The sequence below is a fragment of the Vulpes vulpes genome, chromosome 14 (genome assembly GCF_048418805.1).
Source record: "Vulpes vulpes isolate BD-2025 chromosome 14, VulVul3, whole genome shotgun sequence".
Classification (NCBI taxonomy): domain Eukaryota; kingdom Metazoa; phylum Chordata; class Mammalia; order Carnivora; family Canidae; genus Vulpes; species Vulpes vulpes.
Genome location: NC_132793.1, coordinates 14,218,353 through 14,357,897, shown reverse-complemented (window position 1 = coordinate 14,357,897; position 139,545 = coordinate 14,218,353). Strand labels below are relative to the sequence as shown.

The 139,545-nt window shown below is 50.9% G+C and overlaps 2 protein-coding genes across 9 annotated transcripts; one reads left to right on the top strand and one right to left on the bottom strand.

The window, feature by feature from the left end:
- Positions 1 to 19,400: 19,400 nt before the first annotated feature.
- On the top strand, positions 19,401 to 30,794 carry CD40 (CD40 molecule). 8 transcript variants are annotated; one of them, XM_026014735.2, is made up of 9 exons: positions 19,401 to 19,517; positions 22,777 to 22,855; positions 23,190 to 23,315; positions 23,576 to 23,722; positions 24,076 to 24,169; positions 26,745 to 26,806; positions 28,606 to 28,692; positions 28,836 to 28,864; positions 29,425 to 29,964. In XM_026014735.2, exons 1-9 carry the CDS (start codon positions 19,467 to 19,469, stop codon positions 29,572 to 29,574), a joined length of 825 nt encoding a protein of 274 aa, XP_025870520.1. In that variant the 5' UTR covers positions 19,401 to 19,466; the 3' UTR covers positions 29,575 to 29,964. The 8 variants fall into 8 exon arrangements, with proteins under 8 accessions (XP_025870520.1, XP_025870518.1, XP_072591831.1 ...); XM_026014733.2 differs by having other exon boundaries at positions 28,606 to 28,704; XM_072735730.1 differs by lacking the exon at positions 29,425 to 29,964 and adding an exon at positions 30,624 to 30,794 and having other exon boundaries at positions 19,403 to 19,517.
- Positions 30,795 to 71,909: 41,115 nt separating this feature from the next.
- CDH22 (cadherin 22) lies at positions 71,910 to 139,221 on the bottom strand. Its single transcript, XM_072735729.1, has 11 exons — positions 138,766 to 139,221; positions 130,170 to 130,464; positions 116,928 to 117,047; positions 108,660 to 108,827; positions 104,921 to 105,114; positions 102,265 to 102,518; positions 93,273 to 93,409; positions 82,595 to 82,716; positions 82,361 to 82,478; positions 76,214 to 76,465; positions 71,910 to 73,258 (listed from the first exon to the last, which is right to left on the bottom strand). Exons 1-11 carry the CDS (start codon positions 139,018 to 139,020, stop codon positions 72,696 to 72,698), a joined length of 2,478 nt encoding a protein of 825 aa, XP_072591830.1. The 5' UTR covers positions 139,021 to 139,221; the 3' UTR covers positions 71,910 to 72,695.
- Between the last annotated feature and the right edge of the window lie 324 nt (positions 139,222 to 139,545).

Sequence of the window (139,545 nt, the reverse complement as noted above, 5' to 3'; positions counted from 1 at the left end):
ATTAGACACCAACTTTCCAAGCACAGTCAGGAGCAAATGCAGACCCATCTCTGCTATCTTGGAGATTACTGCCTAGCAGAGAGAGAGGAATTAGGGGAATAATCACACTTGAGTGTACAGTTACAAACAGTAAGTACTTGAAGAAAAGAAACAGGGACACACCGTATTGTCTAGTTTGTCTCACCTGTGATGAGCGGCAGGGTGTGCCTGATGCCTATGGACAAATGGTCTTCGGGTACTTAAAAGTTCATAATTCATCATGGCACCCAGGAAAATGGAAGCTGAGTGGTTTTTCCCACCTTTGCTGAGAGCTCCTGGAGCCAGATAGGGGCATATACACCCAGGGTTTTGTTTGGTTTTGTTTTTCTTTACTTTTGCTCAGGTTGTTCACTCACTCTAGGTGAGAAGTCTGAGGATTTTGTGGATTTGCCTGCTTTCCTGGTATCCTTTTCTGGGCAGGTGACACACTTGACACAGTTCAGAATCTTCTGTTTCTTTCCTCGGTTGCTCCTTTTTGATGTTTATGCCATAAGGTATGATTTTTCATTGTTTGGCTGAATTGATTAATTCCTTTAATTTTCTGGTATCCCTAATTATTACTATTTTTCTGGTTAGATATACAGAGACAGAGATTTTTGTGGCCCAACTTCATCTTCCTATCTTTTCTCACCCAGAAAATTTCACATTATATTAGTTATTATTCACATCCATCCATGAGATAGGTGCTATATAATTTGAACTTCAAAAATTCCTAAACATTTCAAACATACATTAAAAGTACATTAAAAAATATAATACATACCCTTCTGCTCACTGTTAAGACTCTCTTCCCATTTCCTTGCTCTCCCTTCCCAAATAATCACTCTCCTGAAATACATTCTGACATATATTTTGTTTGTTTTTTTTTCTGACATATATTTTGTACTTTTATTTTTTTTTTAAGAATTTTATTTTATTTTTATTTATGATAGTCACAGAGAGAGAGAGAGAGAGAGAGGCAGAGACACAGGCAGAGGGAGGAGAAGCAGGCTCCATGCACCGGGAGCCCGACGTGGGATTTGATCCCAGGTCTCCAGGATCGCGCCCTGGGCGAAAGGAAGGCGCCAAACTGCTGCGCCACCCAGGGATCCCTATTTTGTACTTTTATTATAAAGGTGTATCTGTATATCAATATATCTTCAATCTGTATATTATTGTTTAATGTGTTTAGATATATTTTATGTATCCTTTCCCAACTTTTATCTTTTTAATTCTGTTAGGTTTTCAAAATTTAACTGTGCTGAGACCTATAACTAGTTTTGTGGCCCGTGGATCAGCAAGGAGCATCAGTAACAGCTGAGAACTTGTTAGAAATGCGGAATTTCAGCCCTACCCAAGACCCATTGAATCAGAAAACTTCAAGGGTAGGACCCAGGGGCGCCTGAGTGGCTCAGTGGTTGAGTGTCTCAGTGGTTGAGATCATGCCTCAGAGCATGATCCTGGGATCCAGGATCCTGGGATCCAGGATCGAGTTCCACATCAGGCTCCTTGCAGGGAGCCTGCTTCTCCCTCTGCCTATGTCTCTACCTCTCTCTCCGTGTGTCTTTCATGAATAAATAAATAAAATCTTTTTTTAAAAAAAGGTAGGACCCAGCCATTTGCCCTTTCCCAAGCCCTCCTTGGTGATTCTGATACATCCTAAAGTCTGAGAACTACTGCTCTAATATATACATTCTATTTGCTATATAGTATTTTATTGTATGAATAAGCCATAGTTTGTGTATCTGTACTAAGAAACAGATTTTCCTTCTACTACAAAGTGTACTGCACTAGTACATACCCCCTTGGAATATGTGTGAGGAAACACCCTTAGGAGTGGAACTGCTGACTTTGTAGTATATATTACATTTTGAACTTTAGGAGGTTTAGCCAGACTGCTCTCCAAAGAAGTGTTAATGTATACTCCTGCCAGCAGTGTTCAAGTATCATTTCTAGATACCCTTATCAACTTTGGATACTTTCAGACTTTATTCATTCACTTATTTTTGCTTATGACTATAGATATGCAATGATCTCTTTGTTCTTTTAGTCTTAATTCTCCTGAATTTAGTGATGTTGAGCATATTTTCTTACAGGCTATCTAAGTTACTTCCTTTATGAGCCCCCTGTTGATATTTCTAGACCATTTCCATTGGGTTCATTTTTGTTTTCTTTATTGGTCTACAGGAGTTGTTTACATATTCTGGATACCAATCTACTGTTAGGATTAGGTCTTCTCTGCAGTTTGTCATTTTACTTTATTAATGGTGTCTTGTCATTCATAAGTTTTGCTGTTTAATGTAATCATATGTTTCAACATTTCCCTTTATGGTTTGTGGTGTTCTGGGTCTTGTAAAAGAATTCCTTCCCTTTCCTAATGTCATTTAGATAGTCTCCTTGGCAAATACTATTATTATGTCAGTTTTCCGGGTGAGCCAGTTGAGGCACAGAGAGCTAATATAGCTTGCCTAAAGTCACAGAGCAGTAGAGGTGAACAGCTTGGGCTCTTGACCTCCAAGTTGCACTGCAGTCCATGGTTTAGAAACTTCTTGCTGTCTTGCTCTGGTAATGTCTCATGAGAACACTTCTCAGCCTTTTCTGTAGACACAGAAAGTGTGCAGATCTCAGATGTGCTGACAGTTAAGTGCAATTCTCATTTACTACATAATGAAGCACTATGGCTCTAGACTTCAGGATTTCTAAAAATATTTTTCAAATATTCAAATAATTTCAGATTTACAGAAAAGTCACAAAAAATAGTACAAAGAATTCCTGAATGTCCTTTGCCAAGATTCTCCAAATATTGAACGTTTTACTTTGCTTTGTAACTCTCTACGTGAGTGTTATTTCCTCTGTGTTATTTCTATATCGTCTAATCCACAGGCCTAATTTGAATCTCACCAGTTGTTCCACTAATGTCCTTTAGAGCAAAAGAAACAATTTGTTGTTTTTCTGGTCCAGGACCCAGTTTAGGGTTACATGTTGCCTTTAGTTTTCATCTCTTGGGCTTCCTTTGTGGCAGTTCTTTAGTCTGTCTTTGTCCTTCATAACCTTGACATTTCTGAAGAGTACAGGCCACTTATTTTGTAGAACAGCCCTCATTGGGACTTGTCTGATGTTTCTCCATTGTTAGATCCACGTTCTACACTTTTGGCAGGAATACACAGAAGTGATGCTGTGATGCTCTGTCCTTTTCAGCCAGCAATTGTCCTTTGACGAGAACCCTCTGCAATATTATGTGCATACATACATTATTATGTGCAGGTGAAATGATTAATATCTCTTCTTTCTAATTCCCAAAGGATTCACATGACCCAACAGAGGCCAAGAAATTCTTCATTCCTACATGCTGGTGTTGGAGGGAGTCCTTGCCAATAGGTGACAAGGGAGGAAAGAGGCACAGAGAGTGGGGTGATTGCCAGCCTGCCTGGGACCTGCCAGTATGGCCCTGGGCATCTACCTGGTGTGCCATGTACACAGAACTCTGATACTTCAACCTTCTTAGCTTAAACCTAATCAGGGAATTTACCATTTACAAGACCTGAGTGGATCAGAACATAGGCTGTAGAATCAGACTAGCCTACATTCACAACTCTGCTCTACCACTTCCTAGCTGGGCAGACTTGGGCATGTTCTTTAACCTCCATGACTCCTTTTCTTCATTTATAAAATGGGAATAGGAATAGTATGTGCCTCATAAGGTCAACATGAAGCAAGTTAAATGAGGTAATACTTATCATGCATAACGCTCTTAGAATCACGTCTGGCTTATCGTGTAGAATATCCTGATGTATTATGACCCCATGGTTTGTGTCTTTCTATAGATTTGTTTGTGCTCACAGTTTGTTAGATATCCCTAGAAAATAGGGGCTCTTAGGTTTTCATGGGCTAGTCTGTTCACAAATGGAATAAATTGAATAAATATTGCAGGGGAGTGGTCAATAAATCCTTGTTCCCCAGGACATTGGAGTGGGGGTGGAGGGGACTTTGTTGTGATATTAAGTTCCTGGTGAACCCCAACTGAATTAATAGCTCCTCAGAGTAACATTCTGCCAACAAAGTGGATCAGATTGGGATGGCCCCCACTTGGCAAGTTCTGTTGTATGTTGAAAGGAGCAGCTCAGGGAACTGCAGAATAGCCACCCTATGATCCCTCCCAGCCATCAGGGAGACCAGCCTCTATAACACACCCATCGATGTCAGTATAGCTTTGTACAACTGTGGAAGTCAGAGTAATGACTTCCTGGAGATATCCATATCCTAATCTCTGGAACCTGTGAATATATCCCCTTACAAGGCAATGGGGGCTTTTGCAAATGTAGGTTAAGGATCTTGAGATGGGGAGATGATCCTGGATTATCCAGGTGGGCCCAATGTAATGTAATCACAAAGGTCCTTAGTAAAAGGGTCAGTCAGAGAAGGAGATGTGGTGATGGAAGCAGAGATTGGCAGTAGGATGAGGGGTAGAGAGGAAAGGGGTAGATAGTGGAAGAAGTTACTATACTCCTGGCTTTGAAGGTGGAGGATGGGCCATGAGCCAAGGAACACAGGAGGCCTCTAGAAGCTGGAAAAGGTGGGAAAACAGATTTCCTCCAAAGGCTCTAAAAGGAACACAGCTTTGTTGACTTATTTTTTTCTTTTTAAAAAGATTTTTATTTATTTTTTCATAATAGACATAGAGAGAGAGAGAGGCAGAGACATAGGCAGAGGGAGAAGCAGACTCCATGCTGGGAGCCCGATGCAGGACTTGACCCGGGATCTCCAGGATCATGCCCTGGGCCAAAGGCAGGTGCTGAACCACTGAGCCACCGAGGGATCCCCGGTTGACTTATTTTTAACTTTTGACTTTCCATCCTCCAGAAAACTTAATAAATATATTTTTTCCCTTTCTAATGTTACCATGGTTTATTTTTCTCCTTCTAATAATACCGATTTTGATGTATGATGCCATAGGTAGGTACAATTAGATTCCCTCTTTCTCCAAGCCATTTCAACACCAAATAACCCCCAAATCATTTTTGTATCTCTTCTTTATCATATAATAGTCTCTTTTATAAGAGGATTAAATTTAGTGTTCTCATTAATTTCATACCATTTCCTATTTTTTTAAGTTTATTTATTTATTTTTAGAAAATAAAAACCCAATGTGGGGCTTGAACTCATGACCCTGAGATTAAGAGTTACATGCTCCTCTGACTGAGCCAGCTAGGTGCTCTACTCTTTATTGATTCTATAATATCTTTTCCTTTTTGGGGTCAATTCACATTGTTTCAATTATTATTCTAGATGGCACATATTTAGTTGTTTTATTTCCAGAGCCATGTGAAATATATTTATGAAAATGTTTAAAAAAGAATTATCTTTGATTCTGGTAAGTAAATTTTGTTTGTGCTACTCAGATCACCAGGGCAATCTGATTAATGCCTCCCTTCACTTGAAATTCTTAAAGGATACATCTCCAAATTTGCCTACATATGTTGGGAGTATAGAAATAGAATATAAGTATAAAATCATAAAAATGGTTAAGGATGATATCAGAGAGTAGGGACAGGTCAGCCAAGTCTTGGGTCACTGTTTCCTGGTGATTCTGGATTCAGTGAGTCTGGAGTAGAACTTCAGAATATTAAAAAAACAACAACTCTCATCCCAGGTTTACAGACCCCTAGGCTTGGTGATTACAGAGATAACATACCTCAAAGTCATTTACCATGTTTCAGAGTCTCTCATAAATTACCCAAACTGAGAATGTTAAATCTCAGGACACTTTTGACTCAGCGTGTGACCCCGTGGTCCCCAGATCGAGTCCCACATTGGGCTTCCTGCATGGAGCCTGCTTCTCCCTCTGCCTGTGTCTCTGCCTCTCTCCCTCTCTGTGTGTCTCATGAATAAATAAATAAAATCTTTAAAAAAATGTTAAATCTCTTTTATGAGGGTTGGAACTGGATAACTGGCCAAGTCAGTAGAGACAGAATCTGAAGGACGAATGTTTCAAATTCAAAACTTAGTGATGTACAGCAAGCATTTTATTCTTGTTCATCATTTCTGGGAACCAGGAATTTGGAAGGGCTTGGTTGGGCAGTTCTGGCTCCCTCTTCATCAGACAGTGGCTGCCTCTGGAATAGCAGGGGGCTGGAGCAGCTGGAGGCTGGCTGGACATCCTTCTCTCCTCACGTGACTTCTCTGCATGGGCTAGTCTGGGCTTCCTTACAAATACGGTGGCTTCAGAGCAGTTACGCTGCTTCATGGAGTATGGAGTTCAGGGCCCTGGGAAAGCGGCCGAAAGAATCAGGCCAGACCTATATTCCCTTTTCTGGCATAGCCGTGGAAGTCATATGCCTCATGAGGCTGGCCAGATTCAAGGCCCCCTCTCAATGGGAGGAATAGCAAGGGCTCACTGTGAGCAGAGCTTGTGGATGGGAGACAAAGCTGTGGCCACCTTTGGGGAATACAGTCTGCCATGGAGCTATCCCTCATTCCCATATCCAGTGCACCAGATCCTTCCCTCTAATGTTTCTCAAATTGGTCCCTCCTGACCAACCACCTAGTCCAAGCTATCATCACCCCTAGCTTGCACTACTTTGCTTGTCTCTAAACTAGGCTCCTTGCTTTCACCTTTTCTTCTCTCCAGTTCTTTTTCTTCTATAGCTAGAATATTTTTATATAACGGATCTGGTTGTCTCTCCCCCCGATTCTTGGGATAATGATAAAGCCACCCTGCCTTCAAGGCCGTGCGAGATCTGGAATTTTGCCATCCAGATGTATATTTTGCCAGGGTCCCCCTTGCTTTCCAACATGCAGCCCCATTGGTGTCATTTCAGGCCCTACATTCACCACATTATTTCCACCTCAGGGCTTTTGTACCTCCCATTCCCTCTGCTTAAATATTCTACTAACCTTTTTCCTACATCTCCATCCTCCCTTCTCTGTCACCTCTTTAATTCATTCCTATTCATCCTTAAGATTGCAAAAATTAATAAAGGGAAACCTCAGCTATTGTGGAGTTGGGAAGCACTGAAGGGGAAGTTCTCACCCACAAATTTTCCTATGCAGCTTGTTTCACATTCCTGGGCAGGAAGAAGTTCACTTGGCTACCCCAGCAGGAGGAAGGAAGATTTTCTCTTCACCCAGCAACATCCTAGCCCATGAGAAACTTCACAACTCATCCAATGAGGAGCCATCACCACCCTGAGCTTTCTTTCAAGGGATTTTTGTTCAGAGCAGCCCCCTCCAATGTCCTCCTTTTTCTTCATACAGCAATGTTACTCTGCTTTGGGCTCCAGAATTGCCTGTGGTTTGCCATAGCTTGCATGTCTCAGATTGCAATTCCTCTGTGATTCCCAAATAAACTCATTTGGCTAGTAAAATAACTGGATGTTTTATGTTTAAGGTTAACAAGATTTTCCTTAAATCTGACTCTTTGTCCCTACTCAGAGTAGAAAGACAGTACAGCCTGGTAGCTAGGAGCACAGACCATGGATTCAGACTACTTGGTTACAAATTCTAGCTCTACCATTTATTCACAGTGTGATTTCGGGCTTGTCATCTAACCTCTCTGTGCCTCAATTTTCTTCTCTGTAAAACAGTAAGAGGACCTCTGAAAGGATTATTGTGAATGTTGCTGAGTTAACATCTGTAAAACACTTAGAACACTTAGTGCCTACCATGTACTGCACAGTAAGCATTAGCAAGCTGGTAGTGGTTTGTCATCCTGATGCACGGCTCTTGTAGGAATATGCACTTCTGTCTTGAAATTACTCTTCCAATCAGAGGTCAGTGAATAGGATATGAGGGGAATCTTGGGAGTATCTCTTAATCTGTGGCTTTGGACTCATAGCTGAGGATAAAGGGGTCCTAAATATTAAGCAGGAGGCTTTAACCCAGGGTTCATGAACTTGGATGGGAAGAACCTACCTCCTTATTCTCACTTGCCTCTAACCGAAATGAAGCATTTCCTTCCATTATGAGTGTAAGCAACAAACGGTGGTATTAGTAGAGCCTGTTACATTGTCTCCAATAGAAATCACAGATATTTCCTATCACATTACAGTTATTGCAGATGTCTTAAATTATCATTTGCACTCATCACTACTTTGAAATTATGGAAATCTTAGACTTGCCACTAGATCTTATTATGTAATCCATTAACGAAGAAGCACATACAGCGCTATGGTGCACATTTGTCTTTTTAACATTTTGATGACTGTATTTCAATATAATTGGTTTTCTTTGTATCTCTATTAATCATATTTTATGCATTCACAAATGTTTTCCTAAGAAGGGTCTAAAGACCTCTCCATATGTTCAGGAGACTCCACGACACACACACACACACACACACACACCATACACATTCACACTCACACACAAGAATCCTGCTCTAAAGAAAGTAGTTAATGCCTGGGATGAGAAACTCTCCTTAGGGCATACTAAGAGGTGAATGCTTTCTTTGAGTCAGTCACTCTCCAAGGAGTATACATATATATACATAAATGCAGGTAAATATATATATATGTATATATATATATATATACATATATATATATATATATATATATATATATATATATATATACTCTTACTTAATCCAACACCCTAAGAGGTAGGCATTATTATTGTCAACATTATATAAGCAAAAAAATTGAAACTCAGAGAGGTTGAATAAATTACCTAAGGTCACAGAGCAGTATTCTAGTGGTAGAGTTTGTGCTTTTAGTGCCAGTATCCTGCTTCCATAGAAATCTAGTCCTTCCACTGTCCTGCAAAGTAATTATCCCATTCCTCCACTTTGCAGATGTGGAAACTGAATCTGAAAAAGCCTAAGTTATTTTTCCCACAGCTAAGCAACAGAGTCAGGATTCAAACCCACGTCTGCCAGGCTCCAGAGCCCACGTGTCCCATTGTGCCCTGCAGAGTTAATTAAAGGTGCTGTGGAAATGCAGCTTTGGAGAGCTGATGGTTTATCGGATATATGACTCAGGAGGACCTTTTCATGCCATCCATCAGGATTAGACGGTTTGGAAAGAAATGACTGCTTTTACTGCTCTTACTGTGGGGTTACAGAGCAGTGCGGGGTGCATCTTCGTGGATGTGAAATACACACTGGCATTTGGGAAACTCCATTAGCCACTATTGTCTAGAGAGAGAGTTAAAGGGGAAGCAGGAGATGTAAGAATACACAAGTAGGAAGTTCTGTATCGGGCTTACACTGAAACGGAAAGCACTATTATTTTGAAACCATTAAAGATGAAGTTGGTAAGGATCAAAGTGGTCTTGTGACCTGAAAATCTAATGAAGTGAAAATGAGGTAATGGTATGTTTTATAACCATTGAGGGTCTGAGAAGCTGGAAATTATCTCAGCATGAATAGTATAAGGGAACAGGGAACAATGGAAGCCATCTAGAAAAGGATCTTTATTCAGCTTTATTTATAGCAGGTATTCGTCTTGTCTTTCAACATGGGGACTGCAAAGGAGCTTGTTTTACCTTGCTGGATGTATGAAAATACATAGATAGCATAGTCACAGTCCCTGCTGCTTCCTGCCATAGAACCCAGCATGTACAAAGGAGGGAAAGGTGGAGGGTGCCGCAAAGGGGGTCCCGACTAGCTGGCGCTGGGAGATGGGGTAGCAGGCAAGGGGGGGGGTGGAGAAGAAAAGAAGAGAGTCTTCTCATAGTTGCCCAACTCCTATTCTCTAGACCTGAGCTGTCTGGCTAGCTGTGTGTGACTATTCACATTTATTAGGAGTAAATGAAAGAAAAAGTCCACTTCCTTGGTTGCACTAACCATATTCCAAGTGCTTAATTGGCACATGTAGTTTCGCTAGTGGTTCTCACGTTGGATGCAGATATAGTGTTTCCATCATCACAGAAAGTTCTGTTGGACAGCATTGATAAATACTCAATTCCTTCTCTAAGTCTAGGGGTATTCAAATTCCAGAACAGGTGGAACCTGATGACTGTGACATCTCTGGCCCATGGGAAGACAGAAGATGAGAGTCTTCTGAAATGGAACATGAGTCCCACCTTCCTATGTGACCTTAGGTGAGCTACTTGTACTCTCTAGGATGCATTTTTTCTTATATTTCTAGTAGTAATGATTTTTAAAAAAGATTTTATTTTTTCATGAAAGGGGCAAAGAGAGGTGGAGACATAGGCAGAGGGAGAAACAGGCTCCCTGCAGGGAGCCTGATGTGGGACTTGATCCCGGAACTCCAGGATCACGCCCTGAGCTGAAGGCAGACGCTCAGCTACTGAGCCACCCAGGCGTCCTTCTAGTATTAATGATTAATGTAATTTTCTACTGATTATTTTGAGGAAATGATATACTTAATTTAATCCTTGTAATAACTGTGTGAATTTTACAGAGAAGGAATCAGAGATTAGGAATCTACTCAAGGCCACAGTCAAGAGCAGAACCAGGTTTTTGACCCAGACCTCTGACTTCAGAGGTCACATTCCTATTCATCAAGCTAATCAAGCTATACCACCTCCATTGCTGGTTCCTTATCTGCAAACCAAGGAGTCTTAGTTGAAGTCTTGCAGAAACAGAAACTGAGACAAGGATTTGAGTGCAAGTAGCTAATTTGGAAGATGACCCAAGTGCAAGTACAGTTAATTTGGAGTGGGGAAGTGAAACCAGGAGGGAAGGAAGCCATCGCAGGGTGGGTTCATATGCTGGTTACATCATGGACAACTGAGGATTAATCTTAATGGGGGAGATAGTGTAGAACACACACCTCTGAGTTATGCCGCCTAAGGGAGGAGGGAACTGGGGTGTTCACTCACCAGCTTTTTGTCTGTCAATAGTAGAAGGCTGCTCCCAGGGACATTCCCCCAGGCACTTCTGTCCTGGACCCCTCAAAAGCTAAATATGTTCTTGTGGCCCAAAAAGGCCCTTCAGGAGAAGATCGCAGGTGCTTGAAGGAAGGATGGAAGAGTGAATATGGAGGACATTAAAGTGGGGTACCAGCAAGATGTTACCTATGGGATTGTACTAAGTGCTCTTTTTGTTCTAACAAACTAATGGCTAGTGGTTCTTGGTATTAGGTATTTTACATCATAAAACTTAAAATTATAAAGATTAGCAGTCTTCCAGAGCATGGTTATGGGGAGAACCTGGAGGTACAATTAGACATCTGAGCTGATATTCAAGGTGTGTGACATAGTGAAGAGTCAATATTGAAACCACACAAAGAACTCTTAGTTAGGGCTGGGACTTGCCTGGTTCAAAACTATAACCCTACAATGTGTCATGTAGTGGTTGCTCGATGAATAATTGTTGCATGAATACATGGAAGAATTAAATTGATAGGGAAAAGATATTTGGTAAAACAATGGGCAAAGGATATCTACAGTTAGTTCATGAAAGAGGAAATCCAGATGGTTAATAAACATCTGATAGGATGCTTAATTTCACTAATAATTAAGAAAATATAAATTAAAGCCCATGGGCTCTCATCACCCATTAACTGTCAGATATTAAAATGAATGATAACATCTAGTGATAGAATGAAAAGATCTCTTCATACATGTGAATTTCCCAAGTGTTTTGTAAATACTGTTCTCATTCACAATATACATACCTACAAATTCCACTTCTAGAAATCTATTCTATAGAAATAGAAGCACAAATGCCTAAGCATATGGGTACAAGTACATGTTGTCACAGTATGCTGCGCAGTGGTAAAACCTGGATGCTGCATAGTCGTATGTCAACAGAAGAACAATCGAATCAGTTGTGACAAGCCCATATCATGGAATATTACACAGTAATTAAAAAAGAAATGTCAGATCTGTGTCTGCTAACCTGGAATGATTTCCACAATAGAGATATTTAGAAAAAAATAGATATATACAGAAGTGGAAATAATACATTTGATATGTTACGAAAAAACATAGAACAGGAAATCTAGGATATCCTCAGGAAAGAAAAATCTGAAGGTACATCTGGACAAGGACAACAAGGTGATATGTACAAATAAAGTGTTTGTTTAATTTTGGAATGGGACCATGGCTAAATTTTTTATCTGTTTTAAAGTATCTGTTTCATACATATATCTTGAGCAGGAAAGGTTTGATTACTCATTGGGGTTTGGTTATATGGAAAGATGTAGAACTGTATCTTTTGATTCTGATTCCCAAATTTTATTTTATTTTTCCCCATTAATCCATTGAGAAGAGGTTGCCCTGAAGTTTCCTCAGGGTTTGGGATTCCCTCTCTCTCTCTCTCTCTCTTTTTCTTAAAAAGATTTTATTTATCTATTTCAGAGAGAGACAGAGAGAGAGAGAGAGAGACTATGAGCAAGGAGGAAGGGCAGAGGGAGAAGCAGACTCCCCACCGAGTAAGGAGCCTAACACGGGCCTCAATCCCAGGACCCCAGGATCATGACTGAGCTAAAGGCAGACACTCAACCAACTCAGCCACCCAGGAACCCAGAGTTTGGCATTCTTAAGGTGCTCAGGCTTTTGACTTTTGAGGATATTTCTCCTATACTATTGGGCCAAGAAAGTATCTGCTTTATTTAGTTCTGGGGCTCTGCTGTATGCCCAAAATTAGGAGGAGGTGGGGAAAGGAAAGAAAGGCTACCCTGCACAGAGAACTATAACTAGTGTTAATATTGTGATGGAACATTGCAGTACAAATGGATTACTTTGGCTGTTTAGCATATGAGCACCCCTCCTATTTGCTGGGAATGGTGGTGGGGCAGGACCCACCAGGGGCCAGCAAGGCACAGATAGTTATTCTTACCCCCTGGCAGCCAGAATATGGAGTGTAAACCAAGCATGGCGATTCTGATATCCCTTCCCAAGATGTTGAACCTGGAGGGAATGACGCTCACATTCAGAGTCACTTATTGAGGGGATCCCTGGGTGGCTCAGCAGTTTGGCACCTGCCTTTGGCCCAGGGCGTGATCCTGGAGTCCCGGGATTGAGTCCCATGTCAGGCTCCTGGCATGGAGCCTGCTTCTCCTTCCTCCTGTGTCTCTGCCTCTCTCTATCATAAATAAATAAATAAATAAATAAATAAATAAATAAATAAATAAATCTTAAAAAAAATCAAACATGCCCTCCTTCAGCAGGGTCTTTCTTTGAAAACAAAACAAAACAAAACAAAAACAAAAACAGAGTCACTTATTGATTATATTAGTTATCTACTGCTGTGTAAGAAATTACCCTAAAACTTAGTGATTTGAAATAACAAAACATTTAGGAGCCCATAAAACTGCAGTCAAGTTGTCAGCTAGGCTTCACTTAACTGAGGCTTAACTGGAGCTGGAGGGTCCATTCCTCTTACATGGCTAATGGCCAGAAGCTTCAGATGCTTGCTATGTGAGCTTCTCTCTCTCTTTTTAATATTTTATTTATTTATTCATGAGAGACACAGAAAGAGAGTCAGAGACACACAAAGAGGGAGGAGAAGCAGGCTCCATGCAAGGAACCTGATACGGGACTCAATCCTGGGGAATTGGGGATCATACCCTGAGCCAAAGGCAAACAAACGCTCAACCACTGAGCCACCCAGGCATCCCATTGTGAGCCTCTCCATAGATTGCCTGAGTATTCTCCTGACAGGATGGCTGGATTCCCCAGTGGGCCTGACAAAAGAAGGAAGAAGAGAGGAGGAAGAGGGAGAGGGGGAGGGAAGCAGGGGAGAGGGAAGGTGAGGGAGAGAGACAATATTCTACAAAGCACATAGGCCACATAAAATCTCAGTTTTATGACCTAATCTTGGAAGTGACATGCTGTCACTTCTTCTGGATTCTGTTGGTTATGCAGAACAACCCTGGCACAGTGAGGGAGAAGACTACAGAAAGATGTAAAGACCAGGAGGTTGGGGTCACTGGGGGCCGGCCATCTTGGAGGTTGGCTAAGACAGAGCTGGTTTGTAAGACTTGTTCTGTAGCAGAGTCTTGATTATGTCCCATCTCCCATGGTTGCTACTGCCGAGTTTGGTCCTTCAGACTTCCCATCAGTTCTATGAGCCACTTGACACCCTCCAACAATGTTCTCTTCTACCTAAGTTCACCAGCTCTGTCTTCTCTTGCTTGCCATGATGATCTTGACTAGAACAGGTGCTGTGAGAGAGGACAGCAGTGGGGAAGGTGGGTTGCATCACAGGAACTCACTGTAGATAAGGTTATCAGAGAAGGCCTCTCTGGTGGTGCCATTTGCCTTGAGACCTGAATGGTGAGGAAGAGTCAGCTGATGAAGGATGGGGGCGGGGTGCCTTCCAGGCAGAGGGAACAGCACAGACAAAGGCTCTGAGATGGGAACTGAGAGGCCTGGGTGACTGAGGTGTAGTCAGCAAGTGAGTGAATGGAGGGAGTGGTCAGCAGAAACCATATCATGCAAGATCTTGAGGCCATGGTAAAGAATTTGGATCCCTCCCCCAACTAAGCCAATTTATATTCCAAACATCAGAGCCTGAGAAGGCTGAGGACTAGACCTGAGGTCTAGGAATCAGGATCAGCCAAATCAGTAGGTGTCTTTCACCAGATAAAGAATGTCCATACCTTGTCAACTCACCCATCTATTTTGCTGGCTCTTGGGTTTTAATTTATGGTTGGGTTCTTTTCTGAGCTTCTTAGTTTTCTTTGATAAATCCCACCCCAACTATGCTGAGCTGAAAGAAGAAATTTTGCAGTTGGGCCTGGGATTTTTAGCTAGAGAGCCTGGTCACCTGGTGGAGATGAGGAACTCCCCAGTATGAAAATGAGCAAGTAGATCCTGATGGATGCCTTGTAGTCTCATTACTTTATAATCCCACATACATTCAACAACTTGCTTGGCCTTCAGCATGTGTGGACATCAGGCTACTAAAATCTTCCTCCCCAAGAATCAAGTTAGGTATGAATGATGGCCCAACATAAGGATTACTGAGTGGGCCCAACATAAGTAATTCCTTGTTACTTAGGAATTGGTACTATGTCCCACAGCCTAAAGCAAATAGGCCCTGTGTACCCTGCATTCTAAATGGAGCCAGATGCTCTCCCTGCAAGGTTTACTGAAGAGGGCAGAACTGCCCTCTACTTCCTGGCTAAAAGCTCACTTTCCTCCTCCTTATAATACTCAATTATAATACTGGAGAGGGAGGAGTTCTTTGGTTTTATTGAGGAGTATAGTGTTTATGGTGAAAGATAATTCCCTTCTCTCCCCTCTATATTTGGTAGTCTTTTCTGGAGATTGAAGGGTGATGACAAGAAGAGGATGCTGGGATATTGTTCCCCAGTGGGGGTCTACTTGGCAGTAGACTTGCTGATGTTCCCCCATGCCTGTCTGAGTAAGGGAAAAGAGAGGTGGAAGAGGAGTCACTGTGGAGTAGTTGGCCAGGATGTGTGAGCTTCTCTGAGTCAAGGAGACCCTGCAGTAGTTAGCTAAGCTCTTTGGCATTCCACCCAACCAGGCTGATTGCTGAGCAACAGGGTCCCACCAGAGGCAGAAGCCGAGGTGGTAGGGCAGGGTAGGGAAGCTCAGGCCTGAACTGGATGGCCACCGTCAGAAAACTGTGCAGTAGAGAAGCCCACAAGAAATATACTCATGAGGCGCATGAGAAACCATTTATGAACACTTGCCACTCCAGGTTAGTCAGGAAAGCACGGTCAACCAACAGAGAGGGGGCTATTGCAGAGCTATTCCCACTCCTTCCTCCCAATTTCAATAAGAGAGAGGGTATAGGGGCATGTTTCCTAACCAGGCTATGCTCCCCTCCCCCACCGTTTATTCAAAAAGGCAGGATCCTGGCTCAAGTCAACCCTTGGATGAATAAGGGAGAAGACAAAATGAGATTTAAATTGAGTTTGAGAATAAAGCTTTCAAGGATGGAGGTTTAAAAACAGAAAGTGATCCAAAAGTAATGCAATCTACCCAAGATGTCATTAAGGGATGGAACAGGGAAATTCAACACAGCATGCTGAAGGTAGAGATTAGGGGGAAAAGCTTCATTATTATGCCCCATCAAGTTGTGTTGCCTCAGTAAACTGGTTCCATAAGTAAACAGAATAATTGAAATACAGTGTGGTAGGGCTGGAGTCTTGCTTAGGCAAGCAGCTGCAGGATTCTGAGAGGGTATGGGGAGGTAGGTGTGCACATTCCAGGGTAGCTAGCTGTTGCAGCGGGGTTTCCAGAGAAGGGGCACCTGAGCCGAGCCTTGAAAGATAAGATGGGGTTGATCTGAAGAAAGCAGAGCAGAGAAGGGCTTTCTGGCAGAGGTGACAGCACAGTCTGGAGCAGAAAGGTGAAGGCAGGAGGACAGTTAGAGATGGAGCTCAGTGAGCCTATGGTCTTAAGACCCCATGAGCTTAAGGAGCAAGGGCTCTGTGGAGTTGCTTCAGACCTAACAGCAACACAATGGAGTTTGCATATTAGAATCATCTGCTCACCAGATTCTGGCTGTGCTATGGACTTGACCTCCAGGCCTGTTTCTTAGCTATCCACGTGGCCCTGTGACCCCCACACTGCTGAAAAGGCCATTTCCTGTTATTCCAAAATCCTAGATCTCCACTCTTTGGAATGTCCTTTGCCCTACTCCTGTCATTGAACCCACACTCCCCATAAATCATCTTTTCTCTTTCCTCTTCCAGAATACTCTGCTCAGCCCAGGAAAATTCTATGGCTTCTTTTGGCCTGTCGCCGCCAGCACATGTCTTCTTTGGATATGCGTATACTAAAATATCTTCCTTTATCTTATCTGGTCTTCGCCCCATGGGGCAACCCGAAGGCTACTATTTATTCTTTCACACATTAATTTAAGCTGCTTTAATTGCGACTATGATACGTTTTATATAATATAATTAATGTTTTAATTCTGTGTACTGGCTTCCCAAGGCAGTTTTGTGAAGGGCCCAATTTTGGAATCAAGCAAATAAAGAATAAGTAATGGCTGAAGTTATTATAGTAACGCCCTCCCCCCTCCCAAAGGAATTAAAACTGTGCTTGCTTTTTGAAGTCAGTTAAAAGGGAAAAGATAGTTTAATGTTCTCTTCATTCCAAGCATGTTTGGGTGGCTTTTGTGAAGTGCTCTGGACTCTGATTTCAAGTGTTCCTGGCTTATTGGCATCTGACCATCAGCTTGAGGTGTGTTGTGACTACCAACAAGCTTTGCACTTCCTCTCCCCACATCCTTCCTGATGGAGGTTGTGCTGGGAATGAGAAATTACTGAACCCACTTACTCTTTTATTCATTCAGCAAATGTGTATTGGTGTCCTGTTAGATGCCCAGAACTGGGATGTATTCAGTCCTGTCCTCAAGATGCTCACAGTCCAATGAGGCCAGACCGATGGAGTTCTAGTCCAGCATACCAATGCTGCAGGAACACAGGGGAGGGGCTAAGGTGGAGCGACTATCTGTATTTCCGGGAGTTAACAGGAAGCTTAACTGAAGAGGAAGCAAAATTTAAGCTGGTTCCAGGAAGGAGAGGGAAAGAAGGAAACAGCAAGACACAGTAAGAAGGAAAGATTGTTTGGGGCACCTGAGTGGCTCAGTGGTTGAGTGTCTGCCTTTGATTCAGGTCATGATCCTGGAGTCCTGGGATTGAATCCCACATCAGGCTCTCCGCAAGGAGCCTGCTTCTCTCTCTACCTACATCTCTGCCTCTCTCTCTGAGTCTTTCATGAATAAATAAATAAAATCTTAAAGAAAAAAAAAAGGAGGGCAGCCCCGGTGGCGCAGCGGTTTAGCGCCACTTGCAGCCGGGGTTTGTGACCCTGGAGACCCAGGATCGAGTCCTGCATCGGGCTTCCTGCATGGAGCCTGCTTCTCCCTCTGCCTGTGTCTCTGCCTCTCTCTTCGCTCTCTCTGAATGAATAAATAAATAAATCTTAAAAAAAAAAAAAAAAAAGAAAAGAAAAGGAGAAAAGATTGTTTGAAAATGGGGAGGAGAGTATAGAGGAAGCCAGTGTGGATGGGAGGACATGGAGGGGAGTGAACTTGGAGAGACAGGTGGGGATAGAGTGGAGGAGGGCTTGCTGTGCCCTGAGAAAGAGTCTGGACCATCCTGAGGATGGGGGAGCCCAAAGCCGTTTTTCAGCAGGGAAGTGTCCTCATCAGATCAGATCTGGCTTTTGCAAAGAGAACTGACCAGGATGAACAATGAGAGGGGGAGAGAGTGGGGGAGGGTTAGTTGAGAGTTGCCTGGCTCTTGGTAGGGCCTCAACAGGGGCCTAGTGAACGAGTGAGACCAATGGGACAGCTTAGGTGAGAGATGATGAGCCTCTGAATGAGTAGCGGATGTGTTGGAAAGGAGGATGCCCTTTGTGGCTGAACCAGGAGGGTGGGGTTAGCAGCACGTTCCTCTCCCATCCTCCCTGATCTATGCAGCTGGCCTTTTGGCCTGGTCCAGAAATGCAGAACTTGGAACCCCAACACCCCAACACCTGTCTAGTTCAAGTTCCTTAGGTTCCATTGGGGACAACTGAGGCTCAACAAAACTCAATCCATCAGAGGAAGAGCCTAGAATAGAACTTGGAACCCTCACCACCCCAACACCTGTCTAGTTCAAGTTCCTTAGGTTCCATTGGGGACAACTGAGGCTCAACAAAACTCAATCCATCAGAGGAAGAGCCTAGAATAGAATTCAGGGGTTTGGTGCTACTGAATAGAGAGTGCTAACACTGGTTGAAGAACTGCTTAGAAGCCAGAACCCAGGAAATGTAGGCACAGGGGTGTCGGGATTGCTGCAGAATGAGAGGGTCCGGAGTCCCCTGAGATTCTCGTGGGTCCTACAATCCCACGAAAGGTTGATGTACTACTACTCTAAGTGCCTCTCTCCAGGCACCGGCCGGGAATGGGATGGAATAGACTCTGGTGGGGATGCATAGATGCATGGATGGATGGATGGATGGATGCGGAGGCTGGGACGCGGTGCCCCCTTGAGGGAATTTCCTTTGAAAGAGAGCGAAATTTTAAGCTGGGAAACTAACTCTTTTCCTTGAAATGTCACCCGAGCCCCAGCGGTGGCCTTCCCGTTTGCAGGGATGGAGGGAACTTCCTCAGGCCTCTCCATCCGCGGTGGGGACACTTTCGGTTCTGCTGGAATTCCCGGAGGCTGCGGGGAAGAACCGTGGGGGTGGTCCCTGGGGCATCTTCCCAGCACGTGGGGATCTCTAGTCTATCCCTTAGCCTTCCGGGAAGACTGCCAGCTCTCTGTCCTCTTCAGCGTGGCCTCTGGGCCCCAGGGGCGAGGAGGAAGTGCTCTTCCTGGGCCCACGCGCCCTCCCCTGCGCCTAAAGCGCGTCCCTAAACTCCCGGGACAGTTAGACTCCCGGGAATGTTCAGGGGAACTCCCGGTGCTAAGGGTCTCCAGGAGCTCCGCCCTGCCCAACGAAGCCGGCCACGGTTGGTCCCCGAAGACCCCGCCCATCTCCTGGGCGGGGCGGGCGGGGGCAGGGGCTGGGGAGTTACTAGAGACGGTCCCCGCGCCCCTACTCCACCGCCTGCTATTCACCTCGCCATGGTTCTCCTGCCTCTGCGCTGTCTCTTCTGGGGCTCCTTGTTGACCACCGTGAGTTGAGCTTCTGCTCCGACCCGAAAGGGGATTTGGGGACTTGAGAGTGGGGAAATGGGAAGAGAAGCAATATTTCGGGGACGGGACCTTCCCAGTTGATTTTGGGGGGACAGGAGCGTAGGTAGAAGTTGGGTAAGGTACCTCGGGTCCCGACTGGACCAGGTAGGCTGCTTCTGTCTCCTTCCAGGTTGGGGTCCCAGGTAGCCTACAGAGGGCGCGAACTAGGGGCACTGCAAGAAATGTGCATCTCCAGCGTGGATGGGGTTGGGATTTGGGGAGCCTCAAGCCTTTATTTGGTCAAAAGACTGAAGTCTGGGTTTGCCTCAGAGGCTGGCCGCCTGGAAGACTGGTGAGGGGTTTCAGAGGCGAGAAGGGAGGCCGGACAAGGGAAGAGGCGGATCTGGCCGGTTTCCTGTTCCTTTTCGTTGTGGACAGATGCTAGCCTCTTGTGAGTGGTTATCATAGTCTGGCCATCTGGGGCTGCCTTCTTCCAGAGCATCTTGTGGGAACAAGCGTGGGTGCTTCTTTAAGAAGGCAAGGAACTTTGAACTCTCCCACCCCTACCCCACAATCCTGGGTGATCCAACCTAGGAGGAATACCCAAGGCTGTGTCGCTGCCTCATTGAATTTAAGATGACATAGAGGACCCCTGGGGGTGGTGGTGGTGAAGAGTTAGTGGGACCCAAGAAAGGGTTAGGAGACCAGCAGGGGTTTCTCCAGGTACCAGAAAGTCTCAGTTATGCCCAACCAAGCATGTCTCCGGGATTTTCAGAAGCCCACACTTGACTCACTTTTTGTTTAAGTGTATTTTTGTAGTTCCTCATTCTGGAGGCTGGGAATTCCCCAAGTACCTGCCTCTCTCATCCCAGCCCCTCTGGCCCCCCCACTGGTTTCAAGGGCTGTAGTTTCTGGCACTGAAGGCTGAGTAGGAAAGACCCTTGGAGGGGTTGGGGAAGGGAGTCAGCAGCAAGGGAAGAGAGTCAGTGGGGAAGCTGCTTTGCTCCCAGAGCTTTCATTTTCACTCTAAGCCATGGTTCTTACTTAGGGAAAAAGGAGGCAGGAAGAAGGTGGAGCTGGAGAGAGGAGGAGGAGGAGTCTTGTAGGAGGGATTGATTGGAGGAAGAGCCAGGGGAGGTAAGGTGAAGGGTGATCTGGGCTTCTCATGAGCATACTGCCAACTTTGGCTCCAGGTAGACTGGGTGGTGACAATGGCAAGGGCTACTTTTGAGAGCTTCCCGTGTGTCAGGCTCTCAGCAAAACGCTTTACATGCATGCATTCTTGGTCTGATTTTTTCAACTCCTCCATTATACAGATAAGCAAACTGAGGCTCAGAGAGAGGAAATAACTTGCCAAAGTTCTCATAGTTAGGTGGAACCTGGATATAAGTCTACCTCTGCCTGATTCCAGAGCCTGCCTCTGGGAGCCTTGGTCCTGAGATGCTTTGTGTCAGAAGGACTGGAGCTATGGAGCAGGAACTGAGGGTTGACGAACCTTCAGAGAAGGAGCTGTATTTCTCATGGGTTTGAAAATGGCACAGAGGACTTCCGTTGCACTGGGAGTCTGGTGGGAAAGTCCATAGGGTTGCAAGAAGAAACAACAGACCTTTATATTTCCCTCCCCATTTGGAGTAAGGTGATTCTTTTTTTTTTTTTTTTTTTTTTTTTTTTATTTATGATAGTCATACAGAGAGAAAGAGAGAGAGGCAGAGACACAGGCAGAGGGAGAAGCAGGCTCCATGCGCCGGGAGCCTGATGTGGGATTCGATCCCGGATCTCCAGGATCGCGCCCTGGGCCAAAGGCAGGCGCCAAACCGCTGCGCCACCCAGGGATCCCTGGAGTAAGGTGATTCTAAGTAGTTTTCTCACCCAGGCTGAATGAGAGCCACCAATTAGGCAGAATCCAGAGTGTTAGTCATCCCAGCAGATATTTGCTACATATTTATGGTAATTGAAATTACTATTTAATGAGCCTCTACTATGGGCTAGCTACTGTGCTAGGCTGCATACATGTATTCATTCCTATTTTCACAACCTTATCCATGGAGTGGTCAATACTCCCATTTGAGAGATATGGAAACTGAGGCTATGAGAAACAAAATAACTAGTAAGTGTTACAAAGGCAAGATCGGAGCCTTAAGCGCTTTGACTTTCAAGCCTATGTTCGTTTTCACTGGCTGTTCCCAAAGTGTGGCATGATTTTAGGGAACACGTGGATATAGAACTAAACAACAAAAATTCACTTTATACTTTTATTAAAATCCTTCTCATTTTTTTCAAGGAGGAAGTCTCGGAGCTAGAATATAGTTAAAACCTCTCCAGCACTTGCTAATCCTCCTTTTTAAACAAAACCTCCTTCTTAAACAAAAACCAAGAGTGAGCTTGGAGAAGAGGCCTGTCAGCAAGCAGAGCAACCAGCTGGGTTTTAATAACATTGCTGTGCTTCTGAAGTTGAATTTATTTTTAGGGTTACCTTTTATTTATGAGAAGTGATACTGGCTCTTCTCTCATGGCAATGCTATAAGGTTTACATTTAAAATCGATGCCCTTAAATTAATGAGAAGTAATTAATAGCATGGCTGGTAACTGGACGGAATAAAAATAGTACAGTCAAGACCTAAGTTGATGGAGATGGGGGAGTATTGAGACCAGAGTTCTCATCGGATTCTATTTCTGTGTGGCTGTGGGCAAGTGCCTCAGCCTCCCTGGACCTTCAGCTTACCATTTGTAAAGCAAAAGCAATGGGTTTTATCTTGCCAGCTTCACAGTCCTGACATTTCGTCAGGGAGGCGTTGGATGATCAGATGACGAGGGTTTGGAGAGGGGAAAGGGGTGGGGAGCAAAAGAATAGAAGGAAGCGGCCAAATACTAAATATAGCCCCAGCCAGAACTAGGACTAGCTGAAGCCAGACAGCCTCAGGACTCCAGGGGAGGTACGGGAGCCTTCATGTGCTTCTGGGTCTTTGGGAGGAGGAAAGACTCAGGAGTCAAGCCAAAAGGCAGATCTGTTTAGTTCAGAGAATATTGTGATGTTCCAGCGCAATCGCTTTGTAAAATGCCAGACCGATCCTCTGGGTGCTTTTATAATCACATCAGTTGGCAGTTTAGTTAAAAACAAACACACGAAGCAATATGCAGGCTCCATTTTTTCTGCTTTGGACTTCACTTCAGTTCTAACCTCTGTCCTGGCTGATTTCCTGCCATAGAGGCTGCAGCAGAGATTTCAAGATCCCCTCAAATCACCCAATTCTGTTTTTAGGTCTACCCAGAACCACGCACTGCATGCAGAGAAAAGCAATACCTAGTAGACAGTCAGTGCTGTAATATGTGCCCACCAGGTGAGCTGCTAAACCCTTGGCCCCAGAGTGCGACCCTTCTTAGTTTGCTGGCAGAGGCAGACTCCAAGTGTCTGCTGTCAACTCGAGTCTTAAATGACTCCTGCGAGTCTTCCCATCCCTGCCCTGCTGTCAGAATGTTCTGGGTTCCCTCTCTGCCTACCCAAGACCAGGGTCCCAATCTCTCCCATGAATCCCAACAGACTATGGAGTCTGGAAGGGTCCGAGAAAGTCATCTTTGAACCCCTTCGCCCTAAAACCCCAGTCTGTTCAGTTTTTGGTAAGTGTCTGACTCATTGAGCTGGCGGGAGCCATCTCATTTCCCAATGTTTTGCAGGAGAGAAACTGGTGAATGACTGCCTACATACCATTGACACGGAATGCACTCGTTGCCAAACAGGCGAATTCCTAGACACTTGGAACGCAGAGAGACACTGTCACCAGCACAAATACTGCGACCCCAGTGCGTGGGCTGCTGGGGAAGGGGTGAGCGGGAGCTAGGCTGATAGTCTAGCTCATTCCTGACAATGCAGCCTTAGCTTTTTTTTCTAGTCAAGGTCGATTCTGATTGGCTGCAGTCTGGGTTGTACTGTTTGTTAAACAGTTTGATTCCCACCCATACTTGGAAGAGGGTCTAAGGAAATAAAAGCAGGATGTGTGAGGAGCAGATCCCCCGAGGATGACTGGTAAGAGGTCCTCATCCTTCCTGCCATCTCTACTCAGACCTAGGGCTCCATGTCGAGAAGGAGGGCACGTCAGAAACAGACACCACTTGCACATGCGATGAAGGTCTGCATTGTACCAACGCTGCCTGTGAGAGCTGCACCATGCACAGCCTGTGCCCCCCTGGCCTGGGAGTCAAACAGATCGGTATGTGGCCTGTCTGGGAATCAGCTCCTCAGGCAGGAGAGAGGAGCTGAGGCTCCAGGTGAGGGGGTGGGCCGTGGGCACTCAGCCTTGGAGGCGGAGGGACCCACCTGCATTGGTATCTCCGCTTGGTGAGCAGGAAATGGAACCTTTCTCATCCTGCCTCCAGCCCTGGGTATCTGCCTTGGGAGGGCAGTGGGAGGAGGCTTCCTAGAGACTGCAGCGGTCAGGGAAGCTCTGTGCTGGGGGACAGCCAGTGACATAGGCAGTTCTTCCTGCCCTGCCTATCCACCAGTTCCCCTGAGAGCTGGACAGGTGGTCCACTGTGATGACGAATGCCACCTCCTCCCTTCCAGCTACAGGGGTTTCTGATACCGTCTGCGATCCCTGCCCCATCGGCTTCTTCTCCAATGTGTCTTCTGCTTTGGAAAAGTGTCACCCTTGGACAAGGTACAAAGATTCATTCCTTGTGTTTCCTGCCATAAGAGGGACGTGAGACTACTTCCATTCTATCTGGCCACCTGTCCTTTAGGCCCTGCTCCCCATGTCCACACGCTTGTGGACTCATAGAACTTCTAAAGTATCCCCGTGGCTGACCAAAAGGCCATTTTTCAGCCTTTTTTTTTTTTTTTTTTTTTTGCCTGGTGTATCTCTGGTGGTAACAGATGCTGCTGATCTCTCAATCTTCATGAAACTCCCTTCTTGGGGGCACCGCGGCACCTATCTTGCTTTCCTTCTACCCCTCCTCTGCTTCTCCAACCTGGTTTCCTTGGCCTTTGTTCTAGGCTTTACTCTCCAATCACTATGCCCACCTCCCCTGAGCATCTCATCTGTATCCATGGTTCCCAAATAACATCTCGATCTGTGTCCTAGGTCCCAGACAATCACATGCCACCACTGAGGGTCCACCTCCATGCAGGTGATCCACAGGCACCAAATGGGCTCACTTGCCCACCCCTCTCACCCTGTGGGAAGACAGTCCCATGGGTCTGGGCACTTGTCCCATGGTCCCTCCAGAAGCAGTCACCAGATCTTGTCCATCTGGTCTTCCGGATGTTTTGGGATCCCATCTCATTATCTTCACGGTCATCACTGTGGTCTGGATGGTGCTTTCACCTCCTCACCAGCCTCCCTGGCTCTGCTCTCTCTCTGCACCCTCTCGCCAAAGTGAGTTTTCTACAGTGTATTTTGGATCACGGCACTCCCTATTTAAAATGCTTCATGGCTCTCTGTGTCTTGAGGACGAAACCCAGACTCCTTCGCACGGGCCCCAACCTTCCAGCTCCACTTCCTGACTGCTTTCCGCATGCTACTTTGTAATCTCCTCAACACCGTCTGTTCTCTTGCATCAAACTCTCCTGTCTGGAATACCCTTAAACACATGCCTAATTAACTGTTTACACTTAATTCTTAAAAAATGGGTAAGACAGGCTCATGGGATACAAGGCACAAAAGGGCCTATGGTGATAAGTCTCCTTTCACTCTGTTCCTCAGCCACTTGGTCCTCCCTGGAGGCAGCTACTGTTCCTTGTGTGTCCTTCCAGAGATTCTATGTACAAACAAATAAACACACATACACATGCAGACACATGTATTTTCCACACAAATACTAGTATTCCATATGTACTTTATTATTTGTTTCCTTCTGCCTTGCTCCAGTAGACTGCAGATTCCTTCAGTGTAGAGAGTTGGCTTTTTTTTCCCTTCCAGTGATGCATTCCTTATGCCCAGAACAATGCCCAATGCACAGTAGGTGCTCAATAAATCTTTACTGATAAATGTTGAATGATAACCCGGGGGCATCTTGGTTAGTAGAATCAGAGCTCTGGGTTCCAGCCTCAGAACAGCTTAGAAAGGACGTGACTCTACAATAAGTGTGTGACCCTCTGGGCCTTGGTGCCCTCGTTTGGAAAATGCGAATGACTTTCATCTCACAAGGCATGAAGAAAAGACACATAGGAATGTCTGTTAGATGCCTAAGCACTGGTATGTATGTGCTTTCTTTGAAGCTTTTCAGCTTTTTTCCCCACTTTAGAAGTAAATTTCTTGGTGATGTTCTCTTCTATCTACTTCTCCTGGGACCATGTCTTGATCATCCCATATCGAGATGCCTGCAAGGGCCTCCTGGCTGTCCACTTTTCCATAATTTCTCCTGTGAGCTCTCTGGCCCCCTGAGTGCTGTCACTGGGTAGTCATCTGGTTGGATGCTGATGCAACTTACCAGCTGAATCCGGTTGAAACCTTCATGGCTGATTACCAGTGCTCTAGTTCTAAAGCCCAATTTTGCATAGTTCCCTAACCTCATCTGGCATGTTCCCCACCCCCCATCACCGAATCCTTCAAATCACGTTGTCTTGCTTTAGCCAGAACGTGCTGCTGGTCTAAATTTACATCCTTCAGGGCCACTCAGATCTTGCTTCCACTAGGGCAGGCTTTCTGGACAACCCTTAACCTACAGGTTCTCAATGGAGCGATTCTTCTTTCTGGGGGCACATCTGGCAATATATGGAGATATTTTGGTTGTCACAACTGGGGAGGGGCTGCTACTGGCATCTTGAGGGTAGAGGCCAGTCATGTTGCTAAGCATCCTACGAGAGCACAGGATAGCCCTGCAATAGAGAGAGATGTAGCCCCAAATGCAGTAGGGCTGAGACTGAGAAGCCCTGCCTTAGGACTAAACTCATTACACCCCTATTCCAGCTATTGTGGGCTTTGTCTCCCCTTCTCTGAATGAGTCCCAGTTCACTTTAGCCTATGTGACAAAGCATGGCACTCATTAGAGACTCTCCAACTGATTATTCCTCCTTTAAGATGTTTTTTCTCTGCTCTCATGAATTCCATGCGAACAGAGTCTGTGTCATTCCCATAATAATCAGCATAGGAGGCTGCATACCATCCATGCTCAGTGAACCTGAACTTGTTGGTTTTGACGGTCTCCCTCGGGTTGGAAATCTTGTGGTTGGGGAAATTTAACTTCTCTTTCTTTCTGTTCCTCGTGTGTGTGTGTGCGCACATCTGTGCACAGCTGTGAAACCAAAGGCCTGGTGAAGGTTCAGGCGGGAACTAACAAGACTGATGTTATCTGTGGTGAGTCTTGGGGAATGGGCCCTGGCAGCAGGCCCGGGAGGCAGGGAACTGAAAGGGAACACTGGTGGTGAAAGAGGGAGAGCAGGTGACATGAGAGGAGGAGGCAGCTTTTTGGGGTTGAGGTATCCCAGCTTTGCCTGGGCCAGTCACCTCCTTACTTTGAGCCTCAGTTTCTTCATCTGTGAAATGGGATGATAACAGCAGCTCCCTTAGCAGCTTGGGATAAGTGCCTGGCATGGGTTCTTGTACTTTGGACGTGTTCTGTCAATGATCTGCTGCCACCATGCATCTCAAGCACCAGTGTGGTGTGACATTGTTCCTCTCGGGGCCTCGGTTTTGATTTTAGAATGAGAAGGTTGACCTACAGCATAATCACAGACTCAAGGATGGGCAGGTCATGTTAATGAGTTGAAAAGTCACAGCTAAGACAGAGACACTCTGTTTTTTTCCCCTTGGCAGGGCTGGGGCTGGAGTGAGGTGAGTGAGACACTTGCCTTGGACACAGTATTTAAGGAGGTGCCAGGAAAATGCAGTCATCAAGATAAATAACATTTAATACATGTTTTTTAAAAATCAAAGCTAATGTAAAAAAAAGTCCATAATGAACAAAATATCAAAATTTACAAAACAAACAAACAAACAAACCCTGTGATCCAGCCCCACCTCACTTGCCTCAGCTTAATCCCAGCCCTGGTTCCAATAAAACTTTACTTAAAAAAACAGGCAGTCAAGGATGCCTGGGTGGTTCAATTGGTTAAACGTCCGACTCCTGATTTTGGCTCAGGCTGTGATCTCAATTTCGGCTCAGCTCATGATCTCAGGGTCATGAGATTGAGCCTGTGTGGGGCTCCCCACTCAGTGGGGAGTCTGCTTGAGATTCTCTCCCTCTCCCTTTGCCCCTCCCCCACTCGTGCTATCTCTCTATCTCTCCCTCTCAAATAAATGTATAACTCTTAGAAAAGGCAGCCGAGGGCAGCCCCGGTGGCACAGCGGTTTAGCGCCGCCTGCAGCCCAGGGTGTGATCCTGAAGACCCGGGATCGAGTCCCATATCGGGTTCCCTGCATGGAGCCTGCTTGTGTCTCTGCCTCTCTTTCTCTCTGTGTCTCTATGAATAAATAAATAAAATCTTTAAAAAAAAGAAAGAAAAGGCAGCCGACATGTGGGCCATAGTTTGTTGATATTATTTTTCAAAACATGACATTAAAATATTATCAATATTACTATATTGATTACTGAGTTTTTTTGTTGTCCCCTTAGATTTTGTCCCAAGATGAGTGCTTCACTTGCCTTCCCCTAGTCCCTGGTCTTTCCTTCATATTTCCATTTAGGATAGAGTCTTAGGCCTAAGAAACACTTTACTCCCCCCCCCCCCTTCCTCTGTAACAAATGCTGATGGACCTCAGCATTGGGCACAGAGTAGGGAGGGATGGGGCATGCGGTGAGCTGGTGGAGACAGCTGCCACTCCTCAGTTCTGGCGAGGGGTGCCAGGTGGGGCTACCGGCCCACTGTCTCTGGATCTTTCAAAACTTCTTAGAGAAACCAGATATCTTGATATTAAATATGCAATCCCCTAACTTTAAAAAGATGAAAAATATTTCAAGAATTCTTTTTTAATGTGCTGGTTACACTAAACACACCTGGCCTCATTTTTGCCAGGGCCACCTGTTTGAATCCCCTGATTTTAGATAAGTTCAGGCATGGAAGGATTTTAGAGTATAGCCAGGTGCAACAGCTTTGGGCATGGGGGCAGGGGCTGCTGCTGATGGGGAGCCATCATTGAAGTCTTGATTTCTCCAGGTCCCCAGCCTCGGATAAGAGCCCTAGTGGTGATCCCCATCATGATGGGGATCCTGCTTGTTGTCCTGTTGCTGTCTGCCTGCATCCGTGAGTCCCCAGGTGGGGAGACAATGAGGGAAGGAGGGAGGGAGGAGATGGTACCGTAGAACTGGGCACCTGTTTCCTGATTTGGCTTCACCAACTGCCCATCCCATCTTGTTTTTCCTCTCTCTCTCTCTCTGTCTCTCTAGGAAAGGTGGTCAAGAAGCCAGAGAATAAGGTAGGTTAGCTCTGGGAAACAGCTCAGGGTTTTGGCAAACTGGAAAGAAAGCCTGACTCATTGTTGCCTCTATAGCAGTACAACTGATTCAGAATCTGCCCCTGTGGCCAGTGGGGAGGCAGCAGAATTAGCTACTTTCACTCCCAGTGCTGGGCTGCAGGGCTTTTCCCCTTCACCCCCTTGCACCACCAACCTACATTCATCTCCAGAGTTAGTCTCCCCATGCGGCAGCCCTGGCACCGTTTGCAAAATCTGATGTTTCCTGGCATTTAATACATGGGGAACCATGTCTCTGGGGGCGTTGGTGCCAGGTCACTGGGTGGGGGTTGGTGGGGCAGCTCCTCGGATCCACTGACTTCCACTCTGGAAGCTTCTCAATGCTCTCTGTGTGGCCAGCAGGGGGCAGGAGGCACCCATTGAATCAGCACCCACCCTCCCTTTGGGAAAGGGGAAGGGGGCTTGTGTTTGGGGGAGGGGTCTCCTAAGGGAAAGGCTACTCAGAGGTGTTGGGGGGGGGGGGCGGGGGAGGGTTGGCTACCTCACACCTTGGCTGCCCTAAGGTTATGTGTCAGGACCCTGTGGAGGACTTGGAGGAATTTCCTATGCCCCCGCACTCCATTGCTCCGGTGCAAGAGACCTTACATGGGTGCCAGCCGGTCACCCAGGAGGACGGCAAAGAGAGCCGCATCTCCGTGCAGGAGAGAGTGTGAGGCAGCGTGTGCCCAGGAGTGTGACAGCGTGGGAGAGTGGGCGTGTGGCCGGAGAGCCTGGAGCTGCTGGAGGGGCATGAAGGGGCGGTGCTCCTCTGCCTGCACCCCTGTGCTGCAGAAACAGAGAACCTTCCACCCCACCCCTGGAGCCCATTCCACCTCCCAACTTGCTTTTAAAGATGGAGATGAATCTTTTGGGGGGCCAGATAGTAATATCCACCAACCCAGCATTTCAGGGCCCTGAGGTGTATATCACGGTGGTTTCTACGAGCCCAGGAAGACACACGAAGAGCCATTGTGGCATTGTTTGTGACAGTGGACAACTGGAGGCCACTTAGCTGTTCAGCAGCAGGGGACTGGCTAAATAAAATTTGTAATATATTTATACAACAGGATCTCAGAAACACTGTCGTGAAAAAAAAAAAAAGCAGGTTGCAGAATGATGGGTATGGAAAAAAATTTTTTTAAAGCACCTGCCCCCAAACAATATGATGTGTGTAAACATAACACACTAAGGGACATGTAGATATGACAAGTGTTCTGGAAGGATACACAGGAAACGCACAGCTTCAAGAGTTGTAATATCTGGGTTGGGGGAGAAGCATTGGGGAAGGGTTAAAAGAAGGTTTGACTTTTTTCCCCCAAAAGGAAAGTGAGTCCATTTAATGCTTATATAATTAAAAAGTCATCAAACATGTATAAAGGAAAATGGGGGTGGAAATGCTGAGTGACATGAGCTGTTTCACTTGCTGTCAGGCTCACAGAATTAGGGCACTTGCTGAGGATAATAAGAACGTCCCCAGGCTGCTGCCCTTCTGGGGCGGTTTCCATGTGTGCTCACATTTGGCATTGTGTTTGGAAAACGCTCTCCTCATTTTATGCATGTTCATAAAAAAACAGCCTTGAGGGCAGGCAGGGTCCACATCCCTCTTTAACAGAGGTGAAAATGGGAGCCCAGAGAGGTAAAGGGACTTGCCTGTGGTCACACAGCAATTCTCAGTGGTGCCACTCAAAGCTCACCACTCTCGGTCCTATGCTGCTGCTTCCAGATTTTCCTGCTCTCTGGAACCTACATCTGTAGCTCCTTCCTGGGGAGGTCCTGGGCCTCCCACTTCCTTCTGACCTCCCAACTGCTACAGGAGCTGCCTGCTTCTTGGTCAGATGGTGCCCCCTTCCCCCCAGCAGTATCTTAGGATAAAAATAAACCATCCTGTTCTCTTTTCCTGCTGTGCCAACTGAGGGGGAGCCTAGCCAGGAGGAGCAGCAGATGGAGTGGGAGCAGAGGGGAAGGGAGAGGAGAGGAGGGGAGAGGAGGGGAGGGGAAGGGAGGGAGGTTATAGGACAAGGAGAGGGAAGAGCCACACAAAGCTCCTGGACAAAAATTCATGGTGAGGATGAGACCAGGCTGGTTCAACCCAGGGAATCTCAACCTTTCCCCCAGCAAGAAGCTGCCTTGGATTCCCCCGTTATGTCCTTCTGGCTGGAGGGTGAGGGTGGAGAGGGCTTGTCCTGGATGGAGACTGGGGGCAGCTGAGAGCCAAGAGAAGGGCACCTGGCTTGGCAGACATCCCAGAAGAGCTTTAAGAACCATTTGGATGAACCAGGTGGAGACATTTGGTTTAGAAAGCAGAACAAAGTGGTGGTTGCGGGGTGGAGAAAGAGGAGCTTTGGGACTGCACCCTTATCCTCTACCTAGAGTCCAAATCCTAGTGTCACTTACTTCAGTGCAGGGCAGTATGGTGGAAAGAGGCAAAAGACCGTCCTCAGTCACCTATTGTCTGTGTGATGTGTGACCTTGGGTGTGTCATTTTCATCTCTGAGGAGCTTAGTTTCCTCATCTGGCAAATGGAGACCATACCCCATACCCCTAATAGGGGGTATTTTTTTTTAAATAGGGGGTATTGAGTCTTCTTTGTGTTCTCCTGGGTCAGAGGTTCTCAATCTTGAGCAGAGGTCAGAACCACCTATCAGACTTATTAAAAGATTGGCTCATGGCCAGTGTTTGATTGAGTAGGTCTGGGATGGAGCTCAGTAATTTGCATTTCTAACAAGTTCCCTAGGTGATGCTCAAGCTGGTGGTCCAGGGACCACACTTTGAGAACTACCGCCCTCCCACAGTTTCCTATTAGGAGCACTAGGGATGGATTGCCTGGGGGGCTTTCCCTGGTTTCTAAAGCATGCTTAGTGCAGGTATGCAGAGGGTCAGCTATACCCCGGAGAGTTAATGCCCCCAGAATACTCTCAACCAAATAGAAATGAAAGGTGGAGGATAGATGCCCCAGCCTCCTTGCCCTTGGAAGGGACAAATCTGAAGGGCAGTGTAGGTTTTCCTAGGTTTACTAGCAGGATCAAGCCCCAGGTGCCCCTCTGCCACTGGTTTCCTTCCCTCCCCTGTCTCCACTCCACCATCATGCCCCCCACTGGTGCTTGAGTTCAATCTCCGAATAAACTACCTGGATTCTTTCCTTATCACACAGAGTCTTTCTGGGAGGGGCTCCCCCTAAGAGTCAGCAGAGCTCATGCATGAGAAGGTACAATTTTTTGTATCTCAGCGTCTCTGACAAAAGGAAGGGGTTCTTGGCAGCTGTGGCAAGTTCTGGGTTCTATGGAGCTCAGCCAGAAATTTTCTATGTGACCTTGGGAAAGTTACTCTTTAGTTCTGGAAATTTTCCCTCCTAATGTGTAAAGAAAGACCGGTGCCCTAAGAATTCTAAGGGTCCAGCCAATTCTAAAAATAAGTGAAGAAGATCACCCTACTGTAGTAGCCACTCTGGCCTGTGGTTGGAAGGAGTAGCTGGTGGGTGTGAGGTCCATATCAGCCAGAAGATGGCACCAGCGTAACATGCGAAGACCCTGGCATTGGTTTGTGCAGCCTTTCAAGCTACATCCCACCCTCACTTTGGAGAAGAGGCCTTTCCTCTCTTGGGTCCCCTAGGCCTGAGCCTCCTGCGACCTATACTCTGCATCTTCTTCAGTTTCTGGCCATTTGGAAGCCACCCTATTTCCTCCTTCCTTAGATGGGCATCAACTGCATTCCCACTGTGGCCTCATCCCCAGCTAGGGCTGTGCATGGTGTCGCTGAAAGTGTGTGTGGATCAAGTGCTCGCTGTATACGAGGCACAGTGCTAAGAACTTCCTATGCATTGTCTTAGTCCATAGGATTACTGTACATGATGCACAATCTCATAAGACCCATTTTACAGGGATGCGTGGTGGCTTGTGGTTGAGTATCTACCTTCAGCTCAGGACGTGATCCCAGGGTGTGGGATCAAGTCCTGCATTGGGCTCCTTGCCAGGAGTCTGCTTCTCCCTCTGCCTATGTCTCTGCCTCTTTCTGTGTGTCTCTCATGAATAAATAAAATCTTTTTTAAAAAGACCCATTTTACAGTGAGCTCAGACTGAATGACTTGCTAAGGTCTGAAGTCTAGAGCTAGGATTTGGGCCTAAGTAGGCTGACCCAAAGCCTGTGAATTTTGCCCGGTCATCAAATAGGGGAACAAGTGCATGTTGCAGGGCCATTAAGAGACAGTGTGACTGTCCAGGGCAGAGGAAAGCACAGAGCAACTAACCTCCAGGGTAGGCATTGCAAAGTCACCTGCCTTGGAGCCAAAGAGTGAGGCAGGCTGGGGCAAGAAGAGTCAGGAAGGCAGAGACTATGGCAAAGTGACTATGCCTCCGGCTCTGCCTATCTTTGGGGGGCAGCCAATCGATCCCTTTCAATATTGCCCTGAAGGAATAGGAGTTGTATATTGCTGCCACCAGATTTCCATGTGAAATCTCCCAATGTTGAAATGATACCAATTCTAAGAATTTTAAAAGTCAGGGAGAGAAAACCAAAGGACAACCAACAGAATGGGAGAAGATATTTGCAAATGTCTTATCAGATAGGGCGCTAGGATCCAAAATCTATAAAGAACTTATCAAACTCAATACCCAAAGAACAAATAATTCAGTCAAGAAATGGGCAGGAGACATAAACAGACATTTCTCCAAAGAAGACATACAAATGGCCAAGACACATGAAAAAGTGCTCAACATCACTCGGCATCAGGGAAAGCAAATCAAAACTACAATGAAATACCACCTCACACTGGTTAGAATGGCTAAAATTAAACCACTCAGGAAACAACAGATGTTGGCAAGGATGTGGAGAAAGGGGAACCCTTTTACACAGTTAGTGGGAATGTAAGCTGGTACAGTCACTCTGGAAAATAGTAGGAAGGTTCCTCAAAAAGTTGAAAATAGAGCTACCCAGCAACTACACTACAAGAGATTTACCCCAAATATACAAATGTAGTGATCTGAAGGGGCACCTGCACCCCAGTGTTTATAGCAGCAATGCCCTCAATAGCCAAACTATGGAAAGAGCCCAGATATCCATCGACAGATGAATGGATAAAGAAGATGTGGTATATATATACAATGGAATACTACTCAGCCATCAAAAATGAAATCTTGCCATATGCAGTGACGTGGATGGAACTAGGGGGTATTATGCTAAGTGAAGTAAGTCAATCAGAGAAAGACAGTTATGGTGTGATCCCACTCATGTGTGTAATTAAAAAAAGAAAACAGGGACACAGTGGTTGAGTGTCTGCCTTTGGCTCAGGTCGTGATGCCTGGGGTCCTAGGATCGAGTCCCGCATTGGGGCCCCCGCAGGAACCCTGCTTCTCTCTCTGCCTATGTCTCTGCCTTTCTGTGTCTCTCACGAATACATAAATAAAATCTTTTTTAAAAAAGAAAGAAAACAGAGAATCATAGAGGAAGAGAGGAAAAAAATAAAACAAGACCAAATGAGAGAGTGAGATAAACCATAAAACTCTTAATCATATGAAACAAACAGGGTTGCTGGAAGGGAGGGGAGTCGGGGGGATGGGGTAACTGGGTGATGGACATAATAACATTACATCATTACGTGATGTAATGAGCTCTGGGTGTTATATAAGACTAATGAGTCACTGACCTCTACCTCTGAAATCAATAATAATTGCATTTAAATTTTAAAAACAATTAAAAAGAGGGTCACCTGGGTGACTCAGTGGTTGAGTGTCTGCCTTTGGCTCTGGCCATGATACTGGGGTCCTGGGATCGATTTCCACATCGGGCTCCCTGCAGGGAACCTGCTTCTCCCTCTACCTAGTCTCTGCCTCTCTCTGTGTGTCTCTCATGAATAAAAAATTTTTTAAATTAAAAAATTATAAAAAGTCAGTGAGGACCCAAGAAAACATGTCATAGAGGGTTGGAATTAAAAGAGGCTAGGAACGCGATTGTGTATGATCCTTTTGTTTTATATATATGGAAACTGAGGCCCTGGGAAGTTCCAGAACTGAGTTAGGCCAATGTCAGAGACAGACTATCTTCTTCCTCCACATCCGAGCCAGGCAGCTGGAGGGAGCTCCTGGGGGCCCAGGCTCTACCTATGTTTAAGATGTTGCAAAGCTCTAGGACTGAGGGAATTGCCTTGGGACTGCAGCAAAGCTCGGTTTGGTGTCCTTTTCATCCTGTGATACTCCCTTCCTGCCCCCACTGTCAGCCCCCCTTCCCCCCCAGGCAGGCTTGCACAAACCTTCCCCATCAGCTTGCAGGCCTACGGTGGATTCCTTGGGCAGCAGAAGTTATTAAAGACTCTGCCCCGAAGGATTTCTCTCCCCCAGAGTGATTCTGGCACAGAAAATTAAAAACCCACCTGCAGGGGTGGGGAGATACAGTTTTAATTTATTAAAAAAAAAAAAAAAAAGGAAAAAGAAACACCCCATGCTGTGATCCTGGAGTCTGGGGGCTGGGGGCAGCTCAGGGGAAGGCGCCTCTGGGACCAGCCAGGACTGTTCAGGGAGGGGCGGCTCTGGGAGGGGCCCAGCGAGGTCGGTGAGCAGCTCCTGCCCAGACAGATGGGGCCAGCAGGCCGGTCGCTTCTCCATTCCCACCCCCTCCCTGTCCCTGGGGCTCCCTGCCTCTATTCCTGCAGACCGGCGTCCCCTGGGCCTCGGTGCCCAGTGACTTCCCTGCAGCAGCCTCACTCCAGGACTCCGCCCACCTCACCCCCCACCGCAGTCTCAGCCCATCCCTCCCTCCCTCCCTCCCTCCCCCTGCGGTCTGCTCACTCCCTGCCCACCCACCTCCTTCCTTCTCCAGGCAATTCCATTTCCCCCTGTTCTTTTTGGAACAAGTGTTATTTTGGCTAATTATGAGAATCATACCTGTACATTGCACCACCCCCATCTAAGCAATAAACAGGAAAATAAGACCACCTGTAAGCCTCCCCACCAACCCTGCCAACAGCAAGTTACAGGTCCTTCTAGGCTTGTTTTCTGTGCCAAAAATATATATATATTTTAACTTGGGCTATTATTACATATACAGTGTTGTAAGCAGTCTTTGCCTAGCAGTATATGGTGGGCGTCTGTCCGTGCGGATAAATATAGATGGAAAACACACTTTTTAAGTGCTGCATAGGATTCCATGGAGAGCTGAGCCTGCCTCACGGAAGGACTCCACCCTGATGGACTTCTAGTGGCTCCTCTCTTTTCCTTTTCCTCTGGAGCCCCTTCCTTCTTGCCCCACCCCTCCTCTGCTTCCCCTCCTTCTCTCTGCCCCCTCCTCTCTCGCCTTCACCCCAGGGTTCCACCCTCCTTTCTCATCTCCTGCCTCCTGTTCCCTCCAAGCCCTCACCGGTGGAGGGGTGGGTGGGTTCCTGGTGTTTAACACCCGCTCCCCCGTGTCAGACATGCACCGGCTCATTAGTGCGCCTGTCCCCCCAAGTGAGGCAGGCAGGAGCCACAGTGGCAGCGAGAGGCCTAATTGAATGTAACTAATTATTCACTCCCTTAAATGGGCCTGGGAGGGACAGAATTACTCACTCTGAACTGGGGAGATGGGGAACTGGCCGGCTGGCAAACGAATCCTGGGGCCTGTGGAGCCAGCTCTCCTTGGAATACTAATGAGGCAGAAGCCACGCGATACACACAACTGGGAACTGAGCCCTCTCCTGGTGCCCTCCCACCTGAGCAGCTGGGGTGGAAGGGTGCTCCTTGGTGAATCCCTCAGGAGGCCAGGTCCCACCCCGGACCCCTGGGAAGGGCTCAGGTGGGGAGGAGGGCTGGGGAAATGAAATGCTGGGGCTGGAGGCAGGTAGGGGGCTAATGTGTGATCAGAGACAGGAGGAGGGCACAGCAGGTGGGGCCTGCAGGGGATGTGCTGGGTGGGGGGTGGGTGGCCGGGTGCCAGGGAACCTTTGGCCCACCCACAGCGAGGGGACCACCTGGCTCCCAGTTCCTGACCCTCTAGAGTGACCCAGGCCTCATCCCTGACCAACCACATAAAATGTCCATGGGCTGGAGGTGTGATGCTGGCAGTTCAGGCACCTGTATTTTTCAAGAGCTTCCCGGCGATGCTAACATTCCACAGGGACTGAAAACCACCTGTTCCCCATTGGAGTCTCTGCTCCAAATTTTTGAATTTTTGGCATTTGTGGCTTCCCTTCCTCCACTCACTTCTGTCCTTTCTGTTCCCCCATCCCTTGTCCCATATGACCTCCGAGCCCTAGCCTTACTTGTCACCAGGGTTCCTGACACCCAGGAGCGTGAAGGATGGGGGCAGCAGGGGCTATGTGGCTTGGGCTGATAAAGTGACTTGGATGGGAGAGGACAGAGAGGGAACAGGGCCCAAATGTGGCCCCAGGGGGCTCTGAGCTGCACCATTCTGGGCAGTTCCTGGAGTTCAGAGGTGAGAGGTCAGTTAGGGATTGTGCAGAAATGGAAAGAGGGGTGGATCAGGCTATGGAGAGATGCAGAAAGAAGGTAGAGGTGAGTGTGCGTGCACACATGCATGTGTGTGTGTGCCCACTCGCACACTCGGGTGGGGGGCACAGTGATCATGATTCTGCCTACCAAGCACTTCTCACACAGCACCTCATTTGATCCTGACAGCAGCCCTTTGAGGGACTATTAGTTATCCTTACAGTCGAACAGGTGAAGCTCAGAGAGGTTGAGTTAGTGGTCCAAGGGAACACAGGACAGCCAGTATCCAATTTCGGGCTCTCCTAGATTCCGAGTCCCACACTCCTTTCTCCTACGCTGCTTCGATTTTGCTATTGCGTTTGTAATCTCTTTCTAGCAGGTGCTGGTGTGGGCGTGCTACTATTCTCTGTGTGTGTGTGTGTGTGTGTGCATGCTTGTTAGATGTATGCGAGCGTGAGCTCTCCCTCCCCAAAGGGGCTAGCTTTCAACAAGCCTCCCACTCCCTTCCAGCACAGTGCCTCCTGCTGACCAGTGAGAGGAGGGAGGAGGGGGCAGCCGCCCCTGCTTCTTCTTGCCCCCTCTTTCCACTGCAGGCTCAGTGCCTGCCAGCAGGAGAAGGCCTCCCTGGGGGTAGGGGGGGTGGGGAGTGGGGGGGTGGAGGAGGGCGGGTCATCCTGCCAGCCAAGTGACAAATAGACTTATTTGTAACAAAGGTGGAGAGAGAACCCCAGAGAACCCCACTGGTTCTAAGGCAGGGAAATTCCCCCTTCCCTATGTTTTCCTGCCACCCCTCCCCTCAGGTGGCAGGGAGAGATGGACTGTAGTCACATTCACCCGTCTCCATCCTCCTCCCCCTCCCCCCAAGTGTGGCACACTTCATGGGAGCTTCGTAGAGGGGCAGCAAATTTATAAGCCCAACACAGATTCCCCAATCACCTCGCTGGGCAATCCATCTTTCCGGAGCCAGGGACGAAATGAAATTATCGTGAAATAAATCTGTATAGATGATGGAGGTACTGGTGGGGGCGGGGGTGGCATAGAGTGTGAGTGGCAGAGGAAGCTCGGGCTCAGGTTGGGAGCCATTGCCACTCCTCCTTGGCTGAGACCCGGAGAGAAGACTCTGCTGACTTTCTTCTTCCCTTTCAGATCCTCGGCTGGGGGGCTGTGTTCTCTTTATGGCACCAACTCTTCTTTGAAGCCCCCCTGCCCGATAACAGAGTCAGGATCAGGACCCCGGTCCTGGGTAACACTCCACATCTTTAGTTACCCACCTGTATGGAGGCGTGAAGTCCTAATTTCTGGGAAAGAGGGGAGAGCCAGGGTAGGGACCAGTGTGTTGGAGCTACTGGGAGGGCTCTGGGCAGCCCCTGTTTGACAACACAGGGGAAGTAGTTCAGTTATTCTAACGTCCTATGGCGTGACTGGTGTGTTTCAATTGAAAGTCGGTCTTGGAACAGGGCAAGGGTTGGGGCGGTAGGTCCCCAAAGCCCTGGGGCCCTTTCTCCCTCTCTTTTGGCCAACAGTGTCTGGGGCAACCTCCCCCAAAACCCTGCATGACCCCTGGGCTTTAGGCCAGGTGAATCAGGGCTCAGTGCTGAATGGCACCCAGGGACTCATCAAACCCAGAGTGCCAGAGCCTTCCTGCCCCCCACGCCAGGTCTCAGAGGACCCCTATCTACCCTGACCACTGGGCTGGAAGTGGACGCAGCCAGCCGGCTGGGATGCGATCATTCGCCTCCTGAGCAAGGCCAGTCCTAGCCAGAGGGAAACAATGAGGGCTGAGGTCCCGCTGGGATCCCTGGGCAGGAGAGGCCCTCCCCAGCTTGCCCTGGTCTTGCCCCGGGACTGCCTTGGCCTCCTCTTCCCAGGAAGGGACACGATGATTTGGGGGGATGATAAGAGCCAGACAGCTGGCCCGTCAGCACCTACTGATGTTGCAAGCTTGGTGAGGGGCTGGTTGTGAATGCAGCCCTGAGGTTCACGGTAGCAAGGTGGGGGGGGGGGGACCAGGCACAGACTCGCTCTGGAAATGAGATTTGCCTTGTTATCTGTGCTCGCTCAGGCCGAGGGCCTTGGGCGTTAACTAACCCATCCACAGAGTTAAGAAGTGGGGAGGGGCTAGAAGCAGAAGGGTGGGGGGAGCTGAAACAGGCTGGAATGGATAGGGTACCTGCTGGAGCGTATGTGCCATGTGTGCCTGTGTGTGCTCTTGCACCTGGTGTGTATTTGTGTGTTTTTGTCTCCAAAAGTGTGTTTTTTCCTGGTTAGTGTGGATGTCCTTTAAGAAAACGTGTAAGTGCTTTGCATCCTGCCCATGTGTGTCGATGTTTTTTAGTGTGTGTGTGTGTGTGTGTGTGTGTGTGTGTACAACCACACACTCCTGGTGGTTTTGTTTGTACACACCCCAGTCACACTCTAGCCCCTTAGAAGCCTATAGGCCCCGCCCCAGCCTAAGGGACAGAGCCAGGTGGGCTGGGCACCCAGAGGGCGGTCTGGGGTGCACTGGGCCCTGGAGGTGGTGCCGGCCTGGCAGGGAACAAAGGGACAATCAGCAGAGAGGCCATGAGAGTGCCAGTGGCCCACTGATTGAGGAAAGGGAATTAGTGAGAAGCCTTGCGGGGCCCTGCGGGTGGTGCGGGGCCCTGGAGTCTTGATTAGAGAGCAGGTGCAGCTGGGCTCACCTGAGCCACAGGAGGGTGGGCAGTGGGGGAGGGGGCAGTGGGGGAGTCCAGGAGTGGCACAGGGACAAACAGCAGCGTGGCCAGAGGCTGAGGACCTGGATTGAAGACCTTAAGGGGAGGAGCTAGGGCTCACAGGGAGGAGGGGACAGTCTGCACCAAGCAGATATATCACTGTCGCCCCAGCAGTTGCCTCCTACCAGAGTGCACAGGGGGCCAGGCCAAGGGATAAGCATCTGTCACACAATCCTCACAACACAGAAGTGGGTTCTGTCACAAGCCAGGTTCCCAGATGAAGAAATGGATGTCCAGAGAACTGAGGGGACTTGATTAAGGTGACACAGCTACTAATCCAACTCAACTGGATTTTAGGGCCCTTCTTCTAACTTTTGTGTCGCCGTGCCACCCCTAGCCCTTTGCTGCATCACCTGTAGGAAGGCGTTACCGGGGACAGATTGCAGGGACAGAAAAAGAGAGATTTAGGAATCAACCTGACCAACAAAGCAGTCTGGCTGAGAGGTGATGAAATACCCATCACAGAGGTATGCAAGGAGTGACTCGCTGACAAAGGGCTTCTTGCAGGAGATGACATTGGGTTCCATTTTCTCTGTCACCGGTAATATGGACTCAAGTCAGAGCTCCTGGGTTTGAATCCCAGCTCCACTGTTCACTTACTGTGTGGCCTTGGGCAACTTGCTAGTCCTCTCTGTGCTTCAGTTTTCTCATGTGTAAAATGGAGGGGTGTGAAGATTGAATGCGTAATGCATGTAAAGTGCTTAGAACAGTGCCTGGCACATAGTAAGCACTCAATAAACTAGCATCGTAGAGCTTGGGCAGAGTAGGAATAAATGGGTGGATGTGGAAGGCCGGAGAGAGCTGGCGGGAGGGATGGGACTTGAGGTGAGCAGAAAGCAAGATGGAAACGTAAGTGTCGGGTCTGAGTGGGGGCGCAGGTGACCCCCCTGAAGAGTTCTAGGCTCAGTCTCCTCTGCTTTAGTCCTGACCTCACACCTCTCGCCGGGCCCAGTGCTTCTCCTTCATCCCTTCTCTTCCTGCCTGATCTCTCTTCCCCCAGTCCATTCTCTACTCTCATTAATCTGAGCCCGTCACTGCCCTCATCCACAGTGTCCCATGACTCCCCTTTGCCCCTAGAATTGGTTCTCCAAGTGCTTTCCCAGGAGAACCCTGGGAAGTTAGGGAATAACGTTAGGTGGTACATGATCTGGTGTTCCTTGGGAACTTCCCAGTTCTCTTTCAATGCTAGAGAGGACATCTCGGTTTGGGGGTGGTTTGTCTTTCACACCTCTTGCCACAGAGAGATCAGATTCAGAGCTGTGAGCAAACAAGTGTATCCGGTTAGAACTCAGTAACGCAATGTGTTTTAAAACTAGATTTTCCCAACCATTTCCTTCTTCTCAAAACACTTTCTCCCCCCCAGGCTTCTCACTCCACCCTTTCTTGCTTGCCTCCTCTTCACTGGCTGCTCCTCCCCAGTCTCCTGTGTTGGTTTTCCCTCCGCAGCTGGCCCTCTAGAGCTGGTGTGCCAGGGGGTTCTGGACCTTTTCCAGTCCCGTGGCCATAAACACCACCTGTGATTCCCGGTTGCACCTCTCCGGACTCAGAAATTTCCGGCTGCCTTCTTGACAGCACCCCTTGGATGCCAATGGGAATCTCTACCTGAAAGTCCAAACTAGAGCCTTGAGATACCCCAGCGCTCTCCTCCCCTCTCGCCGGCTGTTGCAGTAGATGGCTGAGCATCCAGGAGTTATCCTTGATGGCTCTCTCTTGCTGGCCTGCCCCATCTAATCCATCAGCCATGCCTGTCAACCTCACCTGTGAAACACATCCTGCAATAGCCACTTCTCTTTATGGCTTCTGGCCCTCATCCGAGCCGTCATCACCCCTCAGTTGCTCATTGGAGTAGCCTCTGCACTGGTGTTGCTTCCCCCTTGCACCCCAGCACTCCGCCACCCAGTAGCCGGAGTGGCTTTTAAAAACATTAATCAGATTATACTGCTCCACTGCTTAAAATTCTCAAAGGGCATTTTCTGGGCTTACGCCAAGTCTAAGTTCTTCGCTGTGGTTTATGCGGCCCCGTGTGATGGGGGACTTTCTGTCTGTTTCTCCCTGTTCATCCCGTGGGAGTCTCTCTCCTGTCCACTCTGTTCTAGTCACACTCAGCTCAGTTCCGCCTTCTTCTCTCTGTCCAGAATTCTCTTCCCCTTGATCCTCACATGTCCAGTGCATTCCCCTCCTTTAGCTGTCTGCTTGAGGGCCACCTCCTCAGAGAGGCCTTCCCTCATCATCCAACAGCAAAGTCACCCCTAGATACAATCATAGATGCCTCTTCTCTGCAGAGCAGGACATTTTTATTTATTTCCTTTGTTTGGTTTTTGCTTTGCCCCATATCATTATAAACCAGGAAGTTTAAGTAAGATCTTTACTTGTCTGGCTCAGGCCTGTATTCCCCAGTGTCAAGAATGGTGCCTGGGTCATCAGAGAGGATTATTGTTTATTGATTGAATACATGAATTATATTAATTTTTAGAATCACCTTTGATTTATGACTTCTGTACTGTTTTACCCATTTTATTATTTATTTGTTTTTTTTTTTTAAGATTTTATTTATTTATTCATGAGAAACACACAGAGGGAGAGAGAGGCAGAGACACAGGCAGAGGGTGAAGCAGGCTCCACACAGGGAGCCTGATATGGTACTCGATCCCGGGTCCCCAGGATCAGCCCTGGGCTGAAGGCGGCGCTAAACCGCTGAGCCACCGGGGCTGCCTATTTGTTTATTTGACATCTGTTACTGTTTTTCCCATGTTATTATTTATTTGTTTATTTTTTTTAAAGATTCTATTTATTATCAGAGAGAGCAGGAACAGGGGGAAGGGCAGAAGGAGAGGGAGAAGCCTACTCCCCACTGAGATGTGGGGCTCAATCCCAGACCCGAATTGTACACCCTATTTATTTCTTTAAACTATTTAATTTATTTATTCATGAGAGACACAGAGAGAGAGAGACAGACAGAGACACAGGCAGAGAGAGAAGCAGGCTCCCTGGGGGGAGCCTGATGTGACTGAATCCCAGGACCCAGGGATCATGCCCTGAGCCAAAGGCAGATGCTCGACCACTGAGCCACCCAAGTGCCCCTGAATCGTACACTTTAAAAGGATGGGTGACTCAGTCAGTTTAGCATCCAATCCTTGATTTCAGCTCAGGTCATGATCTCAGGGTCATGGAGACAGAGCCCTGCGTTGGGTTTTGTGTTCAGCAGGGAGTTTGCTTGAGACTCTCCCTTCCCCCTGCCCCTCTCCCCGGTCACATTCTCTTTCTAAATAAATAAATAAACAAAATCTTTTTTAAAAGGGTGGATTTTATGCCATGTGGATTATATCTCAATAAAGCTATTATTTTTTTAAAAAAGAAAAAAAAGCAATCATTCGAAGAAAAAAGCTGACAGTAGTACGGAAACACATGGATCTCTGGCAAAATCATGGAAGAGGAATGTGAGTGATTGAAGTTGGCTTATTGGCTTAATAAGGATAAAGTCTAGACATTTCAGTTTAACATTCAAGGTTTAACTCCAGCTTCATACACTGCTCTTCTCCTTAATCTGGGCACATCAGGGTGCTCCCTATTTCTGAAACACTTAGGAATCTTTCAAGCTGCCTTGTCTTTACAAATCTTGGCCCCTGACTGAGATGTCCTCTCTCCTCTTCTCTACTTGATTTAATTTGGTCCAGTCAATATTGGTGAGATAGGTGATTAGGCATATGCCAGGCGCCGTGACTGGTGCTGGTGATAGATACATTGCAGAGGAGCAGTACAGACATAGTCTGGGCCCCAGGCTGGCTTCCCACACAGGATGAGGGAGACAGAGGAGTATCCGGCAACAGCCAAGCTGGAAGGAGGACCTGGGATGGAAAGAATGCTGTGACTGCAGGAATGTAGTGAAAGAAACTTCACATGGCCTGAGAGACCCAAAGGGGACAGTGAGGGACATTTCAGCTGAGGAGTTAGCCAGGCAAAAAGTAAGGGGAAGAGTGTGGCAGGTCGAGGAACAGTCTGGGGGAAGGTCTGAAGACAGAGCATGGCAGGTTGGAGGAATTATCAGAAGGTGGTTGTGGCTGGGATATAGCCTGGGACATAGCCTGGGACATGGGGAGTGGCAAGAAATGATCCTACAGAGAAAACAGGGCTGTGATCAGGGCCCTTTGCAGGCCCTGCTGGAGGCTCTGGACTTCTAATTTTGGAGCTCAGATTCCACACTACACAATATGATGGGCAATTTTTTCAAATCACTGATCACCTCTGCCATTATATGTCCATCTGCTTATTGTCTCTCTCCCCCTGCTAGAGAAGACATGGACCCTGTGCTGTTCACTGATGTGTCCCTAACAGCCAGGACAATGCCTAGATCATGTAGTCACTCAATAAATACTATTAAATGCATGAATTTATGTGCCTGTCTCCTCTGCTTGACTGAGTTATTTAAAGTAAGGGGAGGGATGGATTCATCCCTGTGTTCTTGGGGCCTAGTACAGAGCTTGGTGTAGGCGTGCTGCTTAATAAATATTTAAAGGATAAGTGAATGAATGAATGAATGTCCCCTTGCCCCCAGTGGGCTACAAGTTCCAGAAGGGCAGGGACGACCCGATTTATATCTCCAGTGCCCAATACATTGCCTGGCAGAGAGCAGACACTCAGTAAAGGTTTGTTGAATTAAAGCGGAGTCCCCTCTGGACCGGGGCCCCTGGCAGGCCTGCAGTGGGAGCTGAAACAAGCCCATGATACTGGCTCCCAGGCAGGAAGTAGAGATGCCCAGCTGGCAGAGGGTGTCAGGACTTGAGAGTCATAGGCGAGTCAACAGGATCAGCCTAGATGTGTGGGGTGGCCAGGGAGACCTGGAGCACCAAAGAGGACTTCCTGGGAAGGGTGCGGGGGCAGGTTCAGAGACTGCCTCCGCGCTTCAGTGCCCTAGCCCCGCCCTCCTCTGGAAACTGGCAGGCAGCTCCACCAATAAGGTGTGGGTGCTACTGGCTGAGCGAGGTGGTGGTGGGATAGGACAGATGGTAGGAGACACGGAAACCCCCATGTTCTCCTCCATCTGTTACATTTAATTGACTTCCAGCAGAAAGAGAAAAAAAATAAACCAGTTGCAAGGATGAAATTGCTAATTAAAAGGCCCTCTGATTAGATAGACAAATATTTACCAATTATGTTTGACCCTGCCTGTCCCCCTTATGTCTGCAAACTCCCCCATCAGCACCATGGCCGCATGACACCCAGCTGGTGGCTCTTCCACCAATCATTCTCCTGGGGCTTAGATTGGCTATGGGCAAAACAAGGTAGAAGAGAGGCAAATACTGGCAAATAGTTGTTCAACAAACACGGTGGCTACTGCATATTCAGGCCTGGTACTGGGCCCTAGAGAGCCAGAGCAGGATTTCCACGGACAGTCATTTAGGTTGTGTACTGCACAAAGCCTCATCCCTGGGAGAGCGGGGCTCCATTTGCCAACCTGGAACTCCTGATGCCAGAGAAAGGGAATTTTTCTTTCTCTTTCCACAATGGGCCATCAGCTTGGCAAACCATAGTCACAAGATTGCGGCTTTTTTCCTAATCCACATAGAGAGGGCTAGTAATAGTTCTGGAGAGATGAATAGAATTCAATTCTTCGTCCGAGGGCTCCTGGGATAATGGGGGAGAAAAAAATGAGTAAATAGCCATTTCACAAATATCTGTTGAGGACCTAATGTTTGCTGAGCACTGTGTTAGGTGCTGGGGAAGAGAGATATGAATAATATGCATTTCCTTCCCTTCAGGAGCCCAGATTACCTGGAAGAGATGGATATTCACAGCTGGGTCTGCCCTTCCTTTTTTCCTTTCCTTCCTTCATGCTAAATAATCTTTAGGAATACCTAGGAAATGAGAGTAATAGCTCTGGACTCACACTGCTCTACCATGTCCTGGCTGTGTGACCTTGGGCAAGTCACGACCTCTCTGTGCCTTAGATTTCCTCTCTGTAAATTGGAAATAATAATGGCAACAGCAGGGACATCTGGATGGCTCAGCGGTTTGGTGCCTGCCTTCGGCCCAGGGCGTGATCCTGGTGTCCCGGGATCGAGTCCCACATCACGCTCCCTGCATGGAGCCTGCTTCTCCCTCTGCCTGTGTCTCTGCCTCTCTCTCTCTCTCTCTCTCTCTCTGTGTGTGTGTCTTTCATGAATAAATAAATAAAATCTTAAAAAAAAATAACGGCAACAGCATTTCAGGGTTAATATAGTGATTAAATAGTTAATGCATGTAACTCATGCATGACACATAGTAAGTGCTCAATAAAGATTAGCTTTTTTTTTTTTTTTGAGTCTTATTGTATGTTCCTTGGAAATACAGATCTGTACCCATTCAGTTTTCCCTCCCTTTAGAACTCACAGGGTGGAACACACACAGAGAAATCCATTAGCACATACAGGCTCATATATACTCGAGCTGTGCTGGAAGAAAGCCATGGATGAGTCTTAGCTTAGGGGTCAGATAAGGTGAGGTTGTTTCAAGTCCAGGCTGGGGAAATGGAATGATTGCCTGGCAAGGTAGTGAGCTCTCCATCACTGGAGGTATGCCAAAGTATGAGGTTGCCGTAGAGAGGATCCCAGCTGTGGGAGAAAGGCAGGTCAATTCCATCAGGCAGATACTGCTTGGGGTGTGACAGCCCTCTCCTGGGACAGTGGGACAAGTTTCCCAGGGCCAGCTGCAGCACTGGGTAATGTCCTGGAAGTCCATCCCACTAGCAAAGGGACAACCAAGCTTCCTCTCACCCATGCCCATTCCCTGGGGCAAGGCACTGAATGGTAGGACCATAGGCAGAGGCAGGAACACAGCAGCCTCCAGCCCCTTTGTGGGGGGCGTCCAAGTTGAAGTGGGAGAGAGTTGAGATGGCTCGGTCTTGAAGGGGTGACTTGGGAACCCACTTGATGAAATGGGAAGAGAATGGGCCAGACCATATCAGTGTCTAGCCCTTGTTTCCCTTCTCCCATTCCCAAATGACAGAAAACATGTATCGGATGCTCATGCCATGTCCTGCACTGAGCTTAGCCTGTTGGATGTAGCATCTCATTTAAATATCACAACAACCCAGGAGGCAGGCATTGCTACTGTCCCACCCATTTTACAGATGAAGAAGCTGAGGCCCTCTGAAGTCAAGTAAGTTGTTCAAGTTCATCCAGCACAGAAATGACAGAGGCAGGTCTCAAATCCAGGCCCAGATGACACTGAAACCTGGAATGCCAGTCACCCTGTCCAGTTGTCACTCAGTCCTGCCAGGCTCTCCAGGACGGCCCCCACCCCGTGCCACAGCCCTAGGAACACCCCCCCATACACACTCCATTCCCCTCCTGGGCTCATACCATGAAAGCCCTGTGCAGAGCCTTCTACTCTAGAGGGATATATATTATCTAAATTTGATAAGACAACTTAATTTCACTCCGTGTCTGTTACCGGCGATAAAACCAGGAGACTTTTATGACCCAGCGTCCTCGGCAAGATTGTCAGGAACTTATTATACAAGGTCTAACTGGATTTCTCTCTGCAGATGGCTGGGAGCCATGGGCTGGAACGCAATTCGGCAACACATTTGGGGGAATAAATGCAAAATGCTTGTTCCAGAGACTTAGATAAGGCAGCAGGCCTCTGAGCTCCCCAAGAATAGGATCCGTCTTCTCTGGGCTCCAAAGGGTGCTTTGGGGAGGATTTGCCTTGTTGGAGGAGGAGGGGATGGTAGGTTCTCTCCTCACCTCATCCCTTGATCCTCCTCACCCCAGGGAAGGAATGTGGAGGCTCCTGAGGCTTGGGGTTCAGAACACTAGCTCCTGGAGAGTCAGCAGTTCTGGGCAGAAGTGGGGGTGAGGGACGGAGGCTGAATGGGTGATGGAGGGTGAAACCAAAGAAAGGAGATTGTGTGCACCGAGAGAGGAGGGAGGAAGAAACGAAGGATGGGGAAGCTGTCTGTCTTCATCTGCTGCCTGGGGATCCACCCAGGACTCACACCTTACTGCCCTGAGATGCCCGGCTCCTTCCTAAACACACTTCCGGGGCTGGCTCAGACCCTTACAGCAGGGCTCCCCAAATAAGACTTCATTCCTCGGATGTGGGGTTCATATACTTGATATTGGTGTACCCCAATTCAGAGCTCACATATCAAATTCTGATATGTCCCAGGCACAGGCTGACAGGCTTGGGGGCTCAGCTCGGTCCTGATAATACTAAACTTGGATGTGCAGACCCCCAAATCTGGAGCATCACAACCAGGCTCAGCCCCAAGTTCAGAGCTCTCCCTCCAGTACTGATATCCCCCAAACCTGGGTTTACCTACAGATTTGGCACAACTCCAGAATCAGATATCTCCCTGAACTAGACCTCAAACCCTAGTTTGGGCTCCCCCAGACTCTGAGGGGTCACTCCAGGCCCCCCTAAATAAGCTCATAACAAGCCTTGGGGGTCACTGCCAGCTCTGGCTCTCCCAGTGCCCCCCATGTGCAGGGGAGCTGCTTCACTTCCAACGGCCTGGGATGTTTCAGGCCTGTCATGCCCCTTCCTACCAGGCCAGGGAGGCAGTGGAGGTATTTTCACCTGTCACCCACACCCTGATGCCTCATTTTCCCACCTTCCCCATCCCTTTTGGGACCTGTCTCACCCTTTTAGCCTCTTCTTCCATTTGGGATCCTCATCCCAGCCGGGCCTTTCACCTTTAGGAAGGAAGGTCACGTTTACTGAGCATCCTATGTGCCATAGCTTTACATACATGTCTGTGGTCTCCTGGAAACATCACCACAGCTTTTCCAGCTAGATTTTCTTTTTTTAAATTTTTTTTCTTTTTTTTTTATTTTTATTTATTATTTATGATAGTCACACAGAGAGAGAGAGAGAGGCAGAGACACAGGCAGAGGGAGAAGCAGGCTTCATGCACCGGGAGCCCGACGTGGGATTCGATCCCCGGTCTCTAGGATCGCGCCCTGGGCCAAAGGCAGGCGCCAAACCGCTGCGCCACCCAGGGATCCCCCCAGCTAGATTTTCATCATCCTCTCCTACAGATGAGAAAACAGGGCACAGAGACCTCTAAAGTTACACAGCTCAGAAGGGGGAGAGCTTTTTCTGCCAGGATCCTGCCCCAGGACTTGGAGCAGAGCTTTGGAGAGCTCTCAGGCTTTAGGACTTGAAAGGGCTATCACCTAACGTAGGAGGCTGGGTGGGGGGAGGCTATTGTCATTGAGCTAAGTCTATATTATTTCCACACTAACAAAATTAATTCTTTCCAGTAGACCAGAGGATGGGGTGGGCAGGGAGCAGAGAAAACTGCAATGAGGTGAAGGGTACTGGTTCTCCGGGCCAGTCACCGTGGTGGGGGTGGCAGGAGCCAGCCTTTGCCAGGAGACAGTTATGAATAGGCTGGGTCGCAGCCATGGGGTGCCGAATGGCAAATGGAGATCTGGTTCCTAGGTGTGTGTGGATGGGTGTCAGAAATCACTGCCACCCTGGAGGAGCCAGGAGGGGGACCACCCCATCATGAGTGCAGGCTGGGAAGTCTGTGGGGCCACTGGACTACTAATGACCTGACTAGCCCCACAGAATGCAGCAGGCCGGCTGGAGCCCCTGCCTGGCTCCCCATCCTCAATCTGGTAGGTTCCTGTGGGGACTGGGACCGGGGAGTAGGGTTGGATAGGACCCTGGCTGCCATGGGGAGGTCGGGAAAAGGCTCTACCAAATCCCTGCTGTGTGACCTGGGCCAATCACCTCACCTCTCTGAGCCTCAGGTACCTGTGAACAGGTGCAATCATGCTGACCTTGGGGGTTTGTGAGGGTTGGAAGGTATACAGTCAGTGCTCTTTCAAAAAATGGTGCTTCATATTATAAAGGGCTTACCATGTCTACAATCTAATAAGCAGGCCCTGGAAAGAGCCTCCAATGAGGGTAGAGTCAGAACCCAAATCCCTCAGCTGAGAGTGATTTTATTTTATTTTATTTTTAAAAAGAGAAACAAGTAATATAATACTCAAAGGATTTTCCCTCTTGGCTCTAAAGAAAAAAAAAAAGAGAGAAAGAAAGAAAAAAGAAAAAAGAAAAGAAAAACTAATATCTTCATTTCCATCCCCCCCTTTTAAGCTAATTTGTGGAAAATTAAAATGGGGAACTCATAGAGGCTGGCATTTTAATTGGATCTTGTCTGGCGTCCTCTCTAGGATTCCCTGATTAGCTTCCTCCATTGATTCCTCTGTGCTCTGGTTAGCCAGTTTCCTGCCCTCTACAGGGCCTGGGTGACTCCCCACGTAGAGAATGCGGCTTCAGGCTGGTGCCCCAGCTGCCCTGGAGGCTCTGGGGTCAGGGTGGCCCAAGTTGGAATTTTGACTCTATCCAGTGGTCTGTGCAAGGCACCCTGCTTGTCTGCTGGCTAGGCCCACGTCCTCATCAGGGTTCACCTGAGTGATTTTACCTGGTACATTCAATCAGTCCCTGATGTTGCCTTCTTCAGCCCATCTCCAAATGTGTGGGGGTGTGGGGGGTGGCTTCCTATAGTGAGAGGAGGGCCACTCCACCCTGCCTTTATGCCCTGCCTGCATCAGCTATCCAGCCTCTGGTTAAGAAGACAGTTCCCCCTTTTTCCTACTTTCAGAGATTTGGGTAATTAATAAACTAAAATGATATTGGGGCACCCGGGTGGCTCATTCAGTTAAGCATCTGACTCTTGATTTTGGCTCAGGTCATGATCTCAGGGTCCAGGGATCCACCCCTGAGTGGGGATCCACACTCAACATGGAATCTGCTTCTCTGTCTCCCTCTGGTCCTCCCCCCTCTTATGCTTTCTCTCCCTCTCTCTCTCAAATAAATAAATAAATAAATAAATAATAAAATCTTAACTATAAATAAATAGAGAAAGTTAAGATTTTATTAGATTTTATTATCATTTAAGAAATGATGTTTCTTGAATGTCTTATCAGGCGTGTCACTTGCAGAAGCTTATTTTGTCCTCATGACAACCCAGAAAAGAAGGGACTACTATCATCTTCCCATTTTATGAAGAAACTGAGGCTCAGGGAGGTTAAGTAATTGCCACATGGCTAGCTTAAGTGGCAGAGCCAGAATTAGAATTGAAGCACTTTGGCCCATGGAGGCCCCTCAACCCAGCCTCAGTTTCCCAGTTTTGGACTTAAAAGTATGTCTCCTGGCCTGTCCCTCTGCAGCTCAGATTTTAGCCCCCAGGAGCCAGCCTCCTCCAGGGCTGGTGAGAGAGGGACCAGGTGGATGAGAGGGACTCCTGGTGCCCTGCACTCCCCCCGTCAGGCTCAGCTCCCAGGCAGGGCTCCCTTTCTGCCCCGCAGAGCGGGGGCTGCAATCAGTGCTAATCAGCCTGGCTAATTACTCAGCCCACAGGGAGGTGAGCAAGCAGAGACGCTAGGAGGGTTCCAGCCCTGCGGCTGGCACAGTGGGACACTGGCACAACGCTCTTCCTTCTGGATCTGGGTTTCCCTGGCTACACCCTGGTGTGGGTGAAGGTAGTAGGTCTTTAGCTCTGAAATTCAAGGGAAAGAGCCTAGCCACCTACCTCAAAGAAAGCCAGGGTGGCTGCATAGCTCCTGACCAGAGGAGTGGGCTTAGCCCAGCTGCCCAGTTTAAAACCTGGCCCTGCCCTGAGCTGCTGGGGTAACTAATTCAGCCCGGTCTCACTTTTCCCACCCATTAGATGGGGATAAGCTTGAAGTACGGACATCTGCTTAAATACTTTATTTATTTATTTGAGAGAGAGAGAGAAAGATTGAGCATGAGTGGAGGAGACGAGCAGAGGGAGAGGGACAAGCAGACTCTATTCTGAACATGGAGCCTGCCTCGGGGGCTCGATCCTACGACCCTGAGATTGTGACCCCAGCTGAAATCAGACCCTGGGCACTCAACCGGCTGATCCACTTGGGTCCCGCTGACATCTGCTTAAAACGATTGTTACAAGGATGCAAGACAGTCCTTAGGAGCTGTTCCTGACATATTGTAAGAGCCCAATAAATGGCAGCTCTGGTTAGGGAACAGTTTGCTTGCACTATCTCATTTAATTCCCAGAACAGTGTGGCAAGGGAGGCACAGATGAGGAAACGGAGTCCTCCAGGGGAGGAGCCCCTTGCTTTCTGGGGCTGGCATCCATTCCCCAGGGAGCTCCAAGCCCACTGCTGAAATGGACAGACAGCTCCCACCCTCTAGGGGCTCAAGTTCCAGCAATTTGAATCACACCCCACCCCCAACCTCAGCCCCCCCACCCTGGGGAGGGATACTTCCCCACCTCCTCGTAGTGGCTGGAGAGGAAATAAGGGGGGGTCCCAACAAATGGATATCCTCGGGGTTCGGGTGCCTAATGATCCCCTCCTCATAAACATCTCATGTAAATTTCTTTCATAATTACACTGAAAGCTATCAAACTATCTAATTTAATTTCTTTGCGAAAATAAATAGCTAAAGTGGCCCTAGGTACCGGCATAAATACTTCAAGCAGAACGCTTGGGGATTGCTGCTTGTGCAGGCCTGACTGTGGCCGCAATACCCACTTAATAAGTACATATTTATTGGTCCTGTACCCCCGCCCCTCCCCAAGAAGAGGCAAGGATTCTGCTGACTCAGCCAGAAAGAGAGGAAGGCAATTGGGGCCATGGTGGCAATGTGGGAAGGAGGGGAGGGATGGGAGGGAAAATATGCTGGGTAATTAATTATCCGTCTTTGTACATCCATAACTTTTTATTAAACAAATATGCAAATGCTGCCTAACCGGCTGCCTTCTCCTGGATCTGCTGCAGGGATGACTGTTAATCTGCGGCTGGGGCCACAGGGAGCAGGCCTATACGCAAAGTGGGTCAGGGCTGGGCCAGCCTCCCCTCCCTCTCTCACCTGCTAGGGCTCCCCAGGTTCACGGGGCCCAGCATTGTTACTCCGATTTGCTTACCCACAGCAGGGCAATTTTGCCGTCTTTATGTGCTCCTCAGCATTCCCATCGCTCGTCCCTGCTGCCAGGGCTCAGCATCTGGCACCATCCTCTCTTGTTCTGGCTCTGTCTCCTACTTTGTTTCCTATTCTGCTCCCTCTTCGCTAGTATGCCTCAGCCATGCTGGCCTCCAACTAAACCCCCTCTACCTCAGGACCTTTGCACTGGCTGTTTCTCTGCCTGCAATGTTGCATTCCCACAGCCAGCAGCTTCTTGTCATTCAGGTTTAAATCCATGTGGCTAATGTGGTCATTTCTACTTTTATGCTACTCTGCTTTTTTTTGTCCCCCATGGCATCTATCACCTTGCTAATTCTCCTTTTTTATTTATTAGTTTTGTAAGTTTAATTTTTTCTTCCTCTAGAATGTGACTTCTCTTAAATTTTTTTTGTTAATATTTTGTTTATTTATTCCTGAGAGACATACAGGGAGAGGAAGAGACATAGCAGAGGGAGAAGCTGGTTCCCCATGGGGAGCCCGATGTAGGACTTGATCCCAGGACCCTGGGATCCTGCCCTGACCCAAAGGCAGACGTTCAACCACTGAGCCACCTGAGTGCCCCTAGAATGTGACATCTAAGACACAAAAGCCTTGTATTATTTATTGCTATATCTCTGGTGCCTAGAACAGTACACTGCTGGTCTTGCTAAACATACATTACTGGAAGGAAGGAAGGAAGGAAGGAAGGAAGGAAGGAAGGAAGGAAGGAAGGAAGGGAGGGAGGAAGGAAGGGAGGGAGGAAGGAAGAGCCTCCTCACTCCTCCCTCTGTCCCCAGCCACCCTCTTCCCTTGTCCACAGCATTTAGGATAGTCTTTTGAAGACATGAATCTCACTGTGGACAACATTCCACGGCTCCCTAGTTCTTTGGAATAATATCCACTGCCCCTTTGCAGCCTGGCCTGTTTACCTCTCCTCCCTTCTCTGTCCACCTTGGCTCTCTTCTTCCCACACACATTGGCCTTCACACGAAGCACCAGTCTTCCACATGAGCCGTGGCACAAATTGTTCTAGCCACCAAATTTTCTCCCACACTCCTCTTTGCTTGGTCAACTCTGCCTTGTCTTTTGTTTCTCAGCTTGGGCATCACCTCCTCCAGGCAGGCTTCCCGCTTCATCTGCTTTGCCTTCCTCCAGGAATGCACTTGCATCTCACTCTCTTACTTTTCTGCTTCTCTCCAGACGGAGTTTCAGGAGGGGCGGGGGATGATGTCTAATTTCTCATCATTCAATCATAAAACAATTGTGTAGCAGATTCTGGATTAAGAATGGGGATTCTGGGGACACCTGGGTGGCTCAGTGGTTGAGCGTCTCCCTTCAGCTCAGGGCATATCCCTGGGTCCACGATCAAGTCCCACGTTGGGCTCCTTGCATGGAGCGTACTTCCCCCTCTGCCTATGTCTCTGCCTCTCTGTGTCTCTCATGAATAAATACATTTTTTTAAATCTTAAAAAAGAAAAGAACACGGATTCTGGAGCCAGCCTCCCTGGATTCATACCCCAGCTCCCCTATTTACTGGCTTGCTAGGCTAGTAAGATGGCCCCAGTAAGGTGGTGGCATCTGATATTCCCGCTTTGTGTAGTGTGGGTTGGACTTAGTGGGGCTAGCTTTGGGTAAACACAATACAGCAAGGATGATGGGATATCACTTTTTTGGGGGGGGTGGATATCACTTCTGAGAGTGGGTTATAAGAAGCTAGAGGCTTCCATGTTGGACCCCCTCTCCTGCTTGAGGGAAGCCGGCAGCTAAGTTGTGAACTGCCACCTGGGGGAGGCCCACATGCCAAGGAGCTGATGTCTCTGGCCAGGAGCTGTGAGGCCTGAGGCCCCAGCTAAATGGCATCAGGATTCCTGACATACATAAACTAAGATAATAAACATTGATTGTGTTAAGCTGCTACATTTTGGCCTAACGTGTCTATACAGCAGTAGGTGACTCCATACTGACTGTGTTCATGGGCAAGTTACTTGATCTGTGTCTCAGTTTCTATATCAGTAAATTAGGGCTAATTATCACACACATTTTGTCAAGCTGTTGTACAGATTAAATGAGTTAGTACTTAGGACAGTGCCTGGTATACAGTAAGTGCTATATAAGTGTAGCTATTGTCATATTCTCAGCACTCTGGAGATGCTTAGTAAGCATTGAACAGAAGTAAACAAGGTAAGAATAATAGTCACAGTGTATTGCTCTCTGGGCATGAAGGTCCAGCTTCTTGAGATGGCACTCAAGGCCCTTTATGCTTCCTCTGACTTCTGCCAACTTCGTGGCTGTGCTGCCGGCCACTGTGTTTAGCCCGTCATGCCTCATCTCATCCTTACACCATCCCTGTGAGGTAGGGACTATGTTATAATAAACATGGAGACCGAGTACAGGGAGGTTAAATAATTTGCCCAAGGTCACACAGCCGGAATGATTTGAAATTAAGTTTTGAATGTAGGAACGTCTAGCTTCTGGTTCAGACTATGTGCATGTCCTCAGTGCTGCCCACAGGCCCGGCATAAAGTAGGAAGAGGGTAAAAGGAGTGCCTGCCTGCCTGGATGAATATTGCTCCTTCCCCTACCTCCCATTTGTCAGGTGAAAAGACAAAAAAACCTCATCTTTGCCTAGAAACACGGAGAGCAATGCCTTCCCCAGAGGACTGACTGGCCGAGGGGGCCTAAGGCATCAGCCCAACGACCCTGTTCAGTGGCCTGCTTTATAGAGGAGGAGGCGGCCCCGGAAGCCAGCAGGAAGAGCTGCCCATTAGCCCTAATTAGCAGCCCGTCTGGAAAAGAGCTTGGGCTGAAATTAAGATGCTGTCAGTGGGTCCCAGCTGGGTCATAGCAGAGCGGCAGCTGCAACATTTCCAGAGCCTGAGCTTGAAGCACTCAGCTGGGAAGTCCTCTCTGCCTGATTCCATCTGAACCCAGCAGCCCCTGGGAGGCAGCCAGACCCTGTCCCAGGAAGGCAATGATCCCTGAGACCCTCTCTTAACATTGGAGGACTCGCAAAGCCCCCCTCCACCTGACTCTCTCCTCCCGTAGTGCTGGGAGATGGCACCTCTGCACCCATTTTGCAGAGGAAGAAACAGAGGTCTTGAGAGTTTTAATGATATGCTCAAGGCCACACAGCTAGGAAGTGGCAGACTTTTAGGGCACTCTTGAGCCTGTGCCTGTCCAAGGTTGGGGGTGGATGGCAAAGGGAGGCCCAGAAAGATGCTGGGTGGGTTTGGGTGAGGGTAGTCACCAGGAGGACGAGGGGCTCCATCCCCTCCTCCCATGCCAGGGCAGGGCAGAGGTCCCTTTGGGGGAAGAGACAAGATACACTGATTAGCTGGGCTGGGCTTGGGGCTTGGGAGGGTGGGGAGCCAGGGGTGGAAGAGCAGGAAAAGCAAGCATCAAGAAAGATCCAGCCTGCCTCCAAATCTCCACTTCCTCTTTTAAGGCACTAAGAATAAACCAGGATTTAAAATCAAACTAAAAAAAAAAAAAAAATCACAAAACCCCTAAAGCTGCCTTCCAAGAAATCGATGACCATGATTTGTGCAGCAGATGTGTGGCGGGGAAGCCCTGCTGGACAGCGGGCGGGGCTGCGTGGGGGAGCTGAGCCACCCTGAGTTGACTGTATTGTTATTCATAATAATAACAGGTAACGTGTGGAGGGCTTATCGCTTGCTAATACTTGCTGAGTGCTTTGTAAAGATTAACTTCTTTTCCCCTTTGCAATTAGCTTTACGAGGATGGGTATGTATCAGTCCTCTCCCTTCGTTTTTGCAGTTGAATAAACCAGGTCCAGAAGGTGAAGACATTTGTCTTCATGACAGGTGAGGAGGGGGAGTGAGATTTCAGGTCCAAACCTGTCAGTGTCCAGAGATTTAGGTGTGTCTTGGCTACGCGGGGTGGAAGTGCCCTGTCAGCTCTGAGTGGGTTCATGATTTCACCTCGAAGAGTGACTTTGATCTTTTCCGATGAGTAAGTTTTTTTTTTAATTTTTTTATTTATTTATTTATGAGAGAGAGAGAGAGAGAGAGAGAGAGAGGCAGAGACACAGGCAGAGGGAGAAGCAGGCTCCATGTACCGGGAGCCCGACGTGGGATTTGATCCCGGGTCTCCAGGATCGCGCCCTGGGCCAAAGGCGGGCGCCAAACCGCTGCGCCACCCAGGGATTCCCCGATGAGTAAGTTTTGAAAGGGGAAAGAAGGGAGCACGCACGATCACGGCTGCCCCAGGAAGCATGTGGTGAGCCCTCCTGGAGGGGAGGCTGGGGCCTCACAGGGGACCTAGACCCGACCCATCACAGACCTTGTGGGGATTTCCCTTGACCCTGGGGCCTCCTCTGTCCTCCCAGATCTAGACTAGGGCTTTGCAAACTACCACCTGTGGTTGGTCCCTGCTTGTCCTTGTCACAAAAAGTCTACTGGAACACAACCATGCCCGCCCGTATTGTCTGTGGCTGCTTTCACACTACAATGGCACAAATGAGCGGTTATCAGCTACCATATGGCTCTCAGAATGGACAATGTTTATTATTTGATCTGGCCTTTTACAGATAAAGTTTGCCAACCCTCATCCTAGACAATATAATCATCCCCTTTTAGATCTCAGAATTTTAGAATATCAGAGCTGAAAGCATCCATAGAGGATATTCTGTCCAACTGAGGCACAGAGAGGGGAAAGGATTCACCCAGAGACACACAGCACATAGTGAAAGAATCAAGGCGAGTGAAAACCCTCCTCAGCTCTCATGTTGGGCTGTTGTGGTGGCCAAGTGGGTCAGCCCTGGGAAACCCTGACCGTTAGCATCGAGCCTAGTGCTCCCAAAAGTGTGACTTGCTTGGCCCCAAGACCCATAAACAGAATTAAATAACACCGAACTACCACCTGGCAAGAGAGGGGGCTTCTTTCCAGCTCTTTCCTTCTTCTCTGAGCAGATCTGGTGCTAGCATGTCTGAAACACCTAATTTTCAGTAACCTCCCTTTGTTATAGGAGGGCATAATGGGGCACCTGGGTGGTTCAGTGGTTGAGCATCTGCCTTTGGCTCAGGGCGTGATCCTGGGGTCCTGGGACCCAGTCCCACATCAGACTCTGGAGGGGAGCCTGTTTCTCCCTCTGCCTACGTCTTTGCCTCTGTGTGTGTGTCTCCCATGAATAAATAAATACAATCTTTTAAAAAAAATAAAGAGGGCTTAAGACAGACTAAATCTTCGATTGGTAGCATTATCAGAGCAGGCCATGATAATATCGTTTTACCTGAGTATGTGTGTTTTGTGTCACCGTCTATGTCCTGTGTTACTGTTTATCCATTTAATGTATTGATGTAAGTTTTGCTTCCCAAATAAAATTAGGTGTAAAATGGGGGTCATTGGAAGAAAAAGATTCAGTAAATAATAGTCCAGGTGGCACTTAGATATGTCAGAAATCATGAATATGGTATTCGAATAGCTGAAATGGGGAAAACCGGATCGATTCAATAATATTTCTAGAGCTGAAGTTCCAAGGTTCTGTGATTTAGCAGCAGAATCTCATTTCAAAGCAAAGATCGGGCTGTTATGCATGGCGGTGCAGGCTGGGTACTGCACAAGGTTACCAGGCCCTCCCCTGGACAAAGGGGGTCACTTTTTCTAATTTATGGGAATGTGTGCTATGGGCTAGCAGACTCCCCATCAGGTTCCATCACCCCTGCCTTCTGACTTTAGATACTGATCCTATGGCGCTGGGATTTTGGAGACAGCCAGGTGACTGACAGAGGTTATAGGTTGTGGGGGGTGGGGGGGGTTGGGGGTGTGTGTGCCACGTGGGCAACCGTGTCTGTAGCGAGGGCTCTCATCCCGAGCTGCTGGGTAGCAATGCCCATGGTGGCATTGGGTGACTTGGCTTCAGAGGCTGCCAACTGCCATCCACAGGAGCCAGGCTCTGGGATCGGTCAGATCAATCTGGGATTAGTTAGATGCTGACTCAGCTACATCCTTGCAGTGTGACTTTAGGCAACTTCCTTCACCTCTCTGAGCCTGTTTCCTCAACTGTGAGAGGGGGCTCTTTAGTGATTGGACCTACCTCCTGGGTTGCCCTGAGGGTCTGGATTAGGTGGTACAAGGGAGTGGGTGGCATGCAGTGGAGGTGGAATACATGGCAGGCAGACTGAGCATTCCCCATCCTGGGGTGGCCCTCTGGGAGGTACCAGGCAGTCAGCTCTGCCAGGGGTCATGGCTGGATCTGCACAAAGCTGGCATCTGCAGAGGGGCTGGGCTGATGACTAGAGCTTGTGTACCCTCACCTCAACCTACCTGCCCACTTTGCTGCCAGGCAGAGTTGATGGCAATTGGCTCTCCAGCCGGCAGGCAGCTACTGACAGTTTTATGGGTGGATCACAGGTAATGAGCTCTCCCCTCCAGTACCTGGGGACATTCTAGAAAATGGTATTCGAATTGGAGAGTGGGAGCAGGGAGAGTAGGGCTGGGAGGTGAGAGGCTCTCCCTGCCTCTGCCCATCTCCACCCCCACCCTCAGCCCCACTGCATCAGATTCAGGTGAAGCCATCAGGCTCACATGGAGGCCCAGAACCACACAGGGGCCCAGTAGGTGGACTTGTCTTCTGTTTCAGGATTACTTCATATTGAACTTTGATCTCAGGAGCTGATTGCCTGGAATTACAGATGGTACTTGTCTTTGCTCTGAAGGTCTTTCTTTCTTTCTTTTTCTTTCTTTCTTTCTTTCTTTCTTTCTTTCTTTCTTTCTTTCTTTCTTTCTTCTTTCTTTCTTTCTTTCTTTCTTTCTTTCTTTCTTTCTTTCTTTTCTTTTTTCTTTTTCCTTCCTTCCATCCTTCCTTCCACCCATCCTTCCATCCAACCAACCATCCATCCACCATCCAACCACCTACCTGGTAAGGTTCTGAGGATAGGGTGGTAGAGTGGCCAACAGGGCAAAGAAGAAGTTCCTGTCCTTCCTATTCAATCACTTATTCATCTATTCAGAGGATAGTTATTGAGCTCCTATTATGTGCCGGGCACTATGGCTAATGGGAATATAGTGATGATTAACAAGGACCCAGTCCCTATGCTTGCGGGCATCAGTTATGTTGTTTACCGAAGGGCTTTGGAGATGGACACAGATGGGTGCTCCTGAGAATATAGGTGATGGGCTTGCAAGGGCACTGGTGAACCTTGATGGTGCCCCAAAGTCACTGACAGTGTTCTCAGGCGAGAACTGTTCTCAGGTGCTAAGCACTGTTGTGTTTCCAAGGGCATTGGTAATGGCCATTGATGGTGCTCCTATGGTATCAAGGGTGGGCACTGGTGCTGAGCACTAGTGGTGCTCTCGATGACATAGGCCCTGGGAGGGATCAGTCTTTGCTTCTGCTGGAGATCTCAGTTTTCTCCCCATTTCATCTCCCTTTCCTCCCCAATCAATTACAGCTCCTGCAGGAAGACAGACATTGGGATGACACTGTGGTCCACAATGTAATGTGCTGGTGGTCATCCCACCGCTTCTTCCCACTGGCAGGGCTGGCTCCCCAGCTGGAGGCGAATTGATCCCCTTGCCTGGGATTCTCTCTGTGGCTAGAATGTCATTTTCCACAGAAAAACCCTCCTTCTTGCAATTACTGAGAATTACTTATGAAGTGAGAGAGTGTGTGTATTGATTACCACCCCCGAGAAGCTCAGGAATCATTTAGAGTAGATTAACCTAACTTTCTTTTGCCTTTTGGGAAGTTGGACTGTAAGTTATTTAAGGAGATTAATCAGCTCATCAGAGAACCAGACAATCTTCCCGCCTCTTTCATTCTTTTTGGACTACCTGAGACAGTGTCATTTTCACTCTCCTTTGAAATATCTTTTTTCCACCACACCATGTGCATTTCCACCATTATTGCCCAGTTCAGTTAAGCAGGGTCCTCTGTGGGTTCTTCTTCGGGGAAAAGGTAGGCACATCTATGGCTGATATTTGTTTATGCAGACGGCTACCTATTGCCCAGACCCCATCTGGACACAACCTCAGAGAGGCCTGGGCCACCCCAGGCAAGTCTCCCTCATCCAAACCCTGGCCTCTCTGCAGCTGTCACATAGGAAGTGTCCAATTGTTCCATTTACTAGAAGGCGATGGCTTCCAGTGGCTTTTCTGTGAAGCTTGCACATCAATTCTGCAGATGTCAGGCCTAACCATCCACACCTCTAAGTTTCCAGGGGCAGCACAGGCCCCTCCTCCCTTCCAGGAAGCCAGCCCAGACTGTGTCATCATTCTGGGGACTGCTGGTCTGCTTAAAGAGGTGGAGAGGACTGGAGGGGAGAGGAAAGCAAGGCAGCCAGAGAGAGGTAGGGGAGAAGAGGGAAAGAAGGGGAACATTTTCTGTGGCAGGGCCTGGGTAGGATTCAGCATCGCCTGACTCCACTGCACACCTGACGTATTTGCCCTGTGTGGGTGGAAAGAGGGTGGGGTATGGAGTCAGACAGCCTGGAGTTCAGATCTCAGCTCCAGCCTTTCCTGGTTGTGTGGCCTTGAGCAAGTCAGTTCACCTCTCTGAGCTTTAGATCCCTCATCATTTAAATGGGACAATAGCAGTTCCTACTTTTTAAGGTTTTCCAATCCCAAATGAAGACATGGACGTAACATGCTTAAAACAAAGCCTGGTACTTTAGCCCCAGACCAGATAGAGGGACTCCCAGTGGATCACCTGTGAAGACTTGCTGTGTGGTCTGGAACTTTGTCTCTGTCTTGGGGACCTCCATCCCTCCTCCCCCATGCCCCCATCCCCAGGCAGATGCCCAGGAGCAGTCAGTGCCCCTGGATCTCTGGGAGGAGAGGCTGAGAGTCTCAGCTCCTTTTCAGAACATTGCAAGCCCTCTCTGCCCCCTCTCTGCCATTTCTCTCCTTTTCCACAAAAAAAAGTTTGAAGTCGAATGGGTCCCGAGGTGGGATATTTTCCAAATGTCAGTGCAATCTGTGGTACATTACAGCTAAATGTGATCATCTCAGTGCTGGCTCTGAATGTCAGCACACCGGCCTTGATGGAGTGACAAACAGCAGGTTGACAGGAGTGTGTGTGGGGGGGAGTGGCTCCCCCTCTCCTGGGAAATCACCCCAGGTAGTGAGGGAACAGGCCATTTCTGGGTTCAGCGGCGGGGACCATGGGTCTCTGTGGGGATGTGCAGAGGGCCAGCGAGGCATCCTGTGTGTTTTGTGTGCATGCACACTGCTCCCGTGTGTCTGTGCCTGCACACTGCTTCATTGTCATCGCGTGTCGGTGTCACATGCTCAGCCGCCCTGGGAGGATGTTCACTGAGGACAGGTTGAGGTCTGTGTGTAGTTATGTCCAATGTGCCCTCCATCTCAAGGTGCCGTGGACTGTCTGTGTTCAAACACAGTAGCAGAACTCCTGGAAAGGTGTACGCATACACACCAAACCTGAACCTGCTTGTATCTGGGTAGATAGATAGAGATGCCAGCTATGTCATGGTGCCTTCTACGTGTTGTGTGTGCTCTCTTCCTGTGCCTCTGTGTGTGTATGCACGCAATTGTGCCTGTTTCTGTGTATATGTGATTGTGTGTATGTGTACAGTCTCAGGATTTTAGTGTGTGTGTGTCTAGGTTTGCAAATCCCCATCTCGACTGCGGAGGTAGATGGGGAAACCAGAGTGGGGAGGGGGCTCTCTGCTTCGCATTTTGATGACTGCCTGTTCTGGGGAGCCTACGATTGGCTGAGCGGGATGGGGATTAAATTGCCTCCAATTACTAGGGAGTGAGTGGTGAGCTGTGAGGCCACAGGGATGCTGTGTGCACGCCAGGATCTGCTAACCACTGCGGGATTAAAAAGTCCTGTGTATGGGGACGGCCTTTGCGTGCACGTGAATGCCTCTGTCCATGGGTTTTGTGTCTGCGTGTGGGTGTATAGGCCTATGAGAGTGCACGCGGGCAGATTTGTGCTGTGTGATTGTGAGGTCACAGCTGTGTCCCTCCCTGTGCATCTATCTGGACACAGCTGTCATTGTGCCCGTGTGGATGTGCTAGCATGTGGCTGTGTGTCTGGAGATATGTGTGAGTCGTGGTCTATCTCGGTGCGTGTCTCCATGGCTCTGAGCGGGTACATTCAAGAAAAGATGTGTAAGATTCTGCAGGTGTGTGTGTCTGTGTGTCTGTGTGCCTTCGTGTATATGGGTGGGTCTCTGAGGTTTTCTCTGAATGGAGAGTCTGTGTGTGCGTATTTGTGTGTGACTGTGGTTAAATGTGAGGTTCTTTTTTTTTTTTCTTTTAAGATTTTATTTATCTATTCATAAGAGACAGAGAGAGAGGCAGAGACACAGACAGAGACACAGGCAGAGGGAGAAGCAGGCTCCATGCAGGGAGCCCGATGTGGGACTCGATCCCAGGACCCTGGGATCATGCCCTGAGCCAAAGGCAGATGCTCAACCACTGAGCCCCCCAGGTGTCCCTAAATGTGAGGTTCTGAGTGAATCAATGGATATGAAGGAAGAACAAGAGAGGAAACTGTAGTCCATCCCTACCCCATCCCAGCTGGCATTGGGGTCCCAGGGCCTCCTCTGTCAGATTACACAAGCCTCCACCAAAGGGCAGAGGACACACACACAGCCCAGTAAGGGAGCCCAGCAAGGGGTCTGTGGTGACAGCTAGTGCTGAGTCTGGGATTAGGGGGTGCTGCTCTCCTAACTGGCAGTACTTTAGAACGTGACCTGATGTGTAAATTGGGTCATTGCAGATGTGATTGGTCAAGATAAGGTCATGCTAGAGTTTGGGTGGGGCCCTCATCCAATGTGACTGGTGTCCTAAGAAGGAGAAATCTGGACAGAGAGACAGCCACAGAGGGAAGACAGGGATGAAGAGACACAGGAGAAGGCAGCACATGGAAGGAAGCTGGGGAGAGGCCTGACTCTCACAGACCTTCCCCTCTAGTTCTCCAAAGGAACCAAATCTGCTGACACCTGCATTTCAGCCTTCCCGCCTCCAGCGCTGTGAAATAATGAATCCTTCTTGTCCACTTGTTTAGACAACTCGGCTTCTGGGCTTTGTTATGGTGGCCCTACCAAACTGAGGCCCGGGACGTGTAGGGTTAAAAGCACTTCTCCTTCCAGGCTCTTCTGGTCCCAGAAGGCCCATTTCACAGGTTTCTCTGGGGTCCTCGGCTGGCTGGCACATCTTCACTCTGCCCCGTGGGATCCAGCTCAGAGACCTCAGCCCCAAGGCCTCAGAGTATCGGCCCTTCCTCTGGGCTAGATAACCCTACCTCTGCCCCCTCTTAATGCCTGTCCAGTCCCTGGATCTTCGCTTCCTCCAGTCTCTCCAGGCAAGGCTGGGCTTTATCTCCTTGGGGTAAGTGTGCCTTCTCCCCATTTTCCCCCCCTTTCCCCACCTGGCTCTGTGTTCTGTATACAGCAGGTGCTCACTAGAGGTCCCGGCGAAGGGCCCCAGGCTTGCACTTCTTTCTGGGCTTAGAGTGGGAAGAGGACTCATCCCCACTGCTCCTTTGCCAACATGCAGCCTCGAGTCCATGTCCTGACAACTCTCGTCTATTTTGCTTATTCTCTGTGGGGACTGAGCTGGGTGCTAGTGTGGGTCACTTTGTCCTCCAAACAACCCCATGAGGTAGGTACTCTTTTTGGCCCCATTTTCCTTTTTTTTTTTCCTTTTTTTAAGATCTTATTTATTCATGAGAGACACACAGAGAGAGATAGAGAGGCAGAGACACAAGCAGAGGGAGAAGCAGGCTCCATGCAGGGAGCCTGATGTGGGACTCCATCCTGGGTCTCTAGAATCAGGCCCTGGGCTGAAGGTGGTGCTAAACCGCTGAGTCACCTGGGCTGCCCAAGCCCCATTTTCCAAAGGAAAAACTGATGACAGGGAGGGGAAATAAATGGCCTAAGATCACACCTAAGAATTCTTGAATGTTAGATCAAGAAGAAACTTTAGGGATCAGTTAGGTTACCCCTCTCTCCTGCCCCATTTTATAGCTGGAGAAACTGAGGTCCAAATAGCTCCTCTCTCTCTATCCATGCCTGATGCTTTCTCAGCGTTCCCCTGGACCCTCTGATCCCACAGTTCTGCACTCTGCTCAGGCCTCTCTTGTTCTTATGGCTCTAGGGATCCTATAGATGAGGGTGACCAGCAGAGCTTGTGAGCCCCTCCTCTTTCCTGTGCACCAGTCCTGAATTTCCACATCTAGGGTACATGACCTGTAGGCCCCTCACACTCAACCTACCCAAACCACACTGACTTCCCATGATCCGGATTCTAGGCTTCTCCTGAGTTCCCAGGCCCATACCAGCCCCATTGTCCTTATCTCCTCAACCTTCTTTACCCTCTGGCCTTGGATCTCTTCTATCCCCCATCCCTACTCCTGCTCCCACTCCCCATATCTACACACCCACCTACTCCTGCTGGGTCTTCCTCTTAAACATTTTTCAAATCCACTGTTGCTGACCCCAGATTAAGCTTCAATGTCTCTCCCTGAGATTCCTGTGTCAGTTTCTTGTATCTGCTAGAATTAGACTGGCTACTTGGGAAGAAAAACAAAAGTGCCTTCAACAATTGAAAGTTTATTTCTCTCTCAATGGAATCCACGTGTGGATAGGAGCAGTTCAGGATTGGTATGGTGGGCCCATGAGGTTGAAAGGAACCAGGTCTCCTAGCTCATTATTTTGCCATCCATGGGGTACAGCCTTTGTCCTTGTGGCCCACGTTAGCTGCTTGAGCTCTAGCCGTCTCAGTTGTGTTCACGCAGCAGAAAGGAGGAAGAGCAGGAACGAAAAGGCAAAAGGCATTGGTCAACAGTCTTTTGAGGAGGTGTCCAGAAGCTGCTGTATGACCATTCTACTTGGATTGTACTGGCTGCAACTCAGTCCATACAATACAGTTGTGAGGGAGGCCAGGAAATGTGGTCTTTATGATAGATGGCCATGTGCCCAGCTAAAAATTGAGGGCTCTTTGATTAGAGAGGAGGGTGAGACTGTGGCCTCCCCACCTCTTCACGGATCTCCCTCTCTCTTCTCTCACCCTCTAATCTACCTTGGACACAGCAGCCAGGAGGATCTGTCTAAGATGCTAATCCATATATAGAGTTGCCAGATTTGGCAAATAAAAATACAGGATTCCCAGTCCACTGTGAATTTCAGATAAACAATGACTAAGTGTTTTAGTGTAAGTATGTCGTCTGCAATATTTAGAACATACTAATGCTAAAATAATTATCTGGTATTTATCTGAAGTTCACATTGAACTGGGCACCCTGTATTTTATCTGTCAACCCTAAGTACCTTTCCTGCTTCTCCGATGTTCTGGGGAAAAGGCCTAAGCTCTTTGGAAGGGCTTTCTGGGCCTCTTAAGATCTGCCCTCCACCTGCCCTGGCCAGCCCAGCCCAGTGTTTCTGGACAAGCCCTACACTGCTACTATGTCTCCAAGCCTTCCAGTCTTTGTTTCATTGGCCTGGAAAGCTGTTCCAGCCAGGAAGGCCCGTGCATTCAGGAGGGACCATGGCCTCTGTGTTTTTATGTTCCTGTGACCTGGGTGAGAGATTATTTGATGAATGAAACAAGCCCAAAGCTGCACAGCCAACAAGGGGTGAGGTTGGAGCGAGCGCCTGGACTCATGATTCTCTCCCCAGTGCTCTCTGCACCCTGGCTGGCTCACGTGGGCCCAGCACTGGGATCCGTCTCCTGAGCCTTCATTCTCTGCAAGCATGGCAGCCCCAGCACGCAAGGGGTTAAGCCAGCCTTGGAGCTGGGCGCTGGAGCCCATGGAGTCCTTCCTGACAATAAAGCTAATGAATCCCTCCTTGCCGGTTTCTCTAGCACAATAACATTTAATCATCATTTGCACAGCAGATGAGAAGTTTGCGGCAGATGCAATTCTGCATGAGTGGCGATTTCTGTGTGCGGGCGCTATTCCTGCTGTCCCCAGCACACCTGACAATCTGGGACCAGGGCAGGCTACACGCTAGAAGGGGTGCACCAGAGTGCCAGGGCTCTGACCCCATGCACGAGTCTGTGTGAGTGAATGCTTGTGTGTGAGTCAGGCCCATGTGACGTAGTGTGCGTGAACCATGGTGGGTCTGTCTGAAGGTACATGTGACTGGAGGTGGTTAGATGCCTGAGGACTGTGGTCTAGAAGTAGAGGTACATACATGTAGGCAGGCAGATGCATGGGGTATATATCATTGTTTTTCTTTTCTTTTCTTTTTTGAGAGAGAGTAGGGGCAGAGGGAGAGAGAAAATCTCAAGCAGGTCCCACGATCAGTGCAGAGCTTGAAGTGGGTCTCAATCCCATGATCCTGAGATCATGACCTGAGCTGAAACCAAGAGTTGGATGCCTCACTGACTAACCACCGAGGCTCCCCTGCGTGGAGTAGTTCTGAATGCTTGTTCAGGATGCCTTGTTGTTTAGATGCTTATAATTGATCATGTTTGGGATCCCTGGGTGGCGCAGCGGTTTGGCGCCTGCCTTTGGCCCAGGGCGCGATCCTGGAGACCCGGGATCGAATCCCACGTCGGGCTCCCGGTGCATGGAGCCTGCTTCTCTCCCTCTGCCTATGTCTCTGCCTCTCTCTCTCTCTGTGACTATAATAAATAAATAAAAAAAAATTAAAAAAAAATAATTGATCATGTTTATTACGTGCACATAGACTTATGTGCTCATATACAGGTCTATAGGCATTATGCCCTGGAATTTAGAATTTGTAACTGACAGTTGTTCCTGAGGCCACACATGCTTTCTTCTGCAAGGACACAAATGTGCATATGGCAGTATGAATGTATGTGTGGAGCTAGGGGTTTGTGTGCACAAGCACATCTGAGGGGATACACAGTTATGTGCTGGGTAACTGCATGGGAATGTCATGAATGTGTATGAGTGCCTGTTTGCGTGGGAAAATGGAAGCGGATCAGTGGATACACATGCTCATGCATGTAAGAGAACACACCTGCGGAAGGTATGTATGTGGTTTGTGTACAAATGTGAGTGCACACATGAAAGCTTGCCTTCAGTACACGTAGTGTGCGAGCCTGTGACCACATTTGCAGACCTGCAGATATGCTCTATGTGCATGGCCGTGAGCATGTGTATGTCAGCACTGGGCACCCAGGTGGGAGCATGTCTGGGGGGCCACACGTGCGTGCATCCTGTGCTGGTGTGAGCACGTGGCCGAGCTCATGCACCCGTGTGCAGGCATTGAAGCATAAACCCCCTTCCCTCAGAGTGAGGGCTGACAGGGTTACATTTTCCAAAGGCTCAGCGGCCAGTGACAGAGCTGGCCCGAGAGCGCTTGCTGGCAGGAGGTAAGTGGAGCTGCTGATTCGTGACCCGGGGGTGGGCAGCGATGACGGGCTGGCTGACGGATGCGGGCGCTTAGCCGCCCCCTATGACAGCAGCTGGCTCTCTCAGCTGCCCCAATCGGGAGGTGGGAGGTTAGTTCTTGACCTTTGTGCTCGGCGCCGGCTTCCCCCTCCCCCGGTGCATGCCCACAGCCACATGCAGATGCACGCACATCGGTACACAGACCCGGGCATGCACTGCGGCCTCGGCCCCACAGCCACCTCGCTCCGCAGCTCGGCCATCTGTCTGCAGTGCCTCCCCTCCCCTCCCACCAGCTGCTCCTCTCCCCTCCACCCTCCACCCCAAACTCCACTCCGAATCCGAGTCATCCTGGTCCCGTGCAGACTCATGGGGTGGCATGTGTGCAATGATCCCGCCCTTACAACCTCTGAGCTATCGAGCAAACCTCTTCTCATCTGTGAGCACTGGATTCCTCATCTGTAAAATAGGGCTAATCATGTACCTGCTTAAAATTAACGCAACTTATGTAAAGCACTAAACACAGTAAACGTAGAGTCCACCCTCCATGGGTTTTACCTGTACTGGTGATAATTACGTGCAGGGCTTAGAACAGTGCCTGGCAGGCAGCAAGTACTCGGTAAGCGTGCTGTCACCGTCATCACTGTTAACCATCGTCGTCGCTGTCATTAATATCCCTGGCTCTAAAATTCTTGGCCAATTATATGCCAATTCTTGCTCATGACCCTGAATCCTCCTTTATCCCGCGATGATGACGGTGATGGAGACAATGACAACAAAAGGGAATTCTTTCCATTTTCCCTGATGCCTTGAAAAGAAGGCAGACCTAGTAAATGGAAGGCTCATTGCTTTCTGAGCTCTTTGGTAGAGTCGGCTGTGGCCAATTCGAGCCTAGAACTAGGAGGGTCTCTGGTGGCCGTGCTCTCTGCTTGGCACAGGGAGAGGATTTGGAACTCTTGGGGGAATTTGGTGGGAACCCACAAGACAGATGGCCAAAGGCTGTGTACTCCACAACAAGACCCTTCTCTGTGACCCTAGACCATCAGAACAGTTGCTCGCAAAATGCTTGCTGTTCTTGGTGTTTGTGGACACGTTGTGGCGCCCAGTACAGGGGCTGGACTCACCACTGGATTTCACTCTCAGGCTGGTTCAGGGTCCAGTAGGGACACAGGAGCTGGAAGCAGAGGGGCTGAGGGAGCATTGCTTTGCCCTCCACGCCCCACTCCGGAATAAGAAGAAATTGTGGGGAGGCTTGAGGACTGCCACAGGCCATAGAACCCAGCAGTGAGTGAAGAACAAGCTCTCACAGGCATAGACGGTGACATCGGGTGCACCCCGGCCACTTGTCCAGTGCTTCCCGTGTGCCAGGCACTGTGTGTGCTCCTCACAGTGGAGGTGCTGGGGCCAGGACACCTTGATGAAATCCTGGCATCTCTATCAGCTGTTTGATCTTGGGCAACACACTCAACCCTTTTGTGCCTCAGTTCCTCTCCCATAAAACGAAGGCTACTTATTGGGTGGTTATGGGATTAGATGGATTAGTTCACGTGACATGCTTTGAGCAGGGCCTGGCACATGAGAGATGCCCAATAAGTACCAGGTATCAGTGGCCATCCCTGCATTCTATCCTCACTACAACCCTATGGAGTAGGTGGTCTGAGTCTGCAAAGCATGGGGAGGGTAAATAACATATCCAAAGTCACACAGCTGGTAAATGATAGAGCCAGAGGCTCAAAACGTGAATCTCGATGAATAATGTTCTTTATTTCTGGCAGGATCTTGGGTGACCTTGGGAAGGTTATTCCCACGTGTGGGATTTGGAAGATGTTCAAGGATGCTTGTGACTCCGTGTGTGTCTACATCGTTCTGGACATGTAACCTGAACGTAACCTCCTTCCTGGCAGGGTCAGAATCTGTCAGGGCAACCAGGACACAAAGAAAGAACAAAGACTTGGAATTAGGGGTCCTGTGTTGTCCCAGCTCTGTCCTATACCAGCTGGGGGACCTTGAGCCAATCACTTTACTCCTCTGGGTCTCAGTTTCTCCTCTGCAATGGAGAGAGCAAAAACCAATCTGAGAAATGTTGCTGGGATTCTGTACATGGCAGCTGAACAGACAGGGTGAGGGAGGGGATTACATGTCTCCTCCTGGGTCCCTGAGTTACCATGCCCACTTGTAGAGGAGATAGATATAGGAACCATGGGCCAAGTGTCCTACATGGGATGAGGGTCCCAATGTCACCCAGTTTGGGACTACCTCGCTCAGCCCATATATCTACTTTCAGGAGACATGTTCAAGTGCAGGGAAACATCCAGTTCCTCGGCCTGGCCTTTGAGTTCCTTCCCTGCCTGCCTCCAACCAGCCTTCCCTGCCTCGCAGCTCGCCATCCCTCCACCCAGTGATCCAGCCCCTAGGACCACACATAGTCCCTGAAGCCACCACATGCTTCTGGCCTCTCCCCTCCCCCTGCCTTTGCAGATGCCTTTCTCTCTGCTTGGAATACTCTTGCTTGCTCAGACATCTCATACATCTCATTCTTTAAGATACAGCTGGAGTCACCTCTTCTGAGAAGCCCTCCACAAATTATTCAATCTTCCTTCAGTGTTTTCAGGACCTTGCCCTGTTAGTTCTGCTACAACTCTTATCAAGGGCATTACATTGGCTGCTTCTGCCCACCATGCCTGGTCCAGTGGGCCCTTTGCAGGAAGGCAGGAAGTCCTTATGACCTGCATAACCTTGGGTGCGTTACTACCTTCAGGACCTGTTTCCTCACCTGTGAAGCGGGGCTGACAGTATCTAGCTTAGATGAAATAATACAGGTAAGGCACTCAGGGCATAATGACCATCTCTGGATGTCACAGGGGACCTTGGCAAATGTGAAGGGAATCAATGAATATTCCCTGGACGAGTTAAAAAAAATCATAATAATGCTAATGAGCATCCACTGAGCATCTCCAATGTGTCAGGAAGGCACTGGGATCAGAGCTTAACATGCATAATCTCCTTTAAGCCTCTTAACAAGTCTTTAAGGGAGGGACTACCTACCATTAGCCCCATTTCACAGATGAGTAAACCGAGGCTTCAGCAGTTGAAGACTTTGATGAGGGCTGCCCAGCTAGTAGGAACTGGGATTTATAGCTGATTAATGCTGAATGAATGAATCACTTGGGGGTGCGCTGGGAGGACAAATAACCTATATCTTGTAATCATATGGTTTTAGAACTGGAGGCTCTTAAAGACAACTTAGCCCAAAGTTTTTAACTTAGGGGTCATGGGTGGGGAGACTGATGGGCTCCCGGACCAAACAGATAAGGTGCCCATCACACCCAGTGGCTTTGGCTCCTCCATCCCCTGCCAACTCTCCCACCTCACCCGAGTCCTAGAGCCTCTCAGCTTGTCCTCTCTTGGCACTCCTGCCAGGGGTCCTCTCCCAGTTCCACCTGAGATTCCGGAAGGCTCCACAGTCACTGGGAATGTCCCTATCCCCTACTCTGGGTAGGAGCAGAGCCGACAACTGGAACCACTTCCTTCTCCCTTGGAGATGTTGGGAGAAGGGGGAGAGCATAGCAGGAAGGCAGCCACGGGGTGGGGTGGGGGTGGGGCTTCTAATAACGACAAGGATAACAATAGTATCAAAGGCTAACATTTATTGAACACCTACTATGTGCCAGGCACTGTCCTAACCACATGACACGTATGACCGCTTCTTACCCTCACAACTCATCGAGGTAGGTTCTGTTATTAGCCTCATGTGACACACGAGGGAACGGAGGCCCAGAGAAGTGAGGTAACTTGCCCAAGGCCAGGCAGCCTGGAAGTCAGTGCCAGAGGCGCGTCGTTCTGGCTAGGTGTCCTTGGACAGGCCACAGCCACTTCTCTGGGTGGCCTTCTCCATCTGTTACCTGCAGGGTCCCACCTCATGTTTTCCGCGACGACTAAGACGGTCTCTGTACAGTGTCCCAGCACACAGTAGGCGCTTAGTAAATGAACAGCCCTCCTCCTCTCTTGACTCCGACGGGGGAGACCCGGGAGGGGGGCACCTCAGCAGCATCCTCCCTCCGGGGTTCCCCCCCAGCCAGGAGTGAGTAACCCGCCCCACCTCCCCTTCTAACCCCAGAGCCACACAGTGCCCTGTCTCGCTGCAGTTTTAACGACGATGGTGGTAACCCCCCCTGCACGTCTGGGCAGAAGCTGCACCCCCCTCCCCTCCCCACCCCTCCCCTCCCCCCGGGCGGGGCGTCCAGGAGTCCGTCTCCCAAGTCCCCGCTCCCGTCCGGCCGCCCTGGGAGGGTCGGGGGGCTAGGGAAGGGGCGAGCCGGGGAAGCGCTCCGTCCTGGGGCCTGGGGCCTGGGCCCTGGGGCCTGGGGCCTGGGCCCTGGGCCCTGGGCGGGGCGGGCGCGGAGGGGGGCGCGGAGGGGCTAGGAGGCCGGGGCCTCGTCGTCCGCGCGGTGGCCGGCGTAGAGCGCGGCCAGGGGCCGGAAGCGCGGGCCCCAGCCGCTGAGATAGGCGAAGTCCTGCTCGGAGCCCGACGAGCCGCTGTGCAGCGAGCTGAGCGAGGCGGCCGGCGAGTCCGCGCCCTCGAAGGCGTAGGTCTGGAAGGCGTCGTAGGGCGGCACCGACAGGTCCCCGTCCGCCAGCGCCACCTTGCGGCTGATGAAGTCCCTGAACACCGAGAAGTCTGGCTCGGGGCTCGGCGGCCCCTGCGGGAGCGAGTGGCGCTCGGACGGCAGGTGGGCCTGCGGGGGGGTGCCCGCGCCCCCGCCCGCGCCCCCGCCCGCGCCCCCGCCGCCGTCGCCGCCCTTGAGCTCGCCGCCGAAGTCGTAGAGGCTCCGCAGCGCCGACATGTCGTAGGCCTCCGTGTCCTGCTCGCCGCCGCCCTCGTCGTTGTATTTGATGACATTGTCCCGCATGTCCTCGTCCTCGTCCGAGCTCAGGTGGCTCTTGTGGTGGCGCCTGAGGGTGAGGATCAGCAGCACCAGCACTGCGCGGGAGACAGAAGGGGCACGTGAGGGCCGGGCCCGGGGCATTCCGGGGACCCCCCCCTCCACCACCACCACCATCCCTCACACACAGTGGAGCGGGCCCAGCCTAACCGCTGGTGCGAATTTCCTAGATTTCTGTGCAAGAAGACGCTTCTTACAGTCAGAACTGTACTGGCTATATGGGTAGGTAGTGAGCTACCCATCTCAGGAGGTGTGCAAATCGAGGCTGGTGTGCCACCAGGCTGGGGTGGCGGCACAGATGGCAGTGTTAAGAGATTTCAATGGGTGTGGGGGGCTGGATCCAACCTCTGAGGTCTCCATCCTCAACTCTATGAAGAGATCCAACCTGAGAGGTCTCTAGGTTCCTGGGGGCCTGGGGTGTGTGTGTGTAAAGGGGGCAGCTGAGGGGCAGATGGGGCAGGGGAATGAAAGATGTTTTCAACCTGACCTCTCTTTCCGCCTTAGCCTCCTCTGTCTATTCCAGAAGTCCCGAGCACCTGCATTTGAGACCCCTTGAGTCTCAGGTCAAGATGTCCTCTGCAAAAGCCCCCACCCTGAGAGCTCCAGGCCAGGTTCCGAGACTTTACCTCCAAGCTCCCCTGGTGAGGAGTCCCTCCCTCTGTCTCTCGGGTTCTCAGAGTGCCATTGCTGGACCAGCAGCAGCAGGAGCATCTCCTGGGAACTTGCTAGAAATGTGACTTCTCGGATCCTGTCCTAGATCTTACTGGCAGGCTGTCTTGATGAAGCCTCCAAGTGAGGCCCAGGCACTCAGGTTTGAGAACCACAGCTTCCCCCCACCCCCAAACACACACTCTAAACTCTCCTTGGGGCCCCAGGGCGTGTGCCCCGAGCTTGGTGCCTGGCAGGCAGTAGGCCCTTGAAGCATGTTGTTGAGCGAATGACTGACTGAAGAGGTGGATGGAGATGTAGTGAGTGTAAGGATGAAGAATGAGAGGATCGCTCCTTCTTGTGCTTTCTGCACTTGACTTGCAGGACTCCACGTTCTCTCCTCCTCCACTACACTGATCACTCATTCTCCGCCTTCTTAGCAGACCTCTCCTTGCCTGTCTGACCCCTTAAAATCAGATGTCTCTGGATGGGGTCCTTGGCCCCGTATCCACACCCCTCCGTGGGTGCTCTCTTGTGGTCCATTTTGAGGCTGACCCCTCCCACATCCTAGCCCCCCCGCTCAGACTTACTTCTCCCTATAAATCTACCTGTACGTCCAGCTTGCTCCTCAGCAAGTCCTCTGGGCCGACCAAGAAAATCTCACACTTAGCACTTGAAATAACCTTCCCCCTTCCCTGCCCTCAGTCTCCTCCGTGTCTGTGATCGCAGCCCCAACTTTCAAGTTACTCAGGGCTTTTGTGGTTTTTTTTTTTTTCTTTTTTTCTTTTCATGGATGGATCCCAGTGCCTGCAATAGTCTAGTACATGGAGGGGACTCGCTGGATGGATAAATAAGGAGCTGATGAACCATTGAGAGAATTAAATGGGTAGGTGAGTGGGTGGATGGAGAGACACGTGCTGGGTACCATGCCAGGCACGGGATTCTTCTCGCTGCTCCTAACAGCTCTGGCGGGCCAGTGGCCAGAGCCAGCTGCTGGGGCCAAGGGGCCGGGTTCCAGCCGGTGACCTAACAAAGTGGCACATGACAGGGAAGTGGGTGGGGCCTGGGAACAGGTTGGGAGGGAGGGAAGGTGTCAGGAGAGAAGTGGGAAAGATGGATGGACAGCTTTCGGAGTGGAGGCTGGGAGCTGTGGAGGGGGATGCCCGAGAGAGCAGATGGTGGGGAGTGCGGGCGGCGGGCAACAGATGTGCCAGGCCTGATCAGCGATTCCGCCCGTCACCTTTAGAGCACTGATGTGCACTTTCTTCGTTTGTGGGCAATTAGGCAGAAATTTGTTTGCACTGCCTCGGAAAATGAAACCGCTGTAAAGTGCACCCTCTGGAAAAAGGGTTTCTGAGCCATGGGCTGGGGAGGGGAGAGAAGGGGGGCTGGGGCCTCCCAGCCAGGAGGTGCCTGCCTGCCCAGGGCCACCGCAGGGACCTGAGGAGGTGCAGCAACACTGGCAGGTTCTCGGTGGGGTGGGTAGCGGCCACCGCACCAGCGCCAGCGGGCAGGCGGCTGACATCTCCCAGGGAACAGAGCAGAGCTGTAGCCACAATCTGGACCACACTTGGGTTCTTGGAGCTCTGGCTGGTTGCTGAAGTCCAGCCGTTGGAGCTGAGGTGAGGCAATGGGAGGTGGCATTATGGCCACTGGAATCCAGCTCAGCATCTAGAAACTTGACCTCTTCACTGGTGATGCTTTGTAGGCTCAACTGGATGCTGCTGGGATTGCTACCAGAGTAGATTTCGTCTCTTCAAAAGTCTTAAGATTTTTGCCCCAGCTCTCCTTGGGTTTTGCCCAGTTGAGCTTTATAGCAGGTGACGTAGTTAAAGGGAACACAAGGTGAGGAGGCCTGATTTCAAGTCAGAACACTATGTACCCTTATGCAAGCCACTTAACCTGCGAGCCTCACTTTATTCCTCTGGAAAATGGGGATGATACACCCGGCCACATGGTTGTGAGGTTCACAACAGCACCTTTTTACTAAAAGGATTTTACTAAAAGTCCTACATAGATAATAAAAAGGACCGTGGACATGAGAGAATTTTTAATAATATGCTTATTTTTAAAAATTGGGGAGAGTTTGGGCTGTGTAGAGAGGATGGCCGGCATGCAAATAGTCTCAGGTAGGGGTTGACACTTTGTGGAGTTGGTGGTGGGGCTGCTCCGTCCTTAGAAGACTTGTCACAGGAGCTGCACCTTGGGGCTTGGACATCATTGGGGCCACCCTTCCTTGTGAGAGAGGGAAGCTGAGACCTGGGGGCAGGAGGTTACTAGGAAGCAAACCCAGGGCCCTGGGGTGGAGGCCAGAGAAGCAGGGACGGGGCTCTGGGTGGACTCACCGACCAGGATGAGGACACAGACCAAGAGGGCGATGAGGGCGCCCGGGCTGAGGGAAGCAGCCATGACAAAGGCTGTGGTGTTGCAGGACTGGATGGCGCCGGAGCTGTCACAGCCACAGATGCGGATGGTGAGCGTGCCCGTGCTGCTCAGCGTGGGCGGCCCGCTGTCCACCACCAGGATGGGCAAGAAGAACACGTCCTGCTCCTGCCGGTTGAAGCCCAAGTGCTGAGTGTGCACCGCTGCCGTGTTGTCTGCTCCGGGAAAAAGGGAGTGGCGTGTGACTTGGGGTCCCGGGTCAGCCTCCCCTGGCCTGGCCACCTCCTGATGCCACCTCGGGATTTGTCTCCCTCTGCCCCAAGCTCCTGCCTCCCAGGGGACCCGTGGATCTACTCCTCGGTCTCCCCAAATTCTGCCCCCAGCTGCCTGACGATCCTGTTCCCAGCCATGTAGCCCATCGTTCCGTCCTTAGCTGTCACAAGATTCTACTCCCAGCTGTCTCAAGATTCTGTTTTCAGCTATTCCAAGGTTTTGTCCCCAGCTGCGCCAAGGTCCTGTCCCCAGCTTTTTCAAGATTCTGTCCCCAGCTGGGCCAAGGTCCTGTCTGGGGCTATGTTAATTTTTTCCCTCATATATCTCAACAGCCTGTTTTTCTTCCACCCCAGCCACCCAGTGTTCCCTGACCCTGGGGTCCTGGGGTCCTTGGGTTGTGGCTTACTGTGTCCTGACAAGTCCTGGGTCACAGAGAAGACTGAGAATGTCTTCTCTGGCACCTGGCTCTGGCGGAGGGAGCTTTCTTAAGAGACTGAGCCTGGAGGGCTGAGGGCATAGTCCCTGGGGCCTGATGAGGGGACCCTGGCACACCAGGGTCTCCTTCCTACACGTGTGACCAGAGAGGACAGTGAACTAACACAAGTCATGCTCATTACACCACTTCAGCCAGTTGCTGGGAATGCCAGGCAGACCTCAGTGGGACTCTGGTCTCAGGTCATGGGGCTTATGTGCTAGGCGGTGCCCACTTCCCCCGCCCTTCCTGCCTCTCTTGTATAGGTCAGGCCATCCCTGAACCTCCACCATTTTGATGGCTGTCAATGTGGTGGCACAGACTCGGGGCCCGGCTGGCTGCTGCCCCCACACTTCACAGCCAGCTCCACACAAGGGGCCCTGCCTCCCTGTGGGGAGCCCGGGCTTCCCTCTGGAGTCCTTCTCCTGCCCTCACAGCCTTCTTTCCGGCTAGTCTCTCTGACCTCCAGCTTTGGCATTCTGGGTCCCCTCCCCAGCTCTGGGGTCCCAGTTACTCCAATTCATTCCTTAGTCCTGGCTTCCCCCAATCATGGACACGATGCAGGAGGAAAGAGCTGACTTGTGACCTTGAACACATCTGTGAAGTGAACTAGAGGTCCAGCTCAAACAAGACTGCTCATGGGTTTTTAGCTCATGTGATGGTATCATGAGGTTTTGTGACATTATTCTATCTACTTTTACACACATTTGAAAATTTCCATTAAAATATTTAGAAAATAATGCCGAGTCTATCATTTACTAGCTTGGGACCTCACTTAGCTTCTCCGGACCTCAGTTTTCTCATCTATAACTGAGGCAAATCGTAGCACATACGTGTGAGGATTATGTGCTGAAATTCATGCATAGCCCTTAGAATCAGTCCCAGCACATAGAAATTCTCCATAAGTCCTGGCTATTCTTTTTGTCCATGCCCTACCCCCATGGTCCCTGTCCTGCACCACTGGCCTGCTCTCTGTGTAAACTGCCCTGCTTCTTTGCCATGTCCGTTGCTAGCTGGAACACCCTTTCCACCTTCTTACCTGGGCAAATTCCTCATCTGTCATGCTCCAGCTAAATGTCACCTCCTTTCTGTGGCCTCCTTTCTCCGCTTCCCTGGGAAGGAAGGATTTATGGCTCCCCCTCCCTGCTCTGACTATGCAGGTGCCATGCACACTTCTGTTAAAGCACTTGTCACATTGTGTTAGGTTAGCTTGTGCCTGTCTCTGTCCTGGCACTGAGCCAGATTTAAAGACTGGCACTTGAATGAACCACAACTTTTGGGGGAACTGGTGGTCCCCGGGTCAGCTTCTCAAGCTCTGGCTTCAACTGCAGCTGGCCTATCAAAGGGGATATCAACCCGAGCTGTGAAAATATCTGCCTTCCCGAGGGGAGGAATGAAGTTGAGAGCAAGATAAGAACAAGGGAATGATGTGGGGCTCCTCTGCATTGACTGCATGCTTTTGATGTATCAAGGACTGTGTGGATGTTTTAAATAGATAGTAATGTTTAATTGTCCCAACCACTGAGAGTTATGGCATTATTTACATTTTATGCACGTGGAAGTTGAGGTTCAGAGAGAAGTGATTTGTCTGAATTTATCCAGTGAATTGGTGACATAGCTATCTTTCCCATCCACCCATCAAATCACCCATCTATCCATCCATCCTCCATCCACCCATCCATCCATCCTCCATCCATCCATCCATCTATCCATCCTCCATCCACCCATCCATCTATCCATCCATCTTCCACCCACAAATCCATCTATCCTCCATCTACCCACCTATCCATCCATCCATCCTACACTCACCCATCCATCCATCCTCCATCCACCCATCCATTTATCCATCTATCTCCCATCCACCCATCCATCTATACATCCATCATCCATCCATTTATCCATCATCCATCCATCCATCCACCCATCCATCTGTCCTCCATTCACCCATCTATCCATCCATCATCCATCAATTCAACCATCCATCCATCCATCCATCCATCCATCCATCATCCACCCCCCATCTACCCATCCATCTTCCACCCATCCATTCACCCATCATCCATCCATCCATCCACCCACCCACCTATCCATCATCCGTCCATCATTTATCTATCCAATAAGTCTTTATTGAGTAATTACTGTGTCCTAGTCCCTGGGAGAAAACAATGGAGAGCTAAACCAATCACAGTCCTGGATATGAACTTATATTCTAATGTGAGAGACAAATGTTAATTGAGTAAACCCACAATTTAGTCTATAATTACAAACCATGGGGTGAGTGCTAAGAAGGAAAAGTACAGGAAGAGCGCCTAACAGAGGACTCTACTTAAGTAGTCTGAGAGGTAAGGGGAGATTTTCTTGAAAGAAGTGATATTATTGCTGACACCCAAGTGGTGAGTTCCAGGAAAGGGGGCACCCTATGCAAAGGCCTTGAGATTGGAAGAAGCATAATTTGCTCAAGGAACTAAAGCAGTCCTTTGTGACTGGAGGGATGAAGGTGATAGCTAGAGTGAGTCAAGGTCAAGCTGGGGGTGGGGGTTAGGGGCTCATCATGGAAAGTCTTAGAGGCCATAGTCAGGAATTAGGGTTATTTTCTTAACGAGAGGCCATTGATTGGTGGGTTTTAAGAAAAGAAGAGGCTGAGCAACATGCCATCCATTCATTCCACAGCAAATACTAATTGAGCACCCTCTCTATGTCAGGACTATCCTAGCCCCTGAGGAGATAGCAACGAACAAGACAGACATGGTCCCTGCCTTTGCTAAGCCTACATTCTAGGCAAGGGAGTTTCTAATCTAAAACACAAGAGTGGACATGGAAGATCAGTTAGGAAGATATTATGTGTTTTAGGTGTGAGAGGATAGTGGTAGTAGAGGCATAGAGAAGTAGACAGATTTGAAAAATGAGTAGCTGGTTCTGGCTCAGCCTCAAATTCCTAAGCAAGAACAGGGGAGAGGAGAGGAGATGTTTGTTTCTCAGGGTTGCTGTCTTTGGCCATGGAGCCATATGTTCTGAGAGCTCTGGTCCCTGCCACTCCTCCACCCGACAAAAGGGAATCCCTGGGCATCAACCCTGAACTTCCTGAATTGCCTTCCTCGGCAGCGGCTGGCTTCACCTGGGGAAGCCGCTGGTCACTCCAGACCCTTATCCCACCCTTCCAGGCAGGATCTGCGCCCAGCATTGTACCCATCCATCTGGCCTGACATACATCAGTGTCAATCCCTGGCTGCAAAAGCAATATTTATAAATCACGTTTCCAAACTGGCTACAAATGTGTACAAAGAAACAGATGGGTTGGGGTAGCTGTTTGTCACCCAGGATATTTATACGGTGAGGAGGAGGGGGCTTGGCAGGCCGTGGGAAGGGGCTAGAGAGCCAGTGGAGGAGCCCTTCCACGGCTGTGCTGAGCTCAGCATACGGCTGCCACTCTTGCTCCCGGAGCTTGCACCAGGTGGTCACACTGGATGGGAGCGTTTGGCGGCTCCCCGTCAAAGAGGGGCAGTTGGGAAAGAACTTCAGGCTCCTTGGATCGGAAAGACTTGTGAACTTGGCGAGGTCAAGCCAGGGCTATTTGTGTCTCCTGGGGCCAACTCAGGATACAGCTGGAATAACGAGCAGGCAAGGCACTACCAGTTGCTAAAATACTGAAATACTTCCAAAAAGGTTTCAACATGCATGACTCTGCATGCCCCAAGTCCCCCTGCCGTCTCTGTCTTTCCCCCATGCCCACCCCTAACTTTGACACAATCAAGCCACTAAGGTGGTACAGTAGGGCTCCAGGGTCCTGCTCCAGGTTATTTCTGGTCAGTGTCCCTTTTGGTTGGTTATCTGAACTGCTCTGGTTGTGAAATATTTTTAGTATGACTCTTGGAAATACAGAGAATCTGGCTTCACAGGCCACTGAGGTCCCTCCTTTTAGAGGGAACGGTTATAAAGGTATTGGGGGTGATCCCAGACCTGTTCCAGGGTCAGAAAGAACCAACATGACCTGATCTCCTAGTCCTGGCATCCACTCACTCCAACCAGGCAGGCCTTCTGTTCCTTGAACATCCCAGGCCTGCTCTCACCTCAGAGCCTTTGCACTTGCTGTTCACTCCACCTGGATCAGTCTTTATCCAGTTATCAGCATGGCTCACTCCCTAAATTCCTTTATATTAGTACTCACTATTGATTCCTTCAGAGAGTGTTTCCCAGACCCTCTTATTTTAAAAAGCTCCTACTCTTGCTCTGCTTTATTTTCCCGTGTTTTGTTTAATACCCACTATGTGCCAGGCACTGCTGTAGGCACCCATGGCCCAGCACTGAACAAAACCAAGTCCAGGCTCCTGTAGAAATTGCATTATTCATCCTCCAGCCACTTAGCATCCCCAACATATTATCACTTGTTTAATCTCTACCTCCCCTCACCAGAATGTCACCTCCACGAGGGCAGGGATATTGGCTTTTTTGCCACTGCATTTTGGGCACTATGTTTCAATAAATAATTGCTAAATACAGGAAACTACATGTTCTAGGTACTAATAATATACCCCAGCAGCCCTCATCTTGCTGGGGCTCCCTAGCCAGGTGACTAGGCACTTTCAGCCCCAATTTACAGATGACAAAACAGAGGCTTAGGAGGTGCAAATCTTGCCAGCGTTGCACAGAGAGTCCCCAGCTGAGCCTGGGCTGGGATCCAGGCCCCTCACGCCCAGTCCACTGACCACTCCCCCACCCCCACCTCCAGTTCAGTCCTCAAAGGGTCAGACTTGGGCTTCTTGAGGAATTTGCAGGGGCATACAGAGGGATCAGTAAGGCTGGGCAGGGTGGTCACTTTCAAGGTGGCAAATGAGCTAAAGCAGGAAGCACGCTAGATCGGAGACAGGGACTCCCTGTATGGCCCTGGGTGGGTCCCTTTTCTCTTAAAGTCTCTGTTTTATCACAGGCAAAATAGGGGGAGGGGCAAGAAAACCACCTCCCAGGGCGGCTGTGAGGACGCAAAGGGAAACATGAGTGGGATACAGCACTTTTTAAATTGAAGGGTGGGAGTGTGTGCACGTGGCTTATTTCAATCTTCAGTTAGACCAGGGGCTCTTTCCATCCAGGACTCTGGCCCACCCACTCCTCATCTGTTCTTTCTCTGTATCTTTCCATTCTCTTCTCTTGGGGCGACCCCTCCCCACTCTGCCAACCCGCCTCCGGCCTGTTCTTCAGAGTTTGGCCAGTGGGCTAGGGAGCACCTTTAGCTTGATTTTCTGTTTGATCTTGAGCCCAATGCTGACCCTCTGGGGGTGCCTGGTCTCTCCACCTGTAATGTGGGAAGGGGAAGGGAGGCGAGGCCCTCCCTCCGTGCCTCCTAGGTTTGGTTGGTTCAGAGAAAACTCACCTTGGATGTCAAGCAGAGAGAAGTGAGGGTTGCTGGGAGCTTCAGGCACCAGGCGGAAATAGAAACGGTGCCCACCCTGAGGCTCGTCTCTGTCCACGACGCTGATGGTCTGGATAAGCTAAAGGGTGAAGACAGAGCAGGGAGCTGATGTGAGGCCGAACCCACTCTAAACCCAGGTAGAGGGTGTCCTGGCCAGTCCTGGCAACAATCCCAGTCCCCAGCCCCTTCGTGTACCTGTCCTGGCTTGGCGTCCTCACACACAGCTGCCTCGTAGGGGGTGGCCAGCTCTGGGGGATTGTCGTTCACATCCAGGATTCGGATCCTGAGGGATGCCCGGGAGAGCTGGGCATGATTGTCTGCAGTGAGAGCACAGGAGCAGGGTGAGAGGTATCAAGTGTGAGATCGAGACAACCCCCCATCTGCCAGGAGGACAAGATGAGGCAGTGGGGTCACACTGAGAGATCTGTGGATTGATCCAGCAGGTAATAGGATCAGGACTGAGGACATTGGTCATGAATAGGTCACCACCACCACTGCTGTCACCATCACCACCATTTGCTCATTACTGTCATCATCACTGCTAGTGTCACTATCACCATTACCATCACAACCTCCACCACTATAATCCGCAGTGCCACCCAACACCATCATCACCACCATCCCTACCACTGCTACTTTCACCATCACTGTCACCAGTACTCTAACCACTACCCTCATTAACATTAACCTCTACCAGCATAATTACCAGTACCACCATCACCAACTTTACCACTCTCACTGTCACCAACCTGTTAGCTTCACCATTAGACCATTACCATCATGACCATCACCATCAGAATGAGTGCATCACCACCACCCTATCCAAGGCACCACCACCTCCTCTCTGTGATCACAAACACCAAGGCCATAACTATCAGCGCCCTTACCACCACCATCATCACCATCCATGCGATCACTATCTCCACCACCATCACCATTACCAGCCCCACCCTTTCTACAGTTACCCCCGCCATAAACACCCATGGCACCATCACATTGGCACCCCTACTCCCACCTCTAGCGACACTGTCATCACCACTGCCATCAACCAACATCTCATCTTCAACATCCCATCACCACTGTGTGCACAGAACGCACCGGAGCATCCCCACATCCATCATTTCAGGTATCCATGTGGAAATCCCGTGCTTTGGTTCAATTTATATCCCCACATTGCAGAAGAGAAACAAAGCATGAGAAACTTGAAAGAACTAGTCAGCTGGCAACTGGGTCTCTAGCCCCGCTGGCAGGGGCCTCTTTAGGGCTCAGCCTGGGAGCTTCCAAGCAGCCAGGAACCCTATGAGTTCTGCGGGGAGTGGGGCTGGTCGGCCGCCTCTTTCTCTGAACTCAGGCCACTGCGGGCTGACTGCAGCTGCTCATGTGTTGATAAAGAGAAATGGGAAGGGGAGGCAGGTGCAGCCACCTCCGGGGGTCAGGGAAAGAGGGGGGGCGAGTCCTTAATTAACACAGACCTCGACCCCTCTCTGGAGCTCCCCTTAGCCGGGGGCACCTTATCTTCTCAGCTCACCCAGATCTGCTGCTTCAGTGATTAGAGGGGGCTTTTCTGAGGGCGGGAGATTGGAGTCGTGACTGGGAATGCCGGGCAAGCCGTTATTTTTAAGAGCGTGTTGCCGGAGAACTTAAACAGGCAGAAGGTGGGTGCATTTGGGAGGAGGGGGGTGGGGAGGGTGAGGCCCGCTGCCAGGACCAGGCACCTCTTTCCTTGCTGAGCAGAGGGAAGGGCACAGGGGCCTGTGTGGCATGCAGAAGGGCGACCCCAGAGCAGGGCCAGCTCCTCCGAGGCTGAGACACTCTTGGGGGGCTGGGTCCACTCCTGGTGAGACCCCCACAGTTGAGCCATTCCTTTACGATCTGCTGGGCCTCTTCTGCCTCCTTTTTTTTTTTTTAATTTCTAGCTTTATTGAGATAGAATTGACAACATTGTATAAATTTAAGATTCACAATGTGATGATTTTAGACACATATTGTGAAATGTTTTCCACAATAAGGTTACTTAACACATCCTTCACCTCACATAATTACCTTTTTGTTGTTGTCCTGCCTCCTCTTTCATTATTTTATTTCTTATTTTTAGAGGGAAGGAGCAGAGGGAGTGGGAGAGAGGATCTTAAGCAGGCTCCCCACCCAGTGCAGAATCTAACGTGGGGCTCGACCACACAACCCGGAGATCATGACCGGAGCTGAAACCAAGAATCGGATGCTTAACTGACTGAGCTACCCAGGTGCCACTCTACCTCCTCTTTTAAAATGTCACGGGTCACCTCTTGGGAAAGCCCTGAACCTTTTGGTGTGGCTGTGGATCCCAGGTCTCAGAGGTGGGGCAGCTGAGTGAGTAGTGAAGGGTGAGCCAAGTGCTCACTTGCAGAACTGATCCCAGGGACCCCTGAATTTAAGGCTGGCCTAGAACCCCCAGAGCCTGTGTGCCCATGACATCACAGCAGCTCCAGCCTGGCTATATATTACAGTCGCTGGGGAAGCCTTTTAAACACAATGATGCCCAAGCTGAGGTTTTTAAATGGCTGTAGGAATCTAATGTGTGGCAAGGGTTGCCAACCACTGCTCCAGGGTGACTAGCAGGTGAGGGAGTCCAACCTGTTATCTTACTTCTGGTGGACTTCCTCTAAACCCCTCCTGATCACACTTAGCAGCATTTGTGATCATTGCTAATAATTAATTCATAATTTTACCACCTTACATGTTTCTGGGAGTAAACAAAGGCTCCATCAATTAATTAATCTTCACTTCTGTGCAGGACTTTTCAACTGATAATAAACTTTCTTATCAATGACCTCATTTGATCCTCAAAGCAACCCGTAAAGGAGGCCTTATTAAACCCATTTCATAAATGAGAAAACCGAGGCCCAGAGAGGGCCAGGGCCTTGTCCAGAGCCGCAGGCAAGTCAGCATAGAGCTAGGTTGGCTCCTGGTTCTCCTGCCTCTAAGGCCATTGCTTTGGTCTAAATCCAAGGCCAGTAGGCCCTTCTGCCCCCTGGATATCTGTCCATCCAGTACCGACTACTGCTCAGACCCAGGTCCAAGCTGACTCCCCCAACGCCCAGCAGCAGGTGCCCTCCCCCAGGGGGCTGGGTCCTTCATGGGTCCCAACCCCCCTCTTGGCATCTCAGTTCAGCTGACTGACATGCAAATTAGTTTAATTATTTCTTCTTCTAAAATAAATTATATTTTGCAGTAGCTGCAATATGTTGTGTCAGGCAAAATTGCATTCAATATTTTTAAACTAATTGATGCAGCCTTGAGGAAGGCTGATTGACAGCCCGGAGCTGAGCAGGCCTGCAGCCTTAACTGGTTCCTAGATGAAAATTAAATGTGCTCCAGTCTGGTGCTCCCTCTCTGAGCTAACTCACGAGGAATCGGGGAAGGTGGCAGGTGAAGCCCTGGGGGCCTGTGGGGCTGAGGAGGCTGGGCCATTCAGTAGGTGCCTCAGGAAGAGACTGGGATGGGGGCAGGAGAACTGCTGTGCACTGTGGACAGGTCTCCTACCCTCTCTGAGCCTTGGAGAAGTCCCTGATGTATAATGGATGGGATCAGACTGAGCCGTTTGGAGCTGAGACTTCTGGGTTTTGCTGACAATTATGAATTGAGTACCTCCTTTATGCCAAGGACATTACAATGAACAAGATCAACATGGTCTCTCAGTCTAGTGGCAGGGACAGACAGTACTCCAGACTGATAAGAGCTAAGAGATAAAGGTTCAGGAACGGGTGGGTGCAGGGATGTTTTCCCTGGAAAAAGTGACCTTTAGGCTGAGATCGAACTAGGAAGTAAGCAGGTGAAGGGGATGGAGGGAAAGTGTGCCCCAGGGAATGGGAACAGCATGTGCAGACACCCTGGAGGAGCACATAGCTGTAGATAATGAGACTTTGGATCCCTTCCAAGGAAGACCCCAGCCCTCAGCAAGTACACACCTGGAATCTGAACCAAACTGGGTTTGGATGGCTGGGGGCTACTGGGAAGGGACAAGGACATGGGGCTGGCCTGGTGACTCTGTTAAGGGTCCTCCTAGGAATGTGCTCCTTCCCAGAAAGACAGCAGCAAACACACACAGAGCATGTGCTGTGGGCCAGGGTCTGCACTGCCCCATTCCACCCTGTCAGCCATGGTGGGAGGTAGAGACAAGTGCTATTGACATTTTACTGAGGAGGAAACCGATCAGAGAGGTAGCAAACTTGCCCAAGGTCTCATTGGGGACGACCGATCAATCTGGGACTTGTGCCTGGCTCTGGTTCCAAAGGGGGAGTTTCTAATCATCAGATGGTACTGCCTTTCTTGCCATCTTTAGCTGTTGGAGTCCCACTTGCCCCATGTCCTAAACAAATGTCTCTGCTTCCTCTTGGAAGCTTTCCCTGATTGCCTTAGTTCTGGGCCATCAGAATATAAGCCCAAGTCCTACATGGCCACAGGCTTCCAGTCCTCTCCCTGGCCTTGACCCTCACTCCTCTCGTTACTCTGGTCTCTCCTTCAGATCTGCGCCCAGATGCCTTCTCAGAGAGACCTCCCCTGATGGCTTCTTTAAATGTGCCCCCTGCCATCCGAGCCTTCCCTACTTTCTCTCCGTGACACTTCCTAACCCCCTATATTTGTACTTACTTGCTCATCACCTGTCTACCCCACTAGAAAGTAAGCAGGATTTCTATTTTGTTTACTGCTCTGTGGTGGCACATAGTAGGTGCTGCTTAAAAGATGGTCGAATGAATGGATGTCATTGTCCGCGGCATCTGTGACTATGCTGGGATACTGGGGAGGCCCCAGGAAGAGACCAAGACCTCCTGGGATGGAGTGGTTGTGAGACTCACACCCCCTCCAGGGCCCCTCCATCTGGGAAGGAGTCAAGCTGTGACCCTGTTCCTGCCTCTCTTTGGACTAAGGTTTTCTCATCAGTAAAACAAATGGAGAGAGAGAGAGAGAAGCCCAGGGAGAAGGAGGGGCAAGGAGGTTTTAAGAGTGGGAGAAGTGGGGGAAGGAGAGAGGGACTGGCAGGGAATGGAGGGGGGAAGGAAGGAGGGTGGGGGGAGGGACAGAGCTTGGGGGAGCATCTAGAAGGCATCTTCTTCCCACTCACTTCAGTGGGGTGTGGGCAGCAGAGCCGGACCCCCTTCCCAAGCTCCCCCAGCCCTTCCCCCTCCTGAGAGAATTAAATTGCATCCAAACACCAGGCTCTGATTAGAGCTGGCCAGCTGGGCAGGAAGATTTATCATCCCAATTACCCGCTGGCCAAGACAAGCAGGCAGGCCGGGGAGGGGGCTGGGTGAGCAAGTGGGGGTGCTCCAGGAGAGGGGTGTCAGGGCTGTTGAAAGTAGACTCCTTGCACCCCCTGCCCTGTCCTCACTCACCTTTAGCAGGAGAGAGAGGTTTGGGCACCTTTCTCTCTCTCTGTCTGTCTCTGTCTCTCTCTCTCTCTGTCTCTCTCTCTCTCGACTTTATCTCTTGAGCTACCCAGTGGAGATCTACCCAGTGGAGATTGGAGGCTTTGACCTTGTTGCGGGGGAGGCAGAGGATGTGTAGTTCTCCAAAAGGTAAGGGAGGACTTTGGGGTGAATCAGGGGCTCTAGAAAGGGGGTGGGGTGGGAGAAAATTTTCCTTCCTAGGGCTGAGCTGGTCCTGATGTTCTGGGCTGTCCTCTGGAGACTCCAGGGACATGACAAAACCTTTTATTCTGGTCGGCATCTGTTAGGTCCTCAGGTGGTAAAGGATTCCGGGAGTTACCAAGAGGAGCCCAGGCCTGATTTACACACCTCTGGTGATGGGGAGTTCAGTGCCTCTTGAAGCAGCCCCTTCCATGCAGGGCTGTGCCAAGCCTCTTCCCCAGACGACACCACACTCCACTTCCCTGGTGCTTTTTCCTGCCCACCCTTGCTCTGCCCTGACACCCCCAGCTCATATCTAAGCCTGGGTCTTCCCAACAGCCTCCTATGTGTCCTCCTGCTCCAGGCCAGCACACTCTGTTCACCCATGAGCCCGAGTGAACATTGGGACCGCACATCTGACCAAGTCACTCTTCTGCTTAAAGACCTGCATTGGCTCCCCGTTGTCTCTGCGAGATGCCTGGCTCCTCAGAGGACATTCAAGGCCCTTCCTGTAGAAGCCCAGTGAGCTTCTGCATGCTCACCTCACCTCGCCTGCTCCAGCCGTCCCCCAGCCCCAGCCTCCAGCCACACTCAGTCTCCCCGTTCTCAGAATGGCCAGTGGACTGCTGAGCTTCTGGGTCTTTCCGCTTAGAGCGTCCAAACCCCCTTTCCTCAGCCTTTGAGACCCAACTCAGATGTCTCCTCCTCTGGGAAAGATTTTTAGCTTTCTTCCCTCTGGTTGGGCAAGTCCCTCCCTGCTCCTCCTGCGTGCCCACTGTCCCCATCCATTCTGTGTTGTTATTGATTGTTGACATGTCTCTCCCCCGCCCACCTGTGAGCTCTGAGGTCGGTGGCCAATCCTTGTTCACCACCAGATCCCAGCACCCAGCCCGGGTTGGGCAGTGGCGAGAGGCCCTCAGGAAACACTAACTGAGGGTAGATATGGGGGGGGGTATCCTTGTGGCAACTGAGTACTCTATCTCTCACCCCACTGCAAGCCCTCACCCCCATTCCTATTGTCCTCCTAAGGAGCACTGGACTGAGAGTCATAAGGCCCTACTGCTGGATGTGGCCAGGGTGCTTTCCTTCCTTGGGCTGTCTCCCCAGCTATGAAGTGGGAGTGGGGGTGAGGGTAAGGGCTGGAGTCTATCGTCTCTGACATTCATTCTCTCCTCGGATTCTTTCTCTGGCTATGAATAGCTCATACCGTGTGTCAGGAACCATGCTAGGCACTTCACATACACAGATTCTAACGTACATGCCATGTAGAAAGCTTTCAGTATGATGTCTGGCACATTGGAAGCCGCAGATAAATAGAAGCTGCTATTATTGTAAAGATATGGTAAAATTATTATCTTTTAAATTACGATCTTTACAGCCACCTAACAGTGTCATTTTAGAGATGAGAAAAATAAGGCAATGAGAGGGGGAGTGACCTGACCAAGCTCACACAGCTGGGAACTGTGCAACTGGCACCAGTTCTCCCCACCCCCCCCATGCCGTCCTGCTTTCCTAACTGGGTGGGTCAGTAACTTTATCCATTCATTCAGTAAATATTTACACACGCCTACTAAGTGCCAGGCCCCATAAGTATAGTGCAGGTGCAGATGAGCCCCCACCCTCATGGAAGGTACAGCTTCCTGGGGGAAAACAGATTAATTAAATACTCACACAAATGCATATATATAAATCATAACACACGCTCCATGGTATGCAGAAAAAAACGGGGTGCTGTAAGATGTATTTGGCCTGGGGTGACCCAGATGGGGAAGCTTCTTGCTAATCTGGTTAACTCTTTGCTGTTTCTGGCAGCTAGAGAATGCCCCCTCCAGACCAGATTAGGGCCAGACGACCCTGGAGGAGGGGGCAGGATGCAGCCCCTGGCACCCCCAACCCAGCACTGGCCTTCCAGTCTGTACCCCCAGCTCTTTGAGGACTGTCCCTTTACAACTGCCCTTTCCACCGAAGGATTCAGACACAAATTGTACTTTAAATTCAATATCGGTCATTAATATTTCATGATTACAAAACGTTAAAGATAATGTCAGTGGAAGGAGCGTCTGCATGGGCAGAATGGATGACTCAGAAGTTCGGGGAGAGGGGAGCCGGCATACTAAGTGGCTCCGGAGTCTTTGAGGTAATCCAGTATGACAGCGGCGGCTCCCGACTGAGTGCAGCCTTCTCAAAGGTGCTCACCGAGCTCCGCCACTGTGTATAAATATTTCCCCTCTGATTCTTGTCACCTCGTGTTTCTTACGCCCAGAGCAGGTGGGGCCACCGTGACCCCACTGGCATCCTCTATTTCTCCCGGAGCAGGTGGGGCCACTGTGACCCCATCCTCATCCCCTGTTTCTGAGGAAGCCAAAGGGATGCTTCAGCAGGAGGTCACGGGCAGGCAGACGCACTGGCATTACACTTGGGGCTCAGGTTGGCTGCTGGGAAGCAGAAGATCTGGGGGTGGAACCCTAGCCCTGCGTGGATTTGCTCTGTGACCTTGGAACCATCGCTGTTCCTCCCTGAGCCTTTATTTCCTCGTCTGTAAACTGGGGATCATAATTTTGCCCTTGTCTCACAGAGATGGCGGGAAGCTGGAGTGGGTGTATTATTTGTGACACTCCTGGACTGGTGCCTGGCACCAAAGAAACATGACTCGAGGGGCATCCAGGTGAGAGCCGGGCTTCGGAGTCAGACAGGCTGGGGCTGGGAATCTGGACAAATGACTTCACCTCTTATCCATACAATGGGGATGAGGCCAGACCGGCACCTCTTAGGTGGGAAGGTACAAGGAGCGAGCGCATCACTGTAAAATGCCTTGCGCAGAGTAGCTTCTTAAGTCAAGTGCACAGAGTCAAGATCAATAGATATCACTAATTGAGCACTTATTAAGTACTAGGCAAGTTCTTTCCATGCATGATCCTATTGAATCCTCCCACTAGGTCTGTGAAGTGGGAGCCATTCATTTTCTCATTGATTAATACCTGGTGAGGGTTGGGCAGGGGTTGTTGATTGCAGCTCGGAGGGGGAGGGTCTCTAGCCCAGTGATCAGTCTCCTTTCAGAGCCTCATCATCCCCATGGTCGGTTGCTAGGCACCGGTGGGTGGGAGAGGGGTGGGGCTCAGATTGCTGAGAGTATCAGGAATGCCCAGGAAGGAACCAGGCAGACTTGCTCCAAATCCCAGCTCGGCCACCGCACATCCTCGGGCAAGTTTCCTCTCTGAACCTCGATCTTCCCATCAGCAAAGTGGGTGCTGATCGGTTACTGATCATACTTCAGTAAAAGTCCACACTAGGAAGCATCTAGCCCAGAATACGTACGAGATAAACACTGTAAAATGTTCGTGGGAGAGTCCCCTCCACATTCTTTCTTCTGTGAAATGGCAGCATTACAGGCTTTGTATGCCACTCTAGCTGCTCGCTGAAAAGAGACCCACTGGGCAGCAGCACAATGCTTAACTCAAGAGTGGGACGTCAGGCAGTGTGACAGGCTGTGGGGGGAGATGTATCTGTGGGCAGACAGAGGCAGCGGCTCTGCCCAGCAGCCAGGCCAGTCCCCCTGGCTGCCCAGGGAGCAAGTTCAGGGAGGTAAGGAGGGGGAGCTCTCCTCCCCCCCAGTCCAGCCGCCACTTCCTCTCCAGCCACCTTTGTTACCTTCCTTTCATGCGGTGGAGGAGTGGATTCAAAGGCTCCAGAGCAGCAGGCACTGAGGTTTGAGCCAGCTTTGTATTTTCTTTTAAACTGAAGTTGAAAGAGACGAAGGGAACTTCAGCCTAGGGACTTCCTTGGCCCACGGGCCGGTGGGGCCTGCAAAGTGGGAGGGCACCAGCAGGGGGAAGAGTAGGAAGGCTGGCAGGGGGCTCACAGAGCCAGGAGGGGCTTGGGGCCCGAAGTGCGGAGTGCAGGAGTGTGTGCAGGGGCAAGTTTGAAAGTCACCCACTGACCCACCCACCGGAGGCTCAGAGGCTCAGAGGCTCAGAGGGCTCAGAGGCTCACAGGCTCTTCGGAGTCTCTCTGTTGTCATGGCTGCTTACTGGCAGCTCTGTTGGCTCCTGGACCTAGAGAGTTGTTGGGGCGGGGGGTGCGGGGGTGGAGGGCTTGGAGACCAGGTCCAGGCAGTATTGCTCTGGTTTTGGAGGAGTCCTGGAACAGCCCTCTCCTCTCTTCTGGGGCTCTGTGAACCCCTGTGGTCTTAGTTCCTCACCTCCATGGCCTTACTTATCTGGACCCCATGCACAGGCCGCCCCCCCTTTCTCTTGCAGCTCACACTGTGCCAGTGGCACCAAACTGCCTGTGGCACACGCACGTGTGCACACACACAGACACACACACACACACACACACACACACACTCTTCCAGAAAGCCAGGTCAAGCTCCTTGAAGTAGTCCTGGACCCCTCTCCATCTCTTCTCTCCATGCCCGTCATTCCATCAGAAAGTCCCAGGGTGCCATTTTCAGCCCGTCTCCCAAAGCTGACCACATGTCACCTCCTCCATGGCTATCGCCCTGCACCAGGCCACTGTCTCATTTTCCTGCCACTGTCACACTTAACTTCCACTTGAGCCCCTGCTTCCCCCTTCACCCCCCAAATGGCCGATTCTCATGCAGCAGCCAGAGGTATCCTGTCAGGCAGTGTCCCTCCTCAGTTCAAATGACGCCCCTGTCCTGTGATTCCAACCGTATTCAAAGTAAAGCCCAAAGAACTTGCAATGGCTGATCACCCTGCCCCTTACCAACCATGCTGGTTTCCTCGCTATTCTACCAATATGCTGGACAAACTACCACCTCAGGGCCTTTGCACTGGCTGTTCTCTCTGTTTAGAACACTCTTCCCTCACACATGGGCATGACTCCCTCACTTTCCTAAGGTCTCTGTTGAAACGTCTCCTTCTCAGAGAGGCCTCCTTCTAAGAGGAACAACACCCTTGCCTTTCCAAACCCCTTCTCCGGCTTTCTTCTTCCCTGGTTTATTATCACTAGCATTTCAGACCATCTGACATGTGTACACCTGTTTGCTGACAGTCTAGCGCTCCTCCACAAAGACAGGAGCTTTTTTGTCTTGTTCAAGGCCGCATCCTCAGCTGCTAAAAACAGGGCTTCGTATGCAGTGGGTGCTCAATAAATGCTGAGGGAAGAAAGCCAGCTTCACGACCAGCTCTCGCCTTTTGGCTTGGGATCCTTCCCAGGTTCTTTGTTCCAACTCCAGGGCTTCTGCCTCCCGCAACCCGGCCACCTGTGCGGGCTTCTTCCTCTTCGCCCCGCCCCCGGCTCACCCGCCTCCATGGCCAGCACCGTGATGTTGTGCCAGCCGGCCGTCTCGCGGTCCAGCCCCTTGCCCGTCACGATGGCGCCCGTGTCCGCATCGATATCAAAGATCTGGTCCAAATCCGAGTCGCGGTCGATGGCATACCTGAGGGAGGCAGGGCGGGGCTGATTGAAGGCGCCCTGGAGCCAGGTGGAGCCCAAGCCCAGGTCCACTGCCTCCACCACCCCCACCCCGCCCCCCACCCCCGCCCCTAAAAGAGGGACCACCTGCCTGGGAGACGCCAGGAGCAGAGAACCCCCTTCCAGGAGAGGAGGGGTGGAAAGGGATCTGGGTTTGCATCTCTGCCGCACCGGTACCTGCTGTGCGACCCCGGGCCGCCCTCAACCTTTCTGAGCCTCGGTTTCCTCAGCTGGGTAATGGGGCTAGTCATTTGCACCCCTGGGTTGTGAGGGCTGGAAGTGGGCAAAGTCCCTGGCGCGGAGCTAGCCGTCACTGTATATCCGATTCTTCTCTTTCCCAAGAGGCGACCCTAGCACGGGGCTTGGGAAGTGGGGGGGGGGGGGGTCGGCACGGGTGGGGGAACAGAGGTGCAAAGGCTCGGTGGGAGAAGGGCGGGCAGGAGTCATCCCGAGAAGGGCAGCCGGTGCCCACCGCGCAGCCCCGAGAAGCAGGTGGAGTGCGGCGGCGGGGCGCGGGACTCGGGCTCGGCCGGGTCCTGGGGGGCCAGGGGAACCCGGAGCGGGAGGCAGGCGGGGGCGCGCGGGCCGCAGCAGGGCCAGGGCGGAGCCAGCGCGGCCGAGGGCTCGGGCCGGCCGCGGCCCCTCCCCGCCTGCGCAGCACGCGCGAGCTAATCTGCGGCTTTTCAGTTGCCGCGTGAAAAAGCCCTTTGTTCCGCCTTCTTCCCGGGCCTTTGTGCGGCGGCTCCGGGCCTGAAAGGCCTGTGTCCAACACATGTCTCGGGCGGCGGCCCAGGGAGGCCCCGCCGGCTCGGCCGCCGCTTCCCTGCGCTGATAACGCGGGCGGGGGCGCCGCCGGGCTGCGCGGCCCACAAAGGCCTGGAACAAGCCAGGGCGCATTGTGCGGCGAGGACAAAGACGCTTGGCCGGGCGGGGCTCACCCTGAGCCATCCGGCCCCTCCCACACGGAGGAAGGGGACCCTCTCCGCAACTCCCAGAGGGGGAAACTGAGGCCCAGGGAGGCGAGGGCACCAGAAACGCCCCCTGCGGGAGGCTCAAAGCCCCGAAGCGATCCCCTAGTGGGGCTTAGCTGCTTTACAACGTCCCTGGGGCCTCAGTTCCCCCATCTGTTGAATGGGAATGATGACACTCACTGGGACTGCCCGGGGCCTTTGCGCGCGCTGCTGCGTTTGAATCCTAGGCTACCGACTCTCCCTGTGTGACCTTGGACAAGTCACTGGAGCTCCCTGGCCTCTGCTTATCTGGAAAAGGGGGTGAGCTATACTCGCCTCACACTGCTATGGGTTAGAGGAACTAATTCATAAGACTGGGCATAGGCACAGGTGACATCCCTTATTTTCATGGTTACTGGGGTCCAGGTGAAGGTGGTGAAGGCTGTGACAAACTATAAAGGGCCGTACTATGGTATAGTAGGCATTTACAGCCCGTCTTCCAAGACCCCATCAACTCTCCTTCCCATCCCTGAGCTGCCAAGCCCACATCCTCCTTGCCCCTGACCCTCCTGGGTCCTCCTGACCTGGGTGAAAGTATATGGGGGACTTCAAACCCAAGATGATATACTTCCTTCCGCTAGTACAGCACTCAATAGTTTATAGTCTGCTTTTCCCTTAGCCATCCCTCCATGCATTCCTTTATGCCTAGACATTAACTGAGTGCCTTCTCTGTGCTGCTCTGTGCTAGGTCCTGGGGACAAAAGGGCAAACAAAACAGATGAGGTCCCTGCCTGGTATCCTATGAAGCTGATGGGATCTCCCCAGTTTTGCAGATAAGAACACTGAGGCTCAGAGAGGAAACTTGCCAAGTTTAGACTGCCAAGTATGGTTGAGCAGGTTGTGTCCTGCACAAAGGAGTGAAGTGGGGTTAAAGTCTAACCGGCGTTCCGCTTGCCAAGCCATGTGTCCTAGCAGAGGGAGTATCTTCCCAAAGAGGGATCTTTTTATTTATGCAAAGATGCCGTGTGGGTTAGTGATGACCCTGCTCAAAATTGCACAGGGACTGTCACAGAATTGGAATTTGTACCCAAATTTAGGACTCTCCACCCAGAGTTCTTTTTAGCTCACTGCACCACCCAACGCTGCAAAGCACGGAACCTCAGGTCCTGTTTGCCCCCAGGCTGGCCTTGTCAGATGTTTGGGTCCAGAGGAGGTAGAACCAGACTCTGAGCGTCAGCTCAGCTGGGAGGAACCTCCTTCTGATTTTACTGGTGGGAGAACAGAGTCCAGGAGAGAGCCAGGGCCTGACACCGCCCAGGGCTCCTGACCCCTGGGGTCAGGACTGGGCAGGAGGCAGGGCTGCTGGGAGGATGCCTACCGCCTTCTCGCTTCTCCCGCTTCTCCCATGCCTGCTTAGATCTCCCTCCTCTTTTCTCTCCTTCCCATTTTTCTCTTTTGTTCCCTCCTGGAGGGGAAGGGGGAGGGTGGAATCTAAGTGGAGGCAGCTGTTCCCAAGGCCATGGGGCGGGCGGGAGAGACCTGCCATTAACCGGCAAAAGACTTGGGGCTGCAGGTCAGTGTGGCTGGCTGAGCCCAGGTGGTTTTGTTCCAGCTCAGGAAGCCAGCCAGTGAGTGGGAGGGAGGGCTGGAGGGGCTCTGCGAAGGCCTCGCAAATATGGGGGGGGGGCGGGAGAGGGGGGCTTATGGACCTCACGTGTAGGTACACGAGTTGTATGTCTGGTCTGTGTTGTGGGTGGAAAGTGTGTGTGTGTGTGTGTGTGTGTGTGTGTGTGTGTCCTGAATATATGAGCAGTGTGCATGTGTGTCTGTGTGTGTGTGATATGGCTTTGCTGTTGGAAAAGCTAAGGCTCAAGAGGCAGCTGCTTAGCCCTGGGTGTGGATCCAAGTCCACGATGCCCCTGACAAGTCACTTCAATCTTTGAACTTTAATTTGGAGCAAAATGGAGATGATAATCCTACCTTGCAAGTTGCTGGGAGGATTAAATGCCTAGCTGCGGGATAAGGTGCCTAGCTGAGCTCCTGGAAGATTACTCCATGAGAGAGAACGATTGTTATTCTAATTATTATTCAGAACCGTCTAGCAATGGGTACACAGGAGTCCCTCCAACTAGTGTGTGGTCCGTGTTCCCGGAGGGTGGGAGGGCCTATGTTCGGACCGGGAGGAGGGAGTATCGAGTATCGGGGTATCGCCAGCAGGCTGAGAAGGATGGGAGGCAGCTGTGGGTCTAGAAGAAGGTCCTGCTCCTCATTCAGTCAGCCGGGACCTGGACGGCAGAGAGCTGAACCAGAGCAGGTGTGGGAGGAGGAGTGGATTGAGAGAGCGTGGGTAGGTGTCAGCTAGTGTGTTGTGCGTGTGTGCGTGCCTGTGCACCGTGCAAGGGAGGCCCTGGAATGGTGGTCAGGAGTGTGGAACTGGTGGCCATCTGCCTAGGTTTGAAACCTAGCTGTGTGACCTTGGGTAAATCACTTAATCTTGGTTCCTCCGTTTCCTCCTCCTCTTAAAAATGAAGATAAGAACAATACCTTATTGAGTGACTGTGAGGGTCAGACAATAGCTACTGGTAAAACACTTCTAGCAGCACTGGGTACCTGCCACATGACCTATGGATTAGCTCTTAGGTTTGTGCCAGGCCTGCAGAAGGGCTTTAACATGCATGAGCTCCTCCAATCTTCCCAGGCCCTGTTATCACCCCCCATTTCATAGATGAGGAAACTAGGCTAAGAGAAGCCAGGTGCCTGCCTCACCCTGGGTCACAAGGGCCAGTTAGTGGCAGAGCCCCATTCCCAGCCCACATCTGCGCAGGACCTCGTGTCTAAGGGCACCCTCCTAAGGGCCAGACAGGCACAGCTGCAGACACAAGCACACACTCCAACAGCACAAAATGCTGCTGTGGCCAGGGTTAGGTGGGGGATGTGGGGAGGGTACTACTTCCTGGCCTGGGCGTGCATTACGTGGCATGGTTTTCCCCCACACAAATGTGTGCAAACAGCATGCACACAGGCACGATAAACATAAGAGGCAGCAGGCTCGTGTGTGTGCAGGCTTCCCAGGGTCCAGGTACATATGTGCGCAGCAGGCTGAATGATGCAGCCCCTACCAGAGCTACTAGACAGAGAATCTCTTCAGATGCAGAAGGGGCTCCCCTACCCACCCCCAGGGATTCCTCTCTGCTCACCTGGCCCTCTCCAGTCTGTGACTTTCTCCTGCACCTGCCCCTCCTCCCCCTTAAGACACACACTTAAAGCCCAAGCATGATACTTGGGAATTTGTATGTGGTTAGTGCTGATCGAAGAATGAAGGGCAGAAATGACTGTCCAGGCCATAAAGGAAAATAGTACTGTCCATTTCCTGAGGGCCTATGATGTGCCAAACAAGCCTCTGCTCCAGCCCTGGGAGCACTGAACACAGAACCTAGTAGAACACAGTAGACATTTAATACCTATTTTTTGAATAAATGAATGCGGCGGGTACCATCACGATGCCCATTTTAGAGACAGGAAAACTGAGGCTTGCAGTGGGTCCAGTGATTTTTCCCATGGTTCTACAACTGAGCTGGGATTCTGACCCAGGTCTTTGATTCCAGAGCCCATGTCCTTTCTGCTGCGCCTCACTGTGGAGTGCTGGGAGGAAATGAGGTATTTGCTCCCTCTGGTCCAGTGTGGGCTTTTGCTGGTTTTGATGTTTGGAGAAGACTCACCAGGGTGTAGAGCTATGCAGGGCTGATCAAGAGCCTGACTATCTGCAAGGCTGCCTAACCCAGAGATGGGCCTGTCCTGAGCACTCTCCTCCCTCCCTGCAAAGCTTCCAAGGCTCCCCATTGCCTAAGTATAGAGTCTCACTTCTCCACCTGACATTCAAGGTACTTCCCAGCCTGGCCCAAGTGCCACACTGTCCTCATCTCTGCCCACCCTGACATGAGCTCATCCAGGGCACCATCCTGCTGCTCAACTAACCTCCGGGCTCCATGCCTCTGTTCCTGCTTCCCGGCCCCCAGCATCACTCCAGCCAGGAGTGTCCTCTCCCTTTTCCAACCTCACCTCTTCAGCCTTGCTCAGGGGCCACCTGGGGGAAGCCTGGGCTCATTCCCTTCCATGTACCCCTGCACTGAGCACTTGCCCCTCCATGGAGCTCTGTGGTCCCCAAGCCCCGGCCTCAGCCCAAGACCCCTCAGACTTAAACATGTCACTAGAAGCCTTCACATGGAGGCCTAGCCTTCCTGTGGACCTATGTCTGATTCATCTCTGTGCCTTATGCACAGGGGAGGACACCTAGCCACAGAGAGTAAGAAGCAGGGATAAAATAACACGAGGCTGAACTCAAGAAGCAGACAATAATGGGTTAAAGCACTCCTCCCCTTTCAAGCTGAATAACACTGGGAGAGTCACTTCTCTCTGACCCTCAGTGTCTTTGATCTGTAAACTGGGTATGCAACAAGATGAGGCACTTTCGACTCTCCCCAGTGCAGGAACTCAGAAAAACTGCTCTGTATATCTGCATCTCTGTATTTCCCAGGTGCCTAGTGTGTTAGGCAAAATCTCCCAGGATACCACTTTATTTCTTCATCTCCGGGATCACACCAAGTTGCCCCATGCCTCAGGACCTTTGCACTTGCTGTTCCCTCTATCTGGAGTCCTCTTCCTCACATCTTTGCAGGTTGGTTCTCACTTTATCATTCTGGTCTCAGCTCATTTGTCAACAACTCCTTGACTACTTGTTCCATAGTAGCCCCTGTGGCCCCCATCCTCCTTATCCTATTACCCTCTTTATCTCCCTCATAGCTCTTATCAGCAATCATTTGTGTCAACAAATGTTTTACTGCTCAGTTGACTTTTCCTCTCCCAGGAGAAGGCCAACTCTCTGTGGGCAGGGGTGAGGTCTTATCACGTTTCCCCCTGGACTCAATGGGTAGGCGGTGACTGAGTCCACAACTATAGAACTCGGGAGCCTGGATACTAACTAGGCTCCGGGCAGCACATGTGCCTGGTGAGGAGCCCTTTGGCCTCAGCGGCCCCTCCCTGCCCATCCCTGGCCTCTTTGAGGCTGTCCCTGGCAGAGAGGGTGCTCATCCCCAGCTCTGTCCTTGGCTGAGTCATCTCCCCATCCGGGGGCCTGGCTCAGGGCCTGGCACGAGGAGGAGTTGGGTAAATGTTTGTGGTGGTAAATTGGCCCTGTCTCAAGCTCCTCACTGCCTCCACATCTGAGGAGCCCCAGGGTAGGGGCCAGCCAAGAGAGATGAAAGGAGGTGAGAAGCTGGTTTCAAAGTTGGCCCTTTCAATGCAGATAAAAGCTGGAGGGAAGGGAAGTCAACAGAGGGAGGAGGGAGAAGACTGAGATGGGCTGTGAAAGCGACATTGCAGGGGAGGGGAGGCGGGCAGATGGGGGAGCACTAGCCTGGAGGCAAGGACTCAGCTCCTACCTTTGGCTCTCCACTGCCAGAGAGAGCCCAGGGTCGCCTCCTCCCCTCTCTGGGGGCCTCCTCCCCTCTCTGGGCATTGGCTTCCTCACACACAGGGTGATAATCCCAGAGTGAGCAGAGAGCCCAGGCTAGGGGCCTGCTCCCCGACTGTCCTGACAGCCTAAGCAGACAGGCAGCGGAGGAGCTAAGAGGCGGCAGGCAGGACAGTTTAGGCTGTGAGCAGGGCAGAGGTAGCCCCAGGACCTCCCGCCCTCCGGCCTGAGTCTGAGCAACTTGGCCTGGCCTTGAGGCCCGTTGGACTTCACTTTTGCTGCCTCATTTCCCTCAGTCCACTGTAGCCATCAGGGTCTGCTCGTCCCCAGGCACATCTACCTCTGCCTCCATATGTCTGCACAAGCTGTTCCTCTGCCTGGAATGTCCTTCACTTCGTATTTACACCTGACCATACCCAGGTACCAGCTCAATTCATTTCCTGCCTCCTCCAGGAAGTCTTTTAAGACCCTTGAGGGTAACTCCCAGTCTGGGAGTCCCTAGGGAGTTAGGCAGGATGGCATCTCTCTGTTCTCACCCATGTAAGATTGCTCGGGCTGTGCACTGTACAACTCAGAGAACCATCCACCTAGATAGATGATGAGGGGAATGTTACCCACCTGGAACTGTGAAAAAGAAATCCTCAAATTAACTTCCCTTCTCCCTCTCTTCAATGCTCAGCACAGAGCCTGGCACACAGCTGGTTCCGGGATTACTTACTGATTACGTACAGGGGTTTCAGAGAGAAAGCAGGAGCTTAGGAATCTCCTTCCCGTCCGTCCAACAATGGCCATGCCCCCGTCCCTGACCTCCTCTGGATCATTTCTGCTACAACCCTTCTTCCCTTCTCTTCTGCCTGACCTTATTCCAACTTGGGCCACAGTCTGGGACCTCCCACCCCCCTGCAGTCCCCAAACCCCTCCAGGGACAGGGACAGAACTGCAGCATCCCCTCCCCTCTGCCCATCTGCCTCCCTCCCTGCCCACCCTTCTCTCTCTCCACGTCTGTTTCTCTTTCTTTCCCTTTCTGGCTCTCCCAGCAAATCTCCTCCGTCTCCACATTGTCAGGTATGTCCTCTGCCTCTTTTAGTTCCTCTCACCCTCTTTCCACTGGCTCCCCCCTCTCTCCGACCTCCTCCTCTCATTGTGGATCTGTCCCCCTGCCTCTGAGTCTCTTTCTCTTTCCTCTGCCTTTACATTTCATTCACTCCCCAGGGCAGTCAGCTAGTGTCTATGGGTGCAGGGCATTGTCACGCCCTGAAGGTAAAGGCCCTGAAGGTAAAGGGATAAGCGCACAGAATTCCCTGCCCTCAAGTGGCTTATCTTGTAGCGAGAGAGACACACAAAGTAGTCGGAAAAGGCGGTAGTGGTAGTGTGTGAGATGGTGACGAAGGCTACTGAGCACAGAGTAACTTGAGGAAAGGGGGTGTGAAGGGTTGGGGCTGGGGGTTGGGTTGGAGCTTAAGTTTTAGAAAAAGTGGTTCAGGAAGGTCTCACTGAGAAGGTGATTCTTGGCAAAGGACTGGAGGAATGGAGAGGAACAATGGCAGGGATATTAGGGAGGGGAGGGGCAGGGGAACAGCAGTTGCAAAGGCCCTGAGGTGGAGTGAGCTTGGAGCACCTGCAGAGCAGTGAGGACAGTGTGGCTGAGCAGAGTGAACTAGAAAGGAGGGACGGTCTGAGGCTACAGTGAGGCCAGATCTCATGGGCCTGGGGGCCACCGTGAGAGCTTGGTCTTTTATTCTGAGCCAGATGCCTCTGGCGGCCTCTGAGCCGAGGAGGGCCATGCTCTGATTTCTGTTTAGACTGGATCAGCCAGGCCCTGGGGTCAGTTCTAGATTAAAGAGGGGGTGGGGCAGAAACTGGGAGATCAGTGGGGGTTGGGGGAAGTGCAGGAATCAGGGTAAGAGAGGATGGTGGCCTGCACCCTGAGAGTCGTCGCAGGGTGAGTGGAGAGAGGTGCTTGGATTCTGGATACGCTGATAGACTGGAGGGAGAGAGACAGGAGGCAGGGTGTCTCCAATATTTTAGATTTGAACAACTGGAAGGTTGGGGTCCTCGTTTTGGGCTGGAGCCACCTGGAGCTCAATTCCCTACACGGTGAGCAGCTGCTGAGACGTCGGGGTGGGCGAGAGAGTGAAATTGGGGGTCAGAGGCATAGGGATGGACAGGCTGAGGGCACCGAGGGCGCCAGCGTGGGCAGAGGAGGACCGGGGGCTGAGCCCTGTTCCCTCTGCTCAGTCTGGCAGACCTGGGTCTCCCTCCTTGTCCGGAGGCCCCTGACTGTTTCCTGAGCCGCGTCTCCGTGTCCATCCCCCCGCCCCTCCCCCTCTGCCCGCAGTCTGGCCGCGGGGCGGGGGCGGGTTAGCAGGCAGCAGGCGTGGCCCCGGGCGGGGGTCTCACCGGACGGGCCGGTTGGCGGCGTCGGGGTCCCGCGCCGTCACCACGCCGACCAGGGAGCCCACCTGCGCGTCCTCCTGCACCTCCAGGAGGCCGGAGGGCGGCCGGAACTCGGGGGGCTCGTCCACGTCGGTCACGGCCACGCGCACGATCGCCTGGTCGCGGAACGTGCCCAGATCAGCGAAGCGGGGGTCCACGAACTTGTTGAGGGCCTCCAGCACCACGGTGTGCACCGGCTGGGACTCGAAGTCCAGGCGCTGCGGGGAGGGAGCAGAGGGCGGGTGGGTGAGTGGGCCGGGTGGGCTGCGGGAGGTGGGCAGAGGGGGCGGGACACCCCAGGTCACGCTCACTCTGCGTGGGGTGTTGGGAGACCCAGACCAACCCTCCCGGGTTGCAGGTGGACCAAGGGAGACTGCGAGGGAGTTAGTCCTGCCAAGGGAAACACGGTCCATTAGGGCTAAAGGGCGCTGACACGCCGCCCCCAGCGCAGTACGTGGGGGCATTTCATGCATTTATTAATTCACGGAGCACTTACTGTGCGCCAGTGCTTTAGATACATTAACTCATCTAATCTTAACAACATCACTAAGAGGCCTGTATTGTGATTATCTCATTTTATACAGGAGGAAAATTTGTACTTTCGCCCAAGGTCACTTAGCAGTCAGGTACTGGCAGAGGCAGGGTTCAAATCCAGACAGTGCTGCTCTCAAGTCCTGGCCTTTAACCCCAGAGGAGGGAAGCGCACTGGATCTGGGCTGACCAGCTGTGTGTGTGGGGGGTAATCTACTCAGCCTCTCTGGGCCTCCGGTTGTGAGGGTTAAGGAGACATTTCCCAGTGGTCCGTAGGCGGCAGCAACTAATGTTGAGTTGAGCCTGATAAGCCAGGCTGCCTTAGAGCTTTCCTTGGAAATCTGGCTAAACCCATGCTGAGCCTGGCTTCTCATCAGGGAGTGCTAATGGGTGACCTTCTGATGAATGAGCTCCTTGGCTGTGTGTTGGCTCCGGCCTTCTAGAGACAACTCCTCATAGCAAAGGGAAACAGCAGTGGTGGGCTCAGGCGCCTCTGTCCAGTGAGGGGAGCTATCTGAGTGGCCAAGGTGACCTTGCTAGAGACCTGCCCTGTGCGTAGAGACCCCCGCCTTTTGTCTCAGAACCTCCCACCCCCACCTTCTTGAGCAGCAAACACGGCCACCTCCTTCCTCCATCCTGTTGCCTGGGAAAAATCAAGATGCAGGGAGGCAGGCCGGAGCCTGGCCTGTGAGTGAGCGATGGGCTCTGGAGCCAGGTCATCAATCAGGCGTAGGCTCTGCTCCCCAAGCCAGCTCGCCTCCAGCCTCCACCGAGACACCTCAGGCGCCACTGGGGTGGCTGGGAGGGGCATGAGATGGAAGCAGGGAGGCAGGGGCAGCCTGGAGAGGAGAGCAAATGCAGAGGCTGGGCTTGGGGCATGATTCTGCTGCTCTGTGATGCTGGGCCCCATCTGTGAAATGGGCTCATCTTCCAGAGACGACAAATGGATCTCAGAAGACTGAAAGACATGTCAATGCCTAAAAGGGTAGATTCTGGAGCCAGACTGCCCCAGACTCATAACCCTACTCTGCTCTGCAAGATGCATGACATTGGATGTGAATTTTTGAATTTCCATGGCCTCAATTTCTCATCTATAAAATGGGCAATGATGGTACCTCACAGGGCTGTTGTAGGGATCGATTAAGTTAATACATGAAAAGCAGTTGAAGGGTGCCTAGCATGTAGTATACACTTTATAAGTAATAGCTATTATATTTTAATCTTCAGCAGTTGAGCATCTGCCTTTGGCTCAGGTCGTGATCCCAGGGTTCTGGGATTGAGTCCTGCATCGGGCTCACCAGAGGGAGCCTGTTTCTCCCTCTACCTATGTCTCTGCCTCTTTGTCTCTCATGAATAAATAAACAAAATCTTAAAAAACAACAATAACTGGGAGTTTTCTCTCTTTTCAAACCTTCTGGTCCAGCTAGAGAGCAGGTCATTATGTGGGGATTGAGTGAATGAAGGGCTGGAGGGGGGCAGATGTTGCTGTGGGTCCCAGAAGGCAAGGCCCAGGCTGATGGGAGCTGATTTGGGGAGACTTTTTCTGGCTGAATGGCAGGAGACATAGCTGCACAATGGCAGGGAGTGAGCATCCCATCCTGGAGGTGTACAAAGGCCTCCCATCATTTGCAGGCCAGTGCAGCGGATTGACCTCCTGTGGGAGAGCAGGGCTGGGGTGATGGTCTCAAAGGCCTGCGTAGCCCTGAACTGCCAAGCCCATGACCAAGTCCTGGCAGGTGGATCTTTTGCTTTTTATTTGCCCTCCATCCCCTTCCCCTAGGGACTGCTGGGTTTGTTCTGGTTCCTGAGAGCCAGCACAGTGCTTGAGAGCACTGATCCAAATCTGGTTTGAATCTGGGCTCTCCCAATGGGCTGTGCAACCTGCACTCATCACTTACCCTTTCTGTGCCTCATTTTCTCATTTGTAAAAATGGGACTGATAGGATGGCTTCTTCCCAGCTTGGTCCCGGGTCCCTGGAGAGACCCAATCCCTGGAGTGGGGTAGAGTGGGGCTCTGCAGCTGCTCTGGGGCCTCCCTGTCCCTGCCACCCTGGGTCTGCCGCCCCTGTCCCTCCTGGGGAAACCACACCTTCTGCACCACAATGATGGCCTCCTGGGTGTCGCTGTCCGTGGTGACCTTGAACACGTGGCTGCCGCCGCCACTATCCTCCTTGAGGTGGTAAGTCATATCTGTGTTCTCGCCTACGTCTGAGTCCTCGGCCTTCACTCGTCCCACAGCAGTGCCGATGGGGGCCGACTCCTGGATGCTGAACTGGTACATCTCTGTAGGGGACACAGCTGTGAACAGGGGTGGGGGGGCAGCCCCTACCCCAACTCTCACCAGCTTTAGCGGAGAGGAGAGGGGGGCCCAGATAGGCTCCAGCCGGGGAGTGTCTGCAAGGGGCTCCCAAGTGGGCGGTACAAAGAGGAGGGTCTTAATTCTGACCCTGGGTTGATTTGCTAACTGATGGGAAAAGTGCCAGCTGTGTTCTGGGCTTCAGTTTCCCCATCTCCCCATGAGGGGTACAGAGGAGACTCAGGCTCCAGAGTCAGTCCCGGCTGTGTAATCCTGAGCCTTGGTGTCCTCATCTGTAGAGTGGAAATAGTGCCTTCCTAATGGCATCGTCATTTTCCCAATTAACTAAGATGATGAGGCATGGAAAGCACCTACTACAGTGCCTAGCACTTGGTAGCTACTCAATAAATGCAACCAATTATGGTAAAATAGTAGAGCTTCATGCCGACTTCCTGTTGCTCTGGATGTGAATGATATTGATTCTTTCATTTCCATGTATTTGTTAAGCGGTTATGATGTCCCCAGATGCAGTTCAGGGACTGGGATTCCAGCAACAAGCAGGATAGACCCAAACCCCAGTTCTCACAGTGCTTTCCTCTCAACAGGCAGAGAAAGACACAAACAATCACATCAGTGGAACATGTAGTCTATCAAATGGTGATAGGGACTTTGGGGAAAAATAAAGTAGGGGAAGGAGAAGGGGAATGCTGATGAGGGTATGTGTGAAGTTTTAAATAGGGTAAACAAGAAATGCTTCACTGGAAAGGTGACATTTTTGTCAAAGTCTGAGGGAGGTGAGGGAGTAGGCCAAGCAGATTGGTGGGAAAGAGCATTCCAGACAGAGGGAACAGCAGGGGCAAAGGCCTTGAGGTGGGCGCAATGCCCGGTATGTCTGAAGAATGGCAAGATGGCCATTGAGGCTACAGCAGGGAAGCAGAGCAAAAACATAAGGGAAGGAGGTCAGATGGGACACAATGGTCCCCTGCCCTCTTCCCAGAGTCAAGGTTGAGATGAGGGTGATTCGCTAAATGATGGGCCAGTGCAGGAGAAGCAGGGCCTGTGGAGCTGAGGATGGGCTTCTTGACGTCCCCAAGGTCTGGTCACCCTTCATGTGGAGCGGCGGCCTCCGATGCATTCTCACACGGCAGCCAGAGGGGCTCTCTCTATAACATCTTGACTGTGCCACTCCCCCCACTGGAGTCCCCTCCACAGCTCCCCGCTGCCCTGTGATGGGGCCATACAAGCCCTCTGGCCTGCCTTACAGGACGCTCGCTGCCTGGCCCCTGTGGACTCCTGCAGCCTCAGCCTCCTTCTCCCTGACCCCAGCTTCATCCTGTCTGAGGTCCTCATCTCTAGGCATTCCCTCTCTCTATTCTTCTTTCTGCTGTGCCCTTCCCCAATTCCTGCCCTTCCTTTAGTCTCAATGAGCCGTTCCCTCCTCCAGGGAGCCTTCTCAGACCGACCTCCAGGCTCTGGTCTTGTGCCCCAGGACCTCAGAGCTCATCCCACTGTAAGGATTCCTGCATTTCCCTACCACTTTCTGCTTTTCCTCCTCCTGCTCTCTCCTCTCTCGTCCGTCCAGGGTGTGAGCTCCTGGAAGGCAGGAACCACATCCCTTATTCATCAGGCATTCTCCGAACCTGGAAGAACACCAGACTGTCACATAAATGAAATGTGTGAGTGACTAGGGAGTGAATGAATGAAAAGATGCATGGGTCCACACTCGCTGGCTTAACACAAATTAAAGAGTCTGACAATAGCAAGTGTTGGTGAGGATGTGCTACAATGGACACGTGCATTTTTTTTCACGGGGGGTTTGGGGGGCGGTGGGGAGAACAGTTTGGCTTTATTTAGTAAAGCTGAAGAGGAGTCTATCCCATGAGCCAGCTATTCTGTTCCTATGTCTACACACCGGAGAAATGCATGCAAATCGGCACTTGGAGATGTTTTACAAGGTTCAGCAACGTTCAGAGCAGTGTCCTTCATCATAGCCTCAAACTGGAAACAAACCAAACGACCATCAACATGCAGTAGATAAATGATAGGACGCTGTACAGCAACGAAAACGAATACACTATAGCTATAGTGACAAGCAACCACATGTGATTTCATAAACATAATTTTAAGAGAGAAAGAAAGCAAGACACAAATAGTTTATATGGTATAATTCTGCTCATATAAGGCTAAAAAAAAACAGGTGAAATTAAGCTATGATGTTAGGTGATGCGTATATGGGTCAATGGACTCTAAAGCAAGGAGGCGGCGATCAAAAGGCACATGGAGGCTTCTGGGGTCTGGGAGTGTGGTCTATAGGAGTGTTCGTTTTAAAATTAGTTGCCAGACTGGACGTTTATATCTTACACCCTTCTGTTTGTGTGCATATTTCACAGTAAAGAAACGTTAAAAATAAAGAGAGAAGGAATATATTTATGGATAAACAAGAGTGTTCCTGGGGCCCAGGGTCCCTCTTCTCTGCTCTGCCTCACTGCTTCCAGCTCAGAGCTGGCACAGAGCCTCACACAACTGGGCAAAAGAGTGGGTGGTCCCCACACCTCCACACGGAGCCTGGAAGCTTCCCCATCAGCTGGTGGCAGTGGGGAGGGGTTCTGTGCCTGGGCTCCCTGGAAACACGGAGCTGGCTGGTGGCTCCACTCACCCCACTCTGAGCCCAGGCTGAGGCCCTAGGCCCCGGTGATGGTGCGCTCTCAGCTAAGGGATTGGATTCCCTTATCTCGCGGGGGTCAGTCCCCTGTGGCGGGCCTAATGTGAGAGCAGCAGACCTCGAGTAATGACTCCCCGATAGGGATCAGCCCCACTCGCTGCGGTATTTAGTCTCTGCCAGCTTGGGCGGCTTTGCCGGCGTAGCTCTCGGGCCAAGACTGGACAGAGGGGCTGGCTGATGGGGAGGTGGGGAACTCAGCTAGAGAACCGCCCCCTCTTTCATCCCCTGTTGTGCCAGGAGAGGCAGAGAGTGGAAAGACATAATCCAGAAGCACGGAAACCTGCCCTCCAGGCTTATTGTAGGGACAGACCCATTACTCCAGACCTCAGCTTCTTTCTGCAGCATGGGTGGGCCTTGGCCTGGATCTGGCCAAAACCTCTGCCTAGATCCCTGTATCTCTCCTCCACCCCTTCCCTTTGCAAGCTTGGGTCACCAGGCAGGTCGTCTGGGATAATATGCAGGAGTGGGGTATGTGCTGAGGGCCAGTGAGGGGTTGGAGTAGGTCCATAGGAAGCAAGATGAGAAGTAGGAAGGTAACAGTGTTACTTGGCTGTGTGGGAAATCAGACAACTTTGAGGAACTTCTCTGCAAGAAACAGAATTGGAAGGCCACTGGGGGTAAATGCGTGACTTGGGTGGATAGACAGGCAGATTCAAGTCCCTTTTCAGTGGGAGCCTAAAGGGAAGCATGAGGTCGGTGGGTGGCTGGACACCCATAGTACGCCCCATGGAAGCCCGATGGGAGGGTGCTGGGGGGTCTATCAGATGGACACAGACGCAGCCATCTCCTTCTGGAAAGGGCATCACTCACTCTGCGGGAAACGAGGTGGGTTGTCATTGACATCGGTGACCACGATAGTGACGGTGGTGGAGCCAGAGAGGCCGCCCAGCTGGCCCGCCATGTCTGTGGCCTGGATCACCACCTCGTAGCGCTCCTGGCTCTCGCGGTCGAGGTCAGGCACGGCTGTCCGGATCACGCCTGTGGGTGAGTGACAGTGAGGCCGGGGATGCTCCCAAAACCTGTGGCTGGTACAGAGACCCCTCCCCAGGCAGAGGCCAGGCTCAGGCAAGTTCGGGAGGGGAACGCAGAAGACACGGAGGTGGCTGAACAGTACAGGTGCAGCCTCAGCAGCCACCACACACGCTCACGCACACTCACCCACGTGCTCGCACAGATAACTCATGATAACTCACACTCACACCTGCTCATAGAGATATGCCCTTTCATCTCTGTCAGTGGCACTCAGCAGAGCCAGGCACGGAGCAGCAGCGTGGGGAGTGTTAACATGGTGAGCTGGACTCACACCCATACTCATGCACACTCACGTTGGAGTCACACTCCACTGTATACACACACCAGGTATGTCTCACACACTTAGGTAGTAAATACATAAGAACACACGAGATCACATACACACCCACACATATGCACACTCACAGCTACGAGTGCACACTCTTATTGTCACACGTCCCCCTCCCCCTTCTGGTGGAGTCATTTCCCAGCCCTTGGGGCCCCGTGTGCTGGCCCAGCCTTAGATTCTCTGTCCAGGCACCAGCTAATCACTGATCAGACAACCTTTCAAGCTGTTGTTGATGCAAGAGGGGCAGGGGCAGCAGGAAGAGGGGTGACCGCAAGATTAATTCTGCCCGAGAAGCAGAGGAGCAGAAGGCCGAGCTTTTTGTCTCCCTGCCAGTGGGGGACCAAGGTGGAGGGGAGAGTCGATGAGGCATTCAGAGCCTCCCCCCGCCACTCACTCCAACCTGCCGAGTACCAGGTGGTGACAGGTGGTGCCGGGGGCCTGCACGCCAGGTGGAGTCATGCACCAGCAGCCCCATGATGCGCCCCATAAAACCCAATCTCTGACTCCTGATGTCCCCAAACAGCCCCCAGACTCCAATAAAGATGCAAGAACGAGGGGAGAGGCTGCAGTGTGTGCGTTTATGTGTGTATTTGTATGTGTAGCTGGGGGAGCCGGGGGTCAGGCAGCTAGGAGATGGCCCTGTTTTTGTGGGATCACATGGAGATATACAGAAAATGTGTGGTCTATCTAATCAGAAGTTGTACAGACTCTCTACCGGTGGCCTCCAAGACCCCATAGGCTCTCCGCTGACCCCTCCTTTACCAAGAATGTCTTCGCAAGGGCAGAGGAGCCTTGGAAGCAGATGAAATTGGGATAAATCTGAGATCTGCCATTTTTGGGCCATGTGATCTTGAACAGATCCCTTCTTCTGAACCTTAGTTTCCTTATCTGGAAAATGGGACAATTGCAATATCTCCCCACAGAACAGGAATTCTCAACTTTGGCGTTTTGGGTGGGATAATGCTCCCCACCAGCTGCCAGTAGCAGTGCGCTCCCCACCAGCCCTAATTCTGGCCAGAGTAGGTCCTCCTTGACCTGCCCCAGGGGCTGCACCCCAACACGGGGACTGTGGGGGGGGGCCTTCTGGTGGTGAGCAACACTCACCACACTGCTGCTCTGCTGGTCTGTCCGCTGAGGCTTTGCAGCCCTGGCCAGCAGGGGAGACCGAAGAAATGGAGGTCAGGGACAAGAGAGATAAAGAGAGGCAGGAGGGGAGAGACCAGAGAGACAGGCCCTGGGGACAGAGAAGGGAGAGGAGAGGGAACAGAGAGCCAGAGAAGGGAGTGGCCAAGCCAGAGGGAAATGCACACTCAGAAGGGGCCAGGGAGAGAGAACAGAGAGCCAGAGAGTCAGAGACAGAACAAGAGGGAAAAGAAAGAACGGAGGTGAGAAAGGAAGACAGAGAATACCAGAGACAAAGCAAACGGCCCTTCTCACCATCTGCAGGGACACCCAGGGGACAGGGGATGGGAAAGGGGGAAGAAGATGGTAGAGGGAGGAAAGGAGAGGGCAGACAAACAGACCGATGGCGGAGTGGCCACCAGGCCAGAGACAGGGGCTCCCTGAGTGAAGCAGTCAGAAAGGCAGAGAGGGGAGCCAACCAGTGGAGCCTTACTGTGTGCTAAGCCATGTGCATGCACTTGGCATCCAGGACCGCACAGAATGCAGAGGTGGTGCTGGGATTGGGGTGACTGTGCACCTGTGAGCTTGTGTACCAAGCACTCATGAGTGACGCTTGGAGTGGGGCTCTGGCTGAGGAGCCATGCTCATGTGGCTGCCTCCTTGTTGTCCCTGCCACTTCTAGCTCTGGAGGAAGCAGGGACACTAAAGTCTTTCCATTTGGCAACTGGTCAGGAAGCCTAGTAGATGGTCAGATGCCATCCCTGGGAGGCTAGGAGGTGGGTACCCAGATGCCATGCCGCCCCTGGACCTGGCCCTGGGATGACACCTAGGGATAGGCTGGGATGATGACAGCTCCCAATAAAGCACACCTGCTGATAGGCACACTTGGGTCACCCCCTCTCACACTGGCTCTGGCCTCAGTCATACAACTTGCTTTGGCCCATGGGACATCAGCAAGCATGACCAAAGCAGACGCTTGATAAGCCCTTGTGTTCTGGGGCCTGTCCTCCTGGAACTCCAAGACCCCCGTGCTGAGAAAAAGCCCCAAGATGAAAGGCCACCCAGAGGGAGGGGGCCCAGCCACGCCAGCTGTCCTAGCTGATCTGCCAGCTGACTGCTGCCACACGAGTGATCCCAGCAAAAGAACTGAAAAGAACTGAAGCTAAGCCACAGAATTATGACAAATAATAAACTGTTGCTGTTTTAAGTCACCATGTTTGGGGGCAGTTTGTCATGCAGCAGTAGATAATTGATGGAGAAATCATGTTCTCCGGCCTGTTCCTCTCCCGGACTCACTTATGCAGCCACATTTCACGAGAGGCTCAGCTGGCCAGAAGGCCCAACGTGGCCTCACGCATATGTCTGGCAGGTGGTCCTGGCTGTCAGCTGGAGCTTCTCGTGTCTTCAGCAGGCTGGGCTAGTTTCCTAGATGGTGGTCTTGGGAGAGAAGCGTGAAGGCTACAAGGTCTCTTAAGGCCTAATCTGGAACTTGGCAGATTCAAGACTCCACACCTCTCTCCCACTCTCTTTTTCTCTCTACTTTTTTTAAAGTAGGCTCCATGCCCAACATAAGGCTTGAACTCATGACCTTGAGAGCAAGAGTCCCAAGCTCTACCAACTCAGCCAGCCAGGCACTCCTTAAGACTTCACCTTTTAATAGGAACAGTGGCAAAGTCCCTTTACCTAGAGGGGTGGGAGGAACTGATGGTATATTTCTTTACCTGCTACGTTCTGCTCCCTATTCCACCTCCCCACGCTGGGAGGAGCACCCTGGGGGCTGGTGCCTTGCTCCCTCTCTGGGGTAAAATTCCCCAATCAGTCCATGCAGTTGTTCTTGAAACCTCTGGCTCTGCAGATCCCTTCATTCACTCATTTGTTAGATGTTTACTGAGGACATATTATGTGTAGGGGTCACAGAGTCAGATATGAGGCCGTGCAGAAAGGAGGGGCTTTGGGATCAGACTGGTTCAAGTCTACTTTCCACCATTTATATGCTATCTGACCTCGGGCAAGTTCTTGAGGCCTCTGAGACTCAGTTTCCTATTCTATAACATGGGACTGCCCAGTTGGAAGGCTTTTAAGAGAATTAAAAGAGACAAAGTTTCCAGTGGCAGGTCTCACATTCTGGGGATGCCATGATGATCCCCCCGCCATCCCAAGACCTGGATTGGGTACCTGACTAATAAGCTCCGTGAGGGCAGAGATTCATACTGACCTTGTTCATCATCTTAGAGTCTGGAACATAGTAGGCGTTCAGTAAACATTTGGACTGTCTGACCTACTGCCACAGACCCTCTGTCTCTCCTCTCACAGGCAGGGTGTCATTGTCTATTTGTTTCTGGCTTCTCTGTTAGAACAAAAGCCCTGTGGGGCAGAAACCAGATCTAGTGTATCATCCTGACCCCAGGATCTGGCACTTCGAAGGTGCTCGGTAAAGATTTGTTTCATTCATCCCAGGAAAACAGACGTCTCTGGTCCAGTTGAGAATTTTCAGCAGATAACTTGGAGCCTCTGAGAAACTCTTTCTATTCTTCTGGGGGTGGGGGTGGGCAGGGGCTGGAAATTAGAACCTGGCCATGGCTCCCTGCAGCCCCATCCTCGCCCATCACCCTAGTTTCAGCTGTTGTCCTCGCCACCCCCCGCTGTCCCCTCCAAATTCTGCAGAAGGGGCCCTGGAGCCCAAATGATGCCTCATTAGCCCTCAAATGCCAACCCTGTCGCCCCTGTGGGGGGCTTGCTGGCAGGCCTGGCCTTTAAAACACACAAGTTAATTCCTCCTCTGGCACTCGGCCTCATGGCGCCCCGCCTCCTCCTTTCCCTCACACCTTCCTCTCAGGGCCCGTTCCGGCTCTGCTCCCTGCTATCTGCACAGCAAGAACAGACTGTACCTCGCAGCAGCTGCTAAATATAGACCTGCATCAGCGGAATATTCCTGGCTGGGGAAATGGAGCTGGGGCTGGGAATGGCACCAGGGCGGCTCCTGCAGTGGGGCTGAAGGCAAGGGGAGGAAAAAATCTGGTCCTTCTGGGATATGTCGGACAAGACCTTCTAGGACTAAGAACGTGGAAGACCCTAGGACAATGACTTGATTTGCACTTCTCCTGCCTCGCCCGGTGCCCACTCACTGGCCTCTTGGGAACCGTTCCCGCCCTCCTGGGCTCTCCAAGGCCTCCCACTTGCCACCCTCTTCCTGATTCTCTGCAGCGGGGGATGCTCTTTCTTAGAACCTGGCCGTCCTCCTCACTTTCTTGGAATCTGGTCCTCCATCTGCTCACCCCCACCACCTCCCAGACTCAGTCCTGACCCCTCCCTTATTTCTGTCTCTTTCTCCCTTTCTGAAAGAGGATTGACTCTAAGGGCCCCCTCCTCAGGCTGAATGAATGAAGGCTTTGGTAGTGAGAGCAGCCCCTTGGTTTACCAGTAGGTACCAGGTATTGTGCTGAGCACTCCATATGCTTGCTCTTCCCTTGGCCTGCACATTCCTTCCTAGATACCGACCAAGGGACTCATACCCTTCCTTCATCCACATCTCTGCCCGAGGTCGCCTCCCCAGAAAGGCCTGTCCTGATTCCTTCACCTAAATCTATCCCCTCACCCTGCTTTCTGTGTCTTCCTAGCACTCATTATGCTATAAATGCATATGCTTATTTTCCATATTCCCTACTTGAATTAAAGCTCCATGAGGGTAGGGCCTTGGATTTGCCTCCTGCCATATGCTTAGAGCCTAGAACAGAGCCAGGCACATAGCAGGCACTCGCTAAAGAATTGTTGAGTGAAGGAAGGGACTCTCCCATTGGATCTTCACAACAATCATGTGAGATGGGAATTACTATCCTTCTTGTACACATGGGAAACCAAAGCTTAAAGAGCCCCAGCTATTCAGGGAGCTCTGGGCCCATATTTCAGATGGCCTACTAGATGTTCTAGATGTTTCTTTCTTCTCCTCTCTCCTCTTAAAGCCACTATGGTTAAAAATGGAATTAATTAGCTCTGCATCAGATCCCAGGGCACATTCACTAATTCTTCTGCTTCTACTTTTTCTAATCCATATTCCTCCTTCTGTTTCTGCACACGGTGCCCCTTCCCATCCCAGGCCCCAAAGCTGGGAATCCCCAGATTCGTTCCTCAATCTACTCCCCTACATCCATCCAGGTGCCCAAGGTTTGCCCTTGGCAGGATCTCACTGTCATCCCTCCTTCTCCCTCCTCGGCATCTCTATTAATCTTCACCATCAATCCTGTGTCATCTCTGGCTCCCTAACTAGATGGATCAGGTTAAGGAGTCTGGGTGGGGGGCAGAGAAAAGGCACAGGCCTTGGTGTTTGTCCTTTGGGGCTCTCTGCTGGGCATCCCAAGCTACGGAATCTCCCTGAATTCAATTCCTGCCTCTGAGCCATGCTAGAGAGAGCAGCCCGGGGGATCTTGTTAAAATGAAAACCTGAGCATGTCACTTCCCTGCCTAAAAGTCATCAATGAACCCAGAGTGCTGGTGAGGAGGAGGGGAAACAGGCGCCTTCCTATGTGGCTCTCGGGAGTGTAATCTGGTACATTTCGGCATTATCTATCCGGATTCCAAATGCATGTGGTCTTTGACCCAGCTTTTCTACTTCCCGAAAATTATCCTGCAGATACACTCACACAAGCACAAAATGATATATGTATGAGGTTATTCACTGTAGCATTGTTCGTTGTAGCAAAAGATTGGAAACAGCGTAAGTGTCCATCAATAGGGGACTGGTGAAATAAATTTTAGTGTATCCACAACAGCTGTTAAATAAAAGAATGAGGAAGCTCTTTATGTACTGATATAGAATAATCTTCAAGATGTATTGTTAAGTGAAAAAGGCAAGCAGTGTGTATAGTGTGTGTTTATAGCTACCATTTCTGTAAAAAAAAATAAATAAAACAAATACATGTACCTATTTTCTTGTACATGCATAGAATAGCTCTGGAAAGATACCCAAGAAAATTACATTGGTTGCCGTGGGGACGCAGACTGGGTGGCTGGGGGACTGGAAGGGGTGAAGAATTTCCACTAAATGTCTATTTTGACTACTTTTAAAATTTTGAATCTTGAAATGTGTTATCTATTAAAAAAACAATATATTTTTTTAAGTGAATGAGTCCAAAGTCTCATAGGATATATACACCAAGTGGCTACCTTTGGGGCTGCAATTAGGGGATGAGGGTGGGAAGCATCTTTCTTTTTTCTTTCTTTCTTTCTTTCTTTCTTTCTTTCTTTCTTTCTTTCCTTCCTTCCTTCCTTCCTTCCTTCCTTCCTTCCTTCCTTCACATTTCTTTAATGTTAGAGTGTTTCCTAAAATGTATTACTTTTGCAAGGAGAAAAAAATGATAAAGATATTATGTGTAAAATAATACAATTGTAACTATGCTCATAGCCTGGAATCCTTAACTCCCCACCCCGCCAAAAATAAAAACACACAAATGAAAACCCAAAACCTAGATCCATCTCACACACACACACACACACACACACACACACACACACCCTTTCCCATTACCCTTAGAATAAAATCCAAGGTCTTAAGGCTCGCTTCTACTAGGCCCAGTAGGACCCCTGCCAGCCAGTCCACATCACATCTGAGCCCGCCTGCTTCCCCAGTCCTGAGCTGCTTACAATTCCCCTCATGCCTCAGGCAGTTCTTTCCCTCCTAGTTTTGCCTGCACCATGCCCTCTGCCTGGAGTGCCCGTCTCTGAATCCCAGTCTGGCCAACACCTTCTCATCCTTTGGAGATCAGCTGCTTCCGCCTCCCAGAATCTCGCATCCTAACTGCCCATGCATCTTCCCTTCGCCCCAACCCTCACAGGGCTGTGAGCCCCATGATAGCATCTGATAAACATCCTGTGGTGTGCGGCCTCCCCTCTCCCCTTCACTCCTGCCCTGCCCCTCCCATCGCGGGGAGGGGGAGAACACCGCCCTTGGCATCAGCAGCTGCGCCCGGCTGCGCAACCTCAGTGAAGCACTTCACTTCTCTGAGCCTGTCTCCTGCTCTGCCCTCCCTGCCGCTCGGGCAGGGCCCCTCAGAGACATAATCAGGTTCTAAGTTCAGAGAAAGTGAAATAGGGACTGTGTTTGATGGCGTTGGGGGAGGGGAAGAAGCCAAGAAGCCATCCTTCCCTAATGGTCTCTGTCTCTGTCTTTCCATCAGATCCTTGACAACTGCCCTTTGAGCCGAGCTTTCACAACTGCTGAAAGGTGCCCTTCACCACCTGACCCTCCAAACGACACTTACGGCCGACCTCAAAGGGCTCCAGACACACTTGCCTCAATTTAGCTCCAAGGACAAGAGGGCCGCTTAGTTGCGACCTCGGAAGTCCTTTCAGGGCACCCATGGCGGAGGCATCCTGCCTCTTTGTTTCTCTGCGAGTCTTGCAAGTGCCCCCCTCCCCACGCCCCATCCTTTTCTGTTCCTCAGCCCTTCCCTCTTTCTGCCTGGCCGCCCCTCCCTCCCTGCAACCCTGCAACAGGCTAGATGCCTCCGCGCTGTCCAGTCAGAAGGCTGAGAGCGGACCTCAGTCCATCCTCTGGCCCCGCCCCTCCGCACCCCCCGGCCCCGCCCCGCCCCGCCCCTCACCGGTCTTGGGGTCCACGGTGAAGTGGTGCTCGCCATCCAGCACGCTGTACACCAGCCGAGCGCTGCTGCCGTACGTGGGGTCATCCGCATCCGAGGCCATCACCTGCATCACCGACGTGCCTGGGCCCGGGGGACCAAGCGAGACGGGGAGTCACCTGGGGCTGCTGTGCTTGTCCTCCCCGCCCCAGGGAAGCAGGGGGAGGAGATCCAAGCTGGAGGTCGAAGCTAGTCCCCTCACAGTCCCCATCCTTACATCGACTCCCAACCCACTTCCTGATCTGGGGCCTTCCTATGGTACAAGCGTGACCACTAGAGTTAGACCTGGGTTCAAATCTCCCTTTGGTGGCTCCTAGCTGCAGGACTCTGGCAAGGGAAGGCAGCCTCTCTGAATCTGTTTCCTCTTCAGCAAATAGGGAATAATCCCAGTCCTTGGTCCTTGAGGTTGAGGGAACGCACTTTAAATTCTCAGTGCAGACGGGGCTCAACCTCAGTGCGCAGTGCCAATGGTCATCTTCATCAGTTAAGGTCATTACTTTCAAACTTAGAGCCAGGACTGGAAACCAGTCACCTGACTCCCAAAGCAGGGGTCCTTCTACCCCACCCCCACCCCCTCCTGATTCCTCAAGGGAATTCTGTTTTTCTTCCCTCCCTCCTTACCCTCCCCACCAACAGGATGGGGATTGGGCAGCCCAGAAAGATAACCAAGTTCACCGAGGCAGTGTCTTTTGAATCTGGGGCCAGAGGATGGCTGGACCAGCTTTCCTTTTGGGAAGTAGTTGGCTGTGGGCCCTGGCGCCCTCCTTGCTCTTCCCCTGGGTGTCAAGACAGTCCCCCACCCCCAGACACACATGCACACACACAGACACACACACACACTTCTCCACATGCTCCGCACGCTCTGCACGTAGGCTGCTGGGGAGAGTATAAATTGGATAAAAGTCCATCAAACAGCGGCAATTAAGTTATTGATTTTCGACGCTGCCTCATTAAACTGGGAGCTTCTCTCGGCCTGTCCCAGAGATGCCTCTAATTTGACATCATGTTCAATTTGACGAAATCAGGGCTTGGGACGTGAGGCTGGACAGGATGGGGGTGAGGGTGGGGTGGGGGAGGGGTTGGGTAGAGAAGCAGGCAAAGCCTTCTGGTCCATCTGAACCTTTCCAGAAAGGAGTGAGTGAGGTATAAGACCCAAGAGGGAATCAGTTAGGGCTCAGGATATGACCTAAGGGGATGAGACTCAGACATCACTTCAAGGAGATAGATGCCTTCTTTTGAGTGCCCTGCTGGTGAGGGGATGGGGCCTGGACCCACTGAGGTTCTGGGTGGGGCCCTCCTGGGGCTGGGTTGGACTGTCTGGGCCAGGAGAGTGGCATGCTGGGAGGGAAGGCCCATTCACAGCTTGGCTAATGAGTGAGGCTCTAGAAGTGCTACTGCAGCAATTCTGCTAAGCCCAGCCTGCTGCCCGCCTCTCCCGCCTCCAGCCTGGGGCCCTTGATCATTCCAGACAGACACATGTATTTATTTTTCACTCTTTTGCATTTCTCATTTCCCTCTCCATGCCCCCCCTCCCAGCCTGAGCCTCCTAAACTGGCCCTGCAATGCGCCTCTCTTTGGCAGCTCCTGCTCCACGTCAACCATGTCAGGGTTGCCCATAGAATCCAAAGAAGGGATTTGAGCATGCCCTCTCCCTCTTGATGCATGGTGCCTAGGGTCTCCTACTTATGGCAAAGGACATAACGCCAGGTGCCTCCTATTATACAGAGAGAGGAGAAAGAAACTCCTTTTGAGCACCCACTACATGCCCAGCTTCACCAAGCACTCAAACCCATCATCTCTAATCCTCATTGTATTTCCAAGAAGCAGAGTGGGCCCCTCTAAGTTACAGGCAAGGAAACAGGTCAAACAGGTAAGAAGACTTGACCAAGAGCACAGAGAGAGGAAGTGGTAGAATTTGAACCCAGGACTCTGAGCTCAAACCCTGCTGGGTGACAGTCGGCACAGGCAGAGTGGCCCCGTGTACCGAATCACAATCAGGGATGACTCTGCCACCTACTAGCAGTTTTACCTTGAACATGTCACAAGCCTCCTTGTGCCTCAATTTTCTTATTTGCGAAATGAAGATGATGGTAACTACCAAACTCCTGGGATTGTTTTGAGAATTCAAATAGACTTCCTTGTTCAGCACCGAGGACAGTGCCTAGCCCATGCTAAGAACTCAATAAATGCAGGTTGTTGTTGTCTTGGGAGGCACGGCATGCCCCTATACAATAGAACAATCATGCCTCCCTCACAGACATGCTGAAAAGGGAGAAGATATATAAAGCATCAGGCTCATGGTGGGTGCTCAATAAATAGTGGTTGTTGTAACTGTTATGAGAGAGGGTCTTCCTGTCACTCCCCTCTGCTTGTTCCCCCCACCCCTTGGGCAAGGCACAATGTCGGGCTGAGTGACTCCCCAGGGACATGGCTGCCCCCCTTCTTTCTCCCTGGCTGCATCCCAGGGACTCCTGCGGGGATGATGGAATCATTTCCCCAATCCAGGATTCTTTATTGCAGCCATTACAGTTAATGCCTACACGTGGGGATGGTGAAGGGTCAGTGATTCACCACTGGCTCCCCAGGCTCCAGACCCCCTCCTACCTTCTTCACAAGTCAGCAGCTCCCCAGAATGGGCAGATAAAAGGGTTCTGGGCTTGTGGCTGCTACGGAATCACCTCGGGGTCATCCCCCCTCCATTCAGCAGCTTGTATTTTTATAATGACTATCACATCCACTCCCACCTTTAGTTCTCAGAGCAACTCCATGATGTAGATGCAGTGGTGTACTGGTACATGTGTAACCATCGGCTCCAAAGGCTCGGGGCGGGGGGGGGGGGGAGGAATGCCTTGCCTTGTAGTGTTTGTTGATTTCCATGGTGTGGAGACTCTCACCATGGCCAATTTCAAGCTACCAATGTGATACCAAGTGGCTCACAAAACAGAAAATCAATATCTGCCTATTGTGAGCTGATACGGACCAACACAGTACAATCCTGCATCATTCCCATTTTACAGATGAGGAAACTGCTATGCATGGTGAAGGGTGAAAAATGTGAATAAATAATGATGAAACCCATTATCACATATCATTATTCAATGGTCATGATAGATTATGTTTACTGAATAACTCCTTTGTGCTAGATCCTATGAGAAGCACTTTATGTATGTTACCTCATGGAATTTATAAAATAGGCTTGAAGTAAGCTCTATTAAGATTTCCACTTTACAGATGAAGAAATGAGGCTGAGTGGAGTTAAGTAAGGAAGCCCTTTGTGCTTCAGTCTCCTCACTTGTGAAATGAAGGTAATATTACTGCCAAACTCTCAGGATCACTGTGAGAACTCAAATAGTTTTCCATGTTCAGAACTGAGTTCACTTGGCAAGGAAGCAGGAATGGCAGGATTCAAACCCAGGATGATCTGATGTCAAACCCCATACGTGCCTGGCCTTATAAAATAGGAGGAGGAAGGTCAGTAGGAGTAGGAGACAGGCAAGTAAGAGAGGGAAGAGTGGAGAAAGGAGAGGGAAGGATAAGGGGGGGAGTGTCAAGGAACTGCATTCAGGATTCTCCCTGCCCACAGCTGGTCAAGCTCAGACTTCTAGAAGCAGGGTTGGGATTAGCTAGGATGAACTGGTCGCTGTCCGTGGTGCTGTCAGCCAACTCTTCATCTACGAGGGGTTAAGGGCCTCTAGCCAGGCTGGCATAGGAAACGTTGCCTAAATGATTCTTGGATAAACAAGATCTCAGAGCAGAGCTCCACATGGAATGTTAGATGTGGAAAGGTTGGTCCTTGGAGAGCACAGAAACCAGTGTTTCTTACCCTGGCTGCACATTAGAATCTCTTAGGAGCTTTAAAATAAAACTGATGCTGAGCCCCACCCCAGACCAATTCTCTAGGACTCTCCTGGGATGGAACACAGGCAGGGGTATTTTTAAAAGCTCCCACAGTGATTCTAAAGTGCATCCCAAGCTAAGAACTGATGTTCTAGACCAAACCCCTCATTGAACTGATGAGGAAACTGAGTCATTGAGCAGAGGCAGAGGCTCAGTGACTTCCCCCAGATTCTATCATTAGTAAGTGGTAGGGAAAGATTGAAACCCAGGTCTGTGGGGCCATCATGGCACCCTCCTGGATTCACTGTGCCTATACTGAGACTGACACCAGGAAGGAAGAAGCAAGGACAACACATGCCACCAAGTCAGCAAAGCTCCTGCCAGGCAAAATCAGCATGAGACATCAGACTCTCCTGCGAGGAGATGAGATGAGGTGGGCTTTGGCATCAGAGTCTTGGGTTCAAATTCCACCACTTCTTCACTCTGTGCCCTTGGTCAAGTCTTTCTCCCTGTTGACCTCTTTCGTCACCTTTGGTCTAGAGGGGGCCCCTCTGCCTCCCAGAGATGCTCTGAGGACTAGAAATGATGGATTTATTTGGCTGATAAAGCTGGATATGTAGCAGCTCTCACGAGTTTATTCCTCTCTTGTCTCTGACTTTTCTCCCTGCTCATCTCTCTGAGTCTCTGTCCCTCTGCCCCTTGTCTCTCTGTCTCTGACCCACTTTCTAGCCTCATCTCCCCGTGCCATCTTCTCTGTCACTTATCTCTGGGCCTGCCTCCTACCCTTCTCCCCCACCTCCTCCTCCCCTGCTGGCACATTCCTGCCTCTCCTGCATATCATTAGGCTGCCCTAGTCGGGCAGCTGGAAGCTGTGAAGGCAGCGCTGAATGGGCAGAAGGTCTCTGGGACTGTGTGCTTGGTCTGGAGTAGGAGATGCCTGGGCACCAGTATCAGGAGGGAGGGGGCATGGCTACCCCTCATCTCTGGTTTATCTGGGTGGCTCTGACATGTTTTAGCCAGAAATGGAACCCATGGCCAGGCCCCCAAGCCAGAATTCTTTCCTTTCTTGTCTCTTATCTTTGTTATCTGTGAGGTCCAACTGCAGCCCAGACTTGGGCTCTAGAGCCCCCAGGGGGAGCTCCCATTGACTCAGGGGGTAGGTGGTGCTGCATGGAGGGAGCTCCAGGATTGAAGTCATCCCAGCCCTCTCCTGGGCTGTGTTGGCTGTGGGAAAACGGACCTGACTGGGCCTCAGTTCCCCTTCTGTAAAATGGAGATAACACGTCATCCTCCTTGCCTCCCTGGAGGAGGGAGGCCCTTTAATGAGATGAAAGAGATGAAGCAGTTTGGAAAAGAACAGAGTCTTCCCACAAAAGAACTAACGAACAAACGACGAGGTGACCAAGTGTCATTATTATGAAGATGTTTGTAATTATTACCATCCTGCCTCTTCCCTACCTCCCTTTGCTGCCCTGCTGGGCCTGGGGAAACCCTCAGCTCACATTTAGCTTCTCAAACATTTATAAAAAATGAGTCCCACCCCCTGCTGCTGCCAGAACTGCACGGAATGCTTTATATTAAAAATTAAAAACCACTTGTCGAATCCCTGGGAACGTTCAGATAACACGGGGAAACAAACCCCTTCTCAAACTCTCCCTCCCAACTCCCTCTTTGATCATCACTTATAATGCTGGCTCACGGGGCTGGCCTTCACAGCTTCCGGCTGCCCCGCCAGGGCAGCCTAATGATATGCAGGAGAGGCAGGAATGTGCCAGCAGGGGAGGAAAAGGTGGCGGAGAGGGGTGGGAGGCAGGCCCAGAGATAAGTGACAGAGAAGATGGCACGGGGAGATGAAGCTAGAAAGTGGGTCAGAGACAGAGAGACAAGGGGCAGAGGGACAGAGACTCAGAGAGATGAGCAGGGAGAAAGTGGGATAACAGATACCCAGAACTTCGGGAAGAAATCAGGACAGAGACAGAGAGATGAGCATCAGAGAGGCAGAGATACATAGAGACAGGGAGAAAATGGAACACAGAATGTGACAGAAAAAGGCAGAAATGCACAGATAAAGTCAGAAAGTAGACTTCTATAGAAACAGAGACAGGCAGAGATACATATTAAGCAAGAGGAGAGTGGGAGAGAGTGGGAGGGGGGAAAAGGAGAAGAAACAATTTTGGTTCAATGGGATGAGGGTGCCCTATGTTGCAAACAGGCTTCTCCAGAGCCTCCAGTGACCTCTGGGACAGTATCCCCTCTCTTTCGCCTCATAGATTCCAGGCATGGACTCACCTATGAATGCATGTGGGGATCTAATCTGTACTCCCCTCCCCCAAGAGAGGGCTTTCCTACCATCCCAATTTGAGAAATTTATGCTCTTCTGTCCTTTACGCATTTAAGTGGAACCCTCTAGTAAGTAGTCTGGTCATCCTGTTTGTTTGGGACAGCAACATTGTAAGTATCTGCAATAGCATCCCTCTGCTTGTTGTAGAAAGCAAACATTTTTTTTTTTTTATCATAATTCAGTTCCATTCAGTCACCCAACACAAATGAAGCACCCAATGTGTGCTGGACCCTTGAGGGCAGGATGGTGGCTTTGTCACCTTTGTACTCACTGCCGTGTAGACGCAGGGCCCAGCATAGAGTAGGTGCTCATGTTTGTTGAATAATTTGTTGATGGAAACGACAAAGAAAGGCATGGATAGGCTCTTTGCTGTCCAGGTTCCCAGGGCCATGGGGATGACTCCTGAGGGCCAGGGCCTCTGCTCCTCCTCATCACCTCTCCCCACCAGAAATCTCCGGTCCTGTTCCCCCCAATCCTGGATGGTGAGAGCCAGTGCCGTTGCTAGGCAAGGAGATATTGCACATATAGATCTTCCTGGACTTTAATTAAAAACATCTTTAGAAGTTGTCTCTGCAGAGGCCAGCGATTGATTCCTGGCTTGGGCCTGAGGGCTGCTGAGCCACACTCTCTCTGGCTGCAGATAGGACAATCAGAGGCTCCCAGCTTGTTGCTGCCCTCCCCAAATGAGGCCCTTGGGGGAACACACTGCCTCCTGCCTTCCTCCTTTCCTCCCTGACACTGTCCCCCGCCAAGCACTGGACTCAGCAATCAGATAGTGTGCTCTTCCAATCTTATTTCCTTCCCCTTGTGAGCCTCAATTTCTTCAGCTATAAAATGGGCATGTTAACGCTTGGCCCGAGTGCTCCTGGTGGGGATGAAATGAGATCAGGGATGTGAAAGTGCTTTGCAAGCTGTAAAGTCCCCGGGCATGGCTGTTTCCCACTAGAGCTGAAGCAAGTGGCTTGGATTCTACTTCCAGGTTCTGGGTCCAGTTCTGGCTCTAGCTCTTACTCTGGAAACTCAGGCAAGTTACTTTATCTCTCTCTGCATTTATTTCCTCATTGGTTAAATGAAGACAGTAATACCTGCCCTGCTTATTTCCCAGGATTGTTGAGAATAAAGGGAAATAGATCCGTGAAAGCAGTGTTGGCTGACAGCTGTTATTTAGTAAATGTCCCAAGAAGTGCGGCCTGTACTACAAAACAGCCTTTTCATCTATTAAAGATGCTGCTCACTAAGGAGCTAGAATACATGGGAACCCAGCTCTGGTAGAGCTCCTGCCCATGTCCACATCTTGTTGAACCCCAATCCCATGGTCCAACAATGCCAATCCTATGCCCAAAACTGCCCCATTCTCCTGCCTTTGCTCACAGCAGACATCACTAATTGTTTGTGGTGCTTTCTCCTGAGCTTAAATGGGGCCTCAGACTGTCTCAACCAACCCTACAGTCACTATCAATTGATCAGAGATCAATTGACCCCAGAGATGAAACTGATCGGCCACCACTCTGAGGTCAGGCGAGGGTCTTGCTCATCTTTGCATCCCCACATACCTAGCAAAGTGTCATGTACACAGTAGGCACTAATGTTTATTGAATTGAAAGCAACTGCTTATTTTTCTATCCCCTTGGGGCTATATACATAGATAAAGTAGGTGCTAATAAATGTTTGCTAAGTTAGGTGACTCATCTTTGCAACCCCTACAGAGCCAAGTACACTGGAGGCCTTGTACATAATGGGTGCTAATAAACATTTGTGGATTTAATTCAATTACTTATCTTTACATCCCCTGCAGTGCCCGGAATAAAGTAGTGGCTAATAGATGTGTGTTGGATTGAACTTCTCATTTCTGTATCCTCAACAGTGCCAAGCATACCATCTTATACATAGCTGGCATTCCTCAGTAGGTGGAGTCGAACTGGGCACAAAAGCCCTACGAAATCTTGCTGTCCACTGGTCAGGTTGTGACACTTGTGGGAAGGGGTCTGGTGTCCCCAACGTTAAGAGATTGTCTAGTCCAAGCCTTTTCTCTCAAAACTCACTCCTGTTGATTTCACCTAGCCTCAGGCTTTAAGTTCCTTCTCTCTGCTGATGACATCCAATATTGTATCTCTGACCCTGATCATGCTCCTGACCTCCAGACTCAGAGACCCAACTGTCCCCTTGACAATTCCACTTGGATTTTTTAGTAGACATCTCAATCTTAACATGCTCAAGAGTGAAGTCTTGAGTTTGTGCTTTAATCTTGCTCTTCTCAGAGCATCCCTCATCTTAGCGGCTCCATTCGTCCAGTTGCTCAGGCTAAACACATCATTACCCTTGGCTTATCTCTATCTCACTCCCCATATCCAATCCCTCACAAACCCAGTTGGCACTGTCTTCAACATGCATCCAGAATCCCATATCTTTTCACCTTCTATGCTGATCTGAGTCCCCATCACCTTTTGCCCGCAACCTGCCTCCTCACTAATCTCCCTACTTCCAACCTTGTCCCTTACAGCCCATTTTCAACATGGTGGCCAAGAAGCCAGCCTTTAGAAGTTTAAGTTGGATCACATCACTCATCGACTCTGTATCTCAGAGTACAACCAAAATCTTTAAAATGGCTACAATGTCCTACAGGATCCAGTTTCCAGTACCTCCTTTGATCTCATTGGACATGCTCCTCCCTTCACTTACTCTTCTCTCCACCCATACTGACCCCCTGCTATTCTCAAACATGACAAACACACTATGCCTCAGGACCTTTGCACTTGCTGTTTCCTCTGCCTGTGCATTCTTCCTTCAGCTTAGTGGTTCTCCAAGTGTGGTTCCTGAGCCAGCAATAACAGCGTCACTTTGGAATTTATTAAAAATACAAATATTTCTAGTGGCCCGACCTACTGACTCAGAAACCCTGGGGGAGAAGGGGCATCAGTCTGTATTTTAACAAGCCCTCCAAGTAATGTGGATACACAATACAGTATGAAAACTACTGTTTCAGGGATGCCTGGGTGGCTCAGGGGTTGAGCATCTGCCTTTGACTCGGCATTATTACGGGTCTGGGGATCGAGTCCCACATCGGACTCCTTGTGAGGACCCTGCTTCTCCCTCTGTCTATGTCTCTGCCTCTCTCTGTGAGTCTCTCATGAATAAATGAATAAAATCTTAAAAAAAGAAAAAAAAAAGAAAAAAACTGTTTCACAAAGCTCCTTGGTTCCTTCAGATCTTTGTTCCAATGTCCTCCTTTATAAAGAAAGGCCCACCCTGATTCCTGTATTTAAAATAGCACTCCCTCAGTATAATGCCAAATTCCCTTGGTTTCACAGCTTTTATATACCACAGGACCTCTAACATACTGGCTTGTTCATCTCTTTCCTGTCTCTCTCTCTCTGCTCTGGACGTAGGCTTCCTAAGAATCCCCAATGCCAGGAACAGTGCCTGGCACAGAGTAGGCACTCAATAAACATCTGTTGCATGAATGAAGCCCCTCGATACTTAGAAGGGAACTTGGTGCCCAGAGAGAGGCAGGGACCTCCCCAAGGTCATGTAGGGAGCCAGGCCTCCTGACTGTCAGCTGCAGGACCTACTTTGCTGCATTAGGCTCAGCTTGGCTGGTGTGCCCCTCCTCAGAAGTGCGGTTCATTGGAGGCCCCCGGCACACTTCCCTTCCTTTTTAAGCTGTGAGTGGTTTAATTTGCGAGCAGTGCTGTCTTTCATGTCCCAAGCTGTGTCCCTGCTCCCTCTGATCTTCGAAGCTGCCCAGACCCTGGTGCCGCTTGTCAGCCCCGCCCTCCTCAGCCCAGATCAGGAGGCTCAGTAATTGTGTCTGATTTTCAAAGCTGCCTGGAGTCTCCACGAGCACCCCGGTGTCAGATTTGCTTCCTCTTCAAAAAGTTGCTTAAATGAAATAAACTAATTTAATTTCTGTTTCCTCCTTCCCCCTCCCGGGTTCCTTGGCTTGTCTGTGTTGAATCCAATGCCAGACTCTTTCCTGAGCAGAATGTCAGAGTCCATGGGCTGGGAGGAGGAGGGGAGGCAGGGCAGGGGCTCCTCAGGCTGATACTCATGAACCCGGGGCTGGCTCTGCTTCCTACAATCTGGGTGATCTTGAATGTGTCCTTGCCTTTCTCTTGGCCTCAGTCCTCCCAAGTGTGACACAAGCACTCTTGCCATTCCCAACAGCCTGGGAGGCAACCCTTGGCTGGCTCAGGCACTGACTTGCTATGTGACAGTAGGCCCATTTCTCCCCTCCCAGCCTCAGTGTTCATATCTGTTCAATGGGGATGCTACCACCAGTCCCCCCCACCGCTCAGAGTTGAAGTTGGGAGTGGAGTGATGGATGATCACCTGGTGGATGCCTCCCTCTGGAGTCCCCTGTCCCCACCTATCTTCCAAACTGTAGCAGAGGGAACTTCCTAAATTCCATGTCTACCCACATGGGTCCCTTGCCAAAGCCCTTCCCAGCTCCCATGCTTCCCTCAAGTCCTTCGGGGGTGGCTCCTGCTCTCATCTCCTGCCTCACCTCGTGTTACCTCTCTGGCCTCTTCCATGTGGAAATGTGCAGGTCCATTTGGGATGAAGAGAGAGGCAGGGCTGTGGTTTGAGTCAGTAAGTAGGGGCTGCTGGACCGGGGATGTCAGGGGCTTGAGTGCCCCTGCCTTGCTAGGTGACCCTGGACACGTCACGGCTTCACTGAGCCTCAGTTTACCCCATTTGCAAAACTGATTTCTAAGTAATCACTGGGCTCTGAAAGTCTGTGGGTCTTTGTTACTGACAACTTCTGATACTCTCTCCAGTGAACCTGTATGTTGAAGTGCCTTTTGTAAGATCTCCACTTGGCTGTCTAATAAGTACTTCCAACATTAGCACTACAGCAACCAAACTCCCGATGTCCCTCACTCAGTCCCCGAGATCTGCCCCTCCCGCTGATCCTCCCATCTCAGCAAATGGAAATCCCATCTATTTAATTGCCCAGGTCAAAATCCCTGAATTGTCTCTCTTTCACACCCCACATCCCATCCATTAGCAAATGCTTTCAGCTTCTCAAAATATATCCCAAAGCCGACCTCTCCTCAGTACCCTTACTGGTCCCACCTTGTTCCAAGCCACCATCATTTCCCGCAGAGGTAATTACAATATACTCCTCTGCTTCTGTCCTTGCCCCACGCCCCAATCCTACCACCATTTGATCGTCATAGAACAGCATGGGATCCTGTTAAAACTAAGTCATATCATGTCACTCTGCTGAACAAGCCTCTCCCAGCTTTCTCAGCGTAAAAGTCAAAGCCCTGACTGTGGTCCACAGGGCTACACAATCTGATTGCCTTTCCACTTCTCCTTGTGGCCTTTGCATGGACCGTTCCCTCTGCCTGGAATGCTCTTCCTCCCAGGACCCATCCTTCACTTTCTTCAGGTCTCTGCTTCAATGTCATCTCAGAGAAGCCTTCCCAGTCCAATGATCTGGACTTTCCTTACTGCCTATCTTCCTCAGCTGAAAGGTTCCCTCCATGAAAGAGAGGCTTGCAGCCTCCTTGACACCCTGTTCCCAGGGCCCAGCACATAGTAGGTCCTCATACACACTTGTCAAATCAATAAATTAATATGCTCAAAAAGACACATAGCATGGCATACGCATGCACAGGCCTTAAAGTGCTGTTTGACCAGCCATGTACGTGCACACACGTGTGCAAATGCATACACCCATCAAGCACACGTGCACCCCTGTGTGCGTGCACACCAGTTTGCACCCACCTCCCTGCCCCTGCCCTCACTGTTCCGTGTCCTCTCACTGTCCCTCTGTGTCCACCCTTATCTCTGGTCCACTTCCCTCTCTTTCATTGCTGGCTGCTGCCTCTACCCACCAATCTGCCAGATTTAGCCCAATCTGGGGAGGCGGGGGCTGACAGCACCCTCTCCCACAAGCTCAGACACCCCTGCCTCTGACATTCATCAGCAGAACTGGAAGGCCCAGAGAGGGGCAGCTTGGAGGCCTTGACCACAGTGCGGCAGGGATGGAATGAGGTGTCTAGGACTGAGGGCCACTGCTCTCTGCCCAGCCTGGTGTGCAGGTGCGTGGGCTAACCCAGTGGGTAAGAAGATGGCTGTGCCCCTTGCCCATGACTCTGGCTTCTCCCAGAAGCCCCGGGCTAAGGGGGCCCCACCGTGGGAGCAGGCATATTTATCCAACCTTTAGCTACAGTGTCCCACTGCTATGTGAAGATGAGCCTTTGCCTGAGCTCTCCTCGCACATGGGGGTTCTGGTGTGTGGGCCCCCATTTTACACGTATCACTGTGCGTTCCCAGCGCCCCTGCACATTAGCAGCCATACCCGGGTAGGTGCCACTGAACCAGTCTCTGGGGCTCAGTCATTTCTGTGAACCTGTGTCCCCAGGGGGCTGGGGCTGGGTGTGGCTGGGGTCTCTGGTGGGCAGGGCATGAAGCTGTCTGGATGCTGTCGTACCTGCTGCTGTGGCGACACTGATGGAGCCTGGCCCGGGGAGGGTCATGTCTGTTTGTGGCTTCTGCCCATGTCTATGTAGGTGGCTGTGTCTGTGCATAAGTTCCATCTGTGTGAGGGGCTGTTTGCTGAGTGGTGTTGTACATGGTTCTGTGGGGTGTGAGGCTGTCTGGTCGTGTGGTTCAGCCTTGTTCCAGCTGTGTTCCGCTTTGCTTGTTCCCAGTTCTAGCGCACCTACCTTCAATTATGCCAGTGCCCGTGGGGGTCTGTGGCCAAGGGCTGGGCGAGGTCTGCACGGAGCCGTACTTGTGTGGGGCTGTGTACAAGTGGTCAGCTGAACTTGTAGGCTGCTCATGTACGTGCCTGAGGTCATGTGTGTGCCAGATGTGCAGCTGTGGCTGTGCCATCACTATTGCCTGAGCCCATTTGGGCACCTGGGCTCATGCCCGTACTGTACCCCTGCTGGGGCAGCAGCCTCAATTCTCCCCAGATCATCAGTCGGTCCCCAAAGCAGACTCCCCCAGAACCCAGCAGCTCCCCATATCTTGGCCCCTGGCTCAGCCTGGTGCCCCCGGAGCCCGACACACACCTGTAGGTGAGAGCTCGGCAACGCTCCCGATGTAGGGGCCATGCAGGAAGCGGGGTTCACTGTCGTTAATGTCTTGCACCTTGATGATGAACTCTGACTCGGGCTCCAGCAGGCGGTTGGTGGCACGATCCCGAGCCTGAGCCCTCAGCGTGTAGAAAGTTTTCTGCTCACGGTCCAGGCGCTCCATGGCATGGATGTCTCCGGTCAGCTCATCAATGAGGAAGATGGTCCCAGCGCCCTCGCCCGAGATGGTGTACTTGATGGCTCCGTCACCCTCGTCGGAGTCTGAGTGGATCTGGGGAGGCAGGGAGGAAGTTCAGTGGGTCCGGGTTGAGGCCTCAGGAGTCTGCACCTCTATCAAGGTTCCAGATGGCTGTCTCTGACTCCCACTCTGAGATATAGGTCCATCGCCCCTTTAGTACCCCCAGACTCTGAGCTCAGCATGTAGTTGGGACAGGGGGTGAAGGGAGCAAAGAAGGAAGAGAATGCATATTGAAGGAGAATCTACTCCATGCCTGGCACCGTGCAAAGCCATTTCCATACTTATCTGTTCAGACTTCGTAAAAATTTTGTTTCAAGTCCACAGAAGGCACTAGCACCTGCCTGGCACCATGGGACACATGATATTTGTCAGCCAGCCTGGCGGGGGCATTGCCATACAGTGGTACTGCAGCAGGGCCCTGGCTGGCCAAGGCAGGACCCTCTGGCTATTGGATCATGGAGAGGTCCAGGGGGAAGACGGAGGGAACGGGGGTGAGGGAGAGGAGAGAGACCATTTACCGCAGGTGGGGAGCTTTTTCACTCTCTTAATGACCGCCACAACCATACTCGTATGTACTAGCTGAAAATCAGCCCTGCCCGAGACGTAATAAGTGTCCAATAAATGGTAGCTATCGTTGCTATTATATTATTTACTAAATGTTAGCTATATATAACTGGGATTTAATCCAGGCACCGCCAGGCTCCAAATCCCAGGCTGTTTTCACTGAACTGAGATCTCTTAGGGAAGAAACCGGTAGCAAGCTTGTTACCCAAATAGAAACCCCTAGGTCCTGATCCTCCAATGCCCACAAGGCAGCTCTAAGCAGAGGGAAATGCATCCGATGAAGCTGGTGACCTTGGGTGGGTCCCTACTCTGCTCTAAGCTTCTGTAGAGATGGAGTGTGAGTGACAGATTCCCTAAGGCCCCTTTCAGGCCAGGATGCCACGTACCCCAGCCCACTCGGCAGGACAACAGGTGCCAATGAAGTCGTCACGAAGGGGGATGAAAGCCCACCCCTTGCCACGCAGAAGGAGCCCGGGTATAAATTCTGCTGGTGGAACTCTGTGTCTGAAAGGTGGATTATAGAAGTGCCATTTGGAAGATTGAATGGCCCATAAACATTTTCATATTTCATTAGCCGATTAATGGGCATCTCTCTCTTTTTGGCGAGTCTGCTGATTCTCAGCAGAAATTGCGGGGAGTAAATGGAGGCGTCTGGTGGAACCTTCCCGGGTCCCCGTCCTGTTATAGATTGCCCCAATTAATGCCCGTTCTGGGCTCCACTGAGAAGCCTTCTTCCTGTCCAGTTACTGTTAATAGATTTCTCATAAGTGGCTGGATTGTAAAAACCTCATAACTCAGTTTAATGCCCCCAATAAAATTATCTCAGGACGTCAGCCCTGAATCATTGGCAGTGCAGGGGATGAGGAGACCTGTCTCTCCTGTTTGCTGTTTATGCTTTCCCTCCACCTTTGTCCAGGGCACGTGGCGAGGGTGAACTTGTCCCTTCAAGTGCCTCCATCCACTTTCCAATCAGACCTGTCCTCTGGTTATTTAGTCAGCCAGCACTGCCGAGCTGTGTGGTTGGAACAGATACCACGTGGGGGAATGCTTCACAGCTGTAATCCTATTCGTTTTCATCTCTGCCCTATGAAACACTGTTCTTCCCATTTCTCAGATGAGAAAATGGAAATGCAGAGAGGGTAAGCCCTTTGCTGTGTCGCACAGGTAAGTTCAGGAAGCCAATCTCCTTTTTTAAAAAATATATATTAAAAAAATTTTTTTTTTATTTAAGAGAGAGTGAGAGAGCGAACACAAGTGGGGAGGGGCAGAGGGAGAGGGAGACACAGACTCTTAGTAAGCAGGGAGCCCCACACGGGCTCAATCCCAGGACTCCAGGGTCATGACCTGAGCCCAGGGCAGATGCTTAATCACCTAAGACACCCGGGTGCCCCGGGGAAGCCAATCTCCTGATCCCAGCACTCAGTAATGTTCTGGTCATAGGCTTGGTCCATTCCTCCTCTCTGTTTTCCCACCTGAGAAATCAGATCAAGCCCTCCCTAGCACAGGTGTGGTGAGGACTCAATGAGAGCCTGTTTGTAATGACCCGAATCTTCTGTAGACCTTCTTGCCCTCTCTTTCTGTCCCTTGGGACTCTATCATGTCTCTGCAGACCTTACTTACATGTGAGCTCAGACCCTGGACAGGGATTGCTCATGAGTGAGGAGTGGGGAGGAGGGGGTGGAGCCACCAGTGGTGATGTCACCAATGTTCTTCTTCCGTGAAGAATGACACGCTGCTCATGCTGTGGCCCAGTGGCTGCTCTCTGGGGACTGCAGAGTCAGACAGGGCTGAGCAACAGGGGCAGGAGCTGAGAGCTCGGAGCTGTGGGTTTGGGCTGGGCCAGGGCTGCCTGCACTGCCTGCCCTGCCTGCATGGGTCCTGGCTCCGGATCGAAGAGGGTGTGCCTGTGTCTCTACCCCTTGAAGGACATTTCTCAAGACTCTCAGCTGTGAGTGGAGGCTGGAGGACAGTGGTCTTGTTTATGGAGTGCCTACCACGTGCCAGCTGTGTTGCGGGCCTCTGCAGAAATCTAATTTAATGTTGGAGTCCCCACCGTCGTATCCCCCTCTTCCAGGTGAGGACACTGAACCCGACCTATGTCTGTTTGACTCCAAAAGTCCAGTCTGTCCCTCTGCAGCCTCTGCAGATCTGTTAGTCTGGCTGGGGGAGAGGCCAGGACACACCTTCCGCCTTGTACTGGCCTCTTCTGCCTGAGTCTCCACTTCACTGAAACTTAGAAAAGGACTTTGGGTTTGGGAACAGCTGGGTGCCAGCTTAGGTTTCGCCACTGGCCCGTCACATGGCCCTGACCAGAGACTACCCCTCTCTGAGGCTCAGTCTCCTCATCTGTAAAGGACACAATGTGACTCCCGTGCATTCCAACAATTCATAAGATAACATGTGGAAGCTCCTGGCACTTAGTAGGTGTTCAATGCAGATTAGTTCTCTCACCTTTTGCCATCCTGAGCTCAGGAGGGACTGAGGGTCACCCACTTCATCCCCCATCTCCTGACACACCATAGACTAAAGTCCTGACCCACTGGAGAGAAAGAGGGGGATCATCATCTTGTACTTTGTCTTTTAAACTTGGCTTGTTTCCTCTTTCAGGCAGTCCTCTCAGGTGTCCTCCTCCCCACCCTCCCCCATTTGGTTGAAGAGCCTTCACCTTGCTCCCTGCACACTCCTCTCTGCTCTGCACTCCCCTGTAATACCTCAGGGGCACAACTCTCTCCCCAGCTGTTCTGGGCGTCAGGGGTGCCAACTAACTCTGACTCACGCCTGTCTGAACTCCCCATGCCTGGCACATATAGGTGTCCTGACCAGGCCTGCAGAGAAAATATGGGGGGAAGTGGGAGAGCTGAGTATGTGCGTGTGTGTAAGAGTATATGCAGGTGAGGGTGTGAGATGTGAGCTCCTTGAGGACCAAGCATATGACTGTTCATTTCCTTCTACCCAGCACCTAGCACAAGGCATGGCACCAAACCAAATAAATGAAGAATGAAATATACGACAGTCACCACAATTTCCCACTAACCTTCTGGGATTTCTGGAGGATCTGGTCACTGTTAAATCCCAGGTACACATGAGCTAGACTAGGGAAGTCACCAGACACACTGCTAGACCCTTTACCACAACTTCACTGACATCTCATCATGATCTTGTGAATCAGAGGTATTCTCTCCCGACTGCACAGGTCGGCATGCTGAAGATCAGAGAGGGCCTACATCCTCCCTAAAGTCACACAGCCAGCAAGGGGCAACCCTGAGGCTTGATTCCACCTCCTGGGTTCTTCCACCTGCCATCAAGTGCGGACAGCCCCAGGGGAGATTCCCCCCCCTCAAGCCCCAGCCCTAGATCATAAACAACGTGAAAAACACAAGAGTGATGGCTTCTCATCCCGGGGGGAACTGAAAAATGGGATTTACGAGGCCATTAATTACTTCCTCCTAATTAAATCAAAATTAAATGCGAGCAGAGGTACGTTTTCCTTATTAAAGACAATTAAACGGACAGCACGGCTACGCAAATAAAACGAGCCCAGGATTTAAACGGAAAGCAAATCAAATAAAGAGCCTCCCCCGGAATGAGGGGTCTGTTCATGCCTGTGCTTCTCGTAAACCAGGAGTTCATCAATTTTCTTTAAATATTAGCAACTTAATTAAATCTGCTCTCCTCCCCACTTTAATCCTGCTGTATATCTAAAATAGATCTCACCGCCCACAGGAGTTGGTCATAAGTGCTGACCCCATAATTCTATCTTTTTAAAAAAAAAAATTAAAAATCCTACAAAATCCACATCCAGCTGACAGAAGCCTCCAGGGAAATTATAGTTCGGAAAAGGGATTAGTCAAAGTACCCAGATTGTATGGAAATCTGGGAGGTTGCTTTGAGGTTGGATGTTGTGGGCAGGTTAGGGGAAGAGGTGGGCCAGGCTGCCCAGGGGGCAGGACAGCGGAGGGAGCCGCGGATGTGGGGCCTTGGTGACAACCACGGGCCCCAGCGGTTCCTGTGGGTGCCGACAGGAGCCTGGCGGTGAGTGATGGAGAAGGCATTTGTAAAATAGGTTACTGTTGGGCGCCCGGGGTTCACTCGGCGGATGGTGCTGTTGCTAAGCTACCTTTGGAATTCGACAAGGACGGATGCTCCGAGCGGCTCCCTGGGGCGGGGGACCAGGAAGCAGTGAATTCACTGAAACCGTGGAGAAGTCTTTTCTCCCGCAAAGAGCGAGACAGCATGGTACGAGCATGTGTGTGTGTGTGTATGTGTGTGTGTGCACATACAACCGCCTGCACAAAGGTGGGGTTTGGCTGGAAAAGGGGACAGGTGGTTTTTAAAAGTCCAAGCTCATACTCCTCATATTCCTATTGAATACTGAGTGAGGGGCGGGCTTAGCGACCACATCCCCCTGCCCCCCACCAGTTGGTGGGGAAAAACCGGGACATCCGGTTGCTTGAGAAGCCTTTCAGGGTTGGGGGCAGGGGTTCACAGTCACTGCGATGCTCAAGCTGGTGGAAATACCAGGCAGACCTTGAATAATAAAAGTATAATAATAAAAGCTAACACCCAGCACACGCTGGGTGCCAGGCACTGGCTCTTCTAGGCTCTTGACATGTGTGAACTCAGTGATTCCTCACCACACAACCCATTGAGGAGGAGAGAGGAACAGCCTCACTCAACAGATAAGGAACCGGAGGTTCAGAGAGGTTAAATAATGTGCTCAAGATCAGAGAGATAATAAAGGGCAGAGCTAGGATTTGGGCCCAGCAGCCTGGCTCCAGTTGCCCCCCTCGAACCACATACTGTATACCACTTTTCCAAAGAAAGTGTGCTCTGGGCAAATGTTTGCAGAGAGATGGAAACTTCTCTCTCTTCCCTGCACAGAGGAGGGCTCTGGACTAAGACAGGGAGGCTCTGGGTGAAGGTGACAGAGGGGAGGATAACATGGTCATGGCAGCAGTGGGGATGTTAGGAGAGGTGGGCACAAGGAGAAGAAAGACACCTGGGCTGGGCACAATGCTTGGCTCATGGCCAAGGGCAGTCACATTGCATTGGGCCCCACGCTTGTATCCAGAAATCTGGTCTCTTGGATTGGTTCTGTCACTGTGTTGCTGGGTGACCTTAGCAATGATATTCTCTGCCTCCAGCCTCAGTTTCCTGGTCTTACAATGAAGGGACTTACTAAGGCCTCAGACTCTGGTTCCTGGAGATAGAGATGGGGTTCCCCTCATGTTGTTGAGATGCAAAGGACTATCGGGGATGCAGCGCAAAGCGCTGAACCAGTGATGGGTTCTCTTGTGTTTTCAGGACTTGGGTGGCTGGGGAAGCCTCGGAACTCCAGCTGCTGGGCAGAGAGCAGAGCTCAGGTACCTGCCAGCATGAAGCTGATATCTAGGAAGATGCGTGCGAGTCCTTCCCTGTCTCTCTGGGGGTTTCTTGGACCCAAATCCACCTCCCAGGCCTGTATGTCCTTGGACAGGTTTGGAGTTTAGGCTGGGATGGGCCTCCGACACACGAAGGTTCAAGTCCTGGCCAAGCCTCTTGCCCACTCTAGGGCTTTGCCCTCTCTCCATCTCGGTTTCCTTGCCACACTAGGGAACCATGATTTCTACCTTGCAGTTTAAGGATTAAGTGCTTCATATGAGAATAATGAGAAAACAACAATGAACAGCCAACCAGGCTGCAGGCTGAACACTGTATACGCTGTTTTTTTCCTTAATCCTTTCAACGACCCTACCAAGTGGGCTCTCTTAGCCCCCCTTTTACAGATGAAAAGACAGGTTCAGAGAGGTGATGCAACTTGCTCAAGGTAATACAGTTCATGGGTTGGCAAAAGCAGGCCAGAAGCTTAGGTGTGTCTGGCCCCCAAGCCTGCATTCTTAGTTATCTCACCAATCTCACCAGACCTGGTCTGGAACTGGTCCCTCCGTCCCCATCCCCTCACCTCATTGTGCCAGCCCCACTATCTCACTGCCCTGGCTGGGAGTCCGTTGTCCTAGGCTCTGCCACTAGTTTGCCAGGTGACCTTGAGCAAGGGCAGGTATGGAGGGCAAAGTAGCCAAGAACCAGGGATTACTGTGTCTAGACCAGAGAAAATCTAGGTTTCCTGCAAGACAAACCCAGAGATTTACACCAACGCCTTCCTCCCCTCCTCCAGCCCTGAGTTTCTGACCTGAGCAGTTGGTCAGCCTCCCAATTCTCAGACCTGTTGAGCACACAGGAAACTCCAGAGTTGGTCCCTCCCCTCCCTTGACTCTGCTGATCAAACATGCTTGGAAAGCTGACTGGCCTCAGCAGAAACCAGAGAACTGTGCCCTACCAGCACCCTCCACTTCAATACCTCCACTGTTGACAAGTCTCTGACTAAGCCAGGCTCCCTAAGGCCTCCAAGTCTTTGCACAGCCTATGTATACCCTCTTCCTCATCAGCCCAACGATCTCCTACTCATACATCAAAACCCCATTCAGGTGTATTCTCCTCCATGAAGCCAGCCAACGGATACCATTTATTGAGTGCCTACTCAGTGCTAGGTGCTGACCTGTGAAGCTTTCCGTACCAGAGCATCTCTGCTACTCTGGGGAGCCCCCCAAATGGCAGAGGCTGGATCTTACTTGCCTTTGCCTCTCCAGCCTCATACCCATGAGGCACTAGGAATTGAATGGCTGAACAAAAGCCATATCCCAGCTTCATATATCCCTAAGGCACAGATCCTTAGCCACAATTAACCAGCATTTAGAGAGTTTAGAAAGTAGCTTTCATTCATTCATTCGTTTGCTCATTTAATGCAAACAGTTTATGAAGAATGTGTTCTAGGTGCTGGATTTAACAGTGTGCAAAACAAGCACAGTCTGATAGGAAATATATACATTAATTGCATAATCAAACAAACACATGCATAATGAAGTGTGATGAAGGTAAGATATGGGGACCTTGGAGGGCACGTGACATGGAGGGATGGCCACATACAGGGGAATCTAAGCCTGCATGATCAGGCTGGCTTCCCTGGAGATGTGGCATTTGAGTGGAGACCTGAGTGTCAGGATAAAGTAATCAGCAGGGGCAGCCCGGGGGGCTCAGCGGTTTAGCGCCGCCTTCAGTCCAGGGCCTGATCCTGGAGAGCCGGGATCAAGTCCCACATCAGGCTCCCTGCGTGGAGCCTGCTTCTCCCTCTGCCTGCGTCTCTGCCTCTCTCTCTCTCTCTCTGTGTGTGTGTGTGTCTCTCATAAATAAATAAAATCTTAAAAAAAAAAAAAAGTAATCAGCAAACAGAGCAGGACCGACCTATTCAGAGGGAGGAAATGACCCAGGCGAAGGGGCGGTGGCAGGAGAGCACAGGGCACTGAGAGGACCACCATCAGAAGAGCCCTGGGAGTGAAACTCAGAGGAGCAGGGCAGGAGGTGAGGCTGCAGGGGGAGCCAGACCTTTGTAGGAGACCGATGAAATTTGGACTTGACCCCAAGTGCCTGGGAAGCTACTGAAGAATTTTAAGCAGGGTGGGGACAGTGTGTGTGTGACATGATCAGATTTGCAAACTTGTTTCTACATTCTAGATGCATCCAGCGACAAGGCGGCCTGGGTTTCCTTGCGAGCTGGCTCTGCTCTGTGATGCACGGGGGAGAGGGACCGGAGGGGGCGTGGGGCCCAGGAGGCAAGCCCAGGGCGCGGAGGAGGCGGCGGCGGGGCCTGGGCCTTGGGGGCCTTGGGTCCCTCGCGCTCCCAGCGGGGCCTCCGGGGTCCTGCGCGCGGGCAGCGGGTGCGGGGCCCCACTTTACCTTGCCCACGTACAGGGGCTCGGTGCCCGTGTACTCCTCCACCACGAAGAACTGGTTCCACACCCAGCCGCGCTTCACGCGGCCCGCGCCGGGCGCGCCGTCCTGCCGAGCCCCGGGGGCAGCCGGCGCGGGGGTGCCCGCAGCCCACAGGCGCCCCGGCAGCGGCGGCGGCGGCGGCAGCAGCAGCAGCAGCAGCAGCGCGGGCGACAGCGCGGCCCCCGCCCGGAGCCCCCGCCCGTCGGGCCGCGGCCTCATGCTTGGCCTGCGCCGGGCCGGGGCCGGGAGCCTGGACGGGAGGTGCGGGGCGTCGGCGGGCGCTCGGAGGCTCGGCGGAGCGGCCCCGGGTCACATGGTGGCTTCGGCGCGGCCGCCGGGGCGCCGCCCCCGACGGGCACCCGGACAGGCCCGCGGCCCTGCGCGCCGCCCCGCGGCGGGGGCGCCCGGGGCATGGACGGCCCCCGGGGTCCCCGCCCGCGCCCCCTCGCGCCGCCGCCGCCGCCGCCGCCGCGGGATCAGCAGGCGGCGCCCGCGCGGCTCCCCAGGCCGAGGCCGGCGTGCGCCATGGTCCCCGCGCAGAGAGGGTGCTGGTCGGGGCCGCCGATCCCTGGAGCGCTGGGGGCCGTCCCGCCCCGGGCCTGCGAGAGAAACAAGAGAACGTCAGAAGCGGCACGGTCGGAGCTGGGCGGGGGAGTCGACAATTAAACACCTGCTGTGACCCCCGGGGGTCCCTAACTTCTTAGGCCCCGGGTTTAGTGCTCTGCTCCTTCTTCCCCTGCATCC

Coding starts and splice junctions, on each gene's coding strand:
- CD40 (XM_026014733.2), top strand. CDS start 19,467: ATGGTTCTCCTGCCTCTGCGCTGTCTCTTCTGGGGCTCCTTGTTGACC. Junction 22,856..23,189: donor CTGTAATATGTGCCCACCAG/GTGAGCTGCTAA, acceptor AATGTTTTGCAG/GAGAGAAACTGGTGAATGAC. Junction 23,723..24,075: donor CCTGGGAGTCAAACAGATCG/GTATGTGGCCTG, acceptor CCTCCCTTCCAG/CTACAGGGGTTTCTGATACC.
- CDH22 (XM_072735729.1), bottom strand. CDS start 139,020: ATGAGGCCGCGGCCCGACGGGCGGGGGCTCCGGGCGGGGGCCGCGCTG. Junction 82,717..93,272: donor GGTGCTGGCCATGGAGGCGG/GTGAGCCGGGGG, acceptor CTCTCACTGCAG/ACAATCATGCCCAGCTCTCC. Junction 82,479..82,594: donor AGGACGCCAAGCCAGGACAG/GTACACGAAGGG, acceptor TTCACCCTTTAG/CTTATCCAGACCATCAGCGT.